Raw genomic sequence first — 144,179 nt, forward strand, 5'->3', positions numbered from 1 at the left:
GAAAAAAAAAGCTGATTCTAAGCGATATTAAAATGAAAGAAATTATACACGTACCGAAATTGTACTTTTGACTACATTATTTATCTACTACAGATAATATAGACAAAGACTTCATTGACATTCAACTTCTAGAGCCCTTCCAAATAACAAATAGTCCATCAAATTGTGTTACCTGCCCGTGCCACTTGAAAATAGATTTAAAAAAATATACAAACATTTTAGACTCTAGGCAAATAAGGAAACATTTAAAATTGAATCTGATATGTGCGGCGAAGTGTTTCCGGACGTCATAGTTTTCGTTAATGCAGTTTGTTTGTCACGTGATAAAAAACGTATGTCCGAGGGTGACCGGGGGTGGCCGGTAAGGGTTGAAGCGCCCCGCCACAGCGGAGGGCTCGGAGGACGCAAACAGGCAGATGGCCATGGCTTCAGTTACTTAATCAACATCGTATTCAAATGAGAATGCATTTGTGAACTTAAATATATGCTTAATTAAACAGCGGCAATATGACACTATCGATCTTGACTTATCTTAATTCGATGTTTTCCAATTAAATAGGGTTGGTTAAGTGGGTAACCACGTCGTTTTTGATATGAGTGTAATTTTTAGGGTAAAGACAGCTGAAACAAAAGCACTACATTATAGCCATCTCTACTACATAAAAGTCATTATTTCATATGGATAGGAAAATGTTCGCGTTATTAGTAATTTATTAAATGTCAAAGAAAATATACTATCTCGGAGTAATGCACATAACAAGAGAAACACAAAATCGGCTTATGATCTCTACATAGTACATTTCATTGAACAAGAACAAACCCGTTATCAAAATGTATCAATAGATAGTAATCCATAACAATCGCCGAAATCGAAAGTACAAATGAAAGCAATAGATATGTATTTCTGTAAAGTCACTGGAGCACTGGGTAATGATAATTGTTCCGTCGAGACGTAACAACTAGTCATTTCATTTGAAATCGCTTACTTCTGTACTGATTTACTAAAAATATTATTGCAACTGAGATGTCCATTGCTGTTCCAGTACTGAATTAACATTGTGGCATTCAAACAAATGTGTCGATGTATCATGCTAACATGGTTTTGAAACTTTAACTTTTATGTGGTAATAAAAGTGTAGATCACGATGCGTTATGTAGGTAACGGTGCATTAGTGACTGAGTCACAGGGAAGGGAACTGACCTAGCATGCTGCGGAGTGCATTGACGCCGCCGACGCATTTATCATCGGTATGCCTCTTGAGATAGTGCATCGGCTACGCTCCTTTTAGTAATGAATAACGCATCTGTTTCCATAGAGCTAATCAAAATCCATTTCTAGTTTGAAAACGTCGCATCGATCATTGGGTAGACGGACGTATAAGAATTTTTTATATCATTCCTTATCCACTCTACTCTATTCAATGACTGAATAGTTACCACATTGTTGACGTTTAAGCAAAGCACATCGCCCCACATGTATTGAGATTGTTCAGGTTAATGTAAATTCTAGTGCACAGATTGAAGGAAGGTCCAAAAGGAATATATAGACAAGGGAACTTATCTGTCACAGTGAAATTAATGCAAGCAAAGCTTGTAGATACATTATGTAACGATAACTATATAATATATAACAATATACATACTAACATTTGGTTAGTAAGTGCTTTTATTTATCTAAACCTGAATTTTTAAAAATTCTAATAAGAATCTTACAAGGATTAATACTTTAAATTTTAAGATGTATTTTTATGTTAAAAGTTAGCACACGAGCAAGCGGCCATCTGAATTCGCCGAAATACCAAAGCGATCGCTGCCTTCCGCAATTATGCGTCAGATGCGTTACCTATCTTTCATCGACAAAGGAGGGGATGAAATCGACGATCATCGTTGATGGGATCGACGGCTAAAATCAGGCCTCCGACACCACTCATCAGACGAAACGCGGAATTGCTTCCGCTTTATACGCCTATCTTCTCTGTATCTTACACTTACTCAATATTATAAATATTATAATAAATAATATAGCAATTTAATGGTTACATAAACATAATTTCGTAATATCTTAACCTTAATTAAATAAAAAACCCTGACTGATTAGACTGCAATGGATCGCGCCATCTACTTGGTGCTTTATAAAGCAAGATTTAAAAATAAAAATAATATTTAATCTACACAAAAACTCTGATTTTACATAAATTCTTTATTATTTCACAATATACTCGAAACAACTGTTATATTTTTATGACACTCCGGAGAAGAAGACGAATTGAATGACACTTCTCTCACAAAATTGATTCAGTCGTTTTACCATCTTTGTTGGTCGGGTAATAAAAATTACCCATAATTATTATTTTTTCACAGATTTTTCAAGTATCGCGTTGAGATTTTGCAATGCCAAGCTTAAAATAGAAATTCAATTACTTGTTATTATTCATCTTTCAATGTCTTTTGTAATAAATATTTATGTTACCATGAAACAACAAGAATGTTAACAAGAGATGTTGTTCTTGACGCTATATGAATATTAGCGACACAGCCACGGAAATTTTATTATCATTTGAAAATATAATCGTGAAATCGTCAACTTGACCGTAATTCGTGTGATCTAGCCAAGGTCCTATGCGATGATAAGACATGTTGGTTTCACAATAGCAGAATTATTTGCGGCGGGGCGGCGGCGGAGTCGCCTTGAGATGCGCGCCACAAACAACTGAAATGTAACACACTCGCGCACGAAAGTCATTACGTATCTATGTTAGACTTACTACATTTGAAATTAAATAATGTTAAATGAACAGCAGGCTTATTCGACATTTTAATGTAACATAGTACATTTAAGGTAGAGAAGTACAATTAAGATCAAAGCATTCTTGTACTACTTTTCACAACTTATAATAATAGGTGAGAACGATAGCAGAGGTTCGAAATTAGAGTTGCAAGTTTTTAAGAATCTCTTAACTCGGACAAAATGCGAGTAACGAATGAATCATAAAATACTAATCTTAGCACAAGTGAGCTTATTGTATTGGAAAATATTCGCAGCTTTAATAGAGTATACTTATGTACTCTGCTATATGTGGTATATAATATGAGCATACGTGTGGTGCGGGCGTCGCGTAGGGCTTTCATCGACGAGCATACATCGAGCATACGTCGCGCTGCGCACACGGCTGCGCGCGTGTGTGTAAGTGGGTCAATGGCGGCGCGTGACGCCGGCGCGGCCCTTTGCAGCGCGCAGGGCTCTCGCCTTGAACCGCCCGCCTTGTGTGCCAGTATAGTACACACTAACATATTTGCTCTCATTTCTATGCTAAAATATGATCATATCAGTCACACCACTCAGAATATTGCGGACCTATTGATAACAAGGGTTATGTCAGTCATGAAAACTTAGAGCATACAGAGTCTCACTTGATCCTGACAGTGACAGCACGATCATAATTTCAAGCGAAGCAAATCAAAATGTAGTATTGGAGCCTACCTGGAACAATTGGATCAAGAACTTCTTTCAATTGATTGAAATGAAATACCTAATGTCTGACAGACGACATCTCGTGAGAGCTATCATAGGTTCCATCGCGAATATTTTTGTACTATGCCCTCTGAACTTATCCTCATCTATTTCCACTTACTCTATAAGTAAACCTAATTCTACATCTGGCATAACCTTATCTTCGAAATTAACGCAGAATAATCATGGCCTCGAAACAGTAGATGTATGTATGTAGATACTTGATGATACTGTCCTTATATTTAATTATATTTAGTTACGAATTAGAGGAAACTCATGTATGTGATATGAACAGGCACCTTGAAAGTAGCACTGTGGCAGTCAATGCGCACATCAAGGTGCTAGGAAACGTGTTAAACTGATACTGAAGATAGACCTTTAATAAGCAACTTCATAAGATGTTTATTTTGCATGTTTTAAGGGCATTTGTCATTTTTACAAGAAATTTTTGTAGGAATTCTCATTGAAGATGACAATAGTTTCGTATACGGCCACATAAGGATTAAAAATATATTTGGTCTATACCAGAGAATTTTTACACTTTTTTTTTTTTTTCGTCGACCTACTGGTAAATTTAACTGGTTTTGGTGTACATTATGATTCTTCAGTTTTATATCCCGCCGGGTCTTCCGTGGACCCCTGGGAGACCATCTGGACCACTTTGAAAATCACTGATGGACTGATCACTGGTCTTAGACCGAGACAAATCTTGTCAAAACTATACAGATTTTATTTGCTACAGCCACATCATCTTTATATTAAGTACTTCAACCGTGATATTCTGTTATGTAATTGTTAGTCGGCTACACATCCCACGTCGCGGGCAGATTCGTACTTAGGAGGCGAGCGTTGAATTTGCATAAGAGCTCCTCAATGCTAATGTTGTAGGTAACCGAGGTCTGACCGACCTTCCGCAGACACCGTCGAGGCCCTTTGATTCGCCACTGACGCCACTTAACACATCACTGACCTTAAATATTTTGTTGAATAAATAATATTAATTCCGATACTAAATTATATATACGAGTACATATTTTATTATTATCAAAAACGAAATATATACCTAATATGAATTAATTGTAGATCCTTTTTTCGTAGTTTTGTCTATTTTTTTTTAATGGTTAAAATCATGCAACTATATTTAATAACTATAACTAACTAGATTTAGTGGTTTATGACTAACATCATTTTTAATATATGATTCAATTTAATGAATGCCAAAATTAGTGGTGTGCCCAGTAATTCAGTATAGGGCCGGCTCAGAGGTTCCTTTTTCAATCAATTTATCTTTGAACCTATTTTCATTGATTAAATGCTAGGATTTCCTAGAATAGAAAGACGGAGTAGGCTTTTATGACAGTACTTAAATAACCAAAATACGTTACTATTATGCATTCATAATGTCCAGTTAATCAGGTTTATAAAACAATTTACTTTTTTTTAATTTTAGCAAAATATTCATAGTTTTTTCCGCTTGAAGTTTTAGTATTGGCCACTCGCTACCCGCTATCAGTTAATAGAAGTCCGTACTCTGTATTCGCGAGGCTGGGTTGCGCAAGGCTTACACGTGTCGCGGCGCGGCGCGACCTCTGGCGCACACTTCCGATTCGCATGCACGTATACAACGCTCGAAAGCCGATGACGTTGCTACGGAAATAAACTTCACGAATCCTCTACAGAGGTTTTTATTAAAGAAACGAACACAGCGCCATGGCGGAAAATTTTGAAAACCAATTATATTTTTGCAGTTATTCTAAAATTATAAAATCTTTAATTATACCTTTTGATTGTTATTATTATTTGTTTTAAACTTATAAATAGAGGAAAGCTGTTAAAAATATTTAATTGAAATAAACTGTCGGTTTTATTGTTGGTCGAAAGCATTTTTATTCACACGTAATTTGCATATGATATTCGAGCAATAAAAAAAAAACAGTGCACGATAATTATGGATTCACAATGTCACAGAATAAGGTCGACCATTCCCTTTGTACTTATGATTTCCGGTTTAAAAAATAATCTTACTAATATTATAAATGCGAATGTTTGTATGGATGGATGTTTGTTTGAAGATATCTCCGGAACGGCTCAACCGATCTTGGTGAAATTTGGCACAAATGTAGAGCATAGTTTAGAAGAACACATTGGCTACTTATTAAGTTTTTTAATCGCGCGTAGACAGAGTCGCAGGTGACAGCTAGTATTTTAATAAAGGTCAATAACACAAGATACCGATGCGTAAAATATGTGTATAAAAATCCTTAATTATGTTTTAATTCTAAAAAAAAAAATATCAAACCTTAAGACAATGAAATATTATTTTCAATTGGTAAATGTGGAAAAACACTAAATTTATAGCGGTAGAGGTTAGAGATGTTTTTCAGATACCATCATTACCGCGAAGGTCTCTAACAGAATTTTAAATATTGCCAGTGTGACCTCAATACGAAAATAATTTCGGTAAACAGTTTTTTTAATGTTCACTGAAAACTAGACGATTCTGTCACGCGTAGTTAAAAGTTTGCGAGTTCAGTAAATTAGACTCCTCTTTTAATCTTAAACTACTGGACCCTTGGGTTAGGTTAATATACAAAATAAGTTAATTGCACTTATTTTATAGTTGTTATACCAAAACTGAAAGGCGAAAAAGAGCTATTTCACGCAAATTTTGGTGTACATTTTAATTGAACAACACTAAACTGGTAGCTTCCCCCCAACATTTCATCGTTTTGGGCTAAAATCGCGGACTAACGTTGCTATAGCAACGACCGCCGTGCGAACCCCAAACAAATAAAGCTTCCTAATTTTACTCACTTTACGGATGGATTCATGTTTACGAAGATACAGAGTCTAATTTTAAAATCTTCTTTACCTGAATGGGGTAGACATATGTCACAATCATTTTCTATTTTACGAATATAATAAATGCGAAAATTTAGATGGATGGACAGATGTTCTACAGAACCGCTAAACGGATATCGCTGAAATTTCGCATGGATGTAGAACGTAGTCTTAAAGTACCTACACATATGCTATTATTAAGTTTATTTTTTGATTCCGCGCGGACGGAGTCTCAGGTGATTAAAAGAAGGATTAGGGATGAAGTTAATGTTATTATGTAAAATATTTTATACTAAAAACTATTTATTTCTAGGTTGTAGGTAGGTATATGTTCAAAGAAAAGTGCCAAACCGAATAGTGTAGTGGGCAGTTGCGCATTCCGGGCCAAAACAACGTTAGATGAATATCAACACTGCCATTCTTAACGGGACCTCGTTTGACTTGTTTATTGCGATACGAGCGCTGATTGTCGCCATATTATTCTGACCTATTTAGCTTTATAGCTCTTATTAACGTTCCATACTTTTTTAAATCCGTAAAGCGACATTTAACACCGATGTGTACGAATATTAAAGTACTTTGAAATACATAAAACAGACTGAAAATGCGAATAAAAATTTCACGAAGGAATTTTAAATTATGTTTTAAACATTCAAATATATTTTAATTTTGATTTTTGTAGCAACAAATTGGCAAGATAATAGCTAGAATAAATTCTCTATCTAATCAATTATATATACTGGCATCATGGCAATTGAGGTTGGCGGTTAGTTAAAGTACATAAAATCCTTCGATAACACATAAGTACATAATTCATGGCAACTTTTTAATTTAAAATTAATCAGTCAGGTCGACTAGTAGAAGCCCTTCACACACACATACGCACCACTCACACATGTATTAATAGCGTGTAAGTATGTAGCACAAGCGTCAGTGTGTGCATGCATAAACGGCACACGAGTGAAGCCAAGACTTTGTTTTGGTGTTGAGATTCGCGCGTGGAGTTGCGCAAGCCCATTGGAGGCCATTGACTCTGTGGACGTGCACGGCCGCCATATTGACGGCGCGCCCGAAGCCTTTAGGGCTGCCAACTAAATTCTGAAGGTTGGCATTGAAACGGCCAAATAATTTATATTTAACTATTCAAAGATCGTAAAGCCACTTCACGTAATGTTAAACTAGGTGCTACACTAAGATTTTCCGAGTTAGTACGATAAAACTTTAAACATAGGTTCACATACGTCGGTATAAGTACTAGTGGAAAATGATAATAGTATGAAAAAAGATTATCCGATGTAGAAAACTAGACAACTAATAGAAAGTTATGGTACAAGATCATGACATGTGGCTTTTGAATGTTCACCTCCTTTAAATTGCATTTCATGACTATAATTTTGATTTTAATGATTACCAATGATTTATAAAGATGTAACTTCTAAGAATTCATTTACTTCAGCTTAATCTATTTGACAAAGACATAAATACTTATACGTATCCATGTTTCTGTCATGTAAATATTGTATAACATATTTTGAGGTCATGATGGTTACACGGTACAACCCTATTGGTAATGGAGCGCGAATCCAGTGCCTTCTGTTCGCGCGCTTTCGTAACATGTTGACTCGGACTGCTCGCGGCAGTGGCGGCCATCGCGGTGCCCACCTCGCTCCACAGATTAACGGCATATCGATAACGAGCTGCGAATAACCCGATTACGACCAATATCGCATCATGACCAAGTAAAGCAACAAAACAAAAGCTAATTTAATATCTAATCGAATTATAGGAAACTAGCTTTTGACCGCGACTATTCCGCACGGAATTAAAAAAAAACCATAACCGTAGCCTACGTGTTTTTCCTGACTGCGATCTATATCTATGCCAAATTGTATCAAGATCCGTTGAGCCGTTTCGGAGATACCTACAAACAAACATGCATCCATCCATCCATCCATCTAAACATATTCGCATTTATAATGTTAGTAAGATTATGTCTGTGCAATAGATAATGTCATGTCATATTTCATACATGTGAAAAACGCGAACTCTTCAGTTCTCGTTCCCATATTTATACTTACTCGTAATCTACAATAAATTTATAAATAAAGTTATTCGATTAATGATTTTTGATTATATCTGAATTTTAAAAATATTAATTAAGTATTACCAGAATTTTCTTGATTTAACAATTAATTCTCTTAAATTTTCCTAAATTTGCTAAGCTAACGCTATCGCTTAAGCTAACGACATATTAAATTATGCGTTAATTCCCTTTTTACATTAAGTTGTTATTTAACGGAACAATACGTTGTCACTTTAATTTTTATCAGAATCAATTCAGCATTACGTTAATCAAAGAGAAAGTTTGAACCAGAGTTCAGAGTAGATATTGAGCACTTAAACGTCTTTACAAATACCGCGCGAACCGCGTACAGTCTACATGTCAAATTCGCAACATATTGATCAGCGTCGCAAAATCAATTCTATACGTTAGAACTAAAATTAAACTATTTCATAAGACGAGCGCTGAAAATTCCAAGATATTTTCATAAATAACATCAACCATAATAATGTTGCAACGCTAAATAAGTTGTTAATGTATAATGGAAACCTATTTTTCCTGTTGTACATTGCGCAAGAATATTCGCGAACAGATAACGTCGTACGTACGGCGTTGCCCCTCCGTCCTCTCGCGACTCCGATCCTCCCGTCCTCTCCCTCGCACTCGCCGGAGCGCTACAAGCCCGTCCCACTCTGACGCTATGACATAGATACCGATAGGTACAGTTGCGAAAGAGCGCGGATTATATAGCAGGTGGAATGTGCCGCAAACTAGTTCAAATAACTGCTTTCACGAATATATATACTTTATTTAAATGCATACTTTTTAATCTGTTCACCGAATGAACAATTAACGATGTTAAAAGACGCGTTTTTGCTTAAGTACAATCCAGTACGAAAGAATTTAATAGATTCCTATAATTTTAATTTGCCTACTATTTTTCTATCTTTCTACCTATTTCTTTCGTCTGATAAAAACACTCCGTAAACAACGGAAAACGTTTGCTATTTCTTTGCTATATTTGTATTGGGTCAGACAAACGAAAGTCATTATTTTCATAAACGATTTTAGAAACGTCGAGAAAAAAACAGCTAGATCAGATGTTATGTTAAAAATTTTTACGCGTTGATTGAACCAATCACTTCGTTTCGAATCACACATAAATTTCACATATTTTTCTCTCATCACAGTTGCGGCTTTGTAAACTTATTCTCTCTAAATATTTCTCGTGTTATGTGTGTTTTTGTGAGTATACCATTAGAAATAGTAACGAGGCAATTTATGCAGCCAGCACCATCATCCTCATCATATGTCAGTGTACTGCTAAAACACTTCTTCACTTTCCTCAAGATTTTCAAATACAAAATCATCGACGAGACTGTATATATTGGCTTGCAAATAATTCGCAAAGGGCGGAGTTAGCCTTATCCAATGCATTGATAATGTGAACGCATGCGCTTTAGCTCTCTATTCTCGAGGTAGTCGGTTTGTATGCGTGTACTCTGACCCTATTTCACGACGCGACACGCCAGCGATAACGATAAGATAAAAGACAATCGATATTTTCGCGCGATCCTACACTGGTCATGCCAAAGGTCACTGTTTATTTAAAGTTTTTTTATTTTTATATCATGAGCAAGCGGAAACTTGATATCACCGAAACACCGCCACCAAGCGACCGCTACCGATAGACATACGTAATTGGAGATGCGTATGCCTACCTTCAATCGACGGAGGAGAGGACGGACAGAAAGAGGATGTTTACTCTTTCAACGCTTCTTCTCCTCCTCCTCCGTCAAATCCACTTCCCCTTCCCATCCATTTCTCATAAGAAAAGTGTGGTAAGGTAAAGGGGACTAAAATTAGACCTCAAGTACGCACACTCATTAAACGAAACACGGAGTTACTTCCATTTCACGCCTTTCTTCTGTTTGTAGTCTAGGGTTTTAACATTAAACAGATTTAGTTATACCACAATCCCGCAAAAACTCGAATTGTTTAACTACATCAATCGGAAAGCTATGCAATACCGGACTATACTATTGTACAACCTTTAATAAAAAGTGCATGTTTAGAGATATGCTGAGGTTTTGAACCAATATCTTGAACATCTGAGAAGTCTATCCTTCACTGTCATAGCGACTGAGCTATTCTCATATATGAAAATCACTAATGTCTAAAGGTCAGATAGTACTTAATTGAAATCTAGCGATCAATAAAATGTCAAGGTCTATTCTATTAAGGATCGATGAAGCGAAATTAAACAAAGCTTATTAATCAAGAATAATTTACATTTGACTCAGATTCGCTTTTCAATATACTAATTGTCTACATAAATAAAGTTTATTTCAAAGGATTCACTGTATTACGTTTTTATTTTATGTGATTGAGGACAAACAAATTATTTATATCGTACATCAAAGGTCATATACAACGCCATACAAATATAAGTAATAGTAGTCAATGTTATTTGTCGAGCGTCTAAAAAAAAATGTAAATGACTGGCAATTTTATTTAAAATACACTGAAATTTCCTTCTTTATAGAAATGACATAAGCGACATCGAAAATCTTACTAATCTTATAAATGCGAATATTTAGATGGATGAATGTTTGTTTAAAGGTATCTCCGAAACCGCTCAACGGATCTTGATGAAATTTTGCATAGATGTAGAGCATAGTCTGGAAGAACACATAGGCTACTTATTAAGTTTTTTTTATACTACGCAGACAGAGTCGCGGGCGATAGCTACTCTATAATTATTACTACTTAATAATGGATTCTTTAGGCGTATATTCGCAACCGATAAAACCCACCTCTTATTATGTTTTCATTACGCTACGACTAAACTGTCTGAATTGCAAAATAAGCAGGTGTTTAAAAGCCCCGGATATAAAGTATAAGGTTGTATAAAATTACTTACAATTCACAAGGTAACAAGTACATAATTTAGATATTCAATTTCCTTGGAAGCGGATCGGTTCGCGCCACTTTGCCCGTCACGACGACGACGTAATGACATTGACGTGTTCTAAATTATAAATGCAAAAGCGCGGTACTAGCGCACAAACGTGATACTTGGCCACTATATTATGATCATATATACATCTGTAGCATATAGTGTGTCTCAATTGCTGAAATTTTGGTATAAAAAAAACATAGTATCACCTCAATTTGGGAACGGAAGCTCACAGCTCGTTACCTAACAAACCGTGGGTTACAGAGACCAAAATATATGTATCAAACATATCTTCCCTGTCATTGTGTTTGACTAAACAGATTATAATATGTTTTAAACAGAGATTTTTGTCTTAGAAACCGACGGTAAATTGTAAAATATTGCATGTGCAAATATTTCCTTGAATTGTTTAGTTTAGGTGATGGTTAAAGTATGAACTGGCTAATGTGAAATGATAAAATATGACACAATGTATGTCATAGCTATGATGATATTTGGACCGTTTATTTTGAAAGTGGTGTAAGTCCGTATTCTCTTTTTATATGTCCATATTCTTTCGAGAAAATTAGAGGTTAGCATATCTGTTAATTAAAATATTCAGGCAAATTGTATGAAGTCTGGCAATGTTTCTATTGTTTTATAAATATTTAATATCATTATGTAGATTTGTTTTAGGCGAATTAGACTACAACAATACATATTTATGGGCTGTAAGTGGACTTACACCAATTTCAAAATAAACGGTCCATTTATTACCTTCACATTACGTACATTATTTTATGTTTATTACGCCATAGTATTTCAAATACTTAACACAAAGTTTTACACTTACTTCAAAGTTTTGAAGAAACACAGTTCTTAAGTTGGGTATGGTCTCGAAATGTCGGTGCTCAAAGATAAGAACTTAAAACTTGTTCTAATTGTTATGTAAATAAATGTAGTTGTAAAATGAAAATTGATAAACTATATGAGGATATTGTGCGTGTTCTTAGTGATGCAGCAAAGAAATGTAAAACCTATACAAAGCGTAAGAAACCGGTGATAGGCTGGAACGACTATGTTAAGGACGCGCACAGGGAGGCTAGATTGAATTTTAAAATGTGGGTTTTGTCCGGAAAACCTACATCCGGATATACTTATGATAAAATGTGTAAATCCAGAAAAGTATTTAAATCCAGGTTGAGGTGGTGTCAAGATCACCAAGATCAAATAAAAATGGATCGGCTAGCCTATCTCCATTCTCAAAAAGATTTTAAAGCTTTCTGGAAAAATACCAATAAGATAAACGCTTCACCTGGCCTACCTGTAAGTGTCGACGGTCTTACTGACTCTAAAGATATTGCTAATATGTTTAAAGACAATTTCTTAGTCAACCCTGTAAAAGAAGCATTTGAGATGCACGATGCTGAGACCTACAATGCCAAGGTGACAACATGTATAACGGAGGAGGACGTGGTACGAACAATAAAGTCAATATCCAAAGGGAAATCTCCCGGTCACGACGGGCTCAGCATCGAGCACCTTTTGTATGCGGGGCCTTATGCCCCTAGAGTCCTAGCTATGTTTTATTCTCTGTGTCTAAACTATTCTTATCTGCCATCACAACTTTTAAAAACTGTGGTTGTTCCTGTCGTAAAAAACAAAACGGGAAATCTAACTGATAAAAATAATTACAGGCCTATATCACTCGCGACAATCATGGCGAAGGTCCTGGACGGAATACTGAACTCGAAGCTGAATAAATATGTGAAAATTCATGATAATCAATTTGGTTTTCGACCAGGACTTTCCACGGAAAGTGCGACCATATGTCTTAAACACACAATAAACTATTATACATCTCGAAAAACTAGAGTCTATGCTGCCTTCCTCGATTTGTCTAAAGCATTTGACTTGGTTTCCTATGACATACTCTGGAAAAAATTGGATGAATTAAAAGTACCAAGCGATATTGTTAGAATTCTGCAAGTTTGGTATGGAAATCAGGTCAATGTTGTCAAATGGTCAGACACGTACTCTGATTCGTATAAGTTGAAGTGTGGCGTAAGACAGGGGGGTCTTACCTCCCCTGTCTTGTTCAACTTGTACATCAATGGCCTGATCGTTGCGCTGAGCAGTCAGCATGTCGGCTGCCATGTTGATCACGTCTGTGTAAACAACATCAGTTACGCAGATGACATGGTACTGTTGAGCGCATCGGTCTGTGGTCTGAGGAAATTACTCGCAATTTGTGAAAACTATGCAAATAGTCACGGCTTAATTTATAATGTAAACAAAAGTTATTTTATGATATTTGAGAAAGGTGGTAAAAACAATGATAATGTGCCTGGCGTTAAACTCTGTGGTTTGACCTTGAATAGAGTTTACCTGTTTAAGTACTTAGGGCAAATCATTACCACTGATCTCAAAGACGATTGTGACATAGAGAGGGAGCGAAGGGCGTTGTCTGTGAGGGCCAATATGATCGCTCGCAGGTTTGCCCGATGCTCAAAAGAAGTGAAAATCACTTTGTTTAGAGCTTACTGCACGAGCTTCTATGCGAGCAGCCTGTGGGCGACATACAAGCAAAAGTCTTACAACGACCTTCGCGTTCAATATAATAATGCCTTCAGGGTGCTGATGGGACTGCCTCGCTTCTGTAGCGCATCAGCGATGTTTGCAGAAGCCCGCGTCGACTGCTTTTATGCCACAATGCGCAAAAGATGCGCATCCCTGGTGCGCAGGGTGCGAGCCAGTCCCAACAGCATACTTAGCTTAATAGCAAGTAGGCTAGATTGTAAATATATTAATCACAGCCTAAAGCTGCATGTGGCGCTTGGTTTATAGTTAGTTATTATTATTGTTACTAACATAGTTCGTAAGTATCCTACTAACTAAATAATGAGCTTGTATATGCTGCTTGAAATAAAGATTATTATTATTATTATTATTATTATTAATGATATTTTACCAATTAAGAAGGATTTGCGATACTTTTTTTGCAACTTAAGTTAACGTATAATTGAATGATTAATTAACTAGCTGTCATTAAATTTGACACGGCTTGTTTCCCACTTGTTGAAAGAATATCGAATACACTCACATGTGTTTTGGGTTTCAATCATTAACAAACTCCATTAATGACAAAAATGTCAAATTTAATGACATTTCTTAAAATTTGCACGAGGAGCCACAACATGTGTATGTTTTTTTTTTAATATTGTTATTCTTTACGATACATTTTTATTTACGTATTAAAACTATGCCCACTACCCCACTAAACTATTTTAAGGCTGTCCTGTATCAGTTAACCATTTGAAAACTTTTATTAAAATATTACCTCGTATTAAAAATAACTATAAATATAAATAATCGCAAAAAGGGTTGTTATAGCTTTAAATTCTAACACATGCGTGTTTACTGTTTTGCCAGTGATTATAAAATATATTTTATGCATTGCACATGGCGTAGGAAGTGAGATCTCTTAAATCCAAAATCGATTTTGTTTTACGAGGTTTGTACAGCGGGAGCGGCGTTCTGATGCAATTTGTTTATTCTTAATGGTAACTATTAGTGAGATTTGTAACTAAATATAGGCATTAAGTTGAGTATGTTTTCGTTACAGATCCCAGATATCGGTTTCTCCTTCGGGTAGGTCTGGGCAATGATCAGTAATAATTAATGAATTATCGTATTTATGTTTTGGTACTATGCGTTATTGTATAGAAAAATGTTTCAAAACCAAATAGGTTTGGTACTTTATCCGCTATAAGTCTATGCAACAATTAGATTGTGTAGATAAGTATTAAATCACTAACCTTTTCCCGCGCAGTATTGAAAAAAAAAAACCTTAATTGGTAGTCTATGTGTTCTTTCAGACTATGTTCTATATCTTTGTCAAATTTCTGAGATATCAGAAATTCAATCATCCATCACAACTTTCGCATTTATAATATTATTAATATGTAAATTAAGCTGTTAACTTTTAAAATAGCTAATAATAATATTTAACCGGGTTTTTTCACTAATGTATATGTTGTTCTTATTGGAGTTAATCTAGAAAAAACATTAACCGATTTAGAAAGTAAATCGCAGACGTGTTGGCGGGAAATCTCGCTGGTCGCATGTATAGTATGTGTAGTCGCGAGTTTTTACGTTGATTTTTTTAACGTCTGACAAAGCAGGTTGACACAGGGACGGACTCAATATATCCATAATATTTTTGGAATTTAAATTTATTTCTTTGGAATTCCATTAATTTAAATTGCCATCTAGTAATGTAAAGCAAATCGAACCAGTTAAAAATATTCTGTATTTCTATTCTAATTTTTTTAGGTTTATTTTTAATAGGTAAAAGTAACAAAAACCACACTTACCATTTTAAATTGCAGAGCTCGTGAATGGCGGGAACCGCAACGTCACTTTATTGCCATTCAATTCTCATTCTATAGTATTCTTACTCTGCGGAGTTAATCCCGCTGACAAGTGTATTTTAGTATAATTTTTCAAACTCTTCTATTGCTAAATCAAGTAGATTTGTAATTTTTTAATTTAGCCATATTATATTCGTTTCTGAACACCTGTTCATTACGCAAGGAGTCAATGTGTATAATACAAGTATAAACGACATTGTTGGCAGCGTTAATTCGGATCGCGATCACGCACAATCCGCCCCGCGGTTCTGTTGAGTTATTTAATAGTATTTTTTGTGCGTTAGCGGGCGATTGCGCTCCGCCACCCTTGGGCTTCGCGCAAAAAACCCTCCCGCTCACGAATACTTCGAATGTTGTTTTGGAGGTGCACGGGAGGGGCAGGGGGCAAGGAAGGGGCAGATCACTATCGCACGCACTCCACTGCACGCACTATCCTGCCGCTGCCCACTTTAATTGTTACGTGCGCCGCGGACGCCGAACTAAATTTTCGTCTATTAACACGATGAAACAGAAATTTGCCGATTAAACAATAATCTCATAGCCCACTAGCAAAATAAATCCCATTACCTCTCTGTTTATAACGTGCATTAAGCAGCAATGGTTTCTTTCGCGCCATTTTGTAGTTCTAATGAGAATTCTATTGGAATTAAATTGGATCTTGAAGCAAAAGGAATAGTCACTCAACAATTCTTGCTGGTTAATAGCTTACAGTATGTTTTATATAATAAACGCAGTGTATGTTTTTAAAGATTTTATTTATATGGAGTAAAAAAATATCTAGAAATAACGTAGTATAATAGTAGATGGTTTATCTATTCCGAAATTTTTGTTAACTTATTGAACTTTTCAATTGTTTTTTACTTTAGTAAGCACTGTCAGAAAGATCTTAAAGTGAGAGTATCTAAGCTAAAATTTTATTGTTATGTACTTTTTATAATAAAATCAGATATTATTTCATACCTTTCTTAACGATTTTCTTTTCTTTCCTGTTTACTTAATTATACTAACATAAAACTTTCTTAAAATAAGACAAAATTAAAAATGGTCCGCATGTGTCATAGGTTGGTTTGCATGAATCAGACGCGTCAACATAACAGCCACGCTCTTATCGCACCATCGCTATGGCTGTTTAAAATAATAAATGATTTGGAACGAAAATGCATAAATTATAACATTTAAATTGAAAACATGTTTTTAATTTAATTAATCTGCTTCATTGGTCAATCATTTTGTATTCTCTACAAAGCACCAGTACGGACATATAAACTATCTATAAATATAGATACTTATTTAAATACTATTTCCTTAATCAAGCAACAAAGCGCAACAACTGTACATGTTCTGTTATTCAAAACAGCAGAGTCACAAAAATTCCTTTTTATCCTTTCTTAAAATCTGATCAGTTCCAACGCGTCATGTCATGCTTTTCCATCATTTTGTATCGTTATGATTCTTTCATTATCATTTTTTAGCAAACTAACTTTTAACCTTTTCTTTATATAAATGGTTACTAGTATTACAGATTTTAAGTTGCAATTAAAAAGATTTAAAGACAATATTTTTTCATCTTGTAACCCAGTTAGATATGAGAATTCATTAGGACCCTAATGTGACGGGGATCTCTTGTCACAGATATATCGTTGATGTCCCATCTTATCTTTTTTTTGCACCAAAAACCTCAAAATTAAAACTAAGTATGGCTTATTTTTTGAAATTCAGATTAAGTCACATTTGAGGCTTAGTAAAATCACTAACGCCCAAAAGGTTATGAAAGGTGAGATGTTATTTTTGACTTCAATATAACATAACACAGTATGTGAACAATCCAAATAATCCAAATTAAACTGTAAATATACATTTACTAACCATAAGCGGTCGAGTTTCTTAAATTTTTCACGTTTTAACTTTGGGTGCACAAAAATGCGTATGGGTTGCGTGAGGGCGCCGCCACCGGGCGCTGGGGGAAGCTCATTAAGGTAAAAAGCCGAGTGCAAACGTCGACTAATGGCGAATTACACGAAGGGGAGCCCTGCGATATGCCGAACGGAATACGCCGCAATACTCACCTTCGTACCTTTACCTCCTAATTAACGCACAAGAATCGTGCCAACGAAAAATGTGTCCGTATATTTTATAAAGCGTAGATCAACCACTTTTAAGAGTAAAGCGATTGAAATAGTCTTGCACGTTTCAGATTTGTAACTAAGCAATGCAATACAATCATAGCCTTTTTAACACTAAATAGATTAATTAATCAAATGTACACGATATTTCGTAGAATGCGTGGAGCCTTTAATTTTTCAAATCATAGGTCTTCAAAAGACAATTGTTTCAGCCTAAGGTACTCGAAGCCCACCTCAGGAATCCCAATGGATTCTTTAATATAATCCCAAAATCTTAAATATCTGAGATAATTTTAGTCACAGTTACAAATTCAATTGTGTTGACATTTCTATACTAGTAACGCCGTTTTTTCGAACACAGTTGCCTCGAAAATGAGGTAGGTCATGAATCACGATGCTCGAATGCACTTAAATTCCATTTTAAAACGTCTACCAGAGGTTTGTCTGTTATTCGATTAGTATTTTCATTTAATTTGCTATGTTGTGATTAAGTGAGCCTTGGACGTGATAACCTAGCTAAAAGTATGAACGTGGTGCAGCGGGGTACAGCGGGCGGTGGTGTGAGGAGGAGGACTATCAGCATTTCGGCGCGTCCGCGTATCGCCGCCGCCCTCCCCCCGCGCACGCCTTCCCCGTCCCCCGCGTGCGCCCGCACCGCGCCGAATTCGCCCTGTGCCCTGCGCCGCACGCCCGCGACGATCCCCTCTACGCCATGCTAACCTTGAAAATAGTTTTTAGTGACACGAGGGTATTCACCCCGAACCCGGATTCCGGGCCGCGTTGCACACTGCTCGACTCGGCTGCTTGTGTTGTGTTGTGTGTAATGCAATAGAATTTCTTATAGGATATTAGACGGCCCTGGTCAATCGCTGTTTCCCGCCGAGACTTTTAAACGAACCGCGTCGACCGAAGGATATTTGATTATGTAAAGTTTTTTAAGTAACCCCTCTCTATGCTCGCCCGCCTTTCCTGTTCCCGAACTTTGTGTGAATTTAAATTTAAGGTTTAAATGTTGAAATTTGGTTGAAATGGTTAATGGTTGAATGGTTAAAAAATTTAATTATTTAAATATTGAAATTTTGCTTTACTGACATTAACTCATGAGTAAGAATACTTACTTTGACTAAGATTGGTTCACAAATTTTTAACTTATTAAAAACGTTTTAAAAATTAAAACACAATAAGTATTTTGGGTTCGATTCTTCTAATCCTAATTGCTATGTTTATTGTTTAGATAGATTCCTTATATAAAAATCATGCTAAGTTTTGTGCTGTTCATATCAAATTATATTAGATTCTGCTCTTCAGTTTTGGTAGTGAGTTGTGACATATTAGTAATATTAGTTGCTTCTGTGTCTACTCTTCATTCTCTCAACTCATTATATATTACAGAATCGAATAGTCGTAAAAGAAAACTATCATTGTTTGTTGTTTTATGTATGTATGTATGCCTATGTATAAACCAAATAAGTATCAGCTATAAAATAATGGCTTGGGATTGTAGCTGCAGTCCTGAACAGGCCGTATAAAATTCCGTCCGTAGCAAAACAAATAAGAAAAAGGAGGACGATATTTACCTGCAAGCGAGCACTGCAAGTCGTGCGCTCGAGATGAAAATAAAGCAAAACGATCTTACACATAGTGAGCTGCGAGCAACCGGCAAGGCAAGGAAGGGTAGACCGGCAAAAAAACTTAAAAAACGAAGCGATGCCGCGGCCCGCTCTCCGCGTCCGCGCCTACGCGAACCTCCCCTTCTCCCCGCCCCTCCGCGTCTCCGTCTTTGCCTTTAATCAGAACGCATCTCATTAAAAAAAAAAACAGTTGTTACCGGTTTTTTTAGCGCAAGACCTTAATTAAAATGCAAAAAAGTTAATGTACTCATTTTAATTTAAAGGCCGTTGCAAATTATCATTTAAAAAATCAGAACTCTTTTATGAATTTCTTTTATTCGGCCACAATAACGAATCGGCCTCGCACAAAGAAAATTGCATTTTAAACATTATTAATTAATTCGAGAAGCTCCCCTAGTAATTAAATAAGATATAATTATGTACAGACTTATTTAATGAGGTTCAAAATATTTTTAGTCGTCATAATGAACACCAATTAATGTAGTGTTGCAAGCATCAATGAGACAATTTATTTTTGTTTCAATGTGGTGTTATGATAAGACAAATAAGATTCAAATTGGAACAGTGCAGATGTTGTATCTCCTCGTTAGTATTGGTATTGAGCTTTAACAGCTGTCTAAAAACATCTCTAGTATTTTATTGAAAGAGCGTAAACAATAAAAAATTAGATAGCAAATCTTTTGATCATTTATTCACTGATCAATCATCGTTGACCGACGAAAACGTTTCACGATGATGACTCGTCGAATTATGTCCGAGCAACCCCCTACTGCACAATGCACATTTGATGGGTGGGCAGCTGGTTGCGATGAAAAAAAAAAAACTGCTTTCTAAATTACTGGCCATATCAAAAGGCGGTTTGTTATCTGAACACCCGCCCAATGCCGAGATCATATCGGCCAAGACCATGCTTCCGTTTATATAAACGTTAATCTACTTGAATTAACGACCTTCCTTTTGGTTGGCAAGTGCAGCGACAATTTTTTTTATACCAACTCTTTATTGCTTTTCACTTTTGTTATCACAAATACTTTTTATAAATTTGTAAGTTCCCATGTGCCTTTAAAATAAACATATAGGAATTAATGAATAGGCATATATGTATTATAAACTAGCTTTTACCCGCTACTCCGTCCGCGCAGAATAAAAAAATAGAAAACGGGGTAAAAATTATCCTATGTCCGTTTTCTGGTTCTAAGCAACCTGCCCACCAATTTTCAGTCAAATGGATTCAGCCGTTCTTGAGTTATAAATAGTGTAACTAACACGACTTTATTTTATATATAACTAGCTTTTTCCCGCGACTCCGTCCGCGCGGAATAAAAAAAAGAAAACGGGGTAAAAATTATCCTATGTCCTATTCCTGGTTCTAAGCTACCTGCCCACCAATTTTCAGTCAAATCGATTCAGCCGTTCTTGAGTTATAAATGGTGTAACTAACACAACTTTCTTTTATATATATAGATAATATATAGGCAATAAGACAAACAGGATGTCCACCTACCTATTGTATTTTTAATGCATACTGCATTGGAAAGACATGATCGCCCGTGATCTCTTCAAACTGCTTCTGCGTACCCACAGACGTAATACGTCTCGATTTCATTGCATCAGATCTGCCATAACAGTTAGTACTTTTTGTGCCAGAAAAAAATCTACTCCCTCCGCAAGTAAAGAACCGACCACTTTAGGATAACTTAACTCAAGTTTTTTTAAATGCCTTGAATGAAGTGTTTGAAGGCTAAAGGTCATCAAACCCTTATGCACGCCTTATAAAGACGACAACTGGTAACAATTTCGTTTTAGATAAAAGCTGCGTGCAGTCGTCAGGGCGCTGGCATCGCGAGGCAGCGAAGCTCAGATAAGGAACTGTTTACAATGCTTGAGTCAATGTCCTCCTCTTGCGCGCGCACAAAGAAAACCTTGGAGTCGCTCAAAACCGCGCTCGCTTCCGCCATCGACCTTCGCCTAAGGTCTCAGAGGCTGTTGATCCGAACCACTGGGAATCTTAATCGTTCACGTACGCGCTAAACTGCCTATTGTAATCTTTATTCTGTTTTTGTAATGTTAATGAATTATTTGTGATTCGTACTATGCATTGCAACGAGGCTATCAAGTTTTATAGAACACAATTTTTCTTCTTCGTAATTAGCAAGCATTTATTCTGTAACCTTTGTTCGCCCTTCCCAGTATAACCTAGTTACAACCGCTTAGTTAGGTTGGTCACAAATTTAACTAAAGGTTGACATCTTTGATAATTATGAACATAGCAAAATTAACATTTCTTTACTTTTTTATTGAGCTTTAACATATTTTAGTGTATTCCTTTCAAACGCTAAGCTAGATAAGAGCATTTACATTGATTACATTTTTGTCTCCAGTTTGGATACTCAAGTTTATATAATGAAGATATAAAAATAATTAATGTATGTTATCTATTCCATCGCATTTTAACGACTATGTTCCAGCGCGCCCCTAGCCGCTGTCTCGTAAATAAATTGAGGCCTGCATTAGTGACAATTGTTCGCTATTGCCCCGCACTCGCTTGCACCTTCCTCCTCCGACTAGCGCCAAGCAGATATTGCTTTCATTAACGCCGGAAACTTACATTTTTTATTTGTTACGATCTAATTAATTGCTCTGAGGATATATGACAAATCCCGTACAAAATTTAGTAAATATTTTTACACAATCTATGTTTTAAAAAGCTATATATCGTTAAAAAGATCTTAAACACAAACATTCGAAGTTCGGTTAAAACAAGTAGGTTCCAAAGATTTTAAGCTCTAAGAAAGGATCAATGTAAAGTTTATGAATAGACAGTTTTAAAATTTGACCAATATCAATGAAGTCTACGAAATTATTTTTACGTACAATTTTTTTTACATTAAAAAGGTCGGAGTATTATTTCTTTAGTACAAGACTGTCTGGCATAATGTTTGTGAAATAGAGAAATATATTTGAAAGTATAAAAATGTTCGTGCTTTGGTTTGATAAGGTGTTCATGACCACACTTCGCTAGCCCCAGACCGAATTATCTCACGAACTGTATCGCAGGTCATTGAGTCTGCCTCTATTTTGCACATTCATGCTTTTTTGAGTGAACTTGATTATATATTTTATATTTCTCTTTTGTTTTTAACTTTATTACTTGACGTGACGTTGTAAAATGTACATATATAATTTTTTTATGTATCCAAAAGTTTTAAATCTTGCAGTTAAAGTTTTGTTTTTCGTATGCATAAATCGAGACTTATAGAACACTAATAAAATATGTTTTAGTATTTTTATTAACAAATTTAGAAGAGAGAGATTTGTAAAACCAACTTGTAAAATAGAGAGATTTTTTTTAGCAATATATACATTTACTTTTCTAAATCTTATCACTACGTCTTCTAGTTTTTTTTTTTCTTAAAATAAAGATAACAGGACAAGGCATTTTATCGTACCTGCTGGGCCTACTGAACTTCAAGATCAGTTTGCATAAAAACTATACAAAAAAATAAATCGCAGAAACGTAGTCCATTATCGTCGTGTTATAAAAAATGCGAAACTTTTTTTGTGCTAACGGTCCTGTCCAAATTAGGGCGTGTAATCTTCTTTTCTTTTACCATTTTGATCTATAGCATTAGATACGTTCCCACAACACCGTTATATCGCAATATATCATAACTAATTTAACTCGATTTAGACAAAACGGAAATATATAGTCCAGGAGCTACAACATTTTGGAAAGCTAATTATAGAATGAAATAAATAATAATGGTGTCAAATAAAACACTCTGTAGTAAAAACATTAGTAACATCTCCTTCTTGTTATGTCTGATCAAGCGTGTCGTTTTCAATGTTGCTTTTGTATGGAGGGTTTATTAAAAAACAAATTTCAAATTCGCGGAGTATTGTATGAAAGGGAAAGCGCCTGTTGTTTTTCTATGAACACAAACTTCAGCAATTTATTTAGTCTGTCATACTACAGTATGAAAAAGTGGTTACTTTAGTATAAAAAAATTGTGAAAAATAAATTTTACCTTCATGTCTTTCTTCTTAATTTAAATAAACTTTTCCAATGTACCAGGTATAAATCAGCGAGATTATGGAATTTATAATGTTGTGTGTGTGAGTGTGCATGATGAATAGGGTGTATGGGATTTCACCGCAGCACAAAGAATGCACAAGTCACAACGGCACCTGTGTCCGCGGGTCACCACTCACCTGCGGATTGCGACTTGCACTGAGGTAAAAAAAAATTGGTTTGATATCTCGCGAACTTAAAAATACCCTACGTTTTTATAACATAGAATAAGTTCGTTATGGACATTTACATTTAACTAAGTATAATGTAAAAAATAACTGAACGATTTTAGTGTTCCTTAAGTTATAGTTTTATGAATTTAAATTGTAATCATGCTGATGATCTAAAACCTAGGGAAAGACAATAACTAAAATGTAGTTCTTTTCGCGCTCATAAACAGGGTGGTAACGACGTTAAATCGAACAAGAATACGAACGCAATTCTATTTTTTATACGGTAAAAAAGTTAAAATAGACATCGATATTTTCGAATTACCTCAAAACCTTGAATTTCTAACACTGATAACTATTAGACCATTCCGTGCATATGTAAAAAGTCTCTTATTTAGGTATACTTACAATATACAAGCGAAACCTTCAAACAGAATAGAATAATATTCCGGTAAAAAAGTCAATATCTGTAAGAAATCGAAAATCGACTTGGAGCGAAGCAAATCTATAGAGCGATGAAGAAGAACAAGCGCGCAAGTCATAACTAACAAAATAGCTGCATCACTGTTCATTCGAAGCGAATAAAGTTTATTAGGAGACCGGGATAAAGGTTTGATACACAAAAAATACATCGCAGTGAAAGGTCGTCTTGTGTCGCTGCGAACGTTAACAAAAAGTATGGCGGACCCCTCTCATTCGATTTTTTTTACGTTTTGATAGAAATGCGACGGCAGGTAGATACGAACGCACCACTCGCAAACTTTGTATATTTAACGACCCTATCTACTTTTTATCCTTTTATTGGATTAACTTTGAACCACTCGAGACCTGACATAGTGGACCTATGCACAAGTAATTTGTTTATTCCTAAAACTGCTGTAACGTTTCAGTTGTACTAAATTTAAATACTACGAGTACGAGGCAATCAAGGTATTAATTAATTATTCTACTCTAAGAGTTCATATTAATCTTCCATGTCCTTTACTACCTAATCGGATATTGTAGATTGTCAGCTCATAATGTCCCCACCGAGGGGCTAAGAGCCTACCCAAGCTATGTTAGGCTATAGTCAACCACGCTGCCCATTGCGGGTTGGTTGAGTTCACACTTATGTATCTTTAAATTTCTTCGCAGATATTATGTGTAGGATAAACGTCGGATACATCGATGGGTCCTATTATGGGCTAATGCAAAAATGTTTACTTTTTTGTGTTAAAAGCTACGTTTTAGTTTAGTTGACAATATGCACTAAAATACACATTTATATAGTATGGCAGCTTATGTGGCATTATTTTAAACGCATAAACGCCAAATGGATATTTGAGATCATACACGAGAGTTTCCCGCGATTTGTGTACTTCATCGGTCATCAATCAGTGGAAAAATATCAAATCCACCAATTAAAACGACATTATTTATAGATAAAGTGCATATTATAACTAATCAGAAAAAAAAACAGATTTTTTATCATACACAATACATTTTCGTCAGTACTCAACGATCAACAAAACAAATACACAGCACTAGCGCCATCTAAATGAATCTCTTAAAAATATCAAACTAAAAGCCGTATTTGGTCATATCCAAAGTTAGAGATATAAGTTAGAGATATAAATCAAAGAAATTAATACTTCACACACATAATATACGTATGTTGCAAAACAAAATCGGGTAATTTAATTATTATGAATTGTGAGTTCTTTTTAAATTCTTGTGAACACGCGAGCGGTTAATATTAAAAATCCTGCCATCTCGTGTCTTGACTTAAAAACAATTTTAAGACCGGAGAAAATATAATGGAACATTACTAGCAATACCTTATAAGATGACATTAATTGAGGTTGTATTTCATGCTTCCTTGTTTTTCGCAAATTTCTCGGGTAAACCTTGATAAACTATGATTATGAAAGCAGATAATGTAGCAGATATAACTTCATTCTGTAAATTCTGGCTAAATTGAAAATTCTCCTTGCCTATAAATAGTTCTATTCATATTTTTTACAAGTAAAAACAACAAATGTTGCGAGAAGTTGAAATCTGGGAAAATTCGTTTACGTCTAGTGGAAACACTTTTCGCCTGTCAAAACTTTTACATGACATGATTAGACAATTCGAATGGATTTTTCGTTCAAATGAGTTTAAATTACCGGCGACAGTGATAACAGTTGATAATTTTTTACGAGGTAGACTTATAAAGCATATTTACAAGTCATTAGGTCTATATTGAAACCCAAGTTATAAAATGGTTTATTCTAATAAGGTAAGTCGCTTATTACCTTTCGCATTTAATTTCTAAAGATACATTTTTAACCTATGTCCTAAACATATTTTCAAGTAACAAAGTATACTTAACTAGATCTTTATTTTTAATTTTAAGACTACCTTAAATCTAATGTTATATTTTACCTTAGCCTAATGCTTTTATAGACAGAATTTCTACGTTTTTAGGACTTTCCTGCGTTAAAAAACGATAGATTGTTAAGAGCAGCTACAGGCAAGGAAGTAGATAAAGTACCGGTATGGGTTATGCGTCAGGCTGGTCGCTATCTGCCGGAGTTCCAGGCAGTTAGAGCGCAACATGACTTCTTTACTGTTTGTCGAACTCCTGAACTGGCTTGTGAAGTTACACTTCAACCTTTAAGACGTTATGAACATTTGGATGCCTCAATCATATTTAGCGACATCCTTGTTATCCCTCAAGCTCTTGGTATGACTGTGGAAATGCATCCAGGTGTGGTGAGTAGAAAACTATTAACTTTAATGTGTTATATTCTTTCTTTTTTTAATATACTATGTATGTAATATAACTTTGCAATTGCAGGGTCCAGTGTTTCCGACTCCCTTACAAAGTCCCAGTGAAATAGATCAATTGCAGGAGGATGGGGCTGTCTCCAGATTAACCTATGTCGGGGATGCAATAACATTAACAAGACACAAAATAGAAGGCAAGGTGCCTTTGATTGGATTTACTGGAGCTCCTGTAAGTCATTATTTTATTGAGTTGTTTACTATTATAAATTGAAATCAGAGAAAAATTTAAGTTTTCAATGAGCTTAGGGGATCCCTTTGAGCCGTTGATAAATCTAAGACTAAAAAATAATACTTCTGTAAATAAATGTTTATTCTATAACCTTTCCTTTATTCTTTATTAAAAGTCTATAATAATAGTTAAATATTTCTTCCAATAGATTTCATGTAACTCTTTTTGTAATATTGTTTCATATTAGCCTGATTTAATTTTAATTAATTATATTACAGTTCACACTAATGGGATACATGATAGAGGGTGGTGGAAGTAAAACAATGTCTAAGACCAAAGAATGGCTTGAAAAGTACCCAAAGGATGTCCACAAACTGCTCAGTTTGCTGACAAGAGTTATAATTGATTACTTAGTTATGCAGGTAATAAGAAACTTTTAGACATTCCATTTCTACAATTTTTGTATGAATATGAACTTGACAGGCAAGTCAGTAGAACTTAATGTGTTAAACATAAAAACTAACTCACTAGGGTGATGCAGTGACCCGAAGTGGGCCTTGGCCTCCGAACATGGATAGCTGTATTTTTGTTTATGAATTTGGTTGGTTTGGTTTGGTTAATAGCTAAAAGTGCATACATTTTAGCTATTGTATTATTTCGTCAAGAAAATTGCAGATAACCTTTGTTAGCATTAACTGATTATTTTGGTTACCAAAAATAACCTGTAAACATATTATTCTTCCATGTTTTAGAATATAGGTTACATTAAAATCATATAAAAAGGAAAAACAGGAAAAAATTTAAAGCTTTAACAAACACACAAGGTTAATTAACAAACTCCTAATATGGGTAAAAGCATCAAAACACTGCATACCTTAAAATTATTTTAAAAATGTACTATGCACTTCAAGGTCACGTTATTGTTAGTGTTTAATTCAACATAAAAAGCTTTATTCTTACTGATGTACTAATTACATACTTTATTAACTAAACTTGTATATTTAAAGGTAGAAAGTGGAGCACAACTACTACAAGTATTTGAATCAAGTGCGGATCATCTTACAAAGGAACAGTTTGCAGAAATATCAGCTCCATACTTAAAGGATATAAGAACTGGGGTTCAACAAAAACTTGAACAGAAAAAATTGGAACAAGTTCCTATGGTAAATTTACAAATGTTTACTTTTCACTTTACTCGAAAGGATTCCAATATATAGATATATATAGATACAATTTAGATGCAGGGCTACATGTTATTTTTTAATTTTCATATTCCATCCATGAAGACAATGAGTCTTTGATGATTAAATTTTCTTGTCTTGTTTTGATTTAAATTAAACCTTTTTTCTCATTGCTTTAGGATTTACTATTGTATGAATGTCTTAATATATGTACAACTTATTCATATATTTTATGATATTAAACCTTTAAATATTAAACCTTAAAATATAACGCATTAAAGTTAATAGTTCAAAGATTGTCATCCCTAACTTGGGGTAGGCTCCGAGCCCCTCGGTGGGGACGTATAGTGAGCTGATGATGATGATTAAACCTTACAGGACCATAAGATTTCCAAGACTAAATATACCAATACAACACAATACTTTAGCTACAATAACTTAGCACAGTTCTTTTTTTTTAATTAGTTCAGAAACATATTTGCTGCTATGGAGATATCTTTTATTTTGACATTCAGTAAAAAAAATATTGATTAAATAATAAATAATTGAACATTCGATAATGTTTTTTGTAGATAGGACAAATAATTCCCATGAGCGTGAAAGGGTTAAAAGTATACTTGTAACAATTTGAATTACAGACAGTGTTTGCAAAAGGCGGAGGTCATTCCTTAGATGTGCAAGCAACATTAGGATATGAAACGATTGGATTAGACTGGACGGTGGACCCGGTGGAAGCCAGAAAAATTGTTGGTGACAATATTACACTGCAAGGAAATCTGGATCCGCAGGATTTATACAAGACACCAGTAAGTTGAAAATAGTTTTATTCAACATTATTTTGAATCGACTTGAAAACATGCTGCATTCTCAAGTTTTTCACAGCCAGTGAGGTAATAAAATTTTGTGAATATTTTAGCACAGAAAAGATGGTTATATTTTAAATATCTCTGAGTATGGAACCCCTTAACATAATGTAGACTACTTACCTTTTTTATAGTAAAATGGAACTGTAGGAACTTGCGTCATTATTTTATTTTCCAAAATTATTGATGAACAAAAACCCTAAATAAAGATTGACATTATTATTCCATCAGAAAACTAATGTCAAATTTATTTACAGGAAGAAATTAAGCAGATGACCATAGATATGGTGCAAAAGTTTGGCAAACACAGGTATATTGCTAATTTAGGGCACGGGATAACACCGCAGACCCCGTTGGAGAGTATGACAGCATTTACTGAGGCCGTTCATGAGGCACTTTAATGCATGAAATTTCAAATAAAATGTATGTTTGGATATGGGATGGGAATATGTTTTTTTTTTATATTCTTAAAATAAATTGCTTAGTATATATGAGATGCTTTAATGAACTAAATTGTTACATTTGTTTGGAAATTATATTTTGTTATTTACATTGAATATGTTGTTTTTGAGTTCTGGCTTGTGGCTGGCATATCTTCGTCGTGACTCCCGGCAGACTTCTTTACATACTAAAAAAAAAAAAAAAAATGCGAAATTTTAGGTGGATAGATGGATATTTTTTGACAGGTAACACCAAAACCATTAAACAGATCTAGAAGAAATCTGGCACAAAGAAAGATTACTGTCTGGAACTAGTGAAAAGTATTTTTTTTAAGTTTTTTGCTTTTATTGCAACCCAAAAACAGTATAACATGAAAAATAAAGGCAGTTTAATCTACACAAAGACGGCTGACTAAAGTTGTCTTAGAGTTGATAAGCGGTCACTAAGAAAGAACTTGTGTGTTTATTGAGTAGTTTCTTAACTTATCTGCAAGCAGTAAAATGTTTTAATCCATACCTGAGGGTTGACTTGTATTTGTTCGTCCATTTCCTGTATGTACTGATGCAGCTTGGTGCAGGCGGCCATCTGCTGCTCCAACACGCACAGTGTCTCAGGCGATGCATACTTCTCCGGGCTGTCCAGGAACACAACCATACCATCTTTTTGATTGATCATCGCATAGATTTCACCTTCTTCAATCTGAAATTATACAGATTTAAGCATTGTTTAATATTTTTAATTTTAAAAAAATATATATTTTTTAATATTTTTCAGACAGTAATAAAACTTTAAATAATACTGTTCATATCTGTGTAATAAAATGTGACAATTAAATTTATTATTATTAATTTGTTTATTATTATTTATTTATTGTTATTATTTAAAATATGAATGGGACAGATGTTAAGTTAAAAAATACTAATTTACCATATTCAGTATATAAGACTCCGCCTGCGCCGGTCCAGTCAATTGTACGCGAGATGCGACATCACTTAGAGATAATGTTAAAAATGTTTTTGTCAATCTCTGAATGTTTTTCTTATACATTGAGTTTAGCACCTGGAAAAAAAGAACATTTTAAATTCCGTTACATTCAATAAATACGAAAAAAATGCCCTGTCAAAGAAAATCATAAAAGAAATGGTATGAGATTTTAATTTTCTGATAGGTTTTACTTTTGTAGCATTTGGGAATTCAAAATTACCATTACACCTGTCGATAATAAAACGAAAAACTAAAATCAGGCACTTTAGAAGTGCAGTGAAGGTTTATGACTTTTTGATGTGTAGCTTCTTTCCGCCCTTATTTAAATCAAATTCTGTTATGGAATGACTTTACAACTGTAAAAATCTTGAGTAGATTTTCTTATAATTTGAACTTACCTGATTAACTAAACCCATATTCTTATCTCGCACGAATGTCTCCCTGTGTTTTACTGCTGCATGTTCACTAGTAGATAATTCATGATATGCCACCGACAATGGCTTCAGAAATCTACATACTACTTGAGATGTATATTTAGGCATTGTGAGCATCTGAAAACAACAATGTATATATAAGATCTTTCGGAAAGTCATTTCGTTTTTTCTCGACTTAGGATTCGTGTATTTTCGACGAAGATGCACCATGTCCTGGAAAGTCGGTTGGAGCTGATAAAGGCATTATTAAACATAGAAAATAGAAATAAAAACGAAGTGACTTTCTGAACAACCCAATACATAACATAAAAACCTGACTAAAATTTTATTAATAACAAATGGATGGATATTTGTTTCTAGGTATCTCCTGAACGGCTAAACATATCTCACTGAAATTTGGTATAGATGTAGAACATAGTCTGAAAGATTAAGTTTGTCTTTTATTTCTCGCAAAAAGAGATGCGGACAACAGTTTGTATCAATACTTGTTGCCCTGTAACTCCAGGATCTTAATATAATTTATAACAGAATTACTCTGAGTTTGGATATTATTACAGTTTTTTTTTATGAAGTTGCGGGCAACAGCTAGTCTTAAACAAATAAAGATCCAAGATGCCTAATTTATTTGTATAATACAATACAAGAAATTAAATTTACCTTTCCATGCAAAATCAATGAGATTAAAATGTACTTCTTGTATGCCTCCAGCATTATATGTGAAACGACCAATGCTGGAACTGTAACAACTACTTCAAAGAAGTATAAAGCACGGTCGTAATTCTTCATGGCAGTATAGATCATACCTCCATAGTAATAATAAAGCAGAAAATGCTTTGAATCATTGTTACCACCAAGCTGAAAGACATTTAAAATATTTCATTAAGGACCTAATTCATAATGTCCGAACAAACTGCTAGATAACAAACAAATTAATTGACACATAATACTTCTTGTCCCACATATAATAGTTTGTGATTCACAGCTTATTGGAGATTGTGAACTTTATTTGACAAATGAGTTCCAAGTAGCTTATTCAGGACTTACTTGGACATTGTACACAAAAGAGAGAAATCATGTATTCTGATATTTCAGTAACCTTTTTGAAAACTGTATCAATCTTCGTAATATGATAAATGCGAATGTTTACGTTGATGGTATGTTTGTTAGAAGGTATTTTCAGAACAAATCATGATGAAATTTGGTACAAATATAGAACATAGTCTTGAAGAACACAATAGTCTACTAAGTTTTTTTTATACTGCGCGGACGGAGTTACGGGCGAAAACTAGTAACTTTTTTATATCTATAAATGCTAATTTTTTGCCTTTAGAAAGCTACAATTTAAATACTTACCTCTGATCCAATTCCTGTTATATCAGTATCTAGAAATTCAAGAGCTGGCTTCATACACTTAGAGAGAAGACACAACTGACACAGATCTGCATGCACTGAAGTTAACTGGGAATCAAACAATTGTATCTTCTTGATGGCTTTTTTCAGAATTTCAATGCCCCTTATAGGCTGCTTAATTTCAATAAGATGGTCTGTAAGTTGATGACAAAGTTCCGCATCTAAAATTTAAATTAGTTGAAATTATAGTCTTGTTTTATCTACACAATAACATTGTAACAATATTTGTATTAAAAACTATTCGACTAATTCGAAAATTTAAACTAGATTACAATTAGAATACTACATTAGCCTAACATAAAAATAGTAGGGTAAATTAGGCTATATTTAATATATTTTTTAAATGTTTAGAAATAAAATGTACATAGGGGCAAAGCTAGAAAAGATTGCTAGCACTAGTGAATATACTAACTACTAAATGGAACAGTCACATATTTTAAAGGTACCAATATTTTTTTTACCAATATTGAGATTGAAAGTTTATAGTATAAAATGAAACTTACATAAGTCAGGTTCTAAGCGTACTTGTTCACCATTACAATTTGTAATAAATTCATGAATCTTTGAGTACATATTTGTTTTATCAACTTCATTAGCTCCCTAGAAATAAACAATGTCAATTTAATGAAATCCTTAATTTTTAAATTGAAATTCATGACAATTTCAATTAGTGAAATATAAATCTATTAAACTTGTTACCTTTTTTTAGAGAACCATTTATCCTATTCCTTACCATAGATTTCTCTATAATTTCATTATGCTTTTAGTTTACACAAATCAAACAGTTTAATTACAAACATTATCATCAATATTTTTATTCATTTTTATGAGGTCTTGGTAACTTAAAATCACATACACAACTAACCTGTGGATTGGAATATTTAGCAACAAGAACAGCCAAAACACCAAGAGAATGCTGCTGAATATCGAGGGTCTCCAACACTGTGTTTAAATGAGCCTTGTTTCTTTGTAAGACTTCATCCGATTTTACTATTAATTCTAGTACATCTCTAAAATGACCTACAAAAGTATTGCGTTTTAAGTCTCCCTTAACAGTTTCTGAGACCAAAATCTCTGTTTAAAACATATTGTTATCTGTTTTGTTAAAGATAAAGACATGGATGACGATATGTTTTATATACTGATTTTTCTCAGAAACCAACGGTTAGACTAATGAGAAATCGATTTCAACTGGACATCTGTTAATGACAAGTCACCAACATTTTAAGTTGTATAAAACCTAAGTTACTATCAAAGATACAAGTTATCATCAAAAATTAATAAAAACTATGAGCCTTTTGAACCGGTGTATACCAATAGTTCAAACATATCGAACATACCAGCTGCTGATGATGTTCTAACATTATTAACAAACTGCTCCAGCGGTGAAGCCATAGTAAACAGGTTTAGTTTCAACAGTAATATTAGGTCTAATCTTTCTTAAGAAATTTATATCAATATACTAATTTCGGCAGCGAATTTCAGCAAATTTGTTGACAATGACAATTGACATTGACAAAGATTGACGACATTCCTTTCACAAAGACGACAGCAGTACAGTAGTACGTATAAAATTGTGGATTCTATAACAAAACCAATGGCTTTTTTATAATTAAAAAAAAATGAGATTTCTGATAATCAATTTGTGCAAAAAGATAAAAGAAAACGACTCGATAAACTATACTATTTATGTTTTCCATCAAATAAATTGAATTATCATGTTTGGTAATGAGTAAAAATTCAGTGGAATTTTATTGCACCGATTTTGCCTATTAAACCTTTATACGATGATGAAATGAGTGAAATGACGATGACATTGCACAATCCTGCGTCTCTGGTTAAAGAACCAATACCAGAAAGCTAATACCTTAATAATAATTCTTAATCTGAGGCTAATACCTTCCCAACTTGTCATTGTCAGTTAAGTTTCGCTTGTCTGTTGTCATTTCAATGTGACACAAGTTGTTTGTCATCAAAATTTTGGTGAAGTGTTGTGTTTACAATTTACTACCAGATTTTTGCTCACAATTCTTTATAATAAGTAAAAATCCTCATTATACTATAGACATTGTTATCAAATAGAAATATGGAGGCTGACCAATCAGTTAAAGATACGTTAATTGTTAATTTAAATAAGCAATTAAGTGAATTAGAATTATTGAAATCTATGTATCCCAATCAGAATGAAATTATCATAACTGATAGCAATGTATTCGAAGACATTAAACGGTTTGTTGAAAATAAAAGTTCTAATATTCCTAACCACCTTGATTTTATTTTGAAAATTCATATCAATGGGTTAAAATTAGAGATATATGTTAACTTACCAACATTTTACCCAGACGAAGAGCCAGATGTGTATGTAAGGTGTAATCAGTTAAATAGACAGCAAGAAACTAATTTAAATTCAGAACTATCAACATACATTAAACTTTCTCATGAGAATGAAGTATGCTTATATACAGCCATTTCATGGCTACAAGAAAATATTGATAATTTCAAAGTGATAACTGAAAATGTTCCCAAACCTACACCTTCTGTCTTGAGTAGTAAAGATGCCACTTTTGTGAGGCTGTGGATTTTTTCACATCACATTTACAGTAGATACAAAAGAGAGCAGATCATAAATAAGTCTAAAGAACTGAATTTGACTGGATTTTGTTTACCTGGAAAACCTGGCATCATATGTATTGAAGGAATCGATAAAGACTGTTCAGAATGGTGGAAAGATATAAAGTCATTGAATTGGAAGAAAATATCTATAAGGAAATCAGAAGTTTTTGACATAAAGGATAAAGACAAACAGCAACAGTTTAAGGACTTCCAGGAAGTTAGTTTTCAAAATCACTTATCTAAAAACAAGACTGCTTTTTCTAGATTTATGGAGGAGCACAATCTTAGTCAGGAGTTTGGTGAATTTTTAGGAATTTAACATTGTAAATGATAGTCTTATTTTTGAGTTTAACATAAGAACAAAATATGTACAATTATGTTAAGGTTTTTTCTAAGTGCTGATTATAACATGATTTAACCTATTGTATATTGTAAAATATATCATCTACTGTACTATCTGTGATTTAGAACACTCTTAATTGAAAGTGAAAAATTATGTTTACTTCAGACACTTATAGTCTGCTAGAATTAAGAACTTTTTATATAATTTTAAATAGAAATATATTACTAAATCAAAATGTTTGTAAGTAAAGATTAATTAAGTTATTACACTGTTAAATTTAGCATACTATTACTTGATTCTAGCCAGGAAGATACCTATGTATTTCTAAAGTTGTCAAACTATTGAGATGAAATAGGTGCATGAAATTAAAGCTTTAAGATGTTATCTGCTCCTTGTTCGTGAAATGTTCTACAAGGCAATAAGATAACGTTAAGTAAATTGAATAATTTATTATAAAATATAAAATAGTAATATTATAAAAAGTTAATTAATAAATTCAAATGTCTTATTATTTTATTATTTTCTCTTAATATTAACGTTTTTCCTTTAGGTTTCTGCATGTATATACTATATACGCTCTTTGCATATAAGCATACACGCTCACGTAGGCTATGAGGATATATTACGATGAGCAGGCATCAAGCATCAACCATTTGAAACTAACTGCTAACTACCACGCTTGAAGACGTTAAATGCTATTATTGTCGTAGCATTGACAACACTGAGCGGCAAACCATCACTGCTGATTCGTCAGTGGCGCATTTATACGAGTTAATAAATGTATTATCTATGCAATCGTCTAACTCTGACTGCACTGATCTCTATAAATGGATAGGCGATTGCATAGAAGTGACAACTTTTGTTTTGTTGCGATTTAAACCGTTTGATGTTACGTGACAGAACATCGTCGCTACAAACCACCATCAGCGCCAAAATTGCGGAAATCAAAGAGGCACAAGATACTACGTCGTATAGCCAGTCAGTTTGTAGAGGTCAGTGAACTGACTGACAGTGACAATCTTTCGAATTCGAATTTCTCAATATCAAGTCAATCTCAAAATATTGCATTTTATTTATATATTTTCAACTGAATACGATAATACTGTATTATTTTTAGTGAGGTATAAACATAAAATGTTTAATTGTGCAATGAGACAAGTAGAAGAAAGACATGTAACTTATCAAGTGGATTTAATGGTTTGGAGTAACCGGCTGGATTTGGTAGCTATTAGCAATTTCAAAGGCAAGAAAACAAATCATTAATGATATACAAAAATTGTCAAATCGTAAATACAGTGGCAGTGTCCTATCTGGCGCCCCTTGTAATCCGACAGCCCATCTTTATGCTTCATAAATTGATTGATTTATTATGATTTTATGCATGGTTTTTGATTATTTGAATACATATGTACAAAAGTTTGTACATAATTATTTCCTAACGTAAAGTTAATATCTTTTGTATGATATATAGCATTAAAGGCGTTAATTTAACTTTTTACTTCAGAGTATTACATGTAGAATCTATATTTGATCTGCAATTTGTCAGGTTACAAGGTACTCTATTGTAAAAAAAATCCGGAATTTATGTAGTATCCAACAAATTTAATAATTCAACACTGCCAAGCAAAATTTTTGTCAGATTCCCGCAGGTCTATTGTATGAAGCTTAATACAATTATTTGCTTATATTTAAAAAGTAAAACATATACATCTCTTTCACTTAATTACTATATTTTTCTTGTTTTAGGAGAAGTGCAAGTACATAGATTACATTGGCAAAAAGTTTGGAATTTACCTGCACCAAAAGAAAATGTAACAGTACAAGCTATTGCCTGGAGGCCCGATGGCAAGGTATTAAGAGGTTTAACTAATTAAAGGAGAAATCATTATTAATAATAACTATACTAATAATAATAAATAAAGGTTTTTAAATGACTTCCCTATTTGAAGTCTATTACCATCAATTTTGGTTAAATATTTGTTTTATATTTTTAGGCGTTAGCAATTGGTTACAGTTTTGGGATTGTGTATGTTGTTGATATTGAGGACAAAGAGATTCTAGACAAATATGATTTTAGTGCTGAAAATCCAGAAGATCCATATGATTGTAAGCCTGTAGGCATTTCCTGCATCACTTGGGCTGTTAAAGCAGGAGTATTAGAGAGTGCAACGGAATATAATGTTTATGTAAGTAACATGTTCATAAGTAAATATAGCTTTGGAAACTTAAAACAACATTAATGTTGTAATCATGAAATTATTGATTCTAAGTTCTTTGAGATTGACAATTAAAAATAAAAAAGATTCATAGCCATTTTTTCAAACTTATCCCTGTTGCGTTATCAAAATAATCATCTTCTCATGTTCTAATGGACAAGCTATGTGTATTTACTTGTGCAACTAAATTGTCTTAGTACAATAATAATGTTTTATTAACTTTAACCTTGATATAAATTTCCAGGATGATACAACAATATTCTTGCAAAAACCACCATCTGCAAGCACTTCATATAAAAATCAAGGCTCTGATGATATAGTCAAATGTTACAAAGAAATACCAGAACCATCGCAGTTGAGCATGTTGATGATTGGATATGGCAATGGAAATATTTACATGAGCGTATTTGGAAGATATCCATATGGAACTATACTTTTACCAGAATTAGTCAATGATGAATGTGGGGAATATAAAATACTGGACATCAACTTGTCTAATGATTTTAGTGTAATGCAAGTACTTTATTTAGACAAGATTACGAAAAATATATACTTGTCAGTAATAAATACTAGTGTATTGTCAGCATATTCTGAAGAATTGTTTGTGGTGGCAAATAAACATTGTCAAATTGTACAATTATTATCACATCTTGATCAAACAATGACTTCAATAACTGAAGCTTGGGAACATATCTTACTAGAAATGGATTCAAAAATGGCTCATTATGCATCTTCAGTTCCTAAAGGTGGAGTTTCAGCCGACCTACTGGAGTTACTAATGTTAGGTATGTTGATTACTATAAGAGTTTTTAAATGGAGTTGTTTTTAAAAATTTTACAATGTATTGTTATAATTTTTAGGTGTACCATCCGATGAACTTGAATTGTTCTTACTTCAAGAGTTGACTGCTAAAGGGTTGAAAAAGTTTGGCAGTTCGGTGGAGTTAAGTTACTCTACCATACAAAAGCTTGTTCTTAAACAGTTGAATATTGTAGGACACAATTTATCTTATTACCTTTCAGATATAAGAGGACTTACTAGAATTCCAGATAGATTTAAGGTAAAGATTGCTTTAAAATGAAGAAATATTAAATGGTCTTTAGATAGTTTGATGTGGAATTTTTTTTCAGATTCTAGGTTTGGATGAGACTATGGTTACTCGATCAATCAGAGCTTGTTGTGCGTTTTTAAACAAATGCCTGGAATTACAACAAGTTATTGATGTGTCGATGCGGAACTACAAGGCCTTCTTTCGATGGCTCTTTGTAGTAATTATCCGTTTACTTGATGAACAGACACCTTGTGAGATTGTCAAAATGACGCAACAAGAATTCACTCATATAGCTGAACTTCTATACAATTTTGATAATGTACAAACAGAGGGTGATAATTCATCGGAGAAACCTGTGAAATTCAATTTAGAAAGATTAGGACAATATTTGCAAGATCAAGATTTAACAATACTTCCTGATGATGAAGATAATCCCTGGCATAAATTTCTTAAAGATAATTCGTGCTTAGTAAATGACAGTGATACAATTTTTTCAATGACTGAATTCAGAAGATTTTCTTTGGTACAACAACAAAAATACTTGAAGGATGCAATAAATCAAGTGTTCGATGTAACTGGAAAAAATATAGGTAAACATTTTTCTGTCATTTATAATACTAAATGCTATGAAAATCGAGGCATTGTATTAAATCCAGAAAGAAATTTAAGAATATCACAGACTTATGATTCAAATCAAGATAGATTTGTGATGGGTTTAGTGGACCTTAGGAATGCACCTGATCGGTTATGTTTTATGTCAATTCAAATTAAAGAAAAATCATGTTCAGCAGTTGCAACCAAATATTACTTTTCATCAAGTTTATTGCAAGAAGCTAGTCAAAGCCGTTTAGAGGATGAGTCAATGGAAATAATGGATGTACAATTTTATTCAGCCGAGTACCTTTCTGTACTAGTAAGGCATCCACGTCATGAAGATAACTCTATTTTCATACAATTGCCAGTAAAAGTTGCTTTAGAAAATGCTAGTGATTTGAATATAAAATCTAAAATTTGCGTCTTTAATGAAAAAACACACGAAAAGAATATTTCTTCATATTTAGATCATAGTGTTTATAAGATACTTGAAAAAATGGATGGATTTCGGATAGCTGTATCAGGTGGACGTAAGGTATCTGTGGTATTATCGAAAAGTCATAGGAAAGTCAGAGTTTTCGAAATGGAAGTAAATGGTGATGATGAAGAGGATGAGACATTAGACGCTACACCGCAGTCACAATCAAGTCATGCAGGTGATCAACAAACACCTACCAAACATGATGCTTCTACTGAAGATTTTAATTAATGACTAAGTAATAAATTATTTTATCCTCACATTGGATAATTTTATTTTAAAAATAATTTGTTACCTACTTATTAAATTTTTTGTTGATAGGACATCTATAACAATATAATGAAGAGGAAATATTTGATTGATTGCTTGCATTGAATTGAAGAATTCTTTCACTACCACAGCTTATATTTATTATTAGATTTTCTTAAAATTCCTCGGCGGACAAAGTCACGGGCAATAGCTAGTATAAAATGAAACAGAACATTCGAGTTTTCATTATTTTTAATTTCATATATAAATAATGAATACCTTATATTAATCTTACAATTTAAAGTTACATTAAGACATGCCTGCATTTTTGCAGTCCTGAATGAACTGAAGATTTCAACTATTATGCTATTAAACTGTTAGTCATTCAAAATAAAAACTTTATAATTTTGATATAAATCTATATAAGACTAGGACTTGGTGTTTTTATCTGGATATTTTCGAATACTGAATTAAAATCGGTGTCTAAGCCCTGATTGTCTATGCCATATAACAAATGTTCTGACGATACATTCCTGCTGGGCCCAGCCACTGGAGTGATGGCCTTTGTTGTGCGGTTGTAAATTTCATCACCATCCTCATCTTCAACATCATCCACTGCAAAACATTGTTACTAAAATTACATACATATTAACAACAATACAAATTTTATGGAACAGCTTATACTAGTTGAGTATTAAAATATTTAAAAGCCAAATATTACAATAAAAATAGTAGATGTATTTGTATTTTCCGTTAAATTGTTTTAAATTCATTCTGAATAAAATTAAAAAAGATCTCATACTCCATACCTGGTACAACTGTCCGGCCATCATACTTTCTCCATTGTTTTCTTAAGCGATAATACATTATAGCACAGCCAATCAAGACAATGATAGAGACCACAATTGCAACAAGTTTAACTGCATCAATTGCTGAAAATGATGAACCTTTAACTATCATCTCCACTTCACCAGCTGAGATCTTTGAACTTTCAAGATGTTTTGACAGGCACACATACTGGCCAGATTCACTTGGTGATACATTCTGTAATTAAAGTAAGTACAGTAGTTTAGAAACATATAGAGGACAAACTTACATTTATTTTTCACAACGATAAGCACATTTTGATAAGTTCATAACTAGTGTTATACTTACATTTATCCGTAGTTTTCCAGATAGAACTTCATATTTATATTTCCTCTCATCAAAGTCATTGTCAGGGCCGATCACTTTTGTTTTATTGAGAAGCCAAAACATAAAATTGTGCGAATAATCATTACTGTTACAGTTCAGAACGGCAGTGGAACCTGCAGGCACTTCTTTGACAATGGAATTCTTTACAACTGTAATATCTGTTGCCATTTTATTAAGTTGCTGCTTAACATAGGATGATTATATCATCAGTTTTGAAGCATTTATGACTATGACATTACAGTGCACACATACCCTGTGTCAATGAATCTGTGCCAAGTTTAAAATTATCCGCCATTCCCGAGGTCACATGTTTTCACACAAGAATGTATAAGTCTGATAAATTGTTTATAAATCATTTTTGTTACTACACTAATAACGGCTACTTCTGCTTGAATGCTTTATAAGGTGCATAAACACTTCAATACATAGTACTGGTAATAACATCCAAATAGGCGTCATGACGACGTAGATTGGAAGATATAATTTTGTGTATTCTAATTTTATACATATAATTATTTGTGCCGCCATTTTGAGTCCAATTGCAGCAATATACCAAACATTTTTATTAATTGTACCTCTAAATCTTTCTATACCATTTCGACAGTGGGAAACCATATGAAACAACACATAAATCAATAATATACTGTCGTATACCCACATTGGTATGAATACTATAAACCAATTCCAATGCGTTCTTGACTCTAATCTTAAACATAATAAAATTAAGAATACTAAGAATATAAACCAAGTAAAAAGAGCTCTATGTAATATCGCCATAATTTATATATAAAGAAACTTTATAATGTATAAATAGATTTTTTTTCTATCAAACTGTATTGACGTAATTGACAACAAAGACTTTGATAGCTTGACAGTTAAAAGCAGTGCTATATAGCAAAGAGTAAAAGTGGTAAAATAGCGATAAAGTGGTATACAAATTGGGTTTTTAATTTTATTTAGATTGAACGGAATGAACATTGAGGTATACTCGCTAAATTAACTGTAAACCCACATTAATGTAAACTCGAAACAATTAACGAGCCAGCCGTTTTCTAAAAAGATTTTAAAACTTAATACTATACCGACAAAGACAACTCACAAAAAATTGACATTGACACTGACAAATGAATGACAAGTGAAGGCCGGCAAGTGATAACTGAGGTGATAACCGAGTACAAATGTGTTGATATGATAACGACGTTTAAAGTTTCTTTTTGGTTAAATTAGGCTATAGATTTTAATAAGACTGTTAAGAAAATACTACATTTACGCTAATCAATTTATAATATTATGGAAATGTCTTTCGGTCTTTAAAATTAAGATTTAATATACAGAAAAATGATTAATCAAATAATAGTGCTTCTTACTACATTTAAATTGTTTTTCATACCTTTATAGTAAGTAAAAAACTTTTTATTACTATTTACTTATTACTTAAAAAAATTAATTAAATTCTTGAGAATTTATTCTAAGTCCATGTTAATTGTTTCCAGTCATTCAACAGACTTTGAAGTTCATCGAAACTGGTTAGCCATAACTCATAATCTAACAATAGACCAGTGGTATTACGAGTCTACATCAGAATGGACATTAGATTATCCTCCATTCTTTGCCTGGCTGGAGTATGGACTTTCCCATATAGCGAAATTATTGGATCCAGAAATTGTAAAACTACAAAATTTAAACTATGAATCACAAATGACTATAATATTCCAACGTTTGTCTGTAATCATTCTAGATTGTTTTTATTTATATAGTGCAAAATGGTAGGCATTTTATATTTACTTTAATAATCAGTATTAAATGTTAAAAGTTATATATTTTTTATTGAGCCGTGCTTTGAACTTGTTAAATTTTATTTTCAGCTGTTCAGACTTGATAACCAATGGGAGGTTATTGGTGTTTATATTGTTGGTAGCAAATCCTGGATTATTGATGGTTGATCATATACATTTTCAATATAATGGATTTTTATATGCATTTCTTCTTTTTTCTATTTTCAGTATGATTAAGGTAATTTTAAAGTAGTTTTAATATAATTAGAAAGTTGAGAGTATATAGTGAATTAGTACAATATCTTTTGAAATTGTAACCAAATTTACTATATTATTTGTTGTTAAAAGAATTTAGTATACTAATTATAATATTTTTCTTTCAGGGAAAATATTTATGGGCTGCTTTTTGGTTTTCTGTTCTACTAAACTTAAAGCATATATTCTTATACATAGCTCCAGTGTATGTAGTTTATTTGTTGAGAGCATACTGTTTCACTGTAGCGTCCACAGATGGCGTGCATACTGCATGGTATTCATTTTCTTCAAGGAATTTGTTGAAGTTGGCATTTATTGTGATAACAGTTTTTACTATATCCTTTGGACCTTTTATCCACCATATACCTCAGGTAAACATCTATTATATTATAGGTTTCTAATTTTCACAGAAGCATTTATCATTTATATTATTTTAAATTGTGCCATATTGAAAACTTATCTCCTTCATTATTTTGTATTGTAATTCTAATTTCAAGGGAATAAAAGTAAAATTTTTAATTCCAATTAATAATTGAATGTATTATTTCAGATTTTGTCAAGACTGTTCCCGTTCAAAAGAGGATTGTGCCATGCATATTGGGCACCAAATTTTTGGGCGTTGTACAATTTTGGAGATAAAGTTTTACAATATGTATGTAAGTAAATTTGTGCATCAGAAAAAATTGTCTTGTTTTGTAACTTGTGTTAAAACAACAAGGCGTTTAGCGAATCATATCATAGATTATAGAGTTTCACAAATGTTGCCATAAAATATATATGAAATAACTATTTAAACTCGTCGACATCGCCGTCGCCGACGCACGCAACGGCCACCGCGCCCCCCGCGCCCGCCGCCCCCTCGAGCCGCGCGCTACGCGCTATGGCCCGCAGTGCGAGACGCGACGCGACCGCGAAGTCTTCGGATTAAACACTCGCCCTGAAGATGGACCCCCGATGGGTTCGAAACTAGTCGGTGCCGTCACCGGACGATCAAACGTGAGTTAAGCCGTTTCTTAATTAATTAATTAATGAAATAACTATTTTTTTTCAGTACCGATATTTGGAATATCAGTGTCATCGAGCGAGGCGTCCATGACGGGCGGTCTAGTGCAGGAATACGACCATGTAGTCCTGCCATCCATAACGCCAACTGTCACATTTATATTAACTCTATTATCTATGGTTCCTGCTCTAATTAAGTTGTGGAATCTATGTGCGGATAAGAAATATAGAGCTATGAGTTTTATAAGGTATTGTAAGAGTTGTTTATCCAAATTTTGTGTTATGACAGTTTCCATATATTTTTTGTATTTTTCAGATGTATTACAGTATGTGCAACTTGTTCATTTATGTTCGGTTGGCATGTCCATGAGAAAGCCATATTGATGATTCTAATACCACTAAGGTAAGTTTTTATTTTTATTTCGTGAATTTAACAATTTGCAAGGCGGAAAAAATTAAAGTTATTTTGTTTCAGTTTCTTAGCAGTATTGGGAGATGTCGACGGGAGATTATTCTTGTTTCTGTCTACAGTCGGGAATTATTCTCTCTTCCCATTACTTTATCCTAAAAGCCTAATAGGAATTAAGTTGTTTTTACTGTTAACACATTGTGCTATTGCTTTTGGAAATTTACCTGCGTTGTACGTAGTTCCCAAAGTGAAAGGTACCAAAAGAATTCGAAAACTTCGTTTACCAATGTTGAGTAGAATTGAATGTTTGTATATATACAATTTGATAGGTTTATGGGTTTATGAAAATGCGATCCACTTTATATTGGGCCTGGACAAACGGTTACCGTTTTTACCTTTAATGTTTACATCTGTTTATTGTGCGTTAGGTGTTTTATATTTTTGGATTCGATATTATTATTATTTTTTAACGTTCAACTTAAGTATGGTTCCTATACAAAGTGTGGAAAGTACGCCACAACACAATAAAAAGATTAAATAACGTCCTTGATTTGTTTTATTTAAACTTTATAGTTTATTTTTTAACCTGGTTCACAGAGTATGTCAATTCCTGCACTATCCAATATTCGTAATATATAACATCTAAGGGATAAACTCACAAAATCCGGAAAGTAGATATGTCAAAATACGTAAAATTTACTCAATAATATCAGGTAGAGATAACATGGCCATCTTGACCATACGGGGAATCAGCCATCGTTTATGTCAGTCTAAACTGTTAATGTTTTATTTTTTTACTATTGGGTAGTAGAGGTAGAGGTATAAATGGTAAAAGATTAGTAAAATGTTTGAGGTACTAACATCCCTAGACATTTTCTTCTGCAGTATTTTTAGCGTGGCAAAACATAAGTATGATTACTCATAAATTTACATTTTCTTTTATAATAAAGAATATCGAACATTTACAAAGTACAGCTTAATTTTCGAGAGCGAGAATTGCAAATAATCTATTTATTTTGGATTGAATACAATATTTAAAGGGATGAAGGTTAATTAACATATGCAGGTGCTTAAGATGAATGGAACATTTAATGTAATACAATGAAGGCTTCAAAGGACACGTACACGTGTTTACAATGAATAAAGCGAGGCGCATCGATCACGACATGAATATTCATCGCAGGGTGACGAGCTGACGAGGCGCTTGATTACACGCAAATGGCTCAGAGTTTAAAGAAAATATGCGTGAAGTATCTATACGAAAACTTTATTTGTTTATCTACTATACCAGCTATCACCCGCGGCTTGATCCATCTTAAATAAAAAAAAAAAAGAAACGGTTAATACGGTAAAGCCAATACGGTAATACAGACTACAATCTAACTCTGTTCCAAATTTCAACCAGATTCGATCATCCGTTCTGAAGTTTACTTGATTAAAAAAAAAATCATCTATCCAAACTATTCTTTTTATAACATACATAAGTAAGATTTGTAATATATACTACTATTTGTACTAGCTCAGCTAACTTTATTTATCAAAAACAGAGATAATATCAATTAAATCACGCAAATGTGTGGTATTTATTCTAATTTCGTCACATATTTTTATTTGATATATTTCCACACGAGTGCATAGGTAAAGTTATTGGTTTAATTTAATCGTTCGATTCGTCGGTTTGGAAGTTTGGAAATAAAGGTGAAATGGAGTGGAAAGAGGTGCTCATTCAGATTTGTGATTCAGCGTTTTGTTAACGTTTTGTACAAATGGTTCCTTGAGTAAAAACAAGCAAAGAAATAAAAATATGATTAAGTAAACGTAGTTTAACAAAAGCCGAATCAGTAGCAAGTACATAATTTTACTAATACTCGTATTATAATATGCGAATGTTTGAAGAAGAAGGTATCCCCAGATCGGCTCAACGGCTCTCGATGAAATTTGGCATTGTTGTAGAACATAGTCTGGAAGAACACATGCTTGAATTAAGTTTTTTTTTAAATACGCGCGGACGTAGTCGCGGACGATAACTAATGATTTATAAACTTGCCGGCTCGACCGAGGAAATTTCATGAAATGACAAATTTAGGTTAATTTATTTTAACGTAATTAGGCAACAAGTTAAGACTTAGCCAACGTTAATGTTGATGAGTACTTATACATTCATGACATTCAGTGCTAAGAGACAAAGAAACACTTGAATGGTTTTGAGTTTTTAACAAGTTGGACAGTGTTGAAATAAAACGGAATATCAATATTCTTGCAATGTAAAGGCTATGAGTAGGTTCAAGATTTTAATGTTAAATAATATAACCTATCTAAAATAAACATTTGAAAAGCAAACGAGAATCGTCAGTGAAGTGTCGCTAAGTAGAGGCTCATCTGATCACACGGCGGAGCGCACAGGATCAAAGCTGGGCAGCGCCAGTCCCGCACAGCCCGAGAGCAATCGCCTGTGCTCAGGTTCATTGAATTAATATACATGACACACTTGTTCCCTCACCGTTTATTTAAGGTAACTTATTTTGCATATGCCACACGAATCAACCGCGTATATATGGAATGCTTAGAAAATTGTTTATTCAACTATAAAACGAATAGAATACTAACGAATATATAGTGGAAAACAGTGAGAGACAAACAAACTTTTTAATTAAGCAAAAGTGCTTTGACCGCGATCACCTTATTGTGGAAGCATAGTAACAAATAGGATACTTTGCTTTGTAATTAAGGTTAATACTAAAGGTAAAATGAATATTGCTCTATCTAAAATACAATAGTTTCCCTTAGAATTCTATTATCGAAAGTACATTTATCGAACATTGCAATTCAAAGTTGAAATATTTGATATTCATGCGAGACTGTCCATCTCGAATCGGTAATAACTTTGAACATTTTGTAAGTTTTAAGGTTTGAAGTTAGTGCATTCAGTACATTAACATAACTTTATATTCAGTGCCGTCGGTCGGTAAGAACTTACTGGTGATGTCGTAAATTTTGTCAAACTTACAAATACGCGCTTCGAAAATTGTAATTCGCAAGTTATAGCCGCTGTGAATCACGTACATTCATAAATACGTTCTGAAGGTAATAATGTGGCGGCCGGGAGACGTGCTTGGGAAGATTTTTGCCCTTATTGGGACAAGAACTGTTGCTTGTGTGTTTATGTCATTACTTTTAATGTCTACGTATGTATTTAACATTTGCGGCTCTAAGGGTTAAAGTTTATATTTAACCGCAAAAGTTATTTATATCCTAATATCCGTGCGGCATTAAAAAAACATAATAAGTAGCCTATGTGTCCTTCCAGGCTATGTTTTACATCTGTGCCAAATTTCATCAAGATCCGTTGAACCGTTCCGGATATACCTTCAAACAAACATCCATCCATCCAAACATTCGTATTTATAATACATATTAGTAATATCAAAAATCAAAATCCTTCTAAGATCAAAAAGGTTGTTATGGTCACATAAGTCTGCAAATTCTCATAAAATAAAAAGTCTATCCTTTAAAAACCTGGAAAGGAAAATGTTTATAAAAAGTTGTCAAACTTGACAGTTTATAAATGAAATCGTTTGTATCATATTTATATTGTTTATTTTAGTGAATATAAAGCTATTGCAATATAAATATTATTATTGATTGAAAGTAAGAATTCAATAGTAATACAATGGCTGATGAGGAGGAGGAAGGAGGGTTCGGTGGTTTATATGAAGACGGGCACTGGGTCTGGGATGAGGATATACAAGCTTTAATATTTGTTAGGTGAGGTTTAGATAGTAAAAATATCGCATATCTCAACCTAAAGTAAAGATTACATTTATAATTTAAGATGCGACAAAATTTGGTTGATGAACGACAAACGATAAGTGTGGTTAATCTAACTTATTAATATTATAAATGCGAATGTTTAGATGGATGAATGGATGTTTGTTTGAAAGTATCTCCGGAACGGGTCAATAGATCTTGATGAAATTTGGAAATGGTGTAGTCTTGAATTTAGAGCACTTAGTCTGGAAGAAAACATAGGCTACTTATTACGTTTTTTTTAAATATGCGCGGACGGAATCTGGGGCGACAGCTAGTAAAGTTAAATAAAGTTGTAATTTTCAGTGATCTCCCACCAAAACCTATAGAAACAATTCAAATACCAACTAAGGTGCCAACAGGAGCTGTTGAATTTAGAGACGATGTAGATTTAATAGAACAGGTATTAATTTTATTTACTTCCAACCTTGTAATAACATCATTCAATTTCGATCAGTATTTGTTTCTGAAAATATTTAAGAATTAATGTTGAGTTTTCACAGTATGTAGTGGTGTAGTCGTAGATCTTCTATTACGATTAATTCGCTAGTTGTAGTAATCGTGCTTTTTGTTTCTGCATTAAGATACGTTTTAGACGGCGATACCAAAGAAAACTGAAACCTGGACAACCTGATGTTATAACTTTGCAGGTACGTAAAAATCAATAACCTTACATTTTGTAAACCTTTTTTATACTATAAGGGGCAAACAAGCAAGCGGCTACTTGAATTCGCAAAAAAAAAAACGATACGATCGCTGTCCTTAGACATGCATTTGCAGATTCGTTTCCTATCTTTAATTAGAAGAGGAGTGGAAGCATAGAAAGGGGACATTTCCTCTGCCTATGCGTCTTCTCCCCTGAAAAATCAGCTTGCCATTCCCATCCCTTCCTTTTAAGAAAACGTGGGAAGATGAAGAGGACTATAAAATATGGCACGCATTTCCGACACGCACCATACATACTCACTCACTTCTGTATGGTCGTGGTATTACATCGTTTAAGAGGGCCATTAGTGCAAAAGATGTTTTTGGGGGCTCTACCATTGTTAAAACCCCATACGTGTAAAATCATCAGTTATTTATTTTTTCAAATTCTTCACTAAGTGACTTAACGCTCAATGTATTGTATTGCAATATTTTGTCATACAAAAATTCTATAAACCATTATGAATTACAGGATGTGAAAGATGTAGCACTTTTCACAGCGCCGGTCAATTTGTTGAGCCCGATGTTAATAAATATGCTCCATTTGCCTACCACGGAAAGATTCATACGTGCGCTTATAATGTATTCGCAGTATTATTTACAGGTAAACATGGATGTAAATCTATGTATATAACTTGTTTCGGACTTCGTCGTATGTAATGGTTAATTTTAAAATATTGCTATAGATTGCAGATGAAATGGCGCGACGTATGTTAGAGCTGGAAGCCAAAGTTCGGACGCCATATTGTGATATGGTAGAAAATGAATTTCGAGATAATTTATCAGATTTGCGGGTGCTCATAGCTAAGGAATATAGCACGATGATTATCGGTTTGTGTTGTTTTATGAATATACTAGCTGTCGCCCCCGACTCCGTCCGCGCAGGATTAGAAAAAATAATAATGAGTAGCCTGAGTGTTCTTCCAGACTATATTCTACATCTATGCCAAATTTCACCAAGACCCATTGAGCCGTTCTGGAGATACCTTCACACAAACATCTATCCATCCATCCATCATCAACTTTTGCATTTATAGCATTGGTAAGATGTCTCCTGTTGCTTCAAATATAATGCTGATAAATAATAGTATAAAATTATATTAATAAATTTAATAACCTATCTACTTTAGTAGTTTTTGTTTAAGGTGGTGGGGATACGCGAAAATTTCATCACATGGGCCCACAGAAAAAGAGAAAATCTCTATCGGACAAAGACGCGCATCTTTTTGAAACTTTATTGCGCATGACCGTGCAAATTGTGTGGTTGGCTCTAGGCAGAAAAGCTTTCAACCAGATAGGTTTGTAGCGTACATATTTAAATCACATATGAAATGTTATTTGATTTAAGCTCCCTAAGTTTTAATATTTTTTGATCCTTTGTGAAACAATAACAACTTTTAGGAATTATTTCTTTATTCTTTAGAATTGGAGATAAATCGTATATTTAAATCGGAGATATTCAATGCGGTGGAGCACACGCTGCACACTGACTACGTGGCAAAGATGATGAAAGAGGAGCGGGAGGCGTTGCTCGGTATTTGTCTACGTCGCGATAAAAAGCTGAACACCCGCTCGCCGCTCATGAACGAAGTCTTCTGTCATAGAGATATTGATTTCCGTTTATTAAGTCTAGGGGTTGTTAAATATAATCAGTGAGTATCGATTAAAAATTTAAATTACCTGTAGCCGAAAATACCGACTAATACCAGTAAGTCTTTATTTTTTGGAATAGACGGAAATTGCCACAATAATGTTGTAATAACAGATTTATACCCCGGGCCTTAACATGATTATAAATAGCCTACAATGACCTTAGAACGGTTAATGAAAATCAATAGTTCAAATAAGCACTTTCAAACTCGGATTTATTATATTTTTACATTGTAGATATTAAATATTACTTGTGCAGATATTCAGCGAGAACATTGTATATGAAGCGAGCAGTTGCGGGCCCCGAGGAGTCGCTGGCGGAATTTGGCATTGTGCTTGGGATTTTGGGCATGCCGCGTTCCATCTTTGACACCATGCTGAGACCGCTACCTTCGGCCGCAGAAGGCAAATCGAAAGCATCCATGTCAGTAATATTTCTGCCAGTAATTACTAAGATCGATGGTCTTTAGGATAGTCAAGAGCCGATGTTCATTTCTTTACAAACACCTTTAAAGATCAGAATCAGAAGCGCATACGCAAGTTGAAAGAAAATGTCTCTTCACATATGGGAGTAACATAATAGATTATTTACCTAGTTGTAACTAGTAGTTGATTACAGTTAATATCATGTGGTCAATATTTGAAATTACATATTTAAATGTTTATTAATTTACCAATTCTTTAATACAGGTCGTCCACAAGTTCATACAGCGCTAGCACGAAAAGCTCTGTATCAGTTAAGAAAAATGTTATTTACAAATTATACTCAGACATTGTTTTACCAACTAAGGAGGCTAAGATGTAAGTGATTTTAAGACCTTATTTTACTACGAATAATAAATGTTAATGAAAAGAAAATTAACATCGTGAGACCTGCTACCGTGGGAAGTGAAGGTTTTTTGATTTGGATATTTAATTATTATTTTATCGTGAACTAGTTTAAAAACTCAATATCAATCAGTTGTACTCAGGAAGAGCGATGTAACAATGACTTGTATTTGATAATTTGTCAAATTTATTTGCCAAATCGAGGTAATGTTCGTAAGTTATGTTTATGATAATTTGCCACGATCTAAGGGATGATGATATAATACCAAGTAAGGGGTAATGCACTAATATTTTCATTTAAAAAAGAAAATTAAAATATTTACAGGCCATATTTCCCGTCGCATTTTCCGGATGCAACCGAGGATATCCGGCCGTGCAGCGACGTGCAACGGCTCCGCTGGCTGAATCGACTTGCCAGAATCTTACATCCTTAATATGTATACCATTTTGTGTGGTATGGTTAATCAGTGGAAGAATTAAATTTATGCTTACGTAAATATCGTAAGTTTTATGTGAAGTTTATTTTGTTATTTACATATTTATTTACATTAAAATAATTATTTTATTATATTTATTTTATTAATGATTACCCATTAACTATATTAGACTGGCCTGAGTTTGTATGTGAACATCACATTGTAACGATTCAAGAAGAATGTTTGAAACAATTACTAATTGATTGAGTTTAATTTCAAACCTTGGCTTCAACATGTATATAAGTATCAAACGTTGACTTTTTCATTTATTCTTCGATAAATATACAGGTATTAGTGTCAACCTACTTTTAAAATTAAATGTACTGAAAAGGATTTCTATTCACGAAAGGTTTCCATCAAATATTAAAGATTCTTCTGACAGCGTAATTGCAGTACTGGAAATCGGTTTCCGCCACTTAACCTGTCGGAAAATGATCTATGATAGATAAGTCGTAATTTCTTGACATTTAGGCACATGTCCAAATTTCCTAGAAACATTAAAATGTTTTATAAGTTTACTTCCTGACTTAAGTATCTGAACCCGGCAATGCTCTTATAAAAATAAAAATTAAGTCATATTTTTATTTTTGAGCCAGAAATCGTTTAATAGTGCACAGAATACCCAACCAAAGTTTTAATGAAATCTTATTGGTTAAGTAATGTTTAGACGACAAATGACAAAATTTTACGATTATTTGGAGGTATTCATATAGAGATATTGTTGAATACTTAATATAGAATTATTGAATACACGATTGTCTTAGTGTTCTTTTAAATTGTTTATATATTCTTGAAACTTTGTAGTCTCTTCCTTCTCGATGGTTCTGCATATCGTAGCCATTTTAAGCGCTGTTCGTTCTTCTTGTATTTGATTGTGGTAGGTTTACCAGGAAATGAGTCTGCCAGATCCTCGCTATAGTAAAAAGTAATAATAATAATCACATTTTAAATTATAACCTACGCTTACATTATGAATAATAAATAATCACATTAAACACCAAATATATATATGACAGTGAACAATTAAAACACACGCACAATAAGAAAAAATTAAAAAAATGATCTTAATAAAAAGTACAGTATAACTCACGACAACCGAACAGATGATAAACAGAGATTTAAAGATTTGTTTCACTTTACCTGCGATCAGATCGAGACTCAGGAAGAATTATATCGGGATATAGCGGTAAATTGAGAAAAGCACCTTTTGTACTCTTTCCTGCCGAGGATCGACTTGAAGACATTCTGAAACGCAAGAGAATCGACATCATCATCATCAATGCTGTAATGATGATGAGCTATTTTTGCTTATTTTTAATTGTTTAACATGAATTTCAATTGTTTTTCAAAGAAAATCGGATCGCTATTCGGCAATTTTGTCTTGATAAGTTTTACGTCATTGAAACTTACCGTGATAATGTCACTGAATATAAAATGTTTACAATACCGTGAAGCAGTTTTTCGCAAGCTTGCAGACGAAGTACTGGCACCCTGTTTCTTGACCTCGCGCAGCATCGTGTCGAAGCGATCTCGCGGCAAACCTATGATACCTATGGATAGCCCCACCTTTTCTAGTTGCGGTTCAGGAGTCACCAATATATTTTTGAAGTACAGAAGTCGTGAAGTTAAACTGTAATTAATAAAATACCTTAATAGTGACATTATTCGTTGTACTTTCATAAATAAGGTTATATAATAGCGGAATTATGAATCGACAACTTTTGGTTCGTTCATTTTTCTGTAAGTATATTACGAAAATCTATGTTAACAAATTTCAACACTGTAATAAAAAGAACTCGAGTTAAACATGATACTTCATGTGCTCTCGTGTAAAATTTGCCTTTACTTAAGTTTACGTAGGGATCGTCGAAATGTATACTGTACTAACTGGGCGTATTCAAAATCGCCTAGTCCAAATAATCGATAGTTTATAGCGTTTTTATCGCAGGTGATTTCGCTTAGCAAAGGCGAGTGTATGCCTAGAATTTGCTCCTTGTGCTCGCAAGTGCCGTACAACACGGAGTGCTCCGCCACAGACATATCCTTCTCGAAGTCAGTTTTCAGAAAGTGCTTTACAACGTTGAATGTATTCGATTTGAATACTCTTTGTATCTCTAGTTCTGAAATTAATATCAGTTTTAACTACAGTTATGTTAATATTAAAACGTCTTTTTACTACCAATTATTTTCCAACCAATACAATTAAATAATTTTATAATTCCAAGCTTTGAAATCGTACATCATTAGATGTTATATTTAACTAAGTGTTGTAAGTATATTATAAAAATTACCAATTTGTTGAAAAGATTTTCTTCCGAGAGCCACCCAAGCAATATGAGTGCTTATACGTAAAATGGATTCGAAAATTACACTATCTCTTTTTGACAAAGATTTTGCGGTCCCAAGTTTATTATGATGATATTTGAGATATTCTCCCGTACCTAGATGCAAATAAGTTCTCTGATAATATATCTCTAATATTTTATTCAATACATTTACATCTATATTAAACACGATAAGATCCAATCCAAATCACAAAAAGAGACATTGGTTATGAGTCCTTAGCCCTCCCGCCTGACGTTCAAGTAACGCAGGGATTAAGATGGATACATCTCCTTGGTTAAACTTCTACATAACATGGAATTCTCTTTAGAAGACAGCTTTTCTCGCAACGATTCTTAACCAGTTTAATACATAAACATTTTAATGAAGACGTAAAGCATGAGGTTTAATAAACGAAAACACTTTGCTGTTTTTATAGTGTGATAACAATTCGTGACTATTAGCAGTGAATCTAATTTAATATTTACCTTGAATCATTGAACAGTACTCCTTTGCCAGTAACAAGCGAACGTCTCTAAGATTTTCCTCATATCTCTCTTCGATTTTTTTACCTAATCTTGTTCTAATTTTATTTTGCAAGTCCAAAATTCTATCTGCCATTATTGAAGCGACCTATATTTAAGGCTTTCAATGGTTAATTAATGTTGAATTTCGCACTACTTAATATTTAATTTAAAAAAGTGTTTTATGAAATGATATAACATACCTGTAAATAATACTGGCAATAAAATATTAAGGCTCGTAGAAATCTGTCTATGATGTGCATGTGTAGCACATTTACAATGTCGCGGGTTATTATTGGTTTTGGTGCGCAAAAAAGAACAATATCTTTAATATCCTGAAACACATTTAATTAAAAAAGTCACTGGTCATTAAATAAAATAACTTAATTCTTAAATATTGCTATCAAAATATAAAGAGTGTTAGTTTCGTAAATCCTTAAACAAAATCGCATTTGAAGTAAAAATCTGTTAGCCCTATAACAATTTTGGGATTTGTTTTAAATGAATAAATAGAAGACATGTTACCTGTAGACGTACAACATCATCTTCGACGATTTGTCTTTGAAAGTGTTTTTTAAACCTTTGCTAAAAATGGTACTATTATTACTTTAGACATTACATAATTAATTATTATCAATAAATAATCCTGCAACATATTTACCTCTTCCAACAAATCTACTTCGTATTTAAATTCCATTTTCCGAATACTCTGCGGTTGTACTTCATGTACATCGACGTCTATTGTTGTCACCTCTCTGTTAATTAAAATGAATTTGCTAAACAAATTGTGGTATAGATGCTTTTAGACATCGATAATGGGACAACAACCTAAACATTATAATAAAATACTTCTTGGGAATGTGTAACCTAAAACTGCCACACTGTGACACATGTATTGAGTACTAATTAGTGAGTTTTCTGATATCTAAATGTGATTTAAATATTTCAACTATCATTTAAGTTGGGATAGAATTCGTAAATCTCTATCACCTCATAAAGACCAATTGTTTAGCATCCTCACTCCACTCCCAATGACCCTGTTCAAAGGGGCGCAGCACGAATTCATCTTCGTCATCATCATTCATTTTGTAAAATGTAAATTATATAAAATTTCTAAATAAATATTAAAATAAACCTATCAAATAAAAAAATAATAACCCAAAAAAATATAAATAAAATGTAAATATTTAACAAAATAAATCTATATTTTTTTACAATTCATCCAAAATGACAGCTGTTCACTGACAACAAAAAATCTAAAAAAGGTTACATTTTTTAAATTAAATATCCGAGGACGTAAAAGTTACATTTTTCTTAACTTTCTTTTTCTTTCTTCTTACAACATAACATATTTATTTAAAAAATAAATTGTATTGTATAACATTTTATTGCTTGGATTTTACTGAATACGTTGACGAATCCAAAAAGTAGCCCCTTTTACAACTCCTGTATTCCATTTCACAGTTCAAATGGAAATTATAAAACGTCAGCCAGAATTGATTTTTTATTTATATCATCTCAAATTGTAATGGACGCTCTTCAGCGACATACTATTTTTAATCTTGATACAATTTACCAGTGCTGGACGCAACAATATTTGTTGTTACTGGCGTCTTCTATTGTTATACGAATTGACTCGCCCTGTGCAATACCACGACCACACAGAAGACAGCCGTGAAGTGGAAGTAATTCGCATTTCGTCCGATGAGTGTGGTGCCGGAGTCCTGATTGTAGTCCTCTTTCCCTTCCCACCCTTTTCGGGGGTAGTGGATTTGATAGAGGAGGGAATGCATAGGAAGGTGAAGTAATATCTTTCTGTGCGTCCTCCGTCGATTAGAGGTAAGCAACGCATGTGGAATTGCGGATGTTTGTAGCCAGGAGTCGCAATTTCAGCCTTAATCTCTAAACCTTGTGCTTAGAGGATACCGTTATCCGATGATAATCATACTCATTATTTTATAAACATTTCTATAGTTTATATATGAACGATCGCAGTAAATATTAGACTAATATTTATCGATATTTATAATGGATTAGATAAAGGGCGCTGGTTGCTTTGAAGGTGTCTAACAGACTGTAAGCGTTATTCGTTCATCCGTTGATGAGTCTATAACAAGTTCATTCACTGTCAACGTTCTGGAAACTCGGGCATGGGTGTATACATATTTAATACATGCACGTCACTCGCTTTATTTATGCTATATTACATAACTTATATGCATTTGTCTTTTATCGTGATTTTAAAAAAATAATTGGGGATCAAAGTACAAAAGTTATTTCCATTGCTATTCCAGTGATGGTACAGTCGCGTTACAAATTTTTATTCTAGATGTATTCTCCAATATTACGTGAATCTGTATCTTTAATACTGTAGAGTTTGTTAGCGGTATCATGTTTTACGATGTGGCTTACGCGTTGAATATGTTAGATAAACATTGACAAGATGGCAGGCGTGCGGCCGGCGCCGGACAAGACCTATCGGCTGTCGGCACTATTGACTGACCTAAACCCTAGATTGATGCCACGCAATCACCTCTCCGTCTTCAATAAGTAACACCATAAATTGTCAACCAACTGTGGAAATTCAACGAAGCGTGCTATATAAAAATAGCAAACATTTTTAGATAATTTGCACGTGTCAAAAACTGTTCCATTAGCGCTTATCAAGTAGACCGACTTATATTCTATCTGATATGAAGATTTTCTTTAAAGAGTGCCCATGGGATCTCAAGAGTCTAAAGACATTGAACAGACTGAAATCATTTTACATTACTTCAGTTTTATTTCTGATTTTCTTTGAAGAACATCGTAACTATGTCTACAACCTGCAACTATTCAGTGCAATAAGCAGTTAATATTTACGACATGTTTAGTGTCGTTTCTACGATGAAGTCTAATCAAAGTATCGAGACCGTGGACTTACAATCATCAAGACCATTACATCAAGACACATTTTCTCTTGTGCATTACTCGTCAAAATGTTGGGAACCAGTATAGGGTATTATTTAAATAATAACAATAATTATTTGACTTTCCTAATACTTTTAAGTAACTAAACGAACAGACGATATTTGAATAACACTGATTTAATAGTAGATTAAAGAATCTAAACAAACTTAATGGGATATTTTTTTTACAATAAATGAATTATTATATAATCATTTGAATTAAGAATTGTACTTCGTGGAGGGTTTTTCGGTATTTAACCTTCTATCTGAGGAGAAAATTTGATTGTTTCTATTCCTGATAAATTTTACGACTAAAAAAAATAATCACACAGAAGTTTCAAGGTGTAACAACGTCATTGTAAGTAGAGAAGTCTCTGTGAAGGATGTCAGGAAGTAAGGAATGCTAGTGACGTAGAGGAAATTACTTCTTGGCAATGCACGTTGCAGGAATCGATCAAAAACACACTTTCACACCAAGAATTGACGTGTTAGTGTACGTGATTACTGTTTTACGTGAATTACGTTATAAAAACTCAATCATAACTTATTTGAATATTAAAACAAATATTTTGCGGTTGAGATAACTTGGGAAGGTATTGTGGCTAAAATCACATTATTAATGGAGTTAGAAAAATCCAGAAATCCATAAAATAGCAAGCACTATTTTACGAAGTAGAGTATATCATAATTTATAAAATATTTCCATTAAAATATTAGTTCTCTAGATTTTTTAAAGAAAATTTGTTGAAAATTTTTTTCCAATATTTTACAACGGTCATGATTTTCTTGCAAAATCGAAGTCCTTTTGTAACAGATTAACGGACAATGGGGCACCGATTGCATCGTATCGCTTTAGGTGTTTTATTTCGGAGCATTGTAGTGCATTGTCGCGAAACGATCGCGTCCACACAATGCCCTGCTAATGTGCACCCAACTGCTCGCTGACTCGTTGACTTGCTCATACTGACCTCAATTTATATTGACTTAAACATACTCTGATATCAATCTGTTTTAGATGCAATCGAGTCTTTGAGTAATTTGAATACTGCCTACATAAATACCTTTCTATTAAAGTAAATTTTAATCCGTTAGGTTGTTGTTACCATAAATTTGTTTTTTTTTTTTAATTTATTATTGTTGCTCTACATGTATAATGACAGTGTGGACTTATCCAATTAGTTTACATACAAAAACGCGAAATACATACAAGCAAATAGTTTAGTGCTAATTCAAAACATTACTCTTCTTTTAATCGAGCAAAAATATTTAACATATTACCGTATACTGAATATGCGCTGCACATTCTAAAATTTTAGACCGCAGCAATTTATTTTAAATGTTGCCATGCATAAAATGAAAGGTTTCAATGCTAAAAACGATGTACAAAATAAAGTGCATGTGCTGTTACATAGTAAATAATTCCGGCGTGAGCTCCGTCGACAGCACAATAAAAAGAACAACGAAATTTACCCGGCGCCGTTCGCCGCATCCAACACCGAGCTCTCTTAAAGTTGCTGGCGTTAAAAAATACCTTCATCATATCACGCTATAATTTTAAGGTATGAAATATAAAACGTCTCATATTTTTAAATTACATACTACTTTTGATATTTTTCTAAGAAAACTAGATAAGATTTATATTCGAGCACACAGTGTTACTTTACATTACTAGTGTAAGTATGTATTAAGCGTTATTAACGACCAATTTTAATGTAGTGCCTTATTTTGCATTACTTTTTAGACTTTGAGTTACTTTGTAGACCATAGTTTCCTATGTGTGTCAAAGACAGTAGGTAAAAATTAACGAGTTAATAACAATACCTAGGGTTTATTTGCCGGTTGTTTTGTTTTTTAGGCTGTAGAATAACAGTGTTGCGGTTGATTTGCTGCTATTAATGATGGCTTGTAAATTACTGTTTAGCTTTTGTTTGCCCAAGTGTTTGTTTTTTTAAACATACTATAAATTATTTAACAAAACTAGCATTAGTATGTCCTAACTTTAGTTTCTCCTAAAATTAGTAATCTAAATAATAACCTTTAGTATGTATTTCTTTTATCAAAAAAAGTTTACTTATTACATGTATTACTACTTCGGACGGAGTATATATGTCTCTGGCGACATCTTTACTGCCACAATGTGAATATGAAAATGCATTTTTAAAAAGATGGCTATAAACAAAAGCGCAGCGAAGGCAATTACAGAAATAGTGGCTTAGATTTAAAATAGTAATAATCCAATACTGATAAAGAACCATTACGAGGACACTAATTAGATAGTGGAACAGGCACTATGAATATCAAACTAAGCTGGGTAACACATGCCACAGCGCCTCATAAAATGTAGCGACGTCCGATTTGTGGGAATAGCGTATAAAAATTTCAAAGAGCCGGTATACGAGTTGCCTGTCCACGGCTGCATCACTAGTCCACATAATACATGCAAATTGGACCACTTTGCTGACTGGTGTGCCTAAGCTCACTCGCTCTTGCACTTTTATGTAAAACCGAAGCCATTACACATGTAAATATTGTTAAACGCTACTCCATTCACTCGTATTTCCCAGCATTATTATGTGACGTTCCTTTTATTGATTCAACTCAAAAAGTAAACAATGTTATAGCTCATAGCCCAATGTTTGTATGACAAATAGCTTCAATTAAATTAAATCCTTTTACGCTATTTCGAATTAAAGCCTGTTATTGTGAGAAATTAAATTTCATTGTTAGAAGTTTGCCACAATAGAACGTAACGATGGCAGATCGCGGCTTTTCCGCGTGCGACTGAATTGCGACCATTTGGCACAATAATAAGCTTTTGTATTTTGAGTTATGTAATGAGTATACCTAATCATTTTCATAAACAAAACCTAAATGTTTGCACAGAAAAAAGTATACTCAAAAACAGTCGTTAAATAATCACTAAGTCTTCACTACTCGTCTATTGTAACTCTTAGTGCGGCACTAATTCTTTACTATAAAAAACATAAAACTAAACCGAGGTGAACGTGGTGAGAGTAGTAGACATAGTACCCCGTGTCGAAGGTGCTGGGTCTGAGATTAGCCGCGTCCCGTCACGTCGACTTCATCAATTATCCCTCGCTCCATCTCTAAGGTTGCGTAAGACCCGCTACTGCTCCGCCACGGGACTAAAGACTCTCCTATATTCCTGACTTAAGGAAAAATAGCAAAGTAAGGTATCTCTAAGACAATCTATAAAGCATTGTGCAGACTTTAGAAATTTCTTTACAATTAAGCTAGACAACATTTCACTAACCTGAAATTTTGCTATTCATGATTAAGGCTATGTAAATAAAAATCAACATTTTGTTTGTTTTCATACACATTGTGCAGGTAAACTATTAATAAAACTTAGTACAAATGTTTCTGTCCCAATACCAAAAGACACTAAAACGGATGGTTTTTTTTTTCAATTTTAATAACGAAAATTTTTGCTTTGCAAAAAATCTATTTTATTCATTAAGGCATTTAGAATACAAATCAATGAATTAATATTAAGGATAATATCACTTAAGTAACACTATAGTACTTATAAAAACATATATTATTATAATAAATATATTAAGTTGAATTAAATATGAATTTGCGTGTATTTGATCTCGAAGCTCATAAATAATTCTCGTACGACACGATGAGATCCCCTCTCGAAAAACAACGCAATTTAAGTCTTATTTTTTGTGAGTGTATTAAGATAAAAGCTTATTTCGAGATGCTGAAACAGACGTGTATACTGCTTATAATCCTGCTTTCACCAATGCTTAAAAGAGAAAAATAATAAATAACATAATCCTTAAACAGTTAAAAGAAATCTTACCAACAGAGTAACTTCATTAGTTCTAAGAATAACTCTCCAAACGAAATCGTATTACAGACGAAATATACAAATGATATTTGGAATACGTGTTTTGTCCTAAGAAGGACAATGACCTTTCATCTTGTGAGGGAATGAAATAGAATAACTATACAATTGATGTCTGGTCGTACAAATGAAGTTGGCAAATGAAAAGCTCAGGCTGCGACATCGTTCTCGTACACTTTACTATTCATATAACTCCTGGGCCTTTGTGATTTGAGTCGAATCAACGACAAAGTTTGTTTCAGGGCTTGTTCTGCTCATAATCTGAGGAAACTTTGTTGCAGTAGGGTTTAGAAAGTGCCACGGACCTGCTCGGTTGTCCGAGTGGGCGGAGAGGTGAACTCCGACGTGGCGCGTCCCCGGGTGGTGGATAGGGGAACGCCCCGGCCTTCTGCCGGGGTAGGGCTTCGGCCCCGCGAACCAAACACTGGTAGGTTAGCTAGGGTAAGCTAGGTTAAGTAGGTTAAGTAGGTTAGGCTGCGGGTCCCTTGTGGGCCCGCAGAAAAGAGGGCGGCGCTCGCCACAAGGCGAGCGTCTATTAGGTTAAGTTAGGTTAGGCGGGCCCCATGCGAGCCCGCACATTAGGTTAGGCTGCGGGCCCCTTGTGAGCCCGCAGAAAAGAGGGCGGCGCTCGCCGTAAGGCGAGCGTCTATTAGATTAATTAGTTATGTAAGTTAGGTTAGGGTGCGGGCCCACTTGTGGGTCCGTACAAGAGAGGGCGGCGTCTCGCCGCAAGGCGAGCGCCTTTTAGGGTTAGTTTAGAGTAGGCTAGGTTAAGTTAGTTAAGGTAGGTTAGGGTGCGGGCCCACTTGTGGGTCCGTACATGAGAGGGCGGCGAACCCGAGCTGAGTAACTGCCCTTTTCAGGGCAGCGAAAGGTGAGGGTGAGCCTTGAGTGTGGTGGGTGGCGCGGCCCACTAGGGTCGCGGCCGTCGGTCGGGACGTGGGAGCACGACCTCGGTAGCACTCTGCTTGCAGAGCTGTTATGCGATGGCGTGTGATCCTGCGTCCCATCGCGTAATCCCGGTGGCCATCACCGGGACCGCGGGCCCCTGTCTTGATCAAGACGGGGGCCAAGAGGTGGGTCTCTATAAACCCTGGCGGCACCAGCGGGGGAGGCGGGGATTCCGAACCTGCATTGCACGGTGTCGTCTTGAGGAGCGCCTAAGGGCGCAGAGAGGGCCCCTCCCGGGGCGGTCAGTGGGGCGTCGCGGTGGCAAGCTCACGCGATCCCGTGGCGCCCCACAGTATGGCCATGAGGGAACAAGGAGGTTTAGTGGGTATGCTCCCATTCGGGGAGAGAATCTCACATAACTCGCGTGTCTTCCCCGAGGCACGGAGTATGCATTAAGCATTCCTCCTTGTATAAAAAAAAAAAAAAAAGGGTTTAGAAAGTGCAGTCCATGATTTGTGTACAACATTTTTATTAATTTTTTTTCATAAAAATGATCGTAACGTTAGCTCTCATTTGTTCAATAATTGGGAAATCTTGAAAATACGTATGATATTATGTAGTCACATTTGTAAAGCTTAAAAGAGGTAAAGATGGAAATTCACTGCTATACCATTCAGGCCGAACATACTTTAGTACTTTGAACAGAACATAAATATAATTTGGAATATACGACTTTTACTGATGTTAGTTTGACTATTAAAAGGTCTGTAAAACGGTGCACTATAAAATTCAGTTACTAGTTATATTGTAATAAAACGAAATCTTATGGAATAATTCAAACTGTATTGAAAATGCAAGATAATTTTTTTTTTTTTTTGTATCAGATAAATTCAAAAACTGCTGAACTTTATTTCAAAAACGTGTTGTTAGTTGTTATTAGAGATCATTCCTATGCATTTTGTTTTGTTTTTTTTCTTTTTTGAGCTTTCGCTGCAGCGGTTAGTGCATATTTATGTTTTGCTGAGTTAGTAGAACTAATTTGAAATTATCATTAAAATCAGAGCAACTACTTATAAAAAAATTTAATATAGGATCCTTTAAAACGTTTTATTTTAAAGTGATATAAATTTGTTCTGTTTAATTTAACGTTATATTAAATAAATGTAGGTGTTGTTGGTACGAGCGGCGGCGGTGATCATTGTTGCATTGTTTATCGCTGCACAATTATGGCGGGATTGGCGACCGACCCGCCGCTGAAAACAAATTGAATGTATTAAGCTCAGCACAACTTTATACTCTGTTTATACTGCACACTTTACGACTCGATGTGCGTGTTATTTTGTTTTACGCTGGTATTATTGTACCCGCCTAGCAGTAAAAGCAGACCAAGCCCTGCCCCCTGCTGATACTGCCATCCATTTTGATGGTTTCAAGCCACGAACTACACGAATATTATAATTATACATAAGTACATAATAATTGGAATTTTTTAATTGTAAAAATAATAACCGTTACTTTATAAAATTTGAAAAAATGGTAAATTAGATAATAAACATTCAAAGCTGCCTAAAGTTAAGAACGTTCCGAGTCGTAGCCTTCGCATATATAATTGAACATTTTAGCAAAGACATAATATATTAGGGAGGCGATGGGCCGAGGCCGCGGCGAGCTGAGTGCCAGGACCTTTCTTCTTTAATGGATGCCCAAACCTTCAACCGCTTTTATTCGCGGAATCTTTCAGAAAATAAATGAATCCACGCCGTATGTAAATCGAATGCCGTCTAAAGTTTTTATTGAAAAACTTCAAGCACTGATGAAAATGGAGCCGCGATGTTAAAGATCTTTCCCCTCCCGAATGCACGACAGATGCTATACCGACTTTCAAAAGTTAATACTTTTTAATTTTGTACAAAGTTAAGTCGTTATGTTACGACTATTCAAATTAAATCTTAAATTATTTATTAATTCTTACTGGAAGAATATTCAATTGTAATATTTGGTTTAAGAATTACTTAAGTTTAAATATTCACTGAACACATTACGTTAGTTATGTTACTTTAAGTTTTAGCATAGAATGCTCTTCATTTTATTCAAAAAGTGCCAAAATTAATGCAAATATTTTTTTTTTACAGAAGCTAAATAAGTTTAATTTACTATCGAAAGTCAACTGCGACATGAATCTATGAATATGAATATGAATCTAAGTGCTGATTGTTTAGCCAGTTATCTTTGAGATGAATGGAGTGCTCAATCTCGCTGCGAAAGGCGATTTAGTAAACGTTTATCAACGTAGCCATAAATTTGTTCTAATAGATATTTCATGTTTTTGTATTCAAATAAATTATTCGAAATTATTTCACCGTAGACGTGGTAACGACTTGTTTAGAATTCCGTCAATAATTTACGACATGGTAACGTTGAGTCACGTTGCGTACCACGATGCTTATTATTAAACATATATAAAGAAAACTAAACTGCTTACTTCCTTTCGCGTGCTTACAAACATAAAACTTTCTCGTGCGTATCCTTACGAAAACATAAATTAGGTAAATTTACTACTTTTTATACGAAGCATCCCCTTCATTACAATATGTTCGTAACGACACCGAGGGTCACTGCCTAGTCAAATCTCCCCTCGGCGAAGGGCCACGAATCGGTCGAATTATCAAAACTTTTTAACTTACAACTTTTCCTTAAACGGATAGAGCGAAGCGAGCTTTTTTATCGTGCAGATCGAGACGGAGTCGTACCGACAACGCGCCGGCATCCTCTCCCGTGAAGGATACATGTCAGGGGTAAAAGCGAGGTGTAGTCTGTCCATCGTGTCTTGATGCGTGCGAGCCGGTCGCGAGTCGTGAGGCGGTCCGTTAATTTCGAGTCGAGTCGAGCGAATCGGGTTCAGTTTCAGTTCAGTCTCTCTCGCTGCGATGTCGGCGGCGCACGTCGGTCCGCATCTCATCCGACAACTCTACGTAGCTACGTTCGCGCCGATACTTTTTTCCCGGCTAATAAATCACGCGAGCCGAACAAAGTAAACCCTCACGAACAGATTATAACTCGATACGAGATAACGAGCTCGCAGTACAGCCGCCGTGATTAATCACTGAAAGTCGACTCTAAACAACCAACGGAAGCGTAATCTCGGCTAGACTCGATTTAGGTGCGTAACGTAAATAGATAAACATTGTTGAAGTTCTCGGGAATTGTTTGTTGATTTAACGCACACAATAGTTGGTTTGATTTAGTAGTCGTGGAACGGTGATGTCGTTCGCCGTTTCCGAGTACCGGGCTAGGCCGTGTATTAGGTGAATGTGCGAAGATCAAACCGGCACCTGGCAGGATGGGTGGCGGGCAGTGGATCGGGGGAGTGCTGCTAGCCATGGCATGCTCGGTGGTGGCGGATTCGTGGACCGCTTTCCAGGAGCAGCCGTGCTGTCGTCCGGTATCGCATCACCGAGTCCGGCATCATAGAGGTAAGTGTACATTGCTACAAACATCCTGTACTAAGTCTACTACAAACTTTTCATATCTATTGCATGAGCAAAATGTGGGGCTGCTTATCTTATCAACGGGTAAATAAAGATCTATGATAAGCCGTTGTAATATTGGCGTACTAAAATGTTCGGCATATTATATATTGGTATACTGGTCCTTTATAATCCAATAAATAATTAAAATAGTAACTACTGGTAGCACTAAAAACTGTAAAAAATGATAGAATTTTCATTGACCACAATTTCACAGCCACATTTGTCATTGACTGTAATGAATTCCAGTTTTTGCGGTAGCTAAATTTAAGTTGTTGTCTTCATAATCTTATTAGTTATTACCAATAAAGTTTCTATTTTAATATACTTATTTGCTAAAAATGGCAGTTTTCACAGTGATTTATTTCCTGAAACGATAATAAATGCTATGATTTTTGCGCTACGAATATGCGACAAGATCGCCTTCTAACACACTCTTAGCTTTGTTTAATATAGGTACCGGCTTATCTTTCGTAATTAGGTTAATGAACATAATGCCTTCTTTTTTATATCTTGAAATAACAATTTAATAATTAAAAGGTTAAAAATGAAATCTCACGTTACTACATTGATTTAACAGCTGTCGTATTTTCTTTCAACGCGTTTCCAATACAAATGCAAACAAAGACTGTTTATCTGACTTTAATTGATGCAATATTATGAAGTTCGGTCGTTGGATTATTATAACTTTATTTTACCAGAATTCTTAAGAATAATTTCTGTTATTAACTGATTGTTTACGTAAAAAAGGTCGGAAATTGTAAAGAAACATAACATCTGTATTCTCTAGTCCCGTCACCGATATGCCTTACGTTAGCGATAATTTATTTAAAAGTTTGACTTTAAAAGCGGACTTATGTGGACTTTCGGCTTATTCAAATTTGGTGGTTAACTCATCGTCGTTATTAGGGAAAGAAAAAATACTCTGCAAATTGTCTATAGAGCTAAATACCTCTGGCTTTAGACCATTTATCCAAAGTACCGTTCTTTTGTTCATCAATGAGAAGTTGAACCTTTTTACTGTTTTAAATGTGTGGTATTCTATACCTTATTAGCTTTATCTTATATATATATATATATATATATATATATATATATATATATCTCTCTCTCTATTAATCAATTTTCATTCAAGTGATAAATGAGCGTCTAAACTCCTAACTATTTCATCGCCGTTTGGCTCAGGTAAGTAACGATTAACGGAATTAAAGACTACTCAAGCGAATGCTAAACTACCACAGCTCTAAATGACGGCAAATAACTTAGTACCGTGTAGGTGTAGGCAGAAGCAATCAGTAACTTTATAATTTCAGTTAATTAAAACCGACACTAGTTGGGAACTCCACTATCACGTCATGCGCGAGCAGTTATATCGACTTCTGTAATTATAATATGTAATTTGTTTAATATTGCTATTTTGTTTAATTAAAAAATTATTGCTATTGTTTTTTTACTAAGGTTGGAATTAAATGTTCATTTTTTGTGTTCACGCATACATTTTCAAACTGACACTGAATGTTAAGACAGTTACAGTAAGTTTATATCAGTCTAAAATATATCCAGTATGAATAAAATATTTTTTTAACCAAAGCTTGTAACAGTTTAGGGATAAAATTATCATTTAATCCTAGCCGTAAATGTTTATTTTACTACTCATCCATCAGATTTTTCATTTCGTTTAAAATTAAGCCTTTCTTTTTATTTCGTTGATTTTATACTCGAAACTCTTTGGTATTTATTTATCTAAAAAGCTATCCCTCATACTGTGTTCAAAATTGCTAAGTATTGGTACTTAATTTGAATATAAACAGTATATGAATAGTTGAAACTGTTAAAAGAATTGTATTTGAATATTTTAAGAATAAAAATCTTTAACATATATTCGCATTATCAATAAAAACTTTATAGCAACAATATGCATGCAGCAATCGTGGCGATCGTACTTTTAGATTAAAACTTCTTCCGTTCCTTTTGCAACTGTGACGTCATTTCCTTTTGTTCTTGTCTGTGTTCTCATGGACGTGTATACCATTAAATAAATCATTTTTAAGATTGTAATTAAGATCGGATGTTTTAAAATTATCCAAACCTGTTATAATACATTTTTACGATACTGAATAGCTAAGATCAGTAAAGAAATCGGTTATTCGGATAAATAGTCCGTAAAATTAAAATACTTGTAACTTAAATTTGACCTTTCCTGTAAGCTTAAAGTCTAAGTATAATTCAAACATATGGCTACGTAAGCCACTATAAGCTATAACTTAGATTCTTCAAATAACTAAACTTGTTATTTTTTCAGATTAAACAAAAGCGCTATAATTGACGAAATATTCATGACAAACAAAAATAATCGTTTAGTCAAGAAGCATTCTTTTTTTCTAAGGGCATTTTCGTGTCTGTATAAATATTTAATTTTCGGCTATAAAATTCAAATTGGCAAATTCCTTTCTGCCGTCCACACAGTCGGAACGGCGACAATTTGACGTCATTAGCACAGAACAGGGACATCGTACTGACGCGCCGACGAAAAAAGCGCCATATTGAAATAAAGAAAGGTAATAAAATATTTATCATAATAATAGCCATTTAGAGTGACGTTGAAAGAAAAAATTAGGCATAATTATGTCGGAATGAATGAGCTACTGTTGAATGGAGTATTAGTTACGAATGATCGCTCAAGCATTAATAGCATATATGTGTTTCCTTCCATTGTAATCTATTGTTTGTCGAAAAATTTAATATCTACAAATATTAAGTTTATCCATATTATTAGGGTATTTAAAGTGAAAGAAAATGAATTTTAGTTCTGCTAACTTGTTACACCTCTTGCGTTGGCTTCAAAGTTCATTTCGACTAGAAGAATGAGCATGTTTGCAATTCACTTAAAAATAAGGAATTGTAAACCTGATCGCGAGAAGTCAGTCGAGCAAAAAAAAAAACGTTTTGAATGTGAGATGGGTCTCGGATGGGAAGTGGAAGGGCGGCGGGGGACGGGGAGGTGTGGGGGGGGGGGGTAGATGGATCACTGCAAACCGGCTCCGCGTGCCCTCGCGCAGGTAACTGACTCCCGGCTCCGGTCCACTTGGCTAAATTAAGCCATTAAAGATGCTAGTTTAATCGAACTTTAAGTTACGCTCCACAGCTCTATTATGATGCCCTCGAAGCGTCGTTATGTTGGTATTTTTATAATGGAAACATCCATTAACTAGATGTTTGCATGAAGTCATTATGTTTTTCTTACGAAAGTACAATTTATCATATTGATGATGTTTTAAACATAGGACATAAAAACCAATCTTTATACTGGGACATTCAATTACTTACTGAACGTATGCTTTAATTTATAGTTTCAATTGTTTATCTTTTTATTTTTTGTTTTAAACTTCTTTTGAGGTGTTGGATTCAAATATCATTTTAAAATGATGATCATGATCGAAATGTTACAATATATTAAGACTTATATTTGACAATCTTTGCTAACTAAATATTTTTTTTTTTAGAGTCTTCAGGTAAAACAAACTTAGATCTGTCTGATAAGAATCATTAATACATTACATTACATTAACTTTTACTCTAATCAATAACTATAAAACAAAAAAAAAAAAACAATTAAAATGTTTTAAATTTTCCCGAAGTTCAATGCCGATTTTAATCCTAACAAAATTATATCAGGCGAGATTATTATAATATACAAAATACAGTCATGATTAACTAAAAAGAGCCGGGCTTATTTTTATCTCTTGGGAGCTCTGAAATATATCCCGATAAATCGGTTTACTATAAGCGTAGATTTAAATAACATTGAATACGGAGCGTATTTCTCTCCATTAGGTTATTAAAAAGGACAGACTTTATGAAGCAAAAAATTATGGTCGAGATTTAACGTGTGTACATTACACAGATAAAATGCAAAGGTACTTTTGTAGCTACGACTTATTTAGTTTTAAAAGCAAAGCTCCTAAGCCTTTGATCTTTTATAGCGTAGCACTAACTATGATAGTTGTATCTAAAAGGAAAGTGTGTAATCTGCAAAAAGTACATCGCAGTTGTGCAGATGTTTACTAATTTGTATATAACATTAGTGATGAATTTGTGCGAATGGTAAATAAGTTTATTTATATACTGATTCATTTAGTTATTTCGATTTTTTACAACTATAAAATTACATAAAACAACGTCTTGTTAACGAATATGAACATCTGCGTGAAATTAAAGCCCTTGTAGTGTAATAGACATAGGCGTTTTAATTTTTATAGAATATTACAGTACATATGTAGGTATGTCGGCGATGTTACAGCCAGACGTTTATATATTAATATTATATAGTTATATAGATTTCTATAACAGGAACATTGCGTTACTGTTATGATATTCAATTTCATTACATTGTCTACGACAACAATACACGTCCGTGGTCAATATCAACGCATTATTACTTAGGCCCTTCGTACACAAGGCAATGTTAATCTTCGATACCCAGCGATTATAGTCTGTAAGCGAATTACGCAATATAATGTCATAGAGGTCGCCGACATTTTCTTTGGTAGCTAAAGCTAATCTCTTGCTACCTGTTTGTCAATATTATCATGAGAAAAGACGCTGCGATTTTCAAGATCGCGGAGAAGACCTGGAGAATATACAGTTGCTATTGTGTCGCGATACAACGTAGTGTGTACGACATGCGGTACTTGCGACTCATGTATACAATATTAGTCTGGAATATTTAGGTTTCCTTATGTATAAAGGGCCTTATATGAATTTATATAGAGACAACAGTGTTTGCCTTTGACAGGAGAAATAGACAGTTTTATATTATACTTATAATAAAGTGTAATGGGAAGATGAACCTCAAGTTAGTGTGAGTTTTCATTGCCGATACAGATGTTATCATCTCGTTGTCCTTATCCTATTCTATGTAGCTTATCTAAAGTTTTTCCTCCGGATCGTACACTCATTATTTAAAAACGTCATTCCTCTTATTATTTAAAAAAAATATAAAAAAACATATACAATGTTTCGGCAGTGCAAACTCACCTTTATATGTTAACAAATACACGTCGAATAAACACCAGCAAGAAAAGTAATATGATACTGTTTATTCTTATCAGTAAACCGATCTCTTTGTAAGAAAACATTAGGTGCTAGACACGTAGGTATAGATTGTTACGCTACAAATGTTGTGTCTAAGCATTTGTATTGCACTAAGCAGTTCACATTATACTGTTCGCAACATGTTCCAATCGTAAACACTGTTGCATTATGTTTACAAAACTGCTCTGAAGTATAAAAACTAAAACTGACGAAGCTTACGACATTGCAACTCAAAGGAATTCCTGTACACACTTGAGCAAATTGTTGCAGGTTCGAAGACCGCGGAAAGTTCACGATCATAGTGTGTAACGTAACCTTAAGCGAGAAGGCAAATACAAAGGCTGGAACCGGATTGTTAGGGGTACGCTTATTCCCGACGGAATTATTCTAGTACAAGCTTACAAGCTTATTTTCAAAAATTTGCTAATTATAAAAAAAATAAAAAGCAATATGAAAATACAGCAATGGCAGGATTGAGGAGGATCGTTCACCACTTCAATCGATTCGTCTTGATTAACTATTTTAAATTTTCTAAGAACGTGAATTTTTTTATGCGGGATGCATCAGTATTTGCGTTATTATTAATCGACTTCAAAAGGAGCAGGTTCTCAATTCGATTGGTATTTCGTTATACGGTGATACATAGATGATCTATTTAAGTTATGTAGGTACATATGACCGTTAACTCCATTCCAAATGTTCGCTACATATATTAAGTCTGCCGTAGTATCTGTCTTATTGTATTATTTTACCGTTATGATCAGATATATTGAGGTGCCGGCATATACTGGGCTTAGCGTGTGGTCTGACAGAAATCGTTCCGACAGCGAGGCTCGATGTTATCGCCGTTTAATATGGACTTATACACCGCCAGTATGTTCGGAATTCGACCATTATATGGCCTTAAAAACATCGCTGACGTGTTAATATATTTTCAAAAATGTATTATATTAAAAATAGATCTTTCGTTCACAATTTAGTGCAATGCGCACGCAATGTGATGATGTATTATCCGTAATTTATGTAATTAACCTTGTGTTTCTGAGACCAAAAACTCCGTTTAAGATATATTGTTATCTCTTTCTTGTCAAAGATAATGACAGGGATGACGATATGTTTTATACAGAGATTTTGGACTCAAAAAATCCTCGGTAAAAAAACATTTCGGATTATTAAAAATTGTTAGTTTTTCATTTAACAATTATATGTATAAAGATTTGTGCACTAAGACATTTTAAAACAGCTTTTAAAAGACTAAAAATAAGTCATGTCTCACCGAGACTGGTATTTGGAGTTATCAGTCATTGATTGTACGGTTGTAAGCAAAGGAAATTATGTGCAATATCTATTTACCTTGATATAGTCCTATTTTTGTTTTTAACAATAATTAGAGCCCGACGCCAACACAAAAAATATTTCATCTAAACTCTAATTATTAATAAGATTACTCTTAGAATTAATTGAATCAGTTAATCAATTCGTAGGAGATTTAGGTGAGCTGTAATTACAAATGTAACTGTATTATGCTGAGCTCTCGACTACCTCGCCTGGAGTTTACCTCTAATTAATAATTATTGCCCTTATTAGAACAACAGTTATAAGTAATTTTTGTGGTATACTTAGTAAAAAATATATCAATAAAAACAAGCCAATGAGTAAACTCTATGCACACTAGAGTCTGTAAGCACACTAGAGTTAAGTAATAAGCTCGTATTTAAATAAAAGTCCAACTGAATTTAAGTATAAGTACATCTTCAGATATTATGAATGACGCATCAAATAATTTTCTATCATCTCTATGTTATTTAAATAAACAGACTATCGAATAGATTTCGGAAACAAACTAATTGGATACACGATTGGGATTGAATTTTAAAATGGATTCGATAGATAACTAATATCCCGGCGTGCTTTACCGCTGTGCGGGATTTGTATGTTAAATGAGCTTTATAGATCTTGTTGAATTAGCGATGGAGGGTCGATGGAGAGCGACGGAGAGCGACGGCGAGCCAGTGTAAATTGGACTGACAGACATGCACCTCAGATTGACTGACGTTGAACCCCTAGCCGAGATAAACCGCTACATGTAGATCGTAATTTGACACGACTGCGGTATAAATAGATGCCTAACACGAAGGCATTTTATTTCATTCCACCATTACGTGAAATGCGAGATCAAAGCGTTTGTAGCTGTTACGTCTATTGGCATTCTATTCAAAGCATTCAAACCCGTTTTATTGAAGATTTTAAAGATTATGTTCAACTATTTGTTGGCTTTGGATATGTTTATAGCACACTTTGCTTTAGATTAGTTTTATAAGGATAATTGAAGTGAATGTAGTGTGGCGGAGACGTGCGAGTCATTTTCTTGTTGTCGCATGTACAAGAACATTTTTTATTACTTATTCTTTTTTATCTAAAATGGAATGCACCTTATATATTTTGTTACATTTTCATATACTATAATTATGTTTGATCATTATTTTAAGACACATTACTGCAATACATTTAAGTACATTAATACTGTCTCCATCTAAATACAATGCAAACGAGTAAATCACAAAATTGCTGTGGGAACATTGCTGCTTTTTTTTGCAATAAAGTGATAAACATTCGGAATGAACGAAGTAGTTGTAATTAAGATAACTGCTATTTAAATATTAGCTGGCTGTTAACCGATAAGAATTAGCATGACTGCACAAAGACCGTCCTCACAATACCTCAGTCGATATAAGCTGAGAGACCGTGGACACTATCGCGTACCCTATTTTAAAAAGTAACGGTAAATCTTATTGTATTGTGGGCGGCTGTGATTGCGAACTATTTTGCCTTTACATGAAATACAGTTAATAGACCTTCATTCCTTTATTTTCGAGTTGGTGTACTTACAAATGATTATCATCATGATGTGAAAAATACTCTCAATAGATACAGCCAATTGTAACAAGAAGGGTTTTAAGATGGCCGTTTCTTCAAATTCTGCTAGAACAATCAATGAAAGGTAATATAGGTTATTCAATCATTTCACTTGTCTTTTTCTAAATGCGTTTTGTAATAATTTATTGCATTGTGGCGATTGCTTTAAAAACATAAATCCAAAACGTTATGTCACTAATTGACATAGTTAAGACATCCCTTGGTATGACGGCATGGAGGGTGTTGTCAGTTTTTTCTTTTTTTTCTGGATGAAAGGTAGAGCGTTTGACTAGTAATTTTCACGTCAGCTGTCGATTTATATTTGATATGATAAAGCGGTATTTTTTAACGATTAAAAGAACATTTAGTACTAGTAGAGATTCTGGTCGAGTATTAGTTAAACTTTATAAAATAAATTTGAATCAAATGGTACCGAAGAACCTCAACTATTTCGAATAATTATTAACGTAGTTTAAAACATTCACGCGAATTTTACCGCTGGGCTTTAAATTATTTAAATTTTTATCATTTAATTTATATATTGCACAGAAACGATGTACTTATAAAAGCACTTAAATATAAGTTGTTTTACTTCAAGCTGCGGAAATAAATATGTAAAATAAAAATTTTAAAAATCAGTAATTTCATTGCTTTAATATTTACTTTATTAAATATTTAGAAATGATATAAATCGTGTCATTTTAAAATGGAATATTTTTATAAAGTATTTATGTTTAGAGAACGAATATCATATTGTATATCTACCACCACTCATTCTAGTTGTTCTAAGTATTAGTGTTGCGTACTAAATTATTTATTACTTAAAATCTATTGAGATTCGTTATGATCAATAACAGATGTGCCAGCCAGTTATAGAAAGCATAGTATTATTAAAAAGGATAAGCAGTGAATCGAAACAGTCTAGTGAAAATAGTTTTAATACTAACGCAATACGCTTAATTATAAAAAAATAATGGCGTGATATAATATTTACTAGAACGTCTAGGAAAAAATAAAATTCATTAAATTTACCTCTAATTTTGCCTTTGTTGTTTAAAATAGAGTTCTATGTTTGATTGCCGGAGTTGTCAAATAGTAATTATAGCTTTGTAAACATTAATAGCGGCGTTATTCTACAATGTACAAGACTATAAATATGAACATCTAAGTCGTAACTAAAAAGTCATAAGACAAATAGGAATCCGTATTCTTCCAATTAACAAGCGTTGCCACTGAATCATACAAGCTTTGTATAATTTCGTCAAGTCGTCGTGGGTGTAAACTTGTGTGATGGGTGGTCGTTAAATAAACTGAACGTAAGGAGATTTCAAGCTTAAGTCATATTTTATAGATAGCACCTATATTTAACAGCAATAAACATACGGCCCGAATAGCAGGTGTCTAATACATAGTTATCTAAAGAGTTTACCAACGCAGTTAAGTCCGGCCAAGACTGGTTGTAAAAGTGAGAATATACGATTGTTTGTTTTATGAAAGAACTACTCTTTAATAACGCCGAGTATGTTTCACGATTTAATTTTTATGTGAAAGCGAGTAAACTGTATTAACTATTCCATAATTTAAACTTTGACAATAAACGTAATGCCAGTTAAGTTCACGCTTTGATTCATTTAGTGGCGACCTATTTGGCTCGGCGACATCCCTCGCGCTTGCCAAATAAAGGATTGGAGAATCAAAACTCTTATTTAAAATGAAATTCAAACAGTTCCTCATATTTTAAATTTCTTTTCCTTGTGTTTCCTGGAAGATTTACTTTCTAGCATACGGTGGAAAAGTTCAGTTTCAATTATGTATCGGAAGTTTAAATATTTTTAGACGTTTTTAATAATTTCTTATATTGTTGAATCAAATAGGTTTACGTTTAAACTACTGTGATATTTTGATGATGAAGTGCTTCGGTTGATCCAGATTTAAAATTAACCTAGAGTAGAATTAATTCTGGGATGACTATACGATTGAGATTCCTAAGTTTTATCAATAAATACGATTAATGTTACAATAACATGACTAAATATAAGGCAGAACTTTAATTATTATTTCAAACGTGTATTATAATTTTTTAACTATACAACTTCCTATACTTAAGTGTAAGATACATATTCTGATATCGTGTCGCTAACAGCTTTGAAATCAATACGTGCGGTCTGTAACAGCGCCAAGTTGGTCGACATAAAATAAATTAACGATTCAGTGTTGGCCGTTAAAAATTGATAGAGCTAAAAGCGAGCCGTGCAACACAGCGGCGACGGCAATTATACTACAATTTTTTGTGCAATTCATACCTGCCGGGTTTTGTTTATGACAACGCTTAGTTGAGTGGAATGATTGTGTAAAACTGTTGGACAGACTCCAACGGGTGCGAGGCGACACAAACGGCGTAAATAAACTCAAACAACTCGAGCCCGACTCACCGGCAACGTCCAAAACGTATAAGAACAGATTACTTTTATTGTCGTTTCATTCATGAATTCCATTAGTGTTATTTGTATTTAATATTGTTTTAAAAAGTTGAACATTTTCCTTTATTATATAACAAGTTGTAGTCGTGTATTATTATTATTTGTGAACAAAGAACGAACAATCACATCTAATTTAATCCAAAAATAAGTGGAGCGAAAGTGCATAGAAAATGCCATGTCAACGTCCGTCGTATATGATCGCAAATGTCCAAGCTTAAAATTTCATGGCGACATTTGAAGCCGGAGTTTATTTTCAATTCGTTGTATACTTCGTCGCGAGTTATTTCTGTGTACAATGTAGGTAGGTACTTTTGTCTGACAATTGCTTTGACTATATAAAGAATCGGATTAACTCAATACACACTACTTTTCATGGGGAATAAGGTAAAGGTGACAATGATACACACAAATGTTTTCATGGAGGCGTACTGACTGAAAAATTTACAAACTTATGCAATAAGCAAACAATGCTTGCGTTGACAGGTCCTGTCTCTTAAAGTCAGAGGACTATTGTTCCTGCAAGCGACCACGCTTCCAATTTCTCTGCTTATTTTTGATATTCTGTTTCCTCGGGGCGCGATCGCGGTAATCTAACGGAAATGATAAAGAGAGCCAGCGATATCTTGGCAGTAAACGCTACGATATCATGAGACAAATAGGACAACTATTTTATATGTGTTGCGTGCGAAATTACGCTTCTATGACTTTATGCTATTATTTTTTGTGGATGTTCAATATCGATACAAATAAAGAAAGTAGCTTTTACCAAGGAAAAGTTTTCATGGTTTACCAGATTTTATAAGACGTCGCTCGAAAAATATTTTATTTAGGCACATACATAGGAACTGAATATGTGCGCAAATAAAAGGACGCACGATTTTAAACTGGATGTGTTGTAACCATTTCATTATTATTATAGAGAATGTACACTGAATCTGAATTAAACATCTAACATGGTTGTATTTATTTTATTCACTAACTAGCTGGCGCCTGCGACTCCGTTCGCCCAGAAAAAAAGTAATAAGTAGCCTATGTGTTCTTCCAGAGTATGTTGCACATTTATGCAAAACTTCACCAAGATCTGTAGAACCGTTACGGTGATACCTTCAAACAAACATCCATCCATCCATCTAAACATTCGAATTTATAATATATAGTAAGATTAATATATCAATTGTTTTAACTTAAACACGTTTTATAAAAAAATACTTAATGCGAGTTTTTAAATGACAATAGCTAAAATTCATAAATTGTCGGATATATAGACTAAATAGTCTTAATAGATATATAGGCTGGTATTGCACATAAAATGGCATTATTGCGTGTCTCTCGCCTGGCAACGCTCCAGCTGTTTCAATTTTATCCCGCGGGAGACTCTTTGTAAACATCCCTAAATGATAAACGCATAATTTAACGCCCCAGCGAAACACGAAAAATTGTGCATCCATTTATTTTCTAGATCATAGGAGCGTGAAGACGTTCGTTTATTTAAAATATGACTTCGAGTCGAGTGTAGTGCTTTGTTACCAAACATTTATTTATTTTAGAGTTAAGTTATACCAACTTTATTGGATTTATAGATAACCATCTAAGGGTATCTGCGAATTTTAGTATGGCTTATATATGATTACCATTCTACTCTTCGTACTTTGATGTTCGATTCATGTATTCAATTGCAATGGAACAACAATAATAGGGGCTCGGCTTGGCGGCAGCGGCACGGCGTGGCAAAGGTCGAAGATAGCATCGCAGCCTTCGTCGCCGCGGCACATAAATCTGCCTTTGATAAATATTGGTGTGCGTCCAACTCCGCAGCGCATTACCCCACGCGCTCACATAGTTCCTACTTGTATGCCTTCAAATAATAACACTATTTATTAAACTTTATTGAATAAGCTTCATGTGCAATGTGATGTGCAAGTAATTAATCGTGTGAGGTCATTACTGCAGTTTTAAGAAAGAAGATTGCAACTGATTCGTAAAACTCACCAAAATAATAAGATCTGCTTTACAAATCATTCTCACAATAAACTTAATGATTTCACAATATGTTATAGGAATTCTTACCGCTGACATGTCGGTGTAAAGTCTCGCATGAATCACGGTTCAACGTACTTGTGCAATCAGAATATGATCTAAACAATACTTTATCTTAAGTAATGAATACATTGTACTTAATGTATTCTTAGTATTATTCATTGAAACAATAGCTCGTTTAATTTTAAGTCTTTCTTGTAATAATTTGCAATTAGTTTTGACTTTGTATGTTTTTTTTTATTGTATTCAGATAATAGTTTTTATTGTTGATATTGATTAATTTCATGTTGAGATAATTAATATTTTGATGGTCAATCTGTAACCGTCTACGTTTAAAAAAATATTTTACCTTACCATCAAGGATTCGATACGCATTTTCGAAGCGAGAGGATGACCACCCACTTTGCCTTGGTATAATTATAAATCAAGAAATAAACAACAATTTTTTTTCCTTATATAACCATCGAACCATGGAATAACTTAATGGAGGTATTAAAATACAATAAATGGAAATTATTTCGCAACATCTATGTGATATTAGTATATTGCTATAAACGGTAGTATTCTAGTATTAGTAAGATGTTTAGCACTAACAAATCGAATCAATAAATCAGCGTCTAATGTTAGTTTTAGAGAGGCTGGCGGTTCGGAAATTGAAACAGTAAGCTTTCGATACTTACTGTCGTATAAATAAACGTCGGTACTTTTAGTTTATTTTGGATTTAGTAACTGGGGAGGGAAATAATTAATGTGAAGGCAATATTTAAGGTTTCTAATTACAATATTGCTATTTAAGTCTGTTTATCGACTAGTTTCTTTCACATATTTATACTGTAGCAGTGTATTCTAGTGAAGCGAACATACTGTATTTCTGTAATATTATTTAAAAGTGTATTTTAAAATAAATAAAATCTTTAGCTTAACCAAAACTATTACTATTATTAGATTACATGTATTTTGTATTTTATCAAAAAATAATTAAGTTTAGTATAATTTTTAAATGAGTGGTTATTAAAAAGCTCTAAGAACTCAAAAGAATATTAAAAAATTAAGCTTTCTGTGTAGACAAAGAATGCGCCCAGCATAATGTGAAATGCTAATGCTTCTATTGTAAAATTGGAAAGAAATTATAAGGCTTATTATACCCGATATCATTCAAAGTTTATGGTTTATTTTTCTTTAAGACACTGGCAGTTTTAATTACATACGGCAATGAAAATATCGATAATTGGATATTTTTTTGAAATAAAGCAAACATAAACAATTGTACTTAAGCTATAAAGAAATTTAATCAATGATATTCTAGGGCACATCCGAAAAAAAAATGTAGACGTTACTGTGAAAGGGATCTTAGGTTACAATGACAGTACAAATATAATGTGGTAATAATTTTTGTTCGAGCGTCCAAATACACCGAAATGAATTCGCCAATGACAATCAAATTTAGTTTAGGAAATGTGTTACTCTCTGTTTCTTTGTGTTTGTTGTATCCTTTAAAAACGTTAAAACGTTTTCATTACTATCAAAGCTTATTGGAAACGCTAGGCTTTTAAATTTCCGTTTATCCTTCTTTCTTAGCTTGTTCACAACATCATAATCATCAGAAATTATGACAAAGAATGTGCAGATACAAAAATGAAATCCTTTATCGTTCCTGTGTTAAATTGAAGAAGTGGCAAAGATTTTAACGTCATAATTCTCAATATAGAACGACGCTTATAATAAAAATTATTTGAAAGCTCTCGCACGGCTAAAAGTCGGCAATTAGAGTGTTTTCTTTCTTCAGACGATAAGTTAGTTAAGTAATAGGGTTCATTTTCAAGTCGGTGAAGGCAGTTCATTAATCAGCTTGGACTGACTTCCGTCGCCGCAGCTCGACGCGCGCCACTCGCCGCTCGGCGGAACTACTGATTATTTTTGATTGTTTTTGATAAAATACACAAAGATAAATCAAAAATGTCATACACATATATTAATCGCGCGTGAATAAATCACGTGACCCTTTTATATTTGTAATCTAAAAACGAATATGTATTATATTTTTTGAAGTTTTATCGATTTTGTTTTAAATTTTTATTTAAAACACGTGTTTGCGATTATTAAAACGTTATCCTTTAAATTGAAAAAATATAAGTAAAGAATACAAATACACAGTAAGAAGAGCATATACGATTGCAGTACATTAGTTTTACACAAGACTTTTAAAAAAAGCTATCATCAGTAAATGCGTGCGTCCGTGTCGCATGTCACCAATGAATGTGTCATGTACGGAGCGATGGGATATTGATACCGCTTCGTCGCTCCTATCGACGTGACATCTGATGGATATTGTAAATCTCTGATCGTTAGATAAATATACTGATTAACCGCGGACTTTAGCTCCCGTATTAATTAATGGTGCGAGATATAAAATTTGTTAATGTATTTGTCAGCGAAAGTGACGGTGAATTTGAATACCTCTGTAAATAATTGGCACAATTTTATTTGCCATTTAAAGTTGTTTGAGACTATCTAATTTTGTTTAATTAATTTTATAACTTTCATGTTATTTTAATTAAAATTAAGTTATAATATATACATATTGGTATTATGTCTTAGATGCTTGTGAGATGGTTCCATATTGGAGCTATATCATGTTTATCACGGCTGACTGATCATAGTAGAAAATTAATTTAGGTATAAGGCGCCTCGCTCGGAGCGAATGCGTCGTGTATCCATCCGGATATTCTTGGAACAGCGATCGGGCAACTTGTATTCATGGGCACATCACGACTGCTGGAATTCAACGGGCTTGCCTCTGCCAGTACTGATCCGTAAAATTGATTTCCATTTGGTAGTGGCAAACGATGTCCTAATCAAAAGTTTATGACTTACCACAATAACAGATCAACGTTATACGATTGATATAACTTGTCACGTATGCGCTAGATGATTGAAATAACTCATGTTAAATAATTCATTTTAAAATAATTATTATTACAGAAAAATAATGTTTGTATCGCTAAAGTTAGAAGTCAAGTTATTAGTTTATAGCACATAGAGACAAAAATACTTTTGAAAAGATATAAGAGCAAATAAAAATATCTTGTTGCGAGATTAAAAACGGGTTTTCTGTATACATACTTTTTAATATTGAATTAGATTGTTGCATTATAATATTTTAGATATTATAAGGATGTTACGTGTTTAACCTTGAAAATTTAAAATGCGATTATTGTTTGTTCGTCATAATGTAAAATAGTATTAGAAACAAATTGACATTTTACTAGATTCTTTGATTTGAACATCTGTTGAAATTTGGAGTGCGACACAATTTTAGAACAAAGAACAGGCAAATTGCTTTCATGAATACGTAGTTCAGGACTATACATACTCTCTGCACGTTGCTCTGTGTTCAAACTGTGCTTCGTGAACGAAAAAGCTTCCTCTGTTAAATTATAGTTTATTTAAGTCATCGTAAGCTCCTACTTAAGTACGTATGTTAGAGTTTGCGGTGGGAAATAAATTTGTACCCCTTTATTCATATTGAAACGAAAGATTTTCCAGTCTGCTATCTTATGTTAAGAGAGATTTCTTTTATATTGTTTTATTCGAGACTTTCTTTAGGTTTACTTTTGTCTTTTAAAGCTTTTGTGTTACTCCAGGAAGATTGCACGAGTTTTTAAATTTATTCTCATTTTTTTATTATGTTGTTTTATTTTACATTCGTAACTGTAACGAGGGTAATATTTCGGGTAATAATTTCTTCTGTTGTGTGTTTTTTTTACTTGTTCTCAGCATAGTAAACAGCATCCTTTAAACAGTGTCGAAGTATTTCGGACACCAGTCGGTTTCACTTCAGTCAGATTGTGAACATTTGTAAAGCAGCTGTAACATCTGAGCTCAAATGAAAATAGTTTGACTTTAAAGTTTTCAGGATTTTAATTAAACTCTTCGGGTCTTAACCAATTTTATAACGTAACTAGATGTCTGATGTTTCTGAATTCAAAAAAAAACTTGATAATTAGTCTATGTGTTCTTCCAGACTATGTTCTACATTTGCGCCAAACGTCAAGATCCTTTGAACTGTTACGGAGATACCTTCTAACAAACGTCTATCCATCCATTTATCCATTTAAAGTCTTACAATTATAATATTAGCAAGATAATTTAAAGATATTTTAAAGTCTAATAATAGAACAAGATATTTTAAAGTCTAATAATTAAAAACTGTAAAAGCATATTAAAGACATTGAGCGGCCCCTTTTATTATGCATCAGTTTATTTGCGACTCAATTCTGATGATCAATTTAAAACATTTTAAGTAGACTCGATATAATACTTTTTATGTTTAAACAAATAATTTCTGTTTCAAAATATACTCGAACATTTGAATATTTATAAAACTAAAGTTATATTGGAAATAAATTTAAATATATCGTGCGTATCAAACTTTAAATGGATTCGATAAAACCGTGATATTTAACTGTCGTGACATTTCCATTACGGCATATTGTTATATCTGTTACTCCAAGAGTATAAAAGGGATGTCAATATGTTTCAAACAAATGTTTCAACAGTGTAAATCCGTAGGTACACAGAATCTGTTTTAAAAAGTATCCAGCGGCAGTCAGCAGAGCGTCGAACAGTCACTTGCTAATGGATTAGTTATGGACAGCGTTTTTTGCTGGTTATAAATGATGCAACGTTATAAAATTCATCGCTGACAGAATTCATCCAGCTCTAGAATGTTTCAGGTAGTTTTTCGTAATTAAAAAGTTCTTAGAACAGGTTAAAGTTTGTATTTAAGCTTTTGGAAATGAAAATAATGTTTGTAATTTTGACAACTATTATTTCAAATGGAGAAACATGATAAATTTAGTCTTTTTTTATTTTTACTGAAGTTTATAAAAATTATTTTATCTTATTAAGTAAATCTATGAGAAAAGTCCTCCGTAATTTGAAAAATAAGTATCTAAATAAATCATTAGGGCTTTATTAACGAAACATGTTCTTTATGATAGTAAATCTTATAATGTCACAATCTTACTTCTTACTGATACTATACACGCGAATGTTTGCATGTATGGATGGATGGATTGATGTTGGATATCCAGAACGGCTAAATGGATCTCGCTGAAGTTTGGCCTAGATGTAGAACATAGGCTAGAAGAACACATAAGTTACTAATTAAGTTTTTTTAACACCGTGCGGACGAAATCGTGGACGGCGGCTAGTTTAATTCTAATTACGACCTAATTACGATCTCATGAAAAAAGTGAGAATTCTTTCTTCGTTTCAGTCCGTTTATCCGCAGTATTCATGAATGGTGTGGTAGTCAATCACGACTGAGTTGTTTGTTAGGCTCGGTCGCGAAGACGTAATCGTTTTCGTGAGGGACCGCTGTCGTAAATCTGCCTACACCAGAATGGGTTAAACAGCGTTCGACCAATAAATTGTCCATACGCCATTTTACGATGTAGTCTGAAAGGGAACTGGAGAGACCCGCTTCCAATACGGGAATCAATCACTCGAACTTTGGCAGCCATTTTCAGATTTATTTTTAAATGTTTGCTGTCGCTTGGACAGCGTTGTTATTTATTTAAACTTTATTTTTTAAAGTATACAGTTTAGATTTATCATATAAAATGTTTTATTTAAAAAAAATGCAGATTTTTGTTCAAACTTCATATAACGTTCCAACTAAGCTCTAGAATAAGGTTTACGACAATTGTCGAATAGCGGGATTCGATCCCTCTATCACGTTATCGGAAATCCGCACCCTTTACCATTTGGCTATTGGCGTTTCATTGTAAAAATCTATATCATAAAATTGGAGTGTTTGTATCTAATATCGAGAAAAAAGATATTTCGCACACGTGATGTGTTTGCATTGCAGATAACGAAAAACCAATTTTTGTCTGTCTGTATGTCTCTCTGCAACGTCACGTTTGTTCCGGGTAATCTTTAGAACGGCTGAACTGATTTTGACGGTACTGGGAATGAAGCTTATTCACGCGGGCATTTTTATAGGCTACTTTTTAAATCCTGCGCTGACGAAGTCGCGGACAATGCTAGTACTTTTATAAATTGAAATCGTATTGAAATTCCAAGATCTAAATACTTTCCAATTATCTCACCAAAATTGTCTGCTAATTTTTTGTGTTATTTTTCATCAGCGCCTAACATGTCGAACGCTAATGCCAGCGAGCGTATCATTTTAATGCGGCTGTCGTGTACATCATAATTGTCTGCATTGCACATGTCGGTTCCGACAAATTAGCGAGACGATGCAGCGGCGCCGGCGCATCTCCCGCAGCCGTTTAAATTAAACTACGCGCTGTTGTTTATTTGACGACGTCTTGGAATGAACGTCGCGGTGACGACGAAGTTCTCTTCATTAAGATAATGTTACTTTACTGCTTAATTATGTGAATTTATTGGTTTTTGGTCTGACTACGAACCTAGTAGGTCTAGTATAAAAGTTATAATCTTGTTAAATTTAATATTTAGTTAATAGTCTTAGTTTTCTTGTACTATAATCAATTTGTTTAAAACTTCAATAACTAAACGATGTAACGTACTATCGCCGGCGAGTAATTATTGTTTATTTCGACTAGCAAAAAAAAACTTTAAGACACGGCAGTCAATTTAATGTTACCAAAGAACTGTTTAAATAATCCAAACACGAAATAATAAAAATACCCTAAACTTGAAAATGAAAATCCCCGCTGAATATACCTAATTTCTTGTGAGTTGATGTTTCGCAAGCCCTCTCGTGAATAACAAAACAGTTTGATTTTTCTAAAGGGAATCAATCAGTAAATGTTTCATGCCTAATTCAAATGCAAGACAAGCGTCTCACCTCAAATTCAATTTAACCTTTTTCTTTGTAACTTTAATGTCACACAAAGATATACAGACGTTGTAAAACTTTAACAGAGTTAGAATTATTCGCTGAATAAAGATTTGTTTTACATTTGATTCTCGTATACAGTCGTGTACACTCGGGTGTAGGAAGACGACTACTACTAGGAATGAATTTCTTTTTTTTCCAGCAAGCGTTCGCGACGTATCCGGTCCTCTTTCGCGACAGTTAGAACCGTTGTATATCTGTATTATTTCTATCAAACAACTGGCGTGAGGCGAATACAATTATCTAGGTTTGTCTAGTTAATTCTATACCTATATATACTGGTGTGTAATTAGCGCAATGTTATAATTGTTTCGTCCCCAGTGGTTAAAATATTTCTCTATAAAACTATGTTGTGTTCAATATCGCTGACCTAGTTTCCACAATAACAAAATACAATCTGAAATAATAATCCGTCGATACAATTCAAGCAAAATGACAGTGGTGTGTTCCCTGCGGTATTGACACTATACCATGTTGCAACTACGATATTCAGAGTAGTTTGTTGACGCGTTCATATGCATATGCCAATGTAATTCCGAAACGAAAATCTAGAAATGCATATCCGAGGCCCGGTTGCATGTGTCATGTCTGGCTATTTGTAACATCGCAAGTGATGTCATACTGTGTAAATTGTAAGCACGTGTGATATAGGACATATAGATGTCATTTACATTGATTGAGACATACGCCGAGTTCTAAATAGGCCGCTTTATTAATAGATAAACGTTCGCAATGTTTTAAAGGGAACGGCGTCTTCAGCCTTTTTATGATGTCGTTTGAATTGAACTATTCTTCAATTGTTTTTTATTGAAAATACAATACTTAAAAGATAACAGCATAAAACTAGTTTAGTATGGTTTAAAGTGTAAAGTACGACTTAAGTTAAAAACAAGACGACGACAAGTACGAAACGAAGAAGATAACAAGACAAAGATATTCATCTAGTATATTTGTCTGTAAATAAGGGAAAACTCTTTTTCGAGAAAAGTGTAAAAACATGAGTACGCAAAGCCAGAGAGAGCATACAAATATCGCTGAGCTATTAAAATGTTTAGTTAGAAAGTGCGCTCTGCGGCTAAAATAAGTAACATTTGCGTCGAGGATTTATAGTGATACGAGAGACGGTTGTAGATTATTTATTTTGTGTGTATTAAACATGCAGAGAGCAAGCAATGTAACGCGCACACTGCGATGTGGCCGCGTTGCTACTTAAACTTTGCTAAACGGCCGGTGCCACTGAAAGCCTTCTAAACTCTCGCTGCATTTTACGTTTTGAATTTTGTGTGTTGGAATAATATTCGAATTTTATAGTAGGCAGTTCTTTGAGTGTTTATTGCTTTATAAAAGCTAGAAAATTGTAGGATTATTCTTTGTTCTATTTTTCCTATTTTTGTATAAACTTTGAAAACTATTCCTATTGAACCATACTAAGCTTTATATGAATTTAAAGAAATAAAATTAAACCTACTTGAAAAACGTTGAAGTTTTGAAAACGATCTCTTGGATTTTCAAACAATTATGTAGGTTATTTAAAAAGAAATTCAAAAGGAAAAACGTTCATTAATTAATCGTTCTTAGAGAATCGGTCAAGAACAATAAAATAATGAAAATAAAGGACAAGAACAAAACATTGCAGATCAAATCATCTGCTTATATACATAGAGGCTACATTGTTAGATCATCATAAAACGATAGTTGAAATAGTTGGAGCTTGTTGTATTGCTGCATTAAAATAAGTCACAACTAGTTAGTGACGTTGAGAAGGCTGTCGGAACTTCGCCGGTCGAGGCCCACAGTGGCATCGCCGGAATGCCGGGAGAGGCGGTGTGCAACGTCCTGATGGGATCGACTATAAATTCTAAGAACCATGAGAAGTAGTTTCGAAGCGAATTCACTTTTTAATTTTTACGCAGCTTATGATTTTTATACTTTGGAATTTAAAGAATAATCCATCATAACGTTCCATACAAAGAATAAAGTCGATAAAAAAATTTAAATAAAAAGTAACTTATATTATACATATTGGTAATAGATTGCTTGCAGAATACATAAACAATTTATTTTATGAGATCGCTCAAATATATTTTTATTGAACATAAACTATATTTTTCAGGCGTCAAAATTTCAGCATTGAAATATTATTTTTATGCTACGATTTATTTTATAGATCAATTGAAATATTACAAAAGATTATTACCGTGTCTATTTGTGGCATCCGGTTTTGTACTCTATTAAAAATAAATAGTGCCCGGATATTACGCTATCACTGCCCGCATAAGATTGCAATTGTTTTTAACCTCAATTGATATTATATCTGTCAATTGTGACTGTAAAGCTTACGTTCGGTTACATATATGCGAAATCACACATTTTTTACATTAAAATTTAGTAGAACGGTCACCTGATTTAGCTAATGTAGCGAAGTGATTGCTGTCTATAAGCATTTTGATGAAGAACAAGAATTTACTCTCCAGGACACACATGCAAAACGCGGAACTACTTTCAATATACGTCTGGTCGACTACGCTATTGCTGCAGCAGCTAATACTGCTGTGGCCTCTACCATTGTTATAATACATACAAGCTTATCCGCATTGGTGAAGTGATAATGGTATAAAATACATAATAATGTAGTAAGATAAGTAATTCTTTGGATAAACTTACTTGTTCTTTGTTATAATGAGTAAAGTAGTAACAAGTTTCGTAACATTGATTTATGCTACGTCAGTCAAATCTAATATATATGCTAAGTTGAAATAATAACAAATCAACATTATGATTTTTACCTGTATTTTTGATACGAACTTCCATTATGTTAAAGTATTATAATGGTTTTAGGACGTTGAAGATTGAGTAACGCCGTCAAGATTTTTAGAATGTCTCCATTAGCTCTTTTACTCGATAGTCCTAATGGTTTGACCAAGTCATTCCATATTATAAAGGTTGTTTTAATCTATATATATAAAAGAAAGTTGTGTTAGTTACACTATTTATAACTCAAGAACGGCTGAATCGATTTGACTGAAAATTGGTGGGCAGGTAGCTTAGAACCAGGAAACGGACATAGGATAATTTTTACCCCGTTTTCTATTTTTTTTATTCCGCGTGGACGGAGTCGCTGGTAAAAGCTAGTATACTATATATTTTTATGGATTATTTTCACACTTCAAAAAGCTGTAGTTAATATGTTTTTGATCATAATATATAATACATAGAAGTGAAGAATATTTGATTTTTACCAGAAAGACCTTTTTAATTGAACTTTAGTCCCATTCGAACCCTTTATGTATGTTTTTCAAGCAGTAACTTGAACCTATTAGTCTATAGCAATAAATAATTAAATAGACGCAGATCCAATATAGCAATAATAGGAAGAAGTTGCGGCAGAATGTAGAGCGTGGCGGCTACGGGATGCGGGCGGCGGCGGCGACCGTCGCGCGTCTCTCTGCCGTTTTCATTAAAGATACATTACTCCTTTTATTCGTGTTTAGATTGCAAACTCTCACAGTCCTTTGTCTCATTTAGCATTTATTTACGGCGTATTCAATTTAAATATCGCTCCTTCCCCGTTTTATCGCAGTAGAAATTACCCGACTTGGACCTCGCCGCTCTTTTATTTATATTTATCAGTTTTGTTCTCATTGCTGTCGCTATGATTGCGTCTCACTCGAGGAAACACTGATTATTTGATCAAATGGATTCTTTAAGGAAAGAGTTTACGTTTATTGGATTATTTTGTTGGCGAGATAATGTTTCGAGTTTTAATAATTACTGTCGGAGGGATCCCGTTTTATTTTTATTGAGGAAACGGTCACAAACATTTTTTTTCTTTTAGTTAGATCTACTAAAGTAAAGTAAAGCTTAATTCAACTTAAGTAAACAGAATGCATTGGAACAAGCTATCTGAGAGTAAATGCACAGTAATTGACAACTCAGATCTCTTCGTATTTACTTAATCATTGAGGATTTTCTTCAAATTAAGATTTTACAGCGTCCGCCCGTAAGTTTGCAGAGGCGTAATTAAAAGTTAAAACTTGTATTAAAGCGAAAGCGCGGCGGCGGCGGAGTGCCGCGGATGTGCAGAGCCGTGCCAAGTGTCGGATTCCGCACGTGCCGCGAGTCCGCAATGTTCAGCCGGCTTCTTCACTCTGGCTCACTTTGGTCTGGCTCATTCTGTCTTTCTGTGGCTCATTCTAGCATACACTGTCTAGCTTTGGCCTCATGCTGTCGTATCTTCCACCGACTTACCTGCGCTCCAACTCGTATAAAGTGGGTTAACATATTAAGAGATAAAGTGAACCTTGTGATTTTATATTCCGTTTTTATTGTTTCAGTAATGTTTTAAAATGTAAATATTTCTTACATGCAATGCGAAAATACTTTAATCAAATCTCTTGATGGCTAAAAATATTCGTTTATGAGCTTACATTTCATAACCCTTACATTTATAAGCAATAATAATTTCCGAGGGCTGGCAAAGTTATGGTATTTTAATTAAAATTACAACTCGTTTTTGGGCAGAATGGGCAGAGGCACGCCGTACGTGTTTTATGCACGTGACATCCATTGTAACAAAGTTTATGAGAGCTGGGTTACCAGAGTACCCACAATAAGATATTCACCGGCAATACGCAAGGGCTGTCGGCATAAACAATTTTATAACTTTAATGTTGGACCAACTCATAACTTTCCATATAGCAATGTTTGTGCGTTTGTTTTAACCGAATTGGATGTAATTTGATGTTTGATGTTAACTTCGCATGAAAAAGGTTTATTTTGTGTACCCTTTTTTGTAAAATACGTTTCTCAATGAAATTCAATTTCACATACAAGGTTGGTAAAATATATGATTTATTTATCTTAGGTTAATTTGTGATTACTGCTTTGCAACATTTTTTTATGGTTGTACGTGTAATACTATGCGATGCATTGTACATTTTAATACATAATGAATTATTCCCTGTGGCATCGTAGTCCATTTGCTTTTGTACGCTTCCTGCATGGGCCGGTGCGGCGTTTCAGGAAAATGAAAGTCACGAACTCGTAGTGGGCCCATTTCGGGATCGCAACAAAATAAATATATTTGGACGAATCGAGTCGAAATTTGCAAGTCTGCCAAGAATATTTGTACCAAATCGTTTTCCTATAATTGGAGTACATGTGAATTTTGTATTCAGTGGCGCATTCACCGTGGATGGAATTTCGCCATTACGCGACCACCCCGTCCTCCATCATGCGTGCTTATTGAAGTAATTTGTGTTACCCGTATGCGACATCTGGCTTTTCACGGCCGCATTTATAACTTTTTCTTTTCTTTTATCATCTCAGAATTATATTATCATGCATGGGATGTGTGCACATTTGTGAATGACGTGGTATAAAAAATAAATAAATATTTATAAGAAAATAATAGTCACGCTTTATGATCACTGATAAAAATCCAAATGACTATGGTCGTATTTATCTGCAACTTCATAAATTATTAAGTCGACCCTCAAGAGAATTTGTCAGTTTACTGTCTTTTATAGACAGGACTGGCAGTAAAATAAATTGATCCGCCGGGGCCTGTACTGCTTCGTAATGTACGGACAGTGTAAACATGATCCATTTAGACAGGAAAATGAAGCATTTTAAATAAAAAAAATTGCTTCGTGATTCTTGCCTAAATACAATTTTTTCATTAAATTAAAGTCTAGATAAATGGTATATTAACTTAACTAGAAACTTTTCTTGACATTGAGTTTAGACCTGCTGTTTAATTTATGATATTGCGTTTGTTTGTGACAATATTTATTAAGTAAACTTTTTTGAAATAAATTGCCACTGATAAGATCAGGATAAAACGTCTCTTTATTTCTCAAATACCTGGTACTAATTATGACATATCCAATCATTTTGACATTTAATCTCTCACGCGAATACCAAAAGCTATTTGCCGCATGAAATACGTCATAGTGCCGTGAGCGTGGACATAAACAAAAGGAGTCATTTGTTCTCACCTTCCTTTGTCGCTGGGAATGGCTAAACAATACGCTTGTAGGAGCGGTCGGCGGTCGACGGTCGTGCGCCGTGCGCCCTGCGCCCTGCTCGGTGCTTCAGGCACGACCGCCCGCATTCAAGATCCTAAAGCGAATGCATTGTGCATCGTTTTATAATAGTTGAGTCAAGTATTCATCGATAAATATACTGGACAATGAAGTTAGATAGTCAATATGTATTTTCATTGAAGATAGATCTTTCAGTGGGACATGTTACATTCCATATTTTTATTTTTCTAAACTAGCATTTTCACCACCCTATACACAGCTCAACAATAAGCATAGTTTTCCCGCTAATAAATTCTGTCTTAACATCGTTCATACATATCGAAGGTTTATCATATTGTGTACTGAATAGGTATTAAAGTTGGCCACCGTAAAAGTATCGTGGTAGCTTTCTGTGGGAAAGGAAAATGTTAAATATTGAAGCGATACCGCATTAACCTCAGAGATTAGATTCCACAGACAGCTGCGGTTGTCAGGAATACGGTCAGAATTTGCGGCTGCACACCTAACATGAAAGTAAACAAATCTTGAAAATATGACACTATATAATCGGTTCCAAGTAAATAATATATATTAACTAGTCTTATTACATCAACAACCAGACATTACAAAATATGTAGAAGAAAACATTGTGTTATCTATTGTGGAAAAATCCTTTTATTTTTGTTTGTGAATTTATTTTTCATGTTAGTTTTCTAGATCAGGTTTAATAAATAAATGTAGCGGGAAGTAAAATAACTGCATAAAATAAAGAGTTAATTCCGAAAGATGCATATTGCAGTGGAACAGTATCTTTGTTGCTCTTTATTTTTGAATTTTACCCAATATTAAAGTTGTTCCCAAAGGAAATGGCCGCAGAAAGAGTGTGGATAGCGATGCAGGCGAGGCTAATTAGGTAACGTAGTGCCGGAGCCGCGTTGGGAGGGGACGGGACGCGAGAACTAACAACATTATTACGTCGTTTCGAAACTGCAATTACAAATGCAGTTGTTACAATTGCATTGTCGTTTAGCGTTAAACTGTTGCCATATGCTCCGATGAAATTCTTCTAGTTGTATTATATTTTGTTTTGTTGGTGATCGTTTCTTTGTTTTTAGAATATATTAAATTTCTTACTGCTTTTCCCCTCACGCAGGTGATGGTTGTGTTTTTCACGAGTGTGTATGTTAGTTTGTATGTAAATACGTTATGTGAAGTCAAAATTACAATATTATTTTATTTGGACATAAAACCAAATTATAAAGTGCTTCACAGATAATATTATTCCACCATCCTAATTTTATTACTAGACATTAAACAACAAAAAAAACATCGCATGTGTCGGTTTTTTTGTGCAAACGCTCCCCACGTTACCTATGTAGGTGACTATCTTTCAACTTCGGAGTGGAGGTTGTAACAATTAAGTCGCACACACCGCGGGGTCTGTATGCAGATAGGTGCGCTTTCGGCAGTACCAGTAGGTAATGTATGCGGAATTATTATTTGGGTAGAGGCTGTCGGTTGCGGTGACATAGCTCGGGGCTATCTGAATCACGCTCGGCTGGCCACGAGTACCGCAGACGTCGCGCCGCCCGCATCTACACCGTTGTATTTACCTGCCATGTAGCGACGAGCATAATTACATCCATTGAAATTAGCTTAACTTATACATTCTATAGTAAGAAATATATTATTAAGTATTATACATACATACATGAGGTGCGTATGAGTAAATAGCAACATCTAGAAATAGGATAGCAATATCTTCTTTATAAGTTGGGTTCAAAAAACACAATTGAAAAACAACTTGCATACATTAATTGTGTTGTAGGCCGTTGTATCACTTCTAATTATTTCAATGTTCAATCATTCTTTTTATTTTCACTAACAACAAGATTAATTAACATAAGTATAATGTTATATTGAAATTGCTCAGGAAATGATGTCTCAATTACGTTAAGTATTAATGATACGTCTCAACTGAAGCTTTCGTAACAATCTGGAATCTTATTATCTTATACAAGTAAATTATCTATTAAAATATTCAGCAGTCTATTTAGAAGAACGTCGCGGTGTTGGCTGACAGGAATCCAAAAGCTCATTTCACGGCACTCGCACTCATATTTTACACTTCAAAGTATCTTAACTTATAAGTAGGTATACATCCTTGCTCTAGCTGTTAAACTTAAAACGTTCTTATGGCTAAAATATAAAGTTCAATTTACCGCGGTATAACTGTTGTAGTATTTTAATATAACAGCTAGTTTCACCGTAATGTATGCTTGCATATAATTTAGGACAAGAAATGAGAATCGCTTAACATAATAATGGCTTTAGATATAAATTACTCACATGTGGGTGTTTGAAGCACATTCATTGATTAATTTATTTGCTAAGAAAATATATTTCTATGAATCTTCTGATCCTGCTCCTTAAAGATACAATGTTTTACAGAGTGAATAACAGAGCACAGTGAATAGTGAAATAAGGCATATAGCCGTTACTCTTTGTTATTGTAATTTAACTAAGACCTACTTTGTTACTAGTCACAAATGTATAACTGTATCTGCTATCTTCCCTGTATAACCTCGAAACAAAGACAACTAAACTAGTCCACACATTCACTGACCCGTGTAAATGTATTGTACTACAAGCAAACCGCTACAGATTTTCTCACAATTAAAGAATAAGAAAAAACTTTTTACGGTAAAAGAATTTTTCAAATCAAACTACTCGGAATAACAAACAATATTTTCTCTCTACAATATTATTATACATAAAAGCAATTTATGTTGCTACTGTAAATATTTCCATTGATAAATAATGAGGAACTATCCTCTTTTATCCTATCCCCTTATAGCATAGGGTTCTTGAGATTTTATTACCCTGCATTGAAGACTTTAGTAGATTAGGCTTTGTACTAAACTGCTTATCTCCCCTATTCGCCTGAATGTCATCTTCCGTAAAATGCATCTTGAAATAGCAGATATGATTTTACGATCAAAATGTTTTTCGAGGGTAAATAAATAAGGACCTAGATGGAGTTTCATTGCGCTAACTGTATAATAAAATACTTATCAAATATGTTAGTTCTAAAAAATATTTTTTTTCCTCACGATCAAAATAAGAATAAATATAACAAATTAATATAAACGCGGTAAAATTTGGTAACAAATTGTTATTAATTATTTCTGCCTATTTCGACACATTAAAAGTAGTGCTTAGTTAAAGTTTATTATTTATTTTTGATTATGAAAGATAAACTTCGATTACGCTTACTTATTTTATGATTTGCAACACAGATGGATCTGTAGATGAAGATACAAAGAGAACACATATGTTGATTTAATCAACGCGGGTATAGGCGGGTCGCCGTAGCCGGAGCGACACCTCAGTAGCCGGAGTGGACGGCGCTAGTCAACCCTGGAGCCGCTGACCTACATCCGCTTTGGCAGCTCTCACAATCGCCGCTTCAACTTAATTGTCCCGACACTCGGAGCTCTCCTAACGATTGCGCCGCAATCGCTCGATTTGAGGACCGTTGCTGAATATTGTGGCCGTCGACGGTCGACGGTCGACGTTTTCGAGTGCCGACCCGGCGGATATCCATACCGAAAATCGAGTCAATTACGTCAGACAAGAAAATTAACGCCGACGCCCACTCTGTTGTCATTCCTGAATTTATCGAAACGAAAATCAGGACGACTTTAACGACCCGAAATAGAATAAAACGCGACACATTGTCTGCGTGGTTGCGGGCATATAGTATAATGAAAGAGGGGGATTACAATTTGCCTTTGTGACGGCGTCGTCCAATTACATTAATCCGGCGTACCCGTGTCGTGGCGCCGCCGCGACCGACTTGATTAAAAATTCTATTAGTCGAAAGGCTCAGACATCTTAATAGATAAAGTGCACTTCGCTGTGTTGCCACGACTTATTATGATATCACTAACACTGTTATGATATAAATACGTTATGTATAAAGTACAGCGAACACATACTCGTAGTATAAAATAAACTCTTCATTGCATAAGAGGTAATTTGATCCGTAGTAGAGTGACTTCGAATTACTCGAATAATTCGAATGAATGTTTCTTCAACCAATGTAGAACCCATTAATATATACCAAATCAAGTAATTTTACAACTGTTTAGCTTGCTTTCCGGATACATTTCAGTAAAATCAGTAAAAAATATGAACGATTTTAAACGATTAAATATTATATGTTGTATACAGCTTTACCAACGACTGAACGTGACCTTTATCCGTTTGTGTGATATCATTTCATTTTATTTAAAGAAAACATTTTCTTACCTAACCCAATACCTACATCTATTATTTTATGCAAACAAAAATTCAATTCCGTTTGTTGTTTGCTGCAAATACTAGCGTGAAATGAAAAAAGACTAAGTCGTATGCGGTCGCTATAAATCAATGTGGAAACTGAAGTGGTTAAAAAAGGAAGCGAGTCGTATCTGTAAAGTGGTACCGCATCTGTACGGAGGTGGTCGCGACCGGACAGATTTACGCGAACAACACTGCGGTATCGCAACTGATCTCACACTCTGCAACCCAAAACTACAAAGCTTATGCTAGTTTCACACGATGGCGGAAGGAGGCTGTTTGACAATAAGTGTGCGTGCAGCCAATACTAGACCTGCTCTGTGTTCCTCTCTTTTATGCTATCGTGTGAGATTAGCATTACCGCACTATAGAAATAATTTCACACAAAAGGAGACTGTTTAGTATAAAATTTAGTGTTAGAATTTCACCGCAGCTTGGAATTTTCTGTAAAGTTCTTACGCTGGCGAATGTTTATCGGTCCTGTCTTTTTGAATGTAAGCGGACTAAGATTCCGATATTGGTGTAAGCTCTTTCCAAACATACAGTTCTATAAATATTTCCTGGCGTTTTATGTTTGTGTTTTGGTGATAGTATAATAGCATAAGAATTTATCTTAAAAAATATGTTCGTAATATTTTAACTGACAGTTTGAGGCAGATTATAAAAGGTAATAAAATATTTTTCTCCATCGACAAGAGATCTAGTTTATTCGAAATTGTAATTATTCTATTCGTATTTATTTATTAATTTACTAAAGAAATATATTTAATGTATTTAGCTAAATAATGTATTGATTAAATACATTTTTGCAGTCAATTTTTGCTCTACTCGGTTTTAATTGAGCATTAAAAATGAATCTATGAGCTCGATGAAAATAGTACGTGACTAAAATAGAACGGTAATTGCGCCGTGAAAATGTCTCTTTTGGAAAATAAAACAAATAAGGCGTTTAGTTTAAAAACATCTGCCGCTTGTGCTCACAACGCGCGCGCTTCTGACTTGACTGTGTTCTTTTGCCGGAATGTTCTATCATTCCATATTTTCCGGCCGCTTTTCTGCTTTTATTTAAAACCACTCTCAATTAATATAAATGCTGGATAATAATTCCAATAGTTTCACGATTCATATAATAAGATAATCGGTTCATGATTAACATAATTTTAAATACTTTGATAATCACTCTAAAATACAGAGATAAATAGAAAAGCTCGATAAAATAACTAGTAGTATGTAAGTATTCATATACGTATGTTCAACAGTATATACTGTACTTATGACTTGTGGTTCTTACAAACCTACCAGTTTAAGAACCCAAAGTAAAATAAGATTATATTGTACATATTATAAGTGGAGTTTAATAAATAAATAATAAATAAATGACGACTTGTACACACATTTAGTTATTACCCATTAAACAACCTCTCTTTATGTTATGGTTAGCTGTAAGAGAACTCTTTTAGAGTTAAGCTCTCCAGTACATCACTGCATTTCTTATGTAATGTCACAAAAATGATATGTGTACAAAGTTTAAATAAAACTAGTAGCGGTAATTCATTGATAAGAGCGACAAGAGATTCCTTTTTCAATTAGATAATTTCGGTGACAATAATAGACAATTAATTTGGCTGAAATGGAATCAAATTTCCAAGGGTAGAAAAATATATTATTAGTGTTTTAATTAATTCACTTTAATTTTTCTCCTCTATTTTCTTTTTTTCTTCTCTTTATATTTTTCTTCTCTTTCTATTTTTACAAATCTTCAGTACATTCTATTAATATTATAAAAGCGAATATTAAGATGGATGGATGGATGGATGGATGGATGGTTTGTTTGAAGGTATGTATCTCCGGAAAGGATCAACGGATCTTAGCAAGAACAAAATTTAGCACAGATGTAGAAAGTAGCCTGGAACAACACATAGGCTACTTATTCCTTTTTTTTAAATTCCGTGTGGACGGAGTCGCGGGCGAAAGCTAGTTATACATAATTATAAAACGTAGGTACAATTGTTTAATAACTTTCGTAAGCAGTTCATGATTGTGAATATAAAAGGAATGAGGTTGTAAAACTTGTTAAAATACCACAATGGGCGTACAAAAATAGTCGTTTAACAGGCGATGCGATGGGGACGGAGAAGGTAGGTCTTGGCGGCACACGAACGTTCCCCGGCTTTACTTGTTGCGGCGCGGCGGTTAACTGCGCGATATCTGCATAATGCCCGCCGGAGCCAGCATCGCGATCCTACACCTCATTACTATGAATTTACATGTTAACAGCCAACTATCCAACGACTAACAAGCTTTATATTAATCTACATCTATACAAATTAAAAATATTAATGTAAAATATGTATGACTATTATGTGTTGTGTTGATAAATGGTTAATTAGGCAGTATTGATAAGACTCTAATGATTCTAGTGATTAGATTCTAATGATTTTTTTTTATTAATACCATAAGTTCGGAATATCTGACTTAGGGTTATTTCACATAACTATAATTTATTTGTAAAAGGAAAACTGTATTGTAAATTGAAAATGACCAATTATTTAATTATCAAAATGAAAATTTACTTTTTCATACAAAATAAATTACATTTTATTTTTACGTTGTTTATTAGAATTAGTTATTAAAATAGTTTTTTTTTCGTAAACAACACGTTTGATGAAGCCACTTATTGTTACAGATCTTAACAAAGTAATGACAACATTATTAAGTAATACCTTTACCGAAGTGTAATGTGAACGTTGAAATGTTTCGTTAGAGGCAATTTAGATAGAATTAGAGTGGGAACTGTTACAAATGTAGCATACAGTACTACCGTTAGTGAAGATAAGAAGCTTTTTAAGAAATTAAGATATAAAACCTATTAAACTTAATGTTTAGACATTAAATATTTACGATACAAAATGGTAAATGAAGACTGGTTCTAGTTTAAAATTATGACTTTTTGAATGAAAATACTTTCTTACAGTTGCTTTAACGAGATAATTCAAAGATCACTTTCTACATATTAGTACACAGTTATTTTTTAATTAAAGATTAAATGTAAAGTAGCATATATCTACTTTTTTATACAATTTGCATCAATGTCCGCGACCGGTTTGGATTACGCCCAATGAGCTTTTTTGTTTTTAATTTGCATATTCTTTTACTTCTTAAATGTGATCAGTATAGGCAACAGGTTACATTACGTTTTTTTCTGGTAATTAAAAAATGGTTCAGGCAACAGTTGAATGGCTTAACTAGAGCGTGTATTGGTGTTTTGACATAATCACTGCCCTGTAGATATGGGACATCAGGTCAAATTGAACTGAGCTCACGTACAGAATACGGACGGTATCACGTTGTGTTAAACTCATTTAGGGCTCGCAAAGTAGGCACCACGTACTTATTAATTAGAAGAGCGTGACGCGCGCGCGTGCCCCCTGTATCGTATAAATCGCTGTACACAGTTCGTTAGATATTCAAACAATGACTTCATTAGCGCTGTAATCGCTGCGGTATTCAACCGCTGCTCGGACATTGTTACCAAATGTAAACGTGTTTGATCAAATGACGGCCTCAATGATGATCACGTTTTAATTTCAAATTAATTTATATTTGTATATCACATTATTACATTATACAGAACAGAAAAGGATACATACCTTGCCAAATCCTTTTCCCCATCCTTTCTTTACTATAACATGAAAGGAAGGGGAAAAGGATTGGAATTGGAGAATCAAATGGTAATTTTTGAAAACATAATTTCGTTGTCAGTAGTTAGTCCTACGAATAGTACGGATCTTTGCTTAGATTTTCAACGAAAACAATACATTTTGTGAATTTTGAAAAATCACATAACGAGCCCGAATGATGCTCAATCTATACAGACTGAAACTCGAATGCAATTTCATCACATAAATTAGAACCAGATCAGTTAGTTATATATAAAATACGAAATTTAAACAGCGGCGTAAACAATTCGAATAAATATTAACAGTTAAGCGAATTTAATAAAAAAACAACTTAAGCAAATTGTACTATGTTAAACACACTCAAGTTTTAATCGGGCTTGTAAAAACCCGGATATTTAGGGGGTTGTAGGGTACGAGGAGAGGCCAGAGACATGAAGTGGGAGGGGGTCACGTAAGGTAGCGTGCGTCGCGGCTGCACCTGCCAATAATCACCGGCTATCGTAACAACGGTCATAATTAGCCGCCGACTGAAATTGCAACCGACTACGGTTTGTTTTCGTGGAAAATATTTATCGACGCGAGTGGATCTACTGCGTTTCGTTAACACTACATTATTGAAATACTAAATCAATGCTATTTAGCTAAAAGAACTACATCGGAAGTCTCGGCTTGGAAATTAAGCTAGTTTATTGTTAGGATAATTTATTTAAACGAATTTCTAAGGATGTCACATTGCCCATACTGACTATCTGGTGTATAGCATAGTTTTACGACTAGGTAATGTATTTTGTAATTTTTTTTATATAACCGAGCCAATACCTATAAGCAAACGAGGAGTCTTTAATTGGTAACCTTGGCCCTACAAATATTTTAAACTCTTGTGTGACCCTTGCATGATATAGCAGCTCTCTAGGTGAGAATTATCTCTTTAAAAAGTCGCTTGTCTCCGACATAATTCATGATGTAGAGTAGTACAAGTTGTGATCAGCTTATTCAAAAATTTTATAAATAAGATAAAAAATTAGGATCTCTTTTATAAACATTGGGTAATCCAGTATGTCATTTTATACGAAGACTTGTTAATCAATGTCAATATATCGTCGAGTTTGTACACAGATAATATTCCTTTTCATTAACCATATTTTGACAGACAACAATTTACATTTGTCAGAATTATGGGCTATTTGGTTGAATGTCGATATTGGGTATGCAACCAGTCAATTATAACATCAAGGGAAATATATTAATTCACTTATACTCGCCGCATACCACAAATCAATTTCATGTGTAATTTATGAATTACTAAAGAATAAATTGTGGCAAATGATAAAATGTATTCTTAACAATTAAACATTTTGTAAATTAAACCGATCAATTTTCAGTTTTAAAAATAAATCAAGTTTCAAATTTCGAATTTCGAAAACCGTGGGTTTTTGAAACCAAAACATATTATTATCTCTGTTTTGTCAAAGATAATGACAGGGATCACGGTACGTTTTATACAGAGATTTGGCTTTTAGAAACCCACGCTAAATAAATTTGCACGGCAATGAAATAAATAGGTTGTATAGATATTATCTACACTTTATTATAGGTATATAAAGAAAACTATTTTTCGGTTTCATATATATGAGATTTGAAGAAGTGAAAATATAGTGCAACTTTTTTTTCTTTTCAGATCACATACGCGAGTTTTCATGCGGAAATCTGTTTTACCGCACATTATATATGAATGAAGAGAGAAATACGCTTTATGTTGGTGCTATGTAAGTACCGTTTTCAACTTCACTAATATATTTTAATGCTCATCTACTATTTTTTTTTATAATTTGAGATAATTAAGTCTTATTAATGCGAAAATATAATGTCATCATCGTCGGATAAATACGTTATTAAAAAATACGTTGAAATCGAAGGTCGAAGAACAAATTGGTACATAACAGGATTCGAACCCAGGACCTGCAGATTACATGTCAAGAGCTTAACCTCTGAGCCACCGACGCGCAAATACAATGTAATAATACATATAAAAATATGTTTCATAGTCCTATATATTTAATCATTCTTCGCAAACAAAACAAGAATGCACATATTATATAATAATTTATTTAATTATTATTTTGACTACATCTATTTATACAAAATCATTGATAGGCAATGTTTCATTTAAATTATGTAAACGAATTTTAGTTTGAAGTTTAGTTCATTGCTCTATAAATTAGAATTCGTTGCGTTATTAATAATAGGTTTATTAAAGAGTTGCGCATAAATTTAACAATCGCCACAACAATTACGACTACAGAAGTAATGGCTAGGAAATTATTCATTTAACGTATTATTAGGCATACGCTAATATTGACTTGGAGCTTTTGTGCTATTCAACGACACAGTAATGATCCACCGCCGCCGCGAGGGAAATGGGACCGAGACATGAAAGTCAATTATCTACAATCTCTGTCAATTTTGTTTGTTCAGTGCCGTGAAAACCGTCACGTTTGATCGTGCGTGGCATAGCGTGTTCTATTTATAATAGCTCAAGTTATTTTATTTATCCTTTAGCTACGAATTCCGTTATTAGATTTAGTATATACTGTTACATTATTCGCCTGATTCGCAATTCTATATCAATGTTATTTTGTTAACAGACTTATATTTTGTATTTGTAACATTATTATTCTGTACACAATTTGCTAGTATGTTTGAATTTTCACAAACAATACTAAGAACATAGTTCTTTTTCGAAGTTTTATTTTGTAGTTCCTTAGTTCTTCTACACTAACTAGAAGTTAAGAACCTATTTGCTACAGGATAAAGTACATCCAAGCTTTCGGTGTTAGTTGATACTTCTAAAATGTTGTATGTAATAGCACGCAGTTTGAAGAAAATAATAAACTTGCATAGTTTATTCACACGTCATAGCTGCTGATGACGAAAAGTGATTTTTATGTCAAGTGGCAAGGAGCGGGCGGCACCTCTCTCTGCAAATGGAATTGGAACGCTCTCAACAAACACTTGCGAGCAATCGATCGGCCTCGCCACTGATCACCAATGCTATGGGCTTTGCATTCGTGTTCAATTTACTTCAATTCACTATTTGCAATTTGCGAAACAACAAACTAAAGTGGTATTCGAATTGAGGAATAAAAATTCAGGTTTCAGTTTCCTTTTATACCGAGTTAAGGGTATTTACCTACTACATACAAGTTTCTGTAGCTTTAATTTTTGGTCCAGATTTCTACAGATTAATACATATTATATATTTAGTTAGTAGTATGTAACAGTTTTGATTATAGATTTATGTAATTTTGTAACTTTCACGCATTCAGGAAACATTAGTCTTTAACTAAAATAGCACATAAATGCATTATAGCTTTAATAATTTGCATCATTTACCGGGAAGCGTAACATTAACATCCAACATTTAGTGCGAATTGCTATTTTCGTAACTAATGCTGGTTTCATACGAGGAAAGAACAATATACAGTGCAGTACCTATTGCTATTATTTTACAAACATTTTGTTAGGTTTGTGCGTTCATACAATAGCAGTACTGCACTGTCCTACTGCATTGCCTGGCTGTTCCGCTCCTGTGTGAATGTAGTATAATTTAATGTGACTTCCTCTGCTTTTGTTACAGGGATCGAATATTCAAACTGAACATGACGGACATTAGTCAGTCACATTGCGAGGTCAGTATACGTTTTATATAAATAGAAGTGATTCGCATCGAGGTACTGTTTCATAATGAAGATAAAAAAGCTCATGTATGCTCACTAAGTTTCAAAGCACGACACTCTATACATGGCGTGCGAGCTTTTTAACCCATCTCTACGCCACATGAGTTTTTATTAAAGTAATTTCACTTTAAAGGAAAAAACACTTACAATTACGCGAAAGCTTGAGCTTGGCGCTCTTTAAGATTTACAAAGCAAAGCTTTCTGTGACTGCCGGCTTTAAAAAATCAACTATTAATGGGGCTTTTTTTTACATTTTATAAGCTTCTACAGTCTATCTATAATTTGCAAAGAAATTGAGACAGAGCATTAAGTTTTAAGAGTGTTTCGAAATAGTTAACCTAGGGTATGATTTTGATTTAGTTGAGAAAATCGTTTGTTATAGCGTGACGCATTGGTTCTGGAGGCGAGCAATGTAGCGCGATGCGTGAGCAAGGGAAAATCGGAGCCGTTCGAGTGCAGGAATCACATCCGAGTGCTGCAGCCGCTCGGTGACGGTGACCGCCTCTACGTGTGCGGCACCAACGCGCATAGCCCCAAAGACTGGGTCGTCTATGTAAGTACATTATTGTCATTTATGGCTAACGGTCACACTCACAATAGTATAAGGAATGCTTAAGTTATTCAGTATGTAGAGTTAATAGTTATAATTCATTAAAATGGAAGCGAAATTCAAATAAGAACATAGTGTTGCAATTTAGAAATTAATTAAGTTTATAAACTCGTCCTACGTCGAAGATGTATTTCTCGTGTTGTTGTCATTGCTATTTTTGTTAGATATTATTATATCTCGTATGGCGATTTGAAAATTTTTCCAAGTTTTCTTTAATTTCTAATTTGAAAGTAAACAGAAAGAGCTCTGAAGAATTTTTAACTGATTGAAGTTCTTATACCATAACTCCAATCTTTTATAATTTTATGAATACAAATACTCTGGACAATAAACATATAACTAGTGTAATTGAGTCTTATAAAAACCTATACGATAATTAAAATTAAAAAATTAAAACAGTGCTGAACTGTAAAATGTATTTTAATGGTTCGTTAGAATTTTATAACTGCTTCATGGCAGTGTTTTGATTGGCTTGCCAGAGATTATTTCTTCAATGTTTTTATTAACTGCGCTGAATAGATTCGTGTTCCTGCGATGTGAGCGCTGTTGCGGTAGTATAAGATAACAAATGAGTTTTGTTTATCTTTTCTAACCCACACCTGGAATAAGACCGCAACGGAATACGATCCAGTAAAACTCGTTAAGGAGTAATAGATAAATTACTATGGTACAAAATTATGTGGATATTTCATTTAACAAAGATAATTTAAATAAGATATTTTGTTAAATTTTTTGATGTCGATTCGCACCTTCTATTTTTCCCAATTTGTTGATAGACATATCTGACTGAATATGAATGCTTAACTGGATGTATTTCTTTTAAAGTTATATTTTTTATATAGTTAAATTTAACACATCTTCCACGGCACGAGTACGTGCCAGGAGTGGGTCTAGGGGTGGCGAAATGCCCTTATGACCCTGCGGACAACAGCACCGCTGTATGGGTCACGAGAGGCAACCCTGGCGGCCTGCCAGCGCTCTACGCGGGAACCAACGCAGAGTTCACTAAGGCGGATCCAGTCATTTTCCGCAACGACCTCTTCGACTTCCGGACAGGACAAAAGAGATTTAATTTTAAGAGGACGTTAAAATATGATTCAAAATGGTTGGACAGTAAGTAATTAAAGGCATTTAAATTATTTATTAGAGTAAATGCCACTAAAAAGGCAAAATATTTTTACAAGACTTGTTAAATAAATCAATTAATATAAACAAAGTGGCATTGTAAGTTATTGTATTAGCCCAAGAGTCATTTAGTTAGTTTCCATAAATTCGTGAAAATAGTTGTGTTTAATATTGTGATTTTTTTAGAAACAAATTTCGTTGGATCTTTCGACGTGGGAGAGTACGTTCTGTTATTTTTCCGAGAAACAGCAGTGGAATTCATGAACTGTGGAAAGGCGGTGTATTCTCGAGTGGCGCGGGTTTGCAAACAAGATACGGGGGGCAAGCACATACTTAGCCAGAACTGGGCCACTTATTTAAAAGCTAGACTCAACTGCAGCATACCCGGAGAGTTCCCTTTCTACTTTGATGAAATACGTAAGTATACATTATAAAGAAATAAATATTACTAAGTCTATAAACCACTTGAAAAGTTACTATTAATATCATTTCACTATTTACCTAGTACATTATTGGCCTATCTCAGTTTTATTTTATTTTTTCTTGTTTTCCAAAAATTATTTATTGTATTTACAACTACCTTTCGTAAAACTTTTAAGTCTAAAAGGTATTTTATATTTACTTCAATTAGTCTATCATTTGTTTGTTTTTGATGTAGAGAGCGTCTATCAAATGCCTGGGGATACCAGTCGTTTCTACGCGGCGTTCACAACGGGAGCAAGCGATGGCTTGGTTGGTTCTGCCATCTGTACATATACTATGGAAGATATACAAAACGCATTTGCTGGACGCTTTAAAGAACAGGTAATGAAGGTTTTTTTTATTCAAACATATAAAAAAGTAACATAGTATTTAAATATAGTGATCTTACATCTCTGATCTACTGAAATCTGGAATATTTTCAATATTCTGCATAAATCGACTCATCCGATTCAGTTGAGAAATTAACTGCTTTCATTGAACTTTTAACCTTAATAGCTTTTATCAAGATTATTTTGAACATATAGCATTTAAATGTTTACAGTTCAACAAAATCCAAAAGTATTGATGGAAATTTCTTGTTTATTGATTACGTATTTGTTTAGGCGACGTCAAGCTCGGCGTGGTTGCCGGTGCTGAGGGCCAGAGTGCCGGAACCCCGCCCTGGCACCTGTGTCAACAATACTGAGGCGCTGCCTGACAATGTTCTTAATTTTATTAGGTGAGTGTTACGAAAACATCACTTCTTTAACTTCCATATTCTTTATAATCTTTGTGCAATAGATGGCTGTATTCAGAATCATTTAATGGGCACTAGGGCAGTCCCTCAAATTGAAAAATTTACACTAAGGGACTGCTTGAAGAACTTTTAAAAGAACAAAGTCTGAGTAAGGCTAAGCCAAAAATAACGGAAATGTGAAATATGTAAAATCAAAACTCTTATCAATGTTTACGCAACGTCGTTAGTAAAATTTAGAATTTTAGACGAGATTTATTAGTTGGCTATCACTTAGATAATGCTTATTTAGGTTTGGTAAATTTAACCTATTCCAATTAAGGGTGTATGGATTAAATCTCGAACAGCGCGTCCTAATGACTTTTATCGCAAGTTATGGAAGATACCAGTATCGCGTTTGACTGCGAAGACGGCTGTAATGACAATGATAAACGTATACCTAAAATAATGTCTGTTAAATGGAGATGATCGAATTATCGTTGATTTCTGAAACCAAAATCTGTGTATAAAATATATCGTCATTCCTCTCATTATCTTACTTCTTACTAATATTATAGATGCGAATGTTTAGATGGATGGATGGATCGATGTTTGTTTGAAGGTATCTCCGGAACGGCTCAATAGATCTTGAAGAAATTTGGTACAGTTATAGAACATTTTCTGGAAGAACACATAGTCTACTTATTATGTTTTTTTTTTAAGTCATAACAATATTTTTTATACAGATTTTTGTCTCAAAAACCAACGACTAAAGTAATAATTAATCATGCTATTGAATTAAATATATCACAAAGCTAAAAATAATTTTGTCTTAAAAACAATAAAGTACATTGTATAATTAATACAGAGCTGTCGTTCTCGTAAAACGTTTTATATGTTAAGGAAATTGGGTTAATGGAAAAGCAGAGGATTTGGTCTTATATATCTCGGAAACTAATCTCATACAAGGGCATATCGTGCATTAAATGCGATGCGTGCTCTCTTAATTGGGTCACATTCATGTATCTTAATTGATGGCGGAATACTAAACTACTACTGATTTATTATTAACAACGATACCAATGATATATAAATAAAGAAATCGACTTCAAAGATGAAATAAATAATGTGAAGCGAAGACAAACCCAATATAACATGAATATGATTATAATATTCCGTAATCTGATGATATCTAATTGATTATTACTTTAAAAATTCTGAACAAATATCATATTATATATAAATACTAGCTGTCGCCCGCCACTCCGTCCGCGCGCAGTTAAAAAACAAACTAAATGGGGGGGGGGGTTATGATAAATAGATGTTGGCCGATTCTCAGACCTACTGAATATGCTCACAAAATTTCATGAGAATCGGTCAAGCCGTTTCGCAGGAATACGGGAACGAAAACTGGGACACGAGAATTTTATATATTAGATTTCTATAGTTTTAGGTAACTGGCAGATGTTTACTTTCTGACAGGTCTCACCCCTTAATGGACTCAGCTGTAAGACAAGAGGGTGACGCACCAGCCTTCTACAAGCGGGACCTAGTGCTGACCACGTTGGTCGTAGACAAACAGTTCGTGGACATGCTGGGAGATGACATCACATACACCGTATTCTATGCCGGCACTAGTAAGTCAATGTTGGAAATACTGTTTATTATGGTTTAAATATAAATCTGTTACTTAGAACCAGTATCTAATAGAAAATCGGTAACTACAGAGATCAATAGGTAGAAAGTTACGTATCGAAAAGGGTGAGCGTAATTTGTAATTCGCCTTTAAACTTTCTTTAACAAAATACCAAATTAAAAAACCTAAATTTTAATTTAACGTTAATTTCATCATACCTTTAAAAATTCAAACATAACATTGCATTGTACCACATGATTTCAAAGACTTACTTTGAATTAACTTACATTGAACTTATGAAGGGGTTGAATTGACGAAGGGAATGTTACTAAGGTAGCGGCGAGGTATACAAGATAGTGCAGTGGGCTGGGGGTGGGTCCCGAGTGTCTGACGTGTGGCGTGCGGCGGGCACGGAGGCGGTGCGCGCCCTCGCGCTCTCGCGACGCACACACGCGCTCTACCTCGCCACAGACAATCGCCTTCGACAACTGCCGCTACGAGCGTGCACGCATCGGTGAGTAACACCCTAATTGTGAACTTTTTTGATGTTATTACGATAGAATAGATACGTATATGTATCCGCCCAACTGTTTTAAAAGTAATTAACAATTTCAAAAACAAAAATAGACCCTTTAATTAGTGAAACGGAGTATAAATGTTTATTCAAAGTGTTGTTACAATATCCTCATATATTAGATAGCTTCATATATTACAATAATACTTGCAGATATTTTTATAATTGACACCTAAAGTCGCCATGACGTGGGTTTTGAGGATGACAAAATTGTGTTACATCAGTTTTAATTTTTATAGAAGTGGTTGATGAAATATCTTCTTTTGTTGGACGTTCAGAATAATCGATTGATTAACAGACATCACATTTCTTTCAATGACGTAGATACGACAGCTGTGTACGCTGCGTCTTAGATCCGTACTGTGGGTGGGACAAAGAGGCGGGAATCTGTCGTCCGTACACACCAGGCCTTCTCCACGACGCTACCAACTCTACGCCATCAATCTGTGAAGCCAGCGCCCCACTGCGGACAGTGCGAGCTGGGTATGGACAGAGCGTGCATATGGCAGCTTTCGGAAAGACACCCGAAGCATTGAAAGACCAGATCGTTGTTTGGTATCATCACTCGAGAGAAAAGGGACGTTACAAAATTAACTATAAGTGAGTAGATATGATCGGTAATAAGTTTAATTACAAAAGTGAATTTATAGCTTATCAAAATAGTTTTACACCATTTCCTTAGTTACCAGGAACACAATAATAAGATAATTGTACCTAATTACTATATAACCTGCTGCATTTATACATTTATTAGTTTATTTAGGGTACGTTTATGTACCAAATTCGCTTTTTTACACGATGCCGTATACAATTTTGAATATTTAATTGTTTTTTTTTATTTTAGAAATTTTCTCTCATTTGTTTTAGTTGGGAACGAATACTGCAGACCTCTGAGCGGGGTCTAGTGTTATTATCAGTGACGGAGTCAGATCGAGGTCGCTACGAGTGTTACTTCGGTCCCACGCTCATCGCCTCTTACAATCTCGACATTGACACCCAAAGGTACATTGCACTCATTTCGATTTGAAAATAAAAAAAAACTTTAAAGATATTTCTGAATGTTAGTGTCTAATTTGATAGTGTTTAATTTGATTTGATAGTGATGACATTTGACATTTTCCAAAAATGTATGAGACAAGAATCTCTGGTTTTAAAAGATGTCAGAAAATCAGAGGGAGAATATGTTCCACAGCTGGATGAACACGACGAATTTATGTTTTTTTTTAAATGTTAGAAATATTCGTGAACTACGAACGCGTTAGCTGTAAGTAGTGTGTACAAACGAAGCTATAAATCTACGATCTTTGTCTCCACGGTAAATGTTTGTTGTTGTTGTTACGGGAAGTTAGGACAACTTCCAGTTTTTGTGGCACCTTGTTGAGAATTTACAGACGCTCATTAGGTTTTATTTAGGTGCGATATAAAACGTCTCGTACGAGACTTGTTTGTTCTCACGTACAAGTTTAACGAGTTGCTTGCTCGTTAGCTAGAGAGCTATCGATGAGCTTCGAAGAACAGAATGACATAACAATCGTCTTTACTAAAGCATCGAAATTATATTTATAAGTAATATTAGTAGCAAGTTCTGTTACAACTACAATTTTTAACATCATACTTTTAAATTGGAATGTGTTATATTTCTATTCAAGAAAGGCTTTTATAAAACTTATAGTTTCATATTCAGCAGTTGTAATTTTTTGGTCGTTAAATTTCAGATTATCATACAGTCATTTGATATTTATCGTGATATTCTGATATTTTTCGTCACTGTCTTCGTAGCTAATTATCACTGAGAATTGATAATTTAAAATGTTAGTTTGTATTACAACCTTTGATATTGTTGTAGGTGTAGCCAACCGAGTAGGTCACAAGAGTATAAACAGGTGTATTCGGACTGGTGTCACGAGTTTGAGAAGTACAAGAGTGCAATGAAAGCCTGGGAGTCTCGGCAAATGGTGAGAGAGATTTTGTTTACAATTACTTTCATATTACAAACTGGCAGAGTTGTCCGTAGCGCTTGAATTAAATTATATTTTAACTAGATGTTTAATATTATATTTGAAAATGCTTTAAAATTTATATTATTATTATTAAATGCGAGAAATTTCATGTTGCACCTTGTGTACTATACTCTACTAGAATCAATTAGTATCTTGAGATTAGATTGAGAGAGATTCATTCTATTTCTAGTTAGTCTTGAAACTATATTGAGATATGAATTATGAAATAATTTATTACTAAAATATATGAAATATCAAACAACTTTTTCTTTTCTTTTTATTTTTATATACCTTCTTTTTTTAATGTTTTTATTAATGTCACTGTTTCTCTACAGCAATGTTCCAAAAGTTTGAATTCATCGAGCCAGCAAAACAATATGGATAACGAGATAGTCGCTTCGTTGCGGTGATAGTGTTCATCGAATCTGAATCAGTCCCTAAATTTACACCGAGTCCGCTCACACGTAAACTATACGATATTTATTACTCTCTCACTTCTAGATCTCAGAGTGGTTCAATTTGATTACTTATATTGCTAAATTTAAAGTAAAGCACTCCTCTTCTACTCTTCGTGGCCATTTACAAGTGCAGCAGAATGTCTTTTAAATACTAACTTTAGTATGCAGATAAATACAAAATATAAATACTAGAAACCCTTATCATCGTAACAGATTCTTCGTCATATGTATATTTGTCATCTACTTTAGTCTACGTGACGATCATTTTTCATTATTTTGTTTTGAAATTCGCAAGAAATAGATATCTTATGCCTTTCGAAATAGAATACATTATTATCAATCAATTACAATTTTTTTTAAGCGGAAATGTTAATTTGAGATTATATAAAGCATTGAAAATAATTCAATTTGTAAGCTCGATTCAATATCGAAGGATAAATAGCATTTTGAAAAGGAAATACGATCCGGTAAAAGATAACTTCATAGATTTGTCGGTGGTTCCGGTTACTGAGCCGTTTGATTGATGACGGCCTTTATTTAACTGGGGCTGCGATTGTTATGTTTGGGAATTGGGAATTTTCTTGTATAATTTTGCTAAGTAATGTTGTTAATATCGAATAGTTTACGTTACTCAGCATTATCGTAACATTTATATGAATCGTTCAAAAAAATAAAACGACTGAGTACCGGTTTGTAATTTTTTTTTTCATTATTTAGAGTGTCATTAAATTAATAATGATAATGATGTACGTATAATGTTGTGTTGAAATGTAAATGTAAATATAACAATAAGTAGGGATGGTGATAATTCATGAATACAAAATGCTGTGATATCAGTTCAAGTTTGAGAATTTGGTTGGAAAATTCCACAAAATGCCTATGGATTTGAGTTGTCTATCCTATTGTATAAGAGTTACGTATCCTTATAGAGTGACATTGTAATATAGTATCGACGCTGGAGTTGGCACGTCGGACATCAGAGCATTCCTATTTCCAACGTGCCAAGTCAAATGTCAGTTACTATACATTTGAAAGAGAAAGTTAGAGTATATAACACTGACAATACATTGATTACAAATGTAAATAAGATATATATAAACGTTTAATCTCTATCCCTTTTCGTATATGACAAATATGATTTCATATACAAAGCTTGAATATATCCAAACAAATGTTATGTGGAAATGAAATACAATGTACGGTATTAATAATTTAAACTCTTTATAAAAGACCAATAGGTACCTATTTATGCATTTATTGTAAGAAATAATTTAAATATAATTCGTGCACATCCCCAATTTAATAATATTATTATAAAGAGCAATATAAACGCCAATATAAATATAGATAATAATCGCCTCACTATAAAAAGTTATTTTTTAATAATAGAAATGAAATTCCTTTGTTTTACGGTCGCATTTATTTAGGGTAGTTACGGTTATAAAGAACTTTAGTGTTGCGTGTAGTAAGTTTGTTCAACTTATTGTGGAGTTCGTATAAAATGGCTTAAGTTTCAAAAACTTGATGTTATTTAATATTGTTTTATTTCTTAATGAAGATGTGTTGTAATTTGAGGCCCATTTTCGGAGTTCGAAACCGAATTTAATAGATGTTGTTCGAGTTGTTTTCAGTTAAGTTAATTTTTTAGATAATCTCGCTAGTATAGTGCCTTGTGAAGTATGCTTAGTATTCAAATTAGAATCATAATGAAACTTTAATTAATTATTTTTGTGAATAGAAATTAATAAAGTCATAATTATAATTGGCAATTAAAAGCAATAACCTCCCTTAATAATAATGCCAGTATTAATAATGTAATTCAAAATTATTATTGTATTATAAATAAAAAAATATATAGATTGCTTCGATTACCCATTGTATTATTAAGATAGATATAGACTGAGATAAGGAATTGGCTTTTGATTTGTTGCCATTGCTCTGTTATTCATTGATTTTTTAACGCAATAGTTTCGTGACAACTTATATTATTTATGATAATAAAGTGTAATAACTACCGTATAAATATATTAAAATGATGAATTTCAGTAGAGAGATCGCTATTAAAATATGTAGGTATGTTTATTGTAAAAATAATGTTAAGTTAGATAGTAAGCAATTGTTTTATAAAAGGAAAATAAAATAAATTATTTTAGAATTATATTATGTTTTATTACTTTTATCTTTGTATTAATAATACAAATTTTAGTAACTGTTAACACAACAATTTTTATAAATTAGCTTAAAATATTTCTCCTCATTTTTATTATATAAATATATAAATCAGTACTAAAACGTTTATACCATTCATTATTCAAATTATCTACATTTCGTTTTGTATTAGTGCTATTTGTAAAAGAAATTCTCTTTAAAGTTCGCTCGTTACAAACGGTCTCGTATATTTTACGGGCAATGAAACAGTAATTAGAGTATCGCAAACGGCGCCTGTCTTAGATTCAGCTAACATCATAGAATTTAATTATCAAGGGAGGCGGGAACGGGAATAATTGGCAAGTCGCCGTAACGGCCGAGCTTTACGGTCAAATTAATAGATATTCACCGCGAGCCCCGAATCTGCGAATTCATTTTGATATTAATTACTGACCCAATATAGGACCGCTAATGTTCTTACTTAATTGAAATGGTCAGTTGTAAAATTGTCTTCGCTGTGAGCCGTGCAAGTATTCTAATTGGGCCCAGCTCCGCCAGCAGTTTGTTAATTACCACCAAATTATGAGCCAACAGTTGGCACAGTGTATTATTTTATATTACATCGTGATTTAATTTAATTTAAAATATACGATGTATTTATTATATTTATAATTTAATTGATTTTGATTTTTTTTTACTTGAAATGTCTGTTAGCTAAATAATAATAATAATAAACTTATTTATATAAATAACGTGTATCACATTGTATAACATTAATATACCAAGCGGAATCAAAATGTTTGTACTATATCCTAAATGTAGTCCGACATATTGTACGTGTAACAGTAAAAAGTGATATATTCCATATGATTGCTAACAATACGGCTCGGATAAGTTTCGCTTCGTTGACCTCCGCCCTCTTTACTTCATTCCTATAATGTTTGATATATGATGATTACAATAAGTCATGACAGGGACTGAAACATATATTTGGAAGAATCTTGGAAAAGTTATTTTTCTCTGCGTAAGAGCACAGCAAAAATATGGTAGCTACCAGTTTCAGTAAAATCTGATGTTAAAAATTAGTATGCGAGATTTAAAACTTTTAATTTACCGATATTGAAAATCATTTTGTTCAATTTGTGAAACAAGCATTTAACAAAATCCAGGTACAAAGTCGATCCATCATATAGATAGAATGGACAGTCACAAACGGATTTTCCGTGCAAGTCAAGGATTTATTTCATGTTTGACAGCAAAATCCCGCTGGGAAATGGCGTTCCCGCACAGAGACCTTCTCAAAAACGGTTCACTTAATAAGCGCTTGTTGTAACATACAAGTAACATGACTTATAAAACTTTATACGACAAATACGATGTTGGAAACATCCAACTGGAAAATAATATAATATATTTTTTAAATAATGAAATAGAAAAATGTGTTTGTTTATCTAGAATAAGGTAAATAAATGCAAATAGAAAAGTGTTTTTAGTTTTTGTAAGGTAAAAAACCTAAAAATATCAAAATGCCTATTTTATGTTACTTTTATTTTCATTTATTTTAAAGGTGGAAGCTACAACACATTTGATACATTTATTCTAACTGCTAAATAGTACCACTTGACGTGAGGCTGACAGCGCCATCTATAGTTATCTGCTTTGCATAAGATAAATGTCACTTGTTTTCAAACAAACGTCGTTTGCTCGCAACCTGGTACAAACATTGTCCTGTATAATTTGCTTCAAAAATTATGTTACAACAGCGTGGACATTTTTAAAAAGTTGTTTTGCTCTTTAAAGAGCAGAATGTGTTAAAAGTGCTTTTATTATTATATTCTTTTCTTGTGTTACTTTTTAATCATTAAAACGTATCCTTTCGTTCGATATATACCTAGTAGATATTATAAAGAGTTACCCATTTATTAGACTGAGTGGAAATTAAACTTTGTTGTGGCATTAATGTTATATGCCTTACCATATTGATGTTTATTGAGATGATCCTTAGGGATTTTTTGGATTAATCTGTCGCTCAAAATTGGAATTTACATCAATATAAGGTACTTACTCTGTGAAATTATATAGATATGGACCGTTTTAAAATTATCGTCTATATTTTTCTATTTTTATTCTATTTTTTTTCTGTAAAATTATTTACATTGGAGCTGCCAGTATCTCTACAGCTAGAAGGAAGATAAAACAATAAATTTCACAACTAAGAAGCAGTTCTAAACATTAAATAAAGTTGTCGAAGGTACATTCAGTGAGTAACTCTACTAATTAAACTTCTTAATCTTGAAAATATATATAAGTGGACTTTCCTCGAAGCCTGTCTCTCTCAATAATAATTCAAGTACCGAATGAATCTTTGGCTCAATAACAGATTTAACGTTCGACGGAAAATTACCATGACTCATCTTTCAGTTCAAAGTTTACAATGAAACGAGATTCTAATAAAATATGTGTATTATTTGTTAATTATTAATTATTTCTATTTACGTATACACTTAATTCATCAATTATTTATCTTTATAATTAATACTATGTTTAAGTTAGTATCAATTAAATTATAGAGATAAACGTTATTTTCCAAAAGATTCGTAAATTCACGCATGAATAAAACCTAATTCGCATTCCTAAATTTAATTAAATAACTACACGAATCAATGAGCAAAGTATATTCATTAATGAGAAAATGCCCCAGTAGTGTTTATTTTGAGTTGATTCTCTTTAATATTGAAATTAATTAGCTCTGTTCAATGTATTACAAAGAACCCTCACGTAATCTGTATACTCAGACACAGATAGAGTGCCCACACAACACAATACAAAAAGAATTCATGAGATTAGACTAAAACGTCACGTAAATATTTGAAGATGATAGATATCAAACAAGCTATTTTAACTTTTAAGCTATATAAGTTATAAGATACGGTTATTAATACATTTTATATCAATTTTGTTAAAAAAATAACACATTTGATTCTGATGTAATTAACCTAATATATTATAATTGAAAAAAATCAATTAACAATATTTATTACTTAATTATTATTAATAACTTAAGTTATTATTACGAAATAAAATTTCTTTGTAATACCTATAGACGGTCGCGTTAAGAACGTCATTACTAATTATTTCGGCCATACAAAGTTTATTCCACTATACAACTTCATAGCGACGAAGTATTTAATACATATCAAGACATTATAAGGTAAAATAGTGCAGATTTTAAATATAAAGTTTTGGTGACTGCAACTTATTTGATGTAATTTTTAATAACCTGTGTACTGGTTTATAATCTAAATTTTTGTTGTAAAACTTGTGTTTAATACAAGACGTAAGAATATCTGATAGAAGCCATAAATAGCTGTTTGTTTTTTTTGTACTTCCCTCTTAAGAAAATAATTATATACAAAAACTATTGTATAACCACTTTTTTGAATTCTAAATTCTATAGTTTTTGGTTAGCGTTTGGTTATATTGTTGTCCCTCTCTTTCGCTATATAAAACATAGACAACATTATTTTTTAATATAACATTTCAGCAGCGAAAATTCACGTTAAAATGAATACTATCGATGATGGCTAAAACATAAAATGTTGAACATAAAACGAGCATAAACAAAACCATGATTACATTTCTTTTGTTTTAGTTAACAACGAATGTTCCATTTCACAGATTTTACGTACGATTTAGCTTTCATTAACGCAATAAAGTAGAGCAGCGTGTCGTCATATATATGCTAATTCACCTCATGAAATTTGAAATTATATTGTGAGGCTCAATTAAGCTCGCATTTCACGCGGTGGGAACTATATGTTAAAGTTTAAAAACTCTATATACTCGTACATATAAAAAAACATTGTACTACTTTATTTTTTACACCTATCAACGTATTTTGAGGCAAAGACGAAACAATTTTATACAAATTACAATTACTATCTTCTTAAGATACAGTAATACGGGTGTAAAATATTTATGCGTTTTAATTTTATATTATTTAAAAAATAAATAATAGTAATAACTGTCTACAATAAGTTTATATAATAATAAAATGTAACTAAAGTTACTAAAGGAAATTTTCTTTATATCTGAGAACAAAAAGAAAAAAGGTTAGATTAATACGACTACCTCTTAAGACTTCTCAACCCAATCAAGATTATTTCCCAATTTAAAGGCGTTAAAATTGCCTGATAAGCTTAAGACTTAATTACAGAATTCATCGTGATTTAAGATGAACACTTCTGTGGAAATCCCTTTTGTTTTTTTGTTATTTCTTAAAGATGTTCTTTGTTCAACTACGTTGTTTTTTTAATATAGAATAAAAATAATATAAATATAGTACTTGTTATTTCTTACCTCTATCAATGTTTGATAAATAGGATTGAAAATCTAATAGTTTAAAAAAAATGATAATTACAATAAATAAAAAAGCAAATTAATTAGTTTGTTTTAACTATTTAAAACTAATTCAAAAAGAGGATACAGTGTTGTTTTTAGTTTGTTTCGGCTCAAAATACGAGGAGCTATTCACAAAACCACAAGCGCCGCTTGCTCTACTTACACCGGTGCCCCTATTTGTTCGCTTTCATTTCTCTTTTCACTTACCCCTTACTTCATATGTTTACCAAATCTCAAAATATGTACACATAGTCTATATAACGGTCTCCACTCCTAGAATATCTTCCTAATATTTCCTGAAATAAACTAAGATAAAGATAAATTTTTCTATGGGTTTTTCGGCGGTGTTTGTGTTGTATTTTATTTGAATCTGTTTGCATATAGTAAAAACGCTTTTTAAAGTTATCTCGTTTAATTGTCAACTTAATTGTATTAAATGAAAGATGCTTTGCGGAAAAATGAAGTCGAATAAATATTTTATTAGGTTTTCATTAAGTTGGTACGTACCGGCTCTCAGATTAATTCACAGACCGGTAGGAACACAAGAGTTATAAGTTCGACGTACATAAAATTTCTAATTCCACTAATGCATCAGAACTTTCAGTTATTCCAGTTCATCTGTATGGAGGGCTTACGTAAGTTATGCTTACGTTTTATGAATAAATACACAAGAAAATACTTGAAAGGGTATGTGAGGGAAAGTTAAATATCTCAGAATATATTGTGTATGTAAAAACTCTAAGGCACCTAACATAATTTTACTTTGATTAAATTTAAAGAGTTTTCATAATATACGTCCTGAGATTAATTTATTTCGACTTTATTATAAACGAAATATAAACGGCTAACACTCACGCATTTATCCGGAATCGGCACCGACTAGTGAGAGACGAGCACTCATCCCTAAGAAGGGCTCCCCAAGGGCCCGAAACTAGTCGGTGCCAGCACCAGATAAATGCGTGAGGGTTAGCCATCTGTATTTATTTTATAATAATGTTTCAAGAAAGTTGCAAAAAATTAATCTCAGGATATATAGGTATGTGAAAATTGACTGAATTTATTCAAAATAAAATTATCTGTTCGGAGCTTGAAGTTCCATGCATTTGTATTATTATAACTTAGATTTTCACTACATTCTTTTTGAAAAACTTTTTTTTATTAATGTATTAGATTAATAACAGATTTGAACTGAACTGTTATAGTGATGTGACACGTGTTTGGGGTCGCAGCGCCCGTTAAAGCTAAGGCTGTCAATGGGCTAATAACAGTTATCAAGTGAACGGCATTACTCCAGATTACAACAGTCGATTTGCATTTTATTATGATGATCCCCACGCTTTAACGGTCCTCGACAGGCTTATTACGAATGCCAAGCTTACAATTATTATGAAAACTTTATTTATTTACGTTCTGTGCTATTTTTATTCTACCCAAATCGATTATGGCAACCAAAACAGTAGATCGGGTGATCACCACATCTATACTAATATAATAAAGAGGAAAGATTTAATTGTTTGTTTGTTTGCAGGCTCCAAAACTACTGAACCGATTTGAATAATTCTTTCACTGTTCGGAAGCTACACTATCCGACATAGGCCATATTTATTACTAGATTTTTTACGCGCTGACGAAGTAGCGAGCAACTGATAGTAACTTATAAAAAGTATCATTTTTAGATTTTTGCGTTCTCATAGAGATATATTTTTCTTATACACAACCCAACTTTATTTATTAATTAACTTGCTTTAAACACATTATTTTCTAGCCGTGGAGAATTGAATAATATCGGAATTATGTCATCGTAGTGTTTGTTACGCTATGTAAGCCCTTAATTAAGACAGGATTATTAAACTTTGTGCAGTCTTGAATCTTAATAATCTTTGAGATTTAAAATAAATTTTAAAGAACAGTAACATTACTCTTAACTTTTATTGTAATTCTTGATTTTTTTTTTATATTATAAGGAGACAAGTGAGCAAGCGGTCACCTGAATTTGCCGCAGATGCGTAGCGTAAGACAGAACCCCTATACGTCCCCTCCTCCGCTAAATACATTTCCCTTCCCATCAATTCCTTAAAAGAAATCGGTGCAAGAGAACGTGGACTAAAATTAAACCTCGGGAATGAACACTCGTCAGACGAAACGCGGAAATGCTTACACTTCACGCCTGTACTGTGTGGTCGTGGTATTTCATGGTGGAGGTATAGCCGGTCCATTTATTCATCCAACAAATATTATTGTTGCGGGATCTACCGCTGTTTAAATAATTTATTGTTGAAATATCCAATTACAAAAAGTCTAGTGTTTAGTCTAGTCTACTTGAATACTGAATATAAGGGCTCTGATAATAGAGAGCGATCATATCTGTTTCATAAACGCTCAAAATTCCATTTCTGATTTTAATCTTAGAAAAATAACGAATATGCTTCTTATTAACAGTATTAAATATTAATTTCATTATTTCTTAATTAAAACGCGAATAATAACAATAATTACTTGAATATTTTGAACAATTATAGGAATACTTTCAGTTAAATGTAGCTTAAATTATAACACTTATGAGGCTCGGCGGCGTAATTCCGGATTAAAACGGCATTAATTTGCATTTTGTTTAAATAATCTATGAATGGAAATGGATTATCATAGTTAATAGTTGAGTAATAATAATTAATCGATTTAAATACTTTTAAATACAAAGTGTGTAAAAATATTAGTATTAGAACTGAAGGTGACAAGTTTTTTTTTTCTCAAAAATGTTATTATATTTTCATACATTTTTCATAATTTTCAATACATAAAATATTAAAAAAGTTTACAAAAAGCAGTATACAAAAATTTAAATACACGGTTTTATTATTTTAATCTTTCAGAGATTATTCGTATAAATATCAATTAACCTAAATAAAATCGTTTGAATTATATACAATATTATTTGTATCTTTCCGTATGCCTTATTTAAACGTTACTTTCAATGCATTAGTGGAATTAGTAATCTGCTCGTGATAACTGATGTATGAAGTTTCTTTGGCACACGAGAATTAATCAATTTGCGGCGCTAGTAGTTATATTTACTGCAATTATTTAGCTTGGTGCACTACTAAACGTTAATTTTAGACGTTATTTCAAAAAACTTCGGATTTTGTTTAAGAATATTTTTGCTATTTATGGTAAACATTCGTAATTTATATAACTTATTAATAAATATTAATTATCATACTACTTGTACATAGTGATAGGATAATCTTTTTTTATCTTTAAGATCATATAAGTTTCCCATATTAAGATTTATTATTATTGTTGTTTTAATTTAAGTTAGTTAAAAAATCGCAAGGCCTAGGTATTTAAATTACCTCCAATAATAGTGAAGAATTTAATTAAGACAATACAATTGTTGGAGTAACGAAATATGTTTGTGGTATCGTTCTATTCTGCGGGTGGCTGCGGTGTTTCGGAGCTCGATCCTATCTTGTATACAGCTAATAATAGATATTTTTATATAAAATAAAGCAAAATTGCACTTTATAATTGTATTCATGTTTTTTATTGTATAAAGATGGATAAGAGTAAGTAGGTGTTGAATTATGATGCTACACTATTATTACAAAAATGAACCTTTTACAAAATTGCCATTATTACAAAATTGGCTAACATCTATCAAGTTATTTAGAACACATGTTGTTATAAATGATCTAACTTATTTTGATACTTATAAAGTAGTTAAAATATTATTTAAACAAATTAAGAATCTGTGTCGAAGATATAAATGAGATGAAAGGAATAGGGTTGATGAATAAGGTATGCGTGTCGGCATTCGGGCCGAATTCGTCGATCCACACACGGCAAAGTAAAGGGTCAACGTGTCAGCTCTGGCTCCAGAAATGTCTGCAATCTAACAGATTACATTTTGGCAAACCAGAGTCTGTTTCTACAAATTGCGCTTTTGTGTATTACAACTTGTACTACATATTGTAGTTATCAAACCATTGAATCTAATTAGATAAAGGTAAAATTATGCTTATACTTTTTAAAGTTACACTAGCTGTCGCCCGCGACTTCGTCTGCGCGGAATTAAAAACAATGGAGAAAACTGTGGTCAAGCGCTAGTTTGATCGTTTGTGGCGATTCATCGTAGAGGCCAAGGTCTACCAGCTAGTCTCTTAGTCTACTAGTGGTGTCATGGAACTGCCGATAAGAAATAAATTAATTATAACAGTAGCATACTTTGTTTTTAATATAATTCATCAATTAAAATTAACCATTAGTAAATTACAAATAGTGTATTAATATTTAATCCAGCGTTATTTTTAAAGGCGTTATTTGCTAATATTTTCTAAACAAAATTTAATAAACTTGATTGATGATATCGTAGTGAACGATGGTTCATTTTTCTAAATAATTAAAGTAAGGATGTAAAGCAAATTATTTTTGAATTATTATCATATTGGTCGTCGTCATCAGATCTTAAGGCAGTAATGTTTCTGCTTCAATCTTTGCTTTGTACCGCCAAATTGCAACTTGAACTAGAACATTGCGCAAAATTACGTATTCTGACTGTATATGAACTAACATTGAAAGCACAGAAATCTCGCACTAATTAAGTTTCAGTCCTTTTGGAATAACGAATTTCTATGCAATGGAGTATGAACTTTATATTTATAATATTTTGTTTTACATCTATATATATAAAAGAAAGTCGTGTTAGTTACACTATTTATAACTCAAGATCGGTCGAACTGATTTGACTGAAAATTGGTAGGCAAGTAGCTTAGAACCAGGAAACTGACATAGGATAATTTTTACCCCGTTTTCAATTTTTTTTTCCGCGCGGACGGAGTCGAGGGTAAAAGCTAGTTCATAATATATTAGTAACTAGTAGTTCCTCGCGGCTTTCTTGCGGAGTTACAAAAAAATCTAGTACTAGTATATATGTAGCCCGTCACCCAGGGATAGTGTAGCTTCCGAACAGTAAAATTATTTTTCATATCGGTTCAGTAGTTTCGTAGCAACACAAATAAACAAACCAAAAAAAAAACAATCAAATCATTCCTCTTTATAATATTCGTATGAAAAAGGGAGTACATTTATGTCAGGTATTTTTATTCATTTAGAATTAAATCATAACACCAAAGACAGGGATATTAGTAAACATCAAAAGCGAGAAATTTTGATGTAACGTAGACATCGTATCCTTAAATCCAACGGACATTTAATGATATGTGAAAATTATTCAAAATAAAGACTGACAAAAAAGAAAATTTCTAAATCCGTAGAGTCAAGCATTACGTGGCCTAAAAGTGTATTTATATTTACGTCCCTTCAGTTGCGAATGTAGACACGTCTAGACAGACAAATGGTAGACTCTTTTATTATGAACATTCCTCGCATGCGGATGAAGCTTTGACCGGTCATAATGTGAATAGCGAATTATTTCATCCGTATTTTCATTGCATTATGGCATTTACTCATTTCATGTATTTGGATAAAAAGTTGCTATTACTAACTAAATTAATATTTTCATTGGTCTTAAGGTAAGGCTGTTAATGTATACGGATATTAGTAATCGTTAATATTCAATAAGCGTTACTATTTGTTTTCGAATCAAATCATTTACCGAACTCACTCGAATTAATAATCAACAAGCATTGTTAAAAGTTATTAAATTAAAAGACGCACTTTTTTTTAAATAAATATAGTACACAAGAGTTTTAAAATTGTGATAATCTTGCAACTTAAACATGTTATATATAGCCAGATACAATGTTGGCTATTTGCACGCATGTTGTCGTAACCAGCGCATTATGTAACGTGTAAGTCCGCCATAAACCGCCTATGCATGATCCGATCCCTGTTAACACAAATGTTTGATTAGTGAACATGTCCCGGCATAATGTTAATGCTATTGATTCTCAGTATTAGACACTAACTATGATGATTAATAATATTAACAATCCCAAGTAGGTATATAAGAATAATAATTGAAACATTAACCCTTAAATATAATGTTTTTTAAGAACACCGATATATTAGTGCAAAAAGGGAGTGCATAAATAACAAAGAGATTTTTAGTAATTATTATTAAAGGAGTTACAAATATTTTTTTGTTTTATTATTAAAAATATCAGAAGCTTAAGATTATAATAGTAATACATTTTAATTAATAAAGAATAAAATCTCATTTCAATTGAATAAAGAGTCAAAATATACTCGCGGGGAAATGTTAAGGATCGTTTGCTGACGAGCAGGGGTTGATAATGACGTCGAAATAAAAAATGCGGCATCCCAAAAATTAGCTCAAATTTTCTGATTACACCACTCTGAAAATTAAATAAACAAAACTCGAGGGCATTTCGACATTTGGAATGAATACTTGTTTTAAATATAATTTCTCAAACGATATACTGGCTGACTTTAGATTCCTCTTATATGCAAAGCATATTTGGAGGACAATTAGTGCCTAGACATATATAAGTATAATAGGCGATAGACATACTAGAGATTGCCAGTTACATTGTTACTCAATGGAAGAAATACTTACCGTTGGTTTCTTAGACCAAAATCTTTGTATAAAACATATCGTCATCCATGTCATAATATTCGACAAATTAGAGTTTACAATATGTTTTAAACTGAAGTTTTGGTCTCACAAATTTACAGTTAGTAAATGATAGAGTAAGTTGTCTTCAGTCACGTTGTCAGGATACATACATTAATCTAGCAAATCAAATTATTATCTGAATAGGTAGTAACACAAAACAAATAAAGGAACTTCTAAGCCAGATAGAACTAATTGATCAATCAGTAATCACCGTCGGTTATCGATTTGTCCCAAATACAAACAATAGAATAGCGGAATGAAATTCCAGCGAGCTCTGGGGATTTACATTGGACAACGGCGTTCATTGTTTGTGAACGGATCGGAAATAATGATAATTTCACTACCTGATTTCCCTGTTATGAATACGGTTTTGATTTTGACTTAGATAAAACCATGTTATATGCCATAGAAATAATATAATGCACTAGATGGACAGCCGTTGATGTCAAATACAACGTGGTAATTTCACTTTTATTTGGCTTATTATTTCATTTTTTAACAATGGGTTTCAATCAATTCGGTCAATTCTCTCACTTATAAAGCTCTTCAATTTTAGTAAAATTCATAGCGATGTCTACAAACCTGTGCCAAATAAACACGTTTTGTCGGAAATAAAGTTAAACTAATTACTACATAATATTATTACCTAAAAAGCATTTAGCAATGTTTAAAATTAAAATATTTATGAAGCTAGTATGCTAGAAGCTATACTTGATTATACCGTCTATTTTTAATTCATATCATAGTTTGCGACTTTAGTGGAATATCAAGTGTAGATAATGATACTCGTCAATCTTGAAGATGAATGAGAAGATGTGTAATTTATAGGTTATATATGAAGTTAGTAACTTGAATAGAAGGTGTTGTAAGTATTTAGTAGAAGTAATAACTGGAGTTTCGATGTAAATTTACTAAGATTCAACTGAAACCGCTCTTAAATATATAATAAAAGAAAAGTTAAACGCATTGTACTTATATATATTTATTTTTATAAATGTTCACACAAGAATACAATTACTTTTCCTTTAGTATGTACATGTTATTTAAGAAAGCAGTATTGTAACGATGAGTCACCAAGTCTATCATCAATCCGTTCCGATTGATTTGCTCTGTATAAAACTTTTGTCATTTCCGCCAACGTAATTATGAAGAAATGAATCAGCATTATAACTATATAAGCATATTTATCATTCTATGAACTGTAATGTGTTTTATAAACACAAGAACCATTTAATTGAATTGAAAAAATATATATTTTTCCCTTGCATTTAAATACGAGTACTTTGCAGTATGTTTTATTACTCATCATGTATCTGTTATCGTGAGGTTCCACTGTTACATTTTTACAAAAACAAATATTATCCTTTTCTTTTTGTTAAATATAAATACAGATAAAAAATATATTTTTGTACAGTTTCGGTATTGTACATAGTTAAAATATTATTGTGAATAAAAATGCTTTGGTATTAAAATAGTTAAACTTTGAAATCACTGAATCGAGTTCAATTGTTTCGCTATTATTCAGCTTTATTAATTTTAATGGCCAATATTCTAAAACCACTAGGTACAAAATAATACTCTGTTACGGTGAAAGTCCTTATTTTATATACGAACAAAGTATCTACATTACTTGTGCGTATTACTCGTTCTTTTCCGTAATCCTAATGGCAAATATCAACGCCTTGAGACCTCTCAACATCTCGAGACTGCTCGGCCCAAATTAAAGTGTCCCTTCGCAACATACCTCTTTACGCAAATCAGATTAAGGGCTTTATCCTCATCTTATACCTATTTCATTATCAAATGAATTAGAGTTTTTTTATGTCATGTTTTAATGACAAAATATATTTAATGAAAATTATTACAATAAGACACCACTATCGTATTTATTTAAACTTAGATTAGCTCTATTGAAAAATATATAAAATAAAACATGTTACATGGAGGGGCCGTACTTCTTTTAGAGGGCGAGATAATGTTTGTAGCGTTAAAAAATTGTATTAACCTTGCACAGCCCTATCGGGGCAGCAACTAATTTCATACAAATTTTCGTGCTAGGCCCCCAGAACCCTTAAGATTGTATCGTCGCTTACTTTGAGAAATAAAATCAATATTTTAGTACTATATTATTTTATCTACTATTTCCCAAATCCATTTACCTTCATATTCGTATTTATTAAGCTCCTTCAGTTTTACTAAAAGCTAAAAGCACCAACTAATTCATAATCTAGCAAAAAGCCTGATTAAATAAAGAAGTATGTATTAGTTAAACGGAATATTAATTTGTATAAACCGATGAGAAGTTTCATGTACTATTTCAATGGTATTTTTGTAGCATTACGTATTTTCTTAGTAATCTTTTAAATATTGAACTGTGGTGTAATTAATATTTATAAACTTCAGTTTTATACCTATAATAGTATCGGACAAACAATTAAATCTCAGTGTATAAACTAGCATTTCACTCATCTCTCCAGCATCAAATGATTGAAATCATCGCTTTGCAATGCAAACTGAAGTTGGCTTTTGGACTTTGGCCATGTTTCAATAAAGAGAGGATCGGCTGAAAATTTGCAAACAAAACCGTACGCTAAAGCAGACGATGTATTCATGAAGACCCAATTGTTCTCGTTAATCAAAATGATCAATCATCTAGCGAGTTTAGTAATGAACCAATTTCAATAATTGCGTATACATGTTTTATCAACTGTTTTATTTAAGTTTATAAACATAAATGTTTTTTTTTTATATCATAAGGTGCCAAACGAGTGAACGGCCAAGTGAATTCGTCGATATAGCAAAGTGACCGCTGCTCATAGACATGCTCGATTGCAGATACGTTGCCTATCTCTAATCGATGAAGGAGGGATGCACAGAAAGAGAATTAAATTGTAAATATAATTTTTATAGGTACCACTTTTTTATAGCTTTTATTTTAAACTTTATTCAATTAACTGAAGCCATTTGACGTAAACGCATACCAGATATAAGTGAAAAGTTATATTTAACGGATATTTGGTAGGCGGCCAAGCGCATACTTATAGAGTAGACAACATTGAGTAAAAAATATTCCATTTATGAAAATAGCAATTACTTTAATTAGAGTTTATTTTCTGCACTAACATAAAAACATCGCTAATACGGACATTTAATAATCAGTTTGTTGGGGTTCAATTAACAGTCGATTTATCTCAATTATTTTTCGAAATAAAGAATGCATACGTACTTATTGCTTAAAGCGGCGAAATTTTATTTTGTTCACCTGATGAACTTTATATTCTCTAAGTTCGTAGAGGCAGAAACTTCTCTTGACCACATACAGTCGAACCTAGAAAAGTAAGAAACCTCTGTAAGCATTGTGTCTGTTTCTAAGGACGATCTAAATAAGCGAGAGACTCGGGTAAGACAAAAAACGCTATTAGCGAGAAAAATATTCACCGACTCTTAAGACTTAATTCACAATTTAGAAAAAAATAACAGTGTGTTTGTGCGGTTTATGTAAAAAGTCCTTAGATGTGCAATTAATAACTTTCTAAAGATGAAAACTCATCAACATATATAAGTGCGCCAGTTTGTGAATTGACTGTAACCGAAATTACGGGCTTAGAAGAAAAAATACGAAATCGTCACTAATGAGCGAGGGACCGTGAACTCGACAAACGAGCAATTTTTGTTACAAAACAATCCTCAAGAGTGATCAAGTTTAAAACATTTTTGCCCACTTTCAATTTTGGAAATATGAAATGAGAGAGATTTGTATCGTTAACTTTAAGAATATAGGTTTTTTCAAATTTTTTGCTAAAAATTATCAAACACATAGATTTGTTAATATATAATTATTAGCGTAACATAAGCTTAAAGCGCTAACAAAACTAATAATCTAATTGATATTAGTGAAAATATTTTCTATTTAACTAGCAAAGTTTCTGGCTAAACTAAATTAGTTTCAGCAGATTCCAGTTAGCCAATAAAAGTAATACATATCGTGTATGATTTGAGATTTCTAATTCCACTAATGCAAGATTCCACAAACTAGCACTTTGTGTAAACAAACAACGTGGTTGTTGTTTTTGTAGACAAAAGTATGATAAATTCTACAACTTAGCTAAATCTTTCTAAATAATTTCAACATTTCATTAATTTAGAGTGGTATCAATTTTATTCGTTCTATCCTAAAGCATTAGCAGTTGTTTTTTAACATCTTTGATTCTCTGATTTAATTTTAAAAATAAAACAACAGTATGCAAATAGACCCAAGAATATTATTTTCATTCATCTCAGGTTCATTTTTTAGTAAAATAAAATAAAAAATTCGTAAAATAAATCGAAGTCCGAACTTTATCATGATGTCCGTGTTGCGTCGTATCTCATTTACGTTAGCGAAGAAAAAGTATCGGCCATCATTCTTTATTATAAAACACCGGGAGAATTGTCGCGTGCTAAATGTCCTGCTTTACATTCAGACAAAGATTTATTGCAATGCATTTGTTATCGAAAAATATCCAATCTGATAAATCGATAGCGTATATTGTGAACAAAAAGTGCCTATTGTTATATTTACAATTATATTCATCAAAAAAGATCTAGTACCATAAGAATTAATTGACAAAAAATGTTTAACTGCGATTTGTAAAACTAGGAATAGACTATTAAGACACCGAATTTTGTACGTAGTAATATTTTGTCTTACCTATCAAATAAAATCGTGCATCATTTGTTACACTGACTCACTCACTTACCCCGCTGGCGCTGCAACTGAGAGTAGGTCTTAACCTGATACAAGAGAACTCCAATGCCGCCTGTCCGGCACCGTCTTCTGCCATACGATTGCTTGCAACTCGCACGGGTTCAGCTTTGAGGTGTCTCATTGGTGTTAAATAATTAATATCTCCATTTTTTAAACTATGCTTTACTATTATGTAATATTTATACTTTTAATTATTCAAGTATCAATCTAACTTGGACTTAGAAAGTAAAGTTAGCCACTAAGTTAAATTTCTTTTCCAATGTTGGAAAGGTAGCCATTAAAATTTACGTTATTGACTAAATGCATTAGTGGAATTAGCAATCTCATATCCAAAAACGTGGATTCCTAACGTCCGTCCGACATACGAAAATTAATTAAGCATTGCATTAATGCTGTCAAGAAACGTACTCTTAATTACATAACCCTTTTGATTTTCACTTGTTTTTGTGTTCTGAAAATATATAAAATGCCGCAAAATTAGTTAATGAATTTTTTAGTTTTTCATTTGCTGTTATTTCTATTTTTCTCTCTGTAAAAGTAAGATAATTATATATTCTGGATAGATATTTTGGCGTTGGATACCCATAATCATGATAAGTGTATATAACACTGAAGTATATTATTCTTGATAATTAAGGAACAAATATATTCAAATATAACATTTAGTTAGAGAAACGACATAAGGCCAACTTTCCCTCATCACATTTTCGTCTAATCAATAGTAGTGCTGTCCGCCAATGGATAGCAAAAGCACGTATCAACATAATTACTTTCAATTAAAGTCCGATAGGCGTCCTAAATTAACATAAAGGTTGACTAAAATTTTATGCGATCCGAAATACATCATTTGGATAGAACATAACATACTATGAAGACGATGTTATCCATAAATCATTCCTATAAATTGGCTTATATAGTTCCCGATATCCGGTCTTTTTATATTTTAACTTCTATATTTAGAAAAATTATTTACTTTAAGTAACATCACACTCTTTAAATTAAAAATTATGAATTCTAAAAACGTAATACAAAGTTGAAAATGCTGCTATTGATTGTTCACAGCTTTATCATAACATTTTCTAGTTATTGATGTTGAAATGTTTCTCTGTTATCGATATCATTGTTTCCGATCAGTTGGCGAGCTCGGGCGTCGACTCACAACGCAAATCACTAGAGATTATTTGGATTTCATTGCCTAAGCCTCATTCCATTAACGAATCGGTTGGCAAAATAAGATTAGTATGTTTTTCATTTTATTTTCGTATCCGTGTCACTTTCGCAAATCTAGTAAAAAAGTTTCACAGATTCATTATTTGGTGTTTACGTACATTTTTTTTCAATGAACATTACACATTTTTCAATGAACCTCATATTTTGCGGTATATCCTCCTTTTGTAAAAATAGAATTGCGCATAATTCGAATAGTATTTCAAATTAAACTGCTTTTCTTTCAACGTTATCGACTAACGAATGAATTATTAAATACAGGCAATGAATTCCCGATAATCTGTGCCGGTTTAGAACGAACGACGGCCATTGTTGGCTGTTCGATTGGAAACAATGCTTATTTTAGCATCCCCAAGCGAGAAGCATTTACACGTCAGTTAAAGTGAAATGCTATTCACAAAGTTAGAAACGTTCACACTGACTTTAATATAAATTTAACTAAATAATGACACAGAAACATTTACAAACAGGAATCACATTTTGTAGACAAAAATACACTCGAAAACTACAAAGATTATAACAATAAAAATGGACAATGGAATAAAAATGGTTTTAGAATAAAGAAATAGGAATAAGAGATCTATTCCTTCAATGATATCATCATAGGGATTTTTCAATAAAGTTACAATATTTGAATTATTAAATGTAACCAAAACTAAAACAAATGTATATAATGAAGCAATCTCCCGATGTACATGTCTCCTACCTAAATTCAAAATGAAAATCGAGAATAGAAATGAACGAAACAATTTCTCGGTAACAAATCTTAGATGACGTATATTTCTTATAAGCGTCTTCGATATTGCCCCGGTATTTGTTGCAAGAAAAATATTTTCCTCCTTCATTCCTGTTGGTGGCTGTTTGTGACGTCGATTATATTTATGGCTGTTGTCTTATAGACCAAATGTAAGCCGCATTTTTTTTTATTTATTCATACGAAATTACTATCGCCATGGCTGCGAGAATTTCTTCCGAAAACATTAACCATTTCATTTTCATTTATTAGTAGAAGATAAACGAGAATGCATCAATGTTCTTATAAATATCAGTTGGAAAAGCGAGCCACATATATATTATATGCAGGAAAGACATCTTATTTCCTTGGCAGATTACAAAATTCTTCGTCCTAAAACAATAATGTTAAAACACTTCGAAAGTTTCAATTAAACAGATAAATCATTTAAATAAGTTGCACGAAATATTTTTGTATTACTATTTCGTTAACACGAACTAAAAATAGATTAAGTGACACAAAGAGAAGAGGAGTGCTTACGATTAAAGCATTACCCCAATTTTTATTAGCCAACGAGTCGCATTTAAATTGTACACGTTGCTTTAAATTGTCGCCGGAGGATTGCACCTGCAGAGCGACGAAATCTGTTTTGGCGCAAGCCTCATGACCTACATATTTTAGTTTTGGCTTCATTCCTAAGGGATTATCCTAGCTTATTACTGCTCTATATTGTATGCATTTGTGCAACATTATGTTTTTGTACAAATTGACACATTAAAATTACATTTTTATACGAAACTAGGATTTATAGTGGAATTTACAGAAGATCTTTTTCGTTTTCTGTTTGCTACCGTTTTTTAATCTACAATTTGATTTACTAACAAAAACATGCCACCATTAATTTTGATAAAAAAAAAATATTTAAAAATTATTTCAATAAAAGGTATTTTCATAAAAAAACCATTCGTATATCCGCTACGATATATCGAAACGATTTTCCAACAACAAATCTCGAATGACTTATATTTCATAAGCGCCTGCAATTCTTTAGATATTTGTTGCAAGAAATTATTGCCCTTTGCATTCTTCATTGCTGTGTCTGACATTCACAATATTTATAGTCATTGTGTTGCGATTCCCATATTGCTGGTCTAGATGTGGATGAATTCAAATATTGTATTAAAGTTTCTGAGATAACAGAGGGAACAAATCATCATCACCATGTTGGAAGTGTTATCCTATCATAAATGTACACTATTATTAAGAAAAAAGTACTCTATGAAAAAAGAGAAATATTTCACTTAATATATTATAAAGCTTTTTGCGTAAAAATCTTTTAATTAAACATTATTTGTAATATTCAATGTAAGTGTACATGATACTTAAACAGTCATAACAGGATTTAACCTGTAACCGAGTTCGCAATCTGTTTTGGCACAAATTTACTGACTTGCATAATCTGTTTGGCTCGCCCTCCACTACATTTGCATAAAATTTTAATTTAAAGTATCATAAATTAAAAAGGAATATATTAAAATATTAAGCTTATTGGCCAACAAGATAATAGGATAATAATTGTCACAGTTTTATCTTTCCAATTAAAAGATTTTAATCACAGCGAGATATTAAACAAAAACTTTACCTTTTGTAAACATAAAGGAACTTTAAAAAGAAACTCTTACAAGTTAAAAAAACTTTGCAAAATTTTAATTAGCAATGAATATAAACACAGAAAATTAATATTTGTCTTAGTTTTCTCTATTCAATTTCTTTGTTAAAATATTCTACCAGAATAGCATGTCGCCGCAGAAGACGAGCCTAATTACGTATGTGTCGCCAGCATTCCAGTGATTGATTATATTAGTATTAATGTCCACGACTATTACGGATAGACGAAATTGATCTTATATTAAAAAAATCCCACCCAAACTCAGAGAATTACACAGAGAATGTGTTCCATTTCATAGAATTTATACACATGTCTTTCGATTATTTTATTGTACATGTCAGGTCTCACATACACATTTTTCAGTTACTAGTTCTCCTTATACTATATTTCTTGAGTATGTTGTGTATTTAATACAATCAATTTTTTTTATTAAAACTGATATGTAGGAAACATTTATAAGTCGAACCCTTATATCGAGCTAGCTAAACTATGTCCGTCACATTGCTTGCGCAGGGAAAAATATATGAAATCAAATAACAGAAGGTGAACGAATACCAGTCAGATAAATGTAAGCCAATGTCAAATTTTATATCTCGTTTCAGGCTTTATTTCGTGTCACATTTCTGTAAAAAAACTGTATATGACCTAATAAATTTTCAACTTACTCGGTTCTTTCTTTTTCAAAAATTTTTCCGTTGTAACAATTATTAAAAACCAAATAAGTTTTATTATATATTTTATTTATTAGTTTTGTAGATGAACGAATTAATAATTATTACCAAGTCAATAATTTCATATTCGTGAGAATATATCACATTTAACATTTTTATATCCATTTTCGGTAATAATTACCCTTTATACTATGTGAACGTTATTGAATGTACATTAAACAAATTAGACATTTTTTCTAAATAATGTATTTGCTAACCTGTAACGCAAATTTTATTTATTATTTCAATTAAAAGGGTCAGGAAATAAAATTGGTAGCGACCCTCTCAAAGCGCGTGGCGCGAGCATTTTGTTTCAATCGTATTTCTCTTTGGTCGATCTCGCAGCGGAAATCACTCAATCTGACAAACGAATGGACTGCACTTGTGCGTGAGGGGCTTGTCCTCTACACCTATACTATTTTTCTGTTTTTGTATACGTTTTCACGTTTTTATTACAGATTTTAAACACGAATAATGTTGAGAGCTCGTCATGTATATTTAAAAGCCACGGAGCTTCAATCACGAGTGTACCTAAAAGTAGCACATAGAACAACTTGTTATTCTCGTGTTTACAGATGTATAATAAGTTCATCCAAACAAAAGGATCCTACTTTGATTCTTAAATTTCGTAAATCTGTAATAACCAGGACAAAGAAACTGAACGCGCGGGGCCAGGGGTAATAATGTTCTAAGTTTCCAATTATTTCTGTAGAGTACGGCCATTAAGTCGTATAAACCGCTGGGTTGCCGTAATCCAACCACTTTTGTTATATTTAAACGAGTTTCATTAAGAATCGGCTGTAAAAGCGGAGCTGTTAAGAGAAATGGACTGGAAATATCACGCTTCACTTCGAATGACCGTAATTGTCGTCGTATGAAATGAAACATTGCCCGATGCGATGCGCTTTACAATCCTTTTCAAATGTTAAAATATAAGTTAAAAAATATTATTTCATGTTAAAGCACATCGGAGATACACAAGCGCTAAAAAAAATTCAAACACAAGGCAAGTCATCCAAAGTGCGAAATAAAGTTTTTGAAAAACAGCCGCGGTAACAGATTTTTTAAATACTAAGGTCTTTTGAACAATTTTTTTTCACTTCGTACATTGATGCACTACTTCTGTATATTTACTATGAAATCTCAACCAACACTGAAAATAAACATAGCCGTTTGTATGTTCCAAGTTCCACTAAAGTCAGATTTCAAGATTTGCAAATATTAAACTAAAACTGGCCGCAAGGTAAATCAGTCGAATGTTGATACTTCCGCCTCGCCTTCCATGTTTACAAAACAAGTTATATTCGTCCATCGTACGTGTCGTTCTCATAAATCAAGACCCGTAAATATGTATGGAAAAAAAATACTTAAACATTACTGCACACTTTTACTTCTGAGTATGTACCTTGTAAGTATCGTTCCTTTTTCTATTAATTACTTCGACTTATATCTTAAAAAAAAAAACACGCACTTTCTGGATAGCTCATGATTTAATATGTGGATAGGACATACATTAATTACTTTTAACATATTTTTCTTTTTTTATCTACTCGTATTTACATGCGCACAAAAAAAAACAATTTTAACAAATTTATGGAAAAAACTGCGAAATATTTTTTGGTGTTTTTAATTTAAGAGCAAATCCGCTAACCTCAACCCTTGAAAGATTTGATTAAAAGCATAATACTATTTTGAAATCTACCTTGTTAATCTCAACCAAAAGGTAAATTGAGGAAAAATGATTAGGTAAGAGAAAAGAAAAATTTGTTTTAAAAGAAGAGGGAGCGACCAGATTGCGTCCAAGACGGAAGTAATAAGGAAGGGGATGAAAGTTAATTTCAGAAGATAGGAAGAACAACATTATAATGAAACTACTTACGTTTTAGATTACATTTTATCAAATAAATATGTAAAAAAATGGACATAACAAAAAAACCTTTTCATTTTCTACTCCGTAAAATACTTGGCAACCTCGAGCCTGCTACACACATTCAGTTTTAACTGTGCAATCGAACTCTACAGTTAAAAAAAATAAAGTTAAAAAGAAGGTGTTTAGGCAAAACTTGAGAACTGTATAGTTAAATTGACAGTTAAAATTTTGGTTGCACAATTCGACTGTCCAGTTAAAACTGAAGGTGTGTAGCGGGGTTAAAACGTAAGTGTTACTTAAAACACATGGCAAAAAAAACATATAATAATCTTGATTGATGTGAGTTGTTTTTTTAAATAAACTTTATCGAATAAGACTGCCATGATGATTAAGATCGAATTTGCTTCAAAAAACCATAACGTCGTCTTGTCTCATTTGCATAACATCCTGAAACAAAGTTAAATGTTACTCTTGGTGCTTGCAATTATAGTACAATTTAATAAGTGCAAATACTGTTGATAGAGTAAAAAAAACTTGAGAGGTGTCAAAGGACACCCGGATGGAACGAAGTTCCTTTCGATTAATTAGTGAAGAAACCAATGTTTATTCTATGAATAAAAAACTTAAGTCTTCACAAGAAGTACATTTTATTTCTATGAATTTTCGTTATAATATATTGTCACGTCGTTGCCATGGTGAAGTAGCGCTCATTCGTCGTTAACATACTTACTATAGCAAAAAGTGTCATGACAACTTTTCGTAAGAATTTTTTCCGTCTACCCCCCTTTCACAACGCGCGATAAGGAACTTCGTTCCAAAACCTGCTCTATTAACTAAAACACAAATCAATTATTTTTGTATTAATTATATTGTATTTATATTTACTTTATATTGATGCACTGGTACGATTATGTTGCTTTCTTTAGTCTTGTTTCTTTTGATCTGTGTCGGTACTGATTTTGGTCCATTGATTCGAAACTTGTCTTCATAATATGCTATTAGCTTTATCATTAGTATATCACTTAAATTAGGTTTCCTTGCGTAGGCTATCTGTAACAAGATCATTATACTATAAATGACATTAAAAATAGTATGAAAAATATAGCTATTTATTAATTATTAATAATAAAATTGTCACACAATTTAACGGTATTACCTGAGGTTGTCGAATAATTGTTATTATTATTAGCATCACTAAAATTATTATAAAATGTGATCTACACATTGCGCGCGCATAACTCAAATGAGTAAAAGATTTAAAGGACCAATTGAGACGAAAAATAAAATATTTCAACAGTTGTCGATACAATAGTAGGTTAGATTTTTTTAATCCATTGTTCCATTGTACAATACGTTGTTATCCTTTATAACTGAAGTTTTACATCGATAATTATAGTAATTGAGTTACTTAGTATTGAACGGTGAAGTTTGTTATGTTTATTTCTATAATATATAGGTATATCATATAATGTATAATTTGCCATTCGTATATAATATTTATTAAGTTTATTTTGTTGTATATGGTGTAAAAAATCTGTGACTATAATAATTTTCGTTAACAAATGATATTAACGTTTAATGTTTATGAAATTGCAGCGTTTAACTCAGCAAGAATTACATACAACGATGTTACACGTAAATTGTTGCAGCGGAACGCGGCCGCGTTTGCTGGCCAACTAGCACCCTTCACGTGCAGCATATCGGATTATTAAATATTACCTAATTTTGTTTGTATTCAAAATTTTAACAGAAAGATTACATTTTAAAATGTAAGTATAAGTATGATTATTAATTAGCACTTGGTTGTCTATAAAGTAAATTTTTTTTTAACTTTTATTAAGATTAAATCGGGAAAGGAAAACGATTTTCTGAAAATTTCCATGCTTGATAATTCTTGCTACTGTCATACTGCAAGCGTGTAGTAGTAGTGTAGTAATAATATTAAGAACAAAGATTGACAGGCAAAATACGAGGCTTAATATATTTCCAAGGTCCCATGTACAGCGTGATTTCGGGCCTGAAGGGGTGTGGACAGCCTGCAAGTTAAATATGTCATGAACACGCGGGTCGCTCCTTCACTACGAAGACCCCGTTTATTTATTTTTTTGCTAACATGTCCGGAATATAAACTATATAAATCAACAAGCTACTGCGCAATCGGTTACACTGACACTAATAAAATCACTACAATTAATTTAATACACTTAATAGCATTGTGTTTTAGAAATTTAAAAACGATTTAAAGTAGGTCCAATATTAAGATTAGACTCGAACAAAGTTAGAAGACACAAAAGATACGTTTAGGTGCATTTCGTTAAACGTATACAGAAGGTATAACGTACGGAAAATAAGAAAGACAGCTATAAATTACAAATAAAATTAATTCGATGGTAAAAGAAACTTCAATTGTATTGTAGGACAACGCTTATTGATTTTTATCTTCAATACAATTCGTTCAATTCTAAAACAATGAAAATAACTGGAGTGTAAGAGTAATTAGTAGAGTTTTGTGCGTGCAAGCGTTATGCGGTCTCATCGGGGACTAGGCCCGACAATAAACATAAATATTTTTGCGCCGTTATACTGATACTCAGTTGCGTAATTAAATTCCTCTGAGTTGTACAAATAATTTCTCGTAAGCATTCAACGTTGAGTACTTTGAGGATTTAAGACACAAGTTATTTGCCAAGTTTTATGTATGTTTTGTACATACCCCGTACTTGCAATGATGATTTAGTGTATAATAGTTATATACTGAATGATAAGTAATATACACAAATCTGATACATCAGAATAAACAAATTTTCAGTGACGGATGGTACGACGGCTTCCTTTTCATACTTGAACACTAATTGAAACGGAATAAATAACGCAGATACTGTTTTGTATTTGCAGAGGCCAATTCTTATGTAGCGTTCTTGTTTTTTTATACCACAAATATAAAAATAACCCTTGTAAAGTTTATAATAATAATAGAATTAGTTGTTTTTGTCGGAGTTAGTATAAATTTGTAATATGCGTTCCGCAGACCGAATGGGGAATAACAGTAACTATTTCCTATACATACACGAAAGTAATAAAAACTATTTCGATAGCATTGTTGTCGGTCCATTTTCTTTCTTATTATGTTAAATGCTCAAATGTATACTTTGTTATTTATTATCGTATATCTTTACTTTGGATCATTTACTGTATGGCCCCAAAAAATACACTTAGACACTGTTTACTTAAACACATGTTTTAACCTTTAGACCGCGGGTGATGATTGATATTATGGACCTCATCGTGGATACAAAATAGTAATCTTACCCTTAAATAAGTTAACTAAAACTGTTACTGGTTTAAGTAAGTATTTTGTTATTTATTTATCAAGATCGCATTTCGGAAGAATAATCTCATTGTAATAACTATGATTTATAGTAGAGTGCGATACAAGTGTAGACATATTATGTTTAAGCTAAAATGTTATTGAAAAATATCTCGTATACATTTTCGGATGTTATTTTCCAAAACGTAGAAGCAAATAATTCACAATATAATTAAAGCTAATTAACGATTTGGGTTCTTATTTTAGAAGCATATTTATGGGCTTAATGATTCTTTGTGCGCTTCGATATTTTTTACGTGGGGCTCAGGCCCGCCTAAAGATCGGTGCACACATTCACTTAGCACTTTTTCAATACGGATGCTGCTGGTGCCGGCGGAAATTAAAAATGTCTACTATAGCTAAACCCTACGGCTAATGTACATATTGACGTATACAATACACGTACGCTTCAAAACGGTAACATGAGCCATCATATAACTCTGCTTTCAAAATAATACTAGCGTAAAATGTTTTGAATTTAATTAACTACAGTTTGGAAAATTTCAAACAAATTAGGGGTTAATTTCAATGGAATTAAAAAAATGCAATAGCTGAAGGAACAGCAGAGGGTTGCTATCGTTAAAAAATGACAAAGAACAGAAGACGTAGATGCTTGAAGTAAAAGAAGGGGTCCAACCATTGCATCAAATCTTTTGCTTCATTTTTCTTTACATGATCCCAGAACGTACTATTTTCTCAACCTTTTATCCGAAGTAATGTAAAAATATTCGTACAAGTATAGTATTTTTTTTGCCAAAAAATTTGGTAACAGGCAAAAGTGCTGACAATAAATAAATATACCGAGGCACCGGGCCGTGTACGCTTTAATAAAAACACAAAGGTAATTCAGCTGCGAGTTATTGCCGAGTTAGAAATGTTTGTGTTCAACTGATTTAATTGGTTGCCCCAGGTTAACTGTTGTTCAATTGTTTAATATAGAAGATCCCTTGGTGCAGTGGTTGGACAACGATTTGAATTATTTCATTTCTATTCTGTTTGGTTAACTTTTGTTTTTAGTACTTTTTACTTTCTTATAACTTATTTGTCGTACTTTATGCCTGAACCGCTGTACAAATCTTATACAAATTTTGTCAAAGTTTACCTTAGATGACAAATAATACTAGTTTTGTCTAGTAATTTCATCGTGGAAAAAATAGTGTACAACTGACTATTTGAAGTCCACAGAGGTCAAAACTAATTCAGTACGCGTTTACACTCTACGAGTAGCAAGCCTACAGGAAATTAAAAATATCTTTAATAGTGTTCGTGTGTAACACATAGAACTGAATGAAAGAGTTCTGCGATATTTCAACTACGAACTAGAATTCAGTGTTAAAAATTTAATATGAACTTCGTAATAAAAAATAAGTAAGTTAATGCGTTAGATAACTTTATTATTAACTAGCTTTTACCCGCGACTCCGTCCGCGCGGAATGAAAAATAGAAAACGGGGTAAAAATTATCCTATGTCCGTTTCCTGGTTCTAAGCTACCTGCCCACCAATTTTCAGTTAAATCAGTTCAGCCGTTCTTGAGTTATAAATAGTGTAACTAACACGACTTTCTTTTATATATATAGATTATCTACGAGTATTATAACAGTGCATCAGTTTCACGAAAAGCGAATAAATCTTATCATTTTTGTATTACACAAGATGTAAAAAGATCGAAAGATCAAAAGCTTTGTAAATTTGATTAGTGTTTAATATTTCTTATTTTTAAATACAGTTTTACTTCTTATGTTTGAATTAAAAAGCTTTTATGTTGGTTGGAAAACGCCCTTCTTTTTACATTGTTGCTTACAGATGAGATTGGAGAGGTCTTCGTGAAGTTTGATCGAGGTTCGCTCTATCCTTTCTTGAGTTTTTCAAGAATTCATGACATTGACAACAATCCCGCTTAGATTTATTTACTTATTTATTGTGATGAAAAATATTTTGTACGAACAAAATCACCGGCTTAAAGTGTATTTTGCAGCTAAGTTTTAGTGATTGTAAAGTGCATAATATTAAAATTTAGTTCAACTTTTTTTTTAAAGTGCAAGTATTTTATCCTATGTTTGAATCTTCCTATTAAATATAACATTTGCAACAAGTAGAAGAATTACGGAAATTCATTTAAAAAAAAAATTCTTGTTTCAAAATTTCATCGAAAATAATTTACTGAAAAGGTAATTTTGGTTTAAAGTTTTCTTAAGAAACTATATAACAAGAGCACGTTGAAGCAGAAGACACGAGATTGATTTAATTGCCGGAACCACACCCAGGAACATCCGCACGGTCTCGTAATTTTCTTTAGAACGATTTATTACCATCTCTAGTACTTGATATAAGAAAGTATTTAATATTAAGTGCTTTGAAAATTCAAGTTAATGCATAAATTATTATTTCGAAATATAAAATATCAAAATTCTACGCTTCTTCGGGTGTTATAGTTCACTATACTATAGGCAAAATTGCGTGGTATTTACCCTTTCAATTCTCTTTCAAATCACAAATCTTGGCTACAGTTAACTTCTAGAGTAAAACAGTAATCGCTCAAAAACTTATGAACAAGCAATGCTATAGAGTTTATCTATATAGTAATGATATATTTACGTAAGATACAATGTACACTAATAAAATAAACCAACAGTTTTCCGAATGATTTTTTAAAAGCCTATATTTTTAGAATTTCAAGTCTCTATACAAACGATTGAATTAATAGTTTTCAAAACGGAACCACACTGGTCACCGGAAATTAAAAATGTCTGTTGTGTACAATCCGTACATTCATAAAGGTGAAAACTGTTATCAAAATCAAATTTTTACCGTGAAAGGAAATTGGAAACGATATGGGCATGATATAAGAAATGATGCAATTTGTATGCAAGCATCGTTCAATATGTTACTAGTTATTTTATTCTTCAAGATCTAAATCTATCCTATTCCATTCTTTCTTTTTAATTCTATTTTTCTATGTCATGTCTTTAACTTTATGTTTCGAAAGATATAATATAATTTTTCAAAAGCTTCAAAATGGAATTTACTTTCTTTGTGAACTTCTGAATGCAATATTGAACATGAAGTTATTTTGATTCGATTAAATTGAAGGTAATATTGATAAAGATCACGTAGGATACTTTGTAGAAACTACGAGATATCAAGTATGAGAATCGCATTTGTTTACTATACCGTAAACAAGTAAGATTGGTATCCTTTCCATTATTGCATTTGTATTCATGGCGCATAAATAACGGCGCATTTTATGTGAGTCGCGGAGATTTTCCTCTTGTTGTGTAACGATGTGAATTTAATCCTGGGTTTTCATTACTAATACATTAACACACCAACATGTTGTCTCTCCCATTCTTTTTGAAAAAAGTGAGACGGCAATATGTCTTTAAATAATTCGACAGAATAACACGGTAACGCGGACGAACGGGCGGCGGTAATGATTGCCAAAGTTTGATTGAACTTAACCTAAACCCTTTCAAGTATTCTGTTTGGTCATTGAGTTTACAACCCTCGCTGATCACAGCTTACTGATAAGAGGCGCGTATTTATTTTACACAGTAAAAGTAACCTATCAATGCCGACTAACTATTGGTTTTATTATTTATTTGAGAGTAAATATTGGAGAATTGTAAATACCCGAATTACCAAATTTCTAAGACCAAAATCTAATATATAAAATTCTCGTGTCACGGGGTTCGAACTTGAACTCCTCCGAAACGGCTTGACTGATTCTCATGAAATTTTGTGAGCATATTCAGTAGGTCTGAGAATCGGCCAAGATCTATTTTTCATAACCCCCCCCCCATTTAGTTTTTTTTAACTGCGCGCGGACGGAGTCGCGGGCGACAGCTAGTCTCTATATAAAAATATAACGTCATCCCTGTCATTCTCTTCGGCAAAACAGAGATAAGAATACCTATGCTTTAAAAGGTAACTTTGTTCTAGGAAACTCACAGTAAGTCACGTTGGATGTAATATAGATATTAGGTAGAGAAATTTTATTATCACACTCATTGTAAATTATACTGATTAAAACCAAAAAAAAAGTGTACAAAAACCTTTTGCGAAGTTTACTTTTACGAGATCGAAAAACTTGGGGGCGCGTAATTTTACGTTTATTTATTCGGGAGCCACAATAAGAGGACTCTATTGTGTTGTTCTTGATACGCCCTTGTTACATTGTCGATACAAGATATGAACTGGCCCTTACAAAGTTTGATTGAGTTTCTCTACAACCCTTTTGTATATTTCTCGGAATACTAACAAGTTCGGCACCTTGTTATATGTTTATTTAGTTTTGAATCATTTTGAGAAGACGTTCGTATCAGTTATTTTTAGCATAAAGATTGATGATTGGATAATTGAACCATCTAATTAGAAACCAATATTTATTTCCACCGTAGGTTAGTCTAATATATAAAATTCGCGTGTCGCGGTGTTTGTGGTTAAACACCTCCGAAACGGCTTAACCGATTCTCATGAAATTTTGTGAGCATATTGAGTAGATCTGAGAATCGGTCAACATCTATTTTTTATACCGCTATTAAGTTTTTTTTAACTGCGCGCGGACGGAGTCGCGGGCGACAGCTAGTGATTTTATAATAATTCAAAGCATCTTTGAAACAAAAAAAAAATCACAGCTATACATCAAATGTTTCAGTAATGATAAATTATAGCAAAAGAAGAAAAACAGAGAAAATTCTTTTTCTGATTTAATCGTCAAAATCTTAAGTAAATTAACAGTTTGTGTAATGAAACAAACACAAGTACATATGATACCTAGTTTCACATCAAAACTCAAGGCGATACAAATTGCCTAACTTCTTATTCGTGTGTGAGTTAGATTAAAGATGATGTGGTTACCATAATTGCTTAAGTTTGATTCAACTCGTCTTCAGTTCGTTCATGTGCAAGTTATTGTATTTAAACTAGAAACTTGAACGTAGTACTTTGAAAATATATCTATAATTGAGGTGTGTAGGTTCTGAAGTCGCCAGTAATTATACATATGTTAAATACTATTGCGGCCCAGGTTTTAGCTTTATAAAAGTATATTTAATCAAGCCTTATTCGGTCACGAGCCGCGCATTGTATCCTAAATAAATATCAATAAAGAACACAATTTAAATAACCTTAATTTTTTTCCTTCATTTAACAATTTTTCTTTCTCAACCGTATCCTAGAACCATTTGAAACTTTAAAAAGTAAACACAGTCCTTGTTATATTCAAAGTTGGATTATTGTTTGAAGTAAAAGTATTATGGCTTAAAATATAATGGAAATAATCTATGATTAAAAGTGTTCAATGTAATCAATAAGTCACTTTATAAAGGAGCTCAATATGAGAGGTGCAAAGTGGAGAGTATACAATGCAAAATGATCGTCTCCTGGCAAAAGTGAGCCAAATAAGTGGCCTAATGACTCATTGCATATTCACATTTGCTGCAGTGAGGCAATACGGAGCGAATTACGCCTCGTTTATTTCCATTCAATGCATGGCAAAGTAAACTGTATCCTATAAAGCAATTCTAAGCTAATTTTGTAAGGAAATATAAAAAAATAAAGACCTGTTATAAGCAAAGCTTTTTTGACATAGATAAACAATTTGAGAATTACATTTTACTTCAAGAGGCAATGTGTTCAAAAATCATGTGTAAGCAAACATAGGAGATTAGCAGCAGCCTATCGACGTTTCTTTTGAAGGATACTATTAGTTTAGAATTAGTATAATCACGTTTATTTATTTTCACATGTGATAACGAGACAGAAAACCTGACGTTTTTATTTAAAAGAATACCAGAAGCCAGTCTTTGTAAGGTGTCACTGCAATCTACTTAAATTAATACAACATGCATACCAAATAAGGTCGAGTACATAATGTACACAAATATACACGTCGACCTTAGTTAAAAGGAAAGGAACGTATAATACGACTTCGGTCCGGAAAACAAAACAAAGCAATAACGTTTACGATTTGTTTTTTTCTAAGACAACGGAAATGAATACGAATATTTTTTGAAGACTTGCGAAATATGTAATAATAATAATCAGTATGTTGTAAGTATAACACATTCCAAAACTTATTTGGAAAATAATATAATG

At 33.1% G+C, this 144,179-nt stretch overlaps 10 protein-coding genes across 11 annotated transcripts; 6 read left to right on the forward strand and 4 right to left on the reverse strand.

Moving 5' to 3' along the window:
• Positions 1-25,873: 25,873 nt before the first annotated feature.
• On the forward strand, positions 25,874-29,256 carry LOC106708912 (uroporphyrinogen decarboxylase). Its single transcript, XM_014500514.2, has 7 exons — positions 25,874-26,041; positions 26,230-26,517; positions 26,603-26,761; positions 27,040-27,183; positions 27,769-27,924; positions 28,581-28,748; positions 29,063-29,256. Exons 1-7 carry the CDS (start codon positions 26,024-26,026, stop codon positions 29,204-29,206), a joined length of 1,077 nt encoding a protein of 358 aa, XP_014356000.2. The 5' UTR covers positions 25,874-26,023; the 3' UTR covers positions 29,207-29,256.
• A 32-nt stretch (positions 29,257-29,288) lies between these two features.
• Positions 29,289-33,588, reverse strand: LOC106708910 (COP9 signalosome complex subunit 3). Its single transcript, XM_014500513.2, has 9 exons — positions 33,415-33,588; positions 32,940-33,094; positions 32,578-32,674; positions 32,018-32,235; positions 31,322-31,519; positions 30,629-30,781; positions 30,174-30,305; positions 29,763-29,945; positions 29,289-29,433 (listed from the first exon to the last, which is right to left on the reverse strand). Exons 1-9 carry the CDS (start codon positions 33,467-33,469, stop codon positions 29,353-29,355), a joined length of 1,272 nt encoding a protein of 423 aa, XP_014355999.1. The 5' UTR covers positions 33,470-33,588; the 3' UTR covers positions 29,289-29,352.
• Positions 33,589-34,144: 556 nt separating this feature from the next.
• LOC106708796 (RWD domain-containing protein 2A) lies at positions 34,145-35,028 on the forward strand. The gene has a single exon (XM_014500350.2). The coding sequence runs from the start codon at positions 34,161-34,163 to the stop codon at positions 35,004-35,006; it is 846 nt and encodes a 281-aa protein (XP_014355836.2). The 5' UTR covers positions 34,145-34,160; the 3' UTR covers positions 35,007-35,028.
• Positions 35,029-36,043: 1,015 nt separating this feature from the next.
• On the forward strand, positions 36,044-39,624 carry LOC106708688 (anaphase-promoting complex subunit 4). Of its 2 annotated transcripts, XM_014500225.2 has the most exons (6): positions 36,044-36,273; positions 36,777-36,880; positions 37,025-37,216; positions 37,491-38,031; positions 38,107-38,306; positions 38,377-39,624. In XM_014500225.2, exons 1-6 carry the CDS (start codon positions 36,165-36,167, stop codon positions 39,598-39,600), a joined length of 2,370 nt encoding a protein of 789 aa, XP_014355711.2. In that variant the 5' UTR covers positions 36,044-36,164; the 3' UTR covers positions 39,601-39,624. The 2 variants fall into 2 exon arrangements, with proteins under 2 accessions (XP_014355711.2, XP_045533892.1); XM_045677936.1 differs by lacking the exon at positions 36,044-36,273 and having other exon boundaries at positions 36,799-36,880; positions 37,108-37,216.
• Positions 39,625-39,942: 318 nt separating this feature from the next.
• On the reverse strand, positions 39,943-41,163 carry LOC106708745. Its single transcript, XM_014500294.2, has 3 exons — positions 40,774-41,163; positions 40,428-40,662; positions 39,943-40,233 (listed from the first exon to the last, which is right to left on the reverse strand). Exons 1-3 carry the CDS (start codon positions 40,978-40,980, stop codon positions 40,037-40,039), a joined length of 639 nt encoding a protein of 212 aa, XP_014355780.2. The 5' UTR covers positions 40,981-41,163; the 3' UTR covers positions 39,943-40,036.
• A 15-nt stretch (positions 41,164-41,178) lies between these two features.
• LOC106708746 (transmembrane protein 60) lies at positions 41,179-41,625 on the reverse strand. Its single transcript, XM_014500295.2, has one exon. It carries the CDS (start codon positions 41,587-41,589, stop codon positions 41,182-41,184), a length of 408 nt encoding a protein of 135 aa, XP_014355781.1. The 5' UTR covers positions 41,590-41,625; the 3' UTR covers positions 41,179-41,181.
• Positions 41,626-42,003: 378 nt separating this feature from the next.
• Positions 42,004-44,794, forward strand: LOC106708744 (probable dolichyl pyrophosphate Glc1Man9GlcNAc2 alpha-1,3-glucosyltransferase). Its single transcript, XM_045677986.1, has 8 exons — positions 42,004-42,209; positions 42,306-42,578; positions 42,678-42,825; positions 42,971-43,213; positions 43,393-43,498; positions 43,894-44,092; positions 44,161-44,247; positions 44,320-44,794. The coding sequence occupies exons 1-8, from the start codon at positions 42,151-42,153 to the stop codon at positions 44,792-44,794; spliced, it is 1,590 nt and encodes a 529-aa protein (XP_045533942.1). The 5' UTR covers positions 42,004-42,150.
• A 3,125-nt stretch (positions 44,795-47,919) lies between these two features.
• LOC106708588 lies at positions 47,920-51,677 on the forward strand. Its single transcript, XM_045678025.1, has 10 exons — positions 47,920-48,018; positions 48,367-48,463; positions 48,645-48,710; positions 49,238-49,369; positions 49,452-49,596; positions 49,911-50,063; positions 50,189-50,417; positions 50,675-50,839; positions 51,106-51,216; positions 51,569-51,677. Exons 1-10 carry the CDS (start codon positions 47,924-47,926, stop codon positions 51,675-51,677), a joined length of 1,302 nt encoding a protein of 433 aa, XP_045533981.1. The 5' UTR covers positions 47,920-47,923.
• Positions 51,678-52,499: 822 nt separating this feature from the next.
• Positions 52,500-55,681, reverse strand: LOC106708590 (protein phosphatase 1 regulatory subunit 36). Its single transcript, XM_014500128.2, has 10 exons — positions 55,556-55,681; positions 55,227-55,320; positions 55,091-55,150; positions 54,769-54,900; positions 54,530-54,674; positions 54,011-54,160; positions 53,608-53,839; positions 53,167-53,349; positions 52,860-52,964; positions 52,500-52,632 (listed from the first exon to the last, which is right to left on the reverse strand). The coding sequence occupies exons 1-10, from the start codon at positions 55,648-55,650 to the stop codon at positions 52,500-52,502; spliced, it is 1,329 nt and encodes a 442-aa protein (XP_014355614.2). The 5' UTR covers positions 55,651-55,681.
• Positions 55,682-64,974: 9,293 nt separating this feature from the next.
• Positions 64,975-110,889, forward strand: LOC106708916 (semaphorin-2A). Its single transcript, XM_014500517.2, has 14 exons — positions 64,975-65,754; positions 100,959-101,046; positions 102,918-102,969; positions 103,400-103,570; positions 104,470-104,740; positions 104,939-105,169; positions 105,411-105,556; positions 105,838-105,953; positions 107,430-107,584; positions 107,917-108,097; positions 108,482-108,757; positions 109,025-109,159; positions 110,004-110,112; positions 110,493-110,889. The coding sequence occupies exons 1-14, from the start codon at positions 65,622-65,624 to the stop codon at positions 110,565-110,567; spliced, it is 2,139 nt and encodes a 712-aa protein (XP_014356003.2). The 5' UTR covers positions 64,975-65,621; the 3' UTR covers positions 110,568-110,889.
• Positions 110,890-144,179: the final 33,290 nt, after the last annotated feature.

Source organism: Papilio machaon, chromosome 5 (genome assembly GCF_912999745.1).
Source record: "Papilio machaon chromosome 5, ilPapMach1.1, whole genome shotgun sequence".
Lineage (NCBI taxonomy): Eukaryota > Metazoa > Arthropoda > Insecta > Lepidoptera > Papilionidae > Papilio > Papilio machaon.

What these genes read in the sequence shown, in the direction of transcription:
- LOC106708912 (XM_014500514.2), top strand. An exon ending in TTGGATTTACTGGAGCTCCT is followed by an intron (nt 26,762 to 27,039) that starts GTAAGTCATTAT and finishes ATTATATTACAG; the next exon opens with TTCACACTAATGGGATACAT. An exon ending in AGGATTTATACAAGACACCA is followed by an intron (nt 28,749 to 29,062) that starts GTAAGTTGAAAA and finishes ATTTATTTACAG; the next exon opens with GAAGAAATTAAGCAGATGAC.
- LOC106708910 (XM_014500513.2), bottom strand. Translation starts at nt 33,469, where the DNA reads ATGGCTTCACCGCTGGAGCAGTTTGTTAATAATGTTAGAACATCATCA. An exon ending in ACGCTTAGAACCTGACTTAT is followed by an intron (nt 32,236 to 32,577) that starts GTAAGTTTCATT and finishes TTTAAATTTTAG; the next exon opens with ATGCGGAACTTTGTCATCAA. An exon ending in TAACAGGAATTGGATCAGAG is followed by an intron (nt 31,520 to 32,017) that starts GTAAGTATTTAA and finishes AATGTCTTTCAG; the next exon opens with CTTGGTGGTAACAATGATTC.
- LOC106708796 (XM_014500350.2), top strand. Translation starts at nt 34,161, where the DNA reads ATGGAGGCTGACCAATCAGTTAAAGATACGTTAATTGTTAATTTAAAT.
- LOC106708688 (XM_014500225.2), top strand. Translation starts at nt 36,165, where the DNA reads ATGTTTAATTGTGCAATGAGACAAGTAGAAGAAAGACATGTAACTTAT. An exon ending in AGCTATTAGCAATTTCAAAG is followed by an intron (nt 36,274 to 36,776) that starts GCAAGAAAACAA and finishes TTCTTGTTTTAG; the next exon opens with GAGAAGTGCAAGTACATAGA. An exon ending in CCTGGAGGCCCGATGGCAAG is followed by an intron (nt 36,881 to 37,024) that starts GTATTAAGAGGT and finishes TTATATTTTTAG; the next exon opens with GCGTTAGCAATTGGTTACAG.
- LOC106708745 (XM_014500294.2), bottom strand. Translation starts at nt 40,980, where the DNA reads ATGGCAACAGATATTACAGTTGTAAAGAATTCCATTGTCAAAGAAGTG. An exon ending in CTGGAAAACTACGGATAAAT is followed by an intron (nt 40,663 to 40,773) that starts GTAAGTATAACA and finishes CTTTAATTACAG; the next exon opens with AATGTATCACCAAGTGAATC. An exon ending in TGGCCGGACAGTTGTACCAG is followed by an intron (nt 40,234 to 40,427) that starts GTATGGAGTATG and finishes AATGTTTTGCAG; the next exon opens with TGGATGATGTTGAAGATGAG.
- LOC106708746 (XM_014500295.2), bottom strand. Translation starts at nt 41,589, where the DNA reads ATGGCGATATTACATAGAGCTCTTTTTACTTGGTTTATATTCTTAGTA.
- LOC106708744 (XM_045677986.1), top strand. Translation starts at nt 42,151, where the DNA reads ATGATTAATCAAATAATAGTGCTTCTTACTACATTTAAATTGTTTTTC. An exon ending in TATTTATATAGTGCAAAATG is followed by an intron (nt 42,579 to 42,677) that starts GTAGGCATTTTA and finishes TTTTATTTTCAG; the next exon opens with CTGTTCAGACTTGATAACCA. An exon ending in TTATCCACCATATACCTCAG is followed by an intron (nt 43,214 to 43,392) that starts GTAAACATCTAT and finishes GTATTATTTCAG; the next exon opens with ATTTTGTCAAGACTGTTCCC.
- LOC106708588 (XM_045678025.1), top strand. Translation starts at nt 47,924, where the DNA reads ATGGCTGATGAGGAGGAGGAAGGAGGGTTCGGTGGTTTATATGAAGAC. An exon ending in CTGATGTTATAACTTTGCAG is followed by an intron (nt 48,711 to 49,237) that starts GTACGTAAAAAT and finishes TATGAATTACAG; the next exon opens with GATGTGAAAGATGTAGCACT. An exon ending in AAAAGCTTTCAACCAGATAG is followed by an intron (nt 50,064 to 50,188) that starts GTTTGTAGCGTA and finishes TTTATTCTTTAG; the next exon opens with AATTGGAGATAAATCGTATA.
- LOC106708590 (XM_014500128.2), bottom strand. Translation starts at nt 55,650, where the DNA reads ATGAATGATGATGACGAAGATGAATTCGTGCTGCGCCCCTTTGAACAG. An exon ending in GGCGATTTTGAATACGCCCA is followed by an intron (nt 53,350 to 53,607) that starts GTTAGTACAGTA and finishes TATTAATTACAG; the next exon opens with TTTAACTTCACGACTTCTGT. An exon ending in TTGCGAAAAACTGCTTCACG is followed by an intron (nt 52,965 to 53,166) that starts GTATTGTAAACA and finishes CTTGCGTTTCAG; the next exon opens with AATGTCTTCAAGTCGATCCT.
- LOC106708916 (XM_014500517.2), top strand. Translation starts at nt 65,622, where the DNA reads ATGGGTGGCGGGCAGTGGATCGGGGGAGTGCTGCTAGCCATGGCATGC. An exon ending in TGATTCAAAATGGTTGGACA is followed by an intron (nt 104,741 to 104,938) that starts GTAAGTAATTAA and finishes TGATTTTTTTAG; the next exon opens with AAACAAATTTCGTTGGATCT. An exon ending in TTTCTACTTTGATGAAATAC is followed by an intron (nt 105,170 to 105,410) that starts GTAAGTATACAT and finishes TTTTTGATGTAG; the next exon opens with AGAGCGTCTATCAAATGCCT.